Raw genomic sequence first — 142,938 nt, forward strand, 5'->3', positions numbered from 1 at the left:
ACATGTAGTCTATCCTAGAGAATATACCATGAGCATTTGAAAAGAATGTATATTCTTCTGCTTTATGAAAGGTTCTGAAGATATTTATTAAATTCAGTTGATCTAGTGTGTTCTTAAAGTCTGTTGTTTCTTTGTTAATTTTCTTTCTTGAGGATCTATCTAATGATGTTAGTGGGTTATTGAAATCCCCTACTATTATAGTATTGCTGTTGATCTCACCCTGTATTTTCATCAAAGTCTGCTTTATGTATTTAGGTGCTCCTATATTAGGTGCATAGCTATTTATAATGGTTATATCTTCCTGTTGGATTGCTCCCTTTATCCTTATGTAATGACCTTCTTTATCTCTTACTATAGCCTTTGTTTTAAAGATTATTTTGTCTGATATAAGTATTGCTATCCGAGTTTCTTTTCCTTTGCTGTTTGCATGAAATATTTTTTCCATCCTTTTACCTTCAGTCTATGTGCATCTTCTGTTTTAAGGTGTGTGTCTTGTAGACAGCATATGTACGGGTCCTGTTTTCTTATCCATGCAGCTTCTCTATGTCTTTGGATTGGATCATTTAATCCATTTACATTTAAGGTTATTATTGATATGTAGTTGTTTATTGTCATTTTATTCTTTTAAACTGTAGTTTTCTTTTGCTATATTCTTTTCCCACTTTGATCTGTTTACAACAGGCCCTTAAACATTTCCTGCAGCATTGGTTTGGTTGTAATAAATTAATTGAGTTGTGTGGGTTTTATTGTTTGTTTGACTCTCATCTGGGAAGCTTTTAATTTCTCCTTCAATTTTAAATGATAGCCATGTTAGATAAAGTTGTTTTGGTTGTAGGCTCTTGTTCTGCATTACTTTGAAAATTTCTTCCCATTCCCTTCTGGCCCCAAGTGGTTGTGTAGAGAAGTCAGATGTCATCCTTATGGAGGCTTCTTTGTAGGTGATAGCCCTTTTCTCGCTAGCAGCTTTTAATATTTTCTATTTATTGCTTAGCTTTGGTATTTTAATTATGATGTGTCTTGGTGTAGGTTTCTTTGGGTTTCTCTTTAATGGAGTTCTCTGTGCTTCTTGAACTTGTGAAACCCTTCCCTGCATCAATTTAGGGAAGTTTTCAGCTATGATTTGATTGAATAAAGTTTTTATCTTTTGTTCTTTCTCTTCTTCAGGAATTCCTATGATGCGGATGTTATTTCTCTTCATGTTGTCACAGAGCTCTCTTAGAGTTTCCTCAGACTTTTTGAATCTCTTCTTTTTTCTGTTCTGCTTCCATGCCTTCATTCTTCTTGTGCTCCAACTCGCTGATTCAATCCTCAGCTTGATCCATCCTGCTTTTAATTCCTTCCATTGTGGTCTTCATTTCTAATACTGTATTTTTCATCTCCAACTGATTCTTTCTTAATATTTCAATGTCCTTTTTTATACTTGCTATTTCTTTTTTTAGGTGTTCATAATGACCATCCATTGTTGTTCTAAGATCCCTAAGCATCCTAACAATCATTATTTTAAACTCTGCATCTGGTAGTTGGTTATTTCCATATTACTCATTTCATTTTCTGGAGGTTTCTCTTGTGGTTTCATTTGGATTGCAGTTCTCTGTCATCTCATCATGTCTGTGTGTTTGGTGTGTTGTTTGTAGAGCTGGTTAAGTCTAGGCTTGATGTTGTCTGCCTTTAATTTTCAGTTGTGTTATTTCTAGGTCTTCTTGTGTTGGCATCAGCTGTTGTTTGTAATCCACTGTCGGATTTGGCTTTTCTAGTAGAGCTGCTTTGAAGTCTTGATTTGTTCATTTTCTTCTCAGTTTTCTTAACTTGGTGGTAGTCTTGTTTTCAACAAGATATGTTTTCTTAAAATGGAAAAGGAATTTGTAATTAAGTAAAACATAAAATTTATTGGTCATTTCAATTGATGTTTGTAAATAAATCATTAGAATGTAAAACATAAATGTACTAGAAAATAATTTAAATCCTTTTTCCCAGTGACCTTTAGAATTAGAAAACTTAGACTTCCCTTTATAAGGGAAGCATAAAGCCCTACCAGGACTGTTAGAATCTGTAAAATAATCGAGACCACCTCAAAAAAATGTTTCTAATTGCCTAGCTTAGGTAAGATTTTTCTCCCAAGCAAGTGAAGAAGATTTAGACATTTTCCCTCAGTTTCTGTTAGCCAGGATCAGAAAAAAAATACTGAGGCAATCAACTTAGCCTTTTACATAACAATCAGCTCTAAAAATTAAAAAATGTATTATAAATTTTATAAATGTGGCATCATCAGCTGTTAAAAATAAATAAGTGAATAAAACTAAGCATTTCTGAAGGGATATTGCTCCTCCCTCAATCACATAACTTTGCTTAGCTCCTAAAATGACTGGTTAGTCAATGATGGGTAGGATTCCTGAAAGAAGGAATGACCTAAGACAGGCACAGTTGAAAAAGAAGCCCTAAAGAGAAAGCTTAAAAACAAGCAAAGGTGAGGCTCAAACCCTCACCCCATAAATGCAGAAGCCTGATCCTCTGAGGTAGTGGCTTTCATCTACTGACCAGGACACCAAAAGAGGGGAGACTCCCTAAACTTAAGAAAAATCAGGATGCTGAAGATGCTACCTAAAACGAGTGGGGCTTCCAGAAAATTTTAGTAACTTTACTAAAACCCTTATTGCTAAAAGTTTATTCGCAACCAATTAGAAAAAGATTTTGCCAGCAGGAAGGAAATAATTAAAAAGACCAGACTTAAAATCTATTCCAGAAGGCGTAATATCTCTGTGTTTAGTTTACATCCAAGTAAATTCTAAGCAAGGTAAGGAAATTGTTTAAAAAAAGAAAACACAAACTGGGAAAGAGGAACTTTCCCAAGTAAACTCTTAAAAATAGACTTTAATAAAATAATTAACAAATAAATAGAAGCTTTTTTTACTGAAAGTGGGGCCACAGTGATAGTTGTTAAGAAATTGCTATATAAAATTCCAGATTTAGCTTTCCCATTAATATTGGGTCTAATAATGGGCCTGCATTTGTATTCAGGGTCTTGCAAGTAATGGAAAAGGAACCCAATATTAATTAGAAACTAATTTGAAGTTACATTGTGCCCACAGGCCCCAAGGTTTCAGGGCAAATAGAACACATAAGTCAAATCATAAAGGAAATGTAACGACTCCATTCTTAAGTACTTGCAGGGTCTGCAAAGTACAAAGAATAGCAGGCTGTTCAAAAGACTGTCCAAGAGGCACTACCAGCACTGCCAGGAGATCTGGTACCTCCTTTTCAGCCTGGGGACTCAGTTCGAGTAAAGAAGTACATCACCCAAGGACTGACTCCCACGTGGACAGGTCCACACAACATGATCCTGACCACTCCCACAGCTGCCAAGGTAGAAGGCATGCCCGCCTGGGTCCACCATAGCTGGCTGAAGCCTGCAGTCTCAACAGAGACAACTTTGTAGACAGTGGAGACTGACTCCACCAACCCTTTTAAGTTATCCCTAAAAAGAACGGCATGCCCTGCTCGAGGCACAAACTGGAAGCTGGTTGGTCTACACAGGGATAATACATGAAGAATCTCAGTAAGGACATCCTTTCTTTTTTTTTTTTTTTTTTTTCAGTTTAGAGGGACTGTTGTCTTCATTTAATAATTAAATATATTACATACAGACCATTTAACATATTGCACCAAATCTTAAGACAAAGGATACTGGACATTAAGAAAGAGGTCCACCCCAGTCTTTACAATCTAGTGCATTTACTTTTCTTCTTGTGTGTACTCTGCTAGCATTATTACAAAAACCAAGATGTGATCCCAGTTTCTGCAATTTTAGCACAGTGCTTATAAGGACATCCTTTCAATCAGACTTTGAGGAAGAAGGGAAACGAGGAAAAAAGGAAAGCTAGTTTGGTTGTCACTAAAGGTTAAAATTTTTAAGAATTCTGCCTGACCAGGCATTGGGCTCCGATCCAGAAGACCCAGGTTAAAGACCTCAAGGTTGTCAGCTTGAGCGTGGGCTCATCTGGTGTGAGCAAAAAGCTCACCAGCTTGGACCCAAGGTCGCTGACTTGAGCAAGGGGTTACTTGGTCTGCTGAAGGCCCACGGTCAAGGCACATATGAGAAAGTAATCAATGAACAACTAAGGTGTCGCAACAAAAAACTGATGATTGATGCTTCTCAACTCTCTCCATTCCTGTCTGTCTGTCCCTATCTATCCCTCTCACTGACTCTCGCTGTCTCTGAAAGGAAAAAGATTTTTAAGAATTCTGACTAAAAAGAGTTGTATAATTTTAATAGAAATACTTTTGACAGAGAAAGGAATAAAATTTATAAAATTAATAATTTATATAAATTACAGAAAATCTGCCCAGGTTTTAAAAAATAAATCAGTAGCATTTGTTTCTTCAGTAGACTGTATTACTATTAATAGAAACATAAAGTCTACCTGATAAATATTTGTTACATGTTATAGGCTGATATTTTTACTCAACAGCCTCAAGCACCTCGTTAAAATTGAGTCAAGCCCTGGCCGGTTGGCTCAGCGGTAGAGTCTCGGCCTGGCGTGTGGGGGACCCAGGTTCAATTCCTGGCCAGGGCACATAGGAGAGGTGGCCATTTGCTTCTCCACCCTGCCCCCCTCCTCCTCTCTGTCTCTCTCTTCCCCTCCCGCAGCCAAGGTTCCATTGGAGCAAAGATGGCCCGGGCGCTGGGGATGTCTCCTTGGCCTCTGCCCCAGGCGCTAGAGTGGTGATGGTTGCGGCAGAGCGACACCCCAGAGGGGCAGAGCATCGACCCCTGGTGGGCAGAGTGTCGCCCCTGGTGGGCGTGCTGGGTGGATCCGGTCGGGCGCATGCGGGAGTCTGTCTGACTGTCTCTCCCCGTTTCCAGCTTCAGGAAAAAAAAAATTGAGTCAAGGATTTGACTCAGAATGTAAAACCAGTGGGGAATGTGGTAAGGTGCCAAAGAACTGTAATACTTAGTATTGGCAACGGGCAATGCCATTTTAAAGAGGAAAAGTCAGGCTTTCTGTCCTGTCTTTTCTTTGGAAAATTGAAGGAAAAAGATATAAAAATCTCCTGATTTACAAGGACAACTGGGTCATTTATTTTTAGTTCTCTGAAAGGATTAAGATTATTTAAAGCACTTCTTTTCCCTTTCAATAAGAGACAAAATTTACATACCACCCTACATTGATTTTGGCTCTCTCTCCCTTCCTGGAATCCTGAGATTAACATGTACCTCTAGGGCAGGGGTCCCCAAACTTTTTACACAGGGGGCCAGTTCACTGTCCCTCAGACCAATAGAGGGCCATACTATAAAAAAACTATGAACAAATCCTTATGCACACTGCACATATCTTATTTTAAAGTAAGAAAACAAAATGGGAACAAATACAATATTTAAAATAAAGAACAAGTAAATTTAAATCAACAAGCTGACCAGTATTTCAATGGGAACTATGCTCCTGTCACTGACCACCAATGAAAGAGGTGCCCCTTCCGAAAGTGCAAGCGGGGGCTGGATAAATGGCCTCAGGGGGCCGCATGTGGCCCGCGGGCCGTAGTTTGGAGACCCCTGCTCTAGGGAAAGGAGGAAAGATAGATACTAAAAGGTTTATGAATGTGTTTTACTATGTAAAATGACATTACCATTGTGTTACCTTGAAAGTTTTAATGTTTCTTAAATCTCCTAGACCAGTGGTCCCAACCCCCGGGCAAAGGACCAGTACCGATCCGTAAGCCATTTGGTACTGGTCCGCAGAGAAAAAATAAATAACTTACATTATTTCCGTTTTATTTATATTTAAGTCTGAATGATGTTTTATTTTTTAAAAATGACCAGATTCCCTCTGTTACATCCATCTAAGACTCACTCTTGATGCTTGTCTCGGTCACATGATACATTTATTTGTCTCACCCTAAAGGCCAGTCCGTGAAAATATTTTCTGACATTGAATCGGTCCATGGCCCAATAAATTTTGGGGACCACTGCCCTAGACAAATGTTATAAGCTTGTTAATGATTTTGTCATGTTGTCATGCTCCACCAACCTGTACGTGGTCAAAGGGTATATAACCATCCTCTGAGATATATTTAGGGCTGCAAAATTTGGGTCAGATAGGCCCCGTGTCAGTCATATGCAGCCAGCATATTAAAAAACCTCCTTTTTTAATAAAACCTTTCAAAATTCATCTAGACTTAATGTCTCTACGTAAACCCACTGTTGGGCAGATAAAATATATTATGCTCACTTTGTTAAAGATGGCGCTGCCCACATGGAAGCCTGTCATCCATGTGATATTAATGTGTGTTGGGGCGGGCTGTGGCCAGGCAAGGTTCTTGTAGCCTAGGGCTTGGTTTTGGGACTAAGCCTTTCCCACCCTTTTTGATGTGCGGTGGTACAATCCCATCATGCCTCAGATAAGTGACTTTGTATTAGAGACTTCCCTATTTTTTTTTTAATTTTTATTTTATTTATTCATTTTAGAGAGGAGAGAGATAGAGAGAGGAGAGAGAGACAGGGGGGAGGAGCTGGAAGCATCAACTCCCATATGTGCCTTGACCAGGCAAGCCCAGGGTTTCGAACTGGCGACCTCAGCATTTCCAGGTCGACACTTTATCCACTGCACCACCACAGGTCAGGCCTAGACTCCCTATTTTGTATATTGGATTAAAGGTTTTGATTTCTACACTATAAAGTGGGGGCAGAACGGGAGTTTGCTCTCTTGGTTCCTGAGATTAGCATCAGAAAGGAGAGCAGAGAAGGGCCAGGTGGAGGAGGCCAGGAGAAGCAGCCAAGATGGTGGAGTGCTGAGGGAGAAGCCAGTTTGTGCAGAGTTTGTGCAGGGATAAGAAAGGAGATGGGGAACAGAGATGAATAACTCTGGTGAGCTAGAAACCTCTGATTCTATGAAACTCGAATAAGTCAGTAGCTTTATGAGCACTGAATGTGAGTGGGTTTTGGAGCCCAGTGTGTGTTTTTACTTGCCTGCCAGATGCAAGCTAGGATTAAATATGATGGCCCACCAGTTTTTGACTTTGTTGTTTCTTTACTGACTATCCGAATCCAATGCAAACCTGCATGGGCCAGGCCACTGTGATGGTGTCTGCAGCAACTGGCCTCACATTTGGCCTAGTCCAGGGGTCTCAAACTCAACTCAGCATGTGGGCCGCAGAGCAAGATCACAGCCATTCGGCGGGCCGCACTAGGTCTACAAAAGGCAACTGTTACGCAACACTTTTCAGTGTCACAAAACGACCAGAAACTGTAGTTCGTGGATTAGTCTGCGGGCCACACAAAATTGTTCGGCGGGCCGCGAGTTTGAGACCCCTGGCCTAGTCTGTGGCAGGATTCGATACAGATGAGTATGGAGCCACCTTTGAGCGATGGAGTAGAGGACTGGCTGCTGTTATGGTTCCCTATGGCTGTCCTTTTGGGGGGCCGTAGTTTGGCTGACTTTTACAGCCATGCGAGGGGAAACTGAGAGCTCTGTGGAATAGGCTGCCCGAGACCTGCAAACCGAGCAGTGGAAGGAGCTGGAGCAAATGTGGGAGAAAGAGATGCCGACCCTGGAGCTGAAGCAAGCACCGAAGGAAGCCGACCAGGTTTGCGAGATTCATTTGTAAATGAAGCAGATGCTGGAGAAGGATTCACAGGTTCGTGAGTTGCAGACTGCCCTGGACGTTGTGGAGAGCCAACAGCAGCAGGAGGCCGGGTTGAGGACTGAGCTGAGCCCAGGCCGGGGGCTGCAAGGCCGGCAGCAGGAGCTGATGTTTCCAGTTCCTCTTTGGAGGATGAGGAAAATCGGGCTGGAGTGGCAATCCATAGTCTCCAGAAGGTGAGAGCCCAGCAGCAAGGAATACTTACTATGTTCTTGGTAGGTCTGCGATTTTGGAACGTAGGGGTGGGGGCCATTATGCTCTCCGGAGCAGAGATGAAAATGCTGATTGCCATTGCCACGTGCCCCTCCTTGGGACAGTGTAAAACCTGCCAGGACGGTAGGAATGAGGGGGGTGGCTGAGGCCTTATGTGCATGGACTGATTTCCTGGTCTATGACCGGAGTGGACACTGGCTCCTTTGTTGGATGGACTTATGGATTTTAAACAATGTGAAATACCCTGATGGGGGTGGGGGGTGGCTTTGCTGGAAGCACTCCCGTACCCTGGGAAGCTTTTACCATGGCTAGAGAGAAGGCTGAGAACATTTTGCGCTTTGGGCTAAGTGCTCAGAGACTGGTGAAATGTACCTTTGTAATTGTTGAAAGTATATGATTTGTCATGTTGCTGTAATTTGTGTAATCTGCCTAATTTCCTTGCACAGGGATGCTGGTGATGTAGATTGTGGGTAGTAAAGTGAGCATAGCGGTGGATTGTTGGGCACATAAAATATATTATGCTCACTGTGTTAAAGATGGCACTGCTCAGGTGATATTAATGTGTGTTGGGGGCGGGCTGTGGGCAGGCAGGATCCTTGTAGCCTGAGGCTTGGTTTTAGGACTAAGCCTTTCCCACCCTTTTTGATGTGCAGTGGTACAATCCCATCATGCCTCAGATAAGTGACTTTGTATTAGAGACTTCCCTATTTTGTATATTGGATTAGAATTTTTTATTTCTACACTATAAAATGAGGGCAGTACGGGAGTTTGCTCTCTTGGTTCCTGAGATTGGCATTAGAGAGGAGAGCAGAGAAGGGCACGTAAAGGAGGCCAGGAGAAGATGGTGGAGTGCTGAGAAAGAAGCCAGTTTTTTGTTAGCCTTTCAATTGAGAACACTGACTTGTTTTAGCGTTCTTCCTGAGCAATATCAGAAGGAACCTGAGAGTGAAATTCACGACATTGGCATAAATCTTGTCCACCAGGACTGAACACTGGACATCACCACGGTTTCCTGGGAAAGTCCCTGGAAATTTCTGTGCGTGGCTCCACAGCGGAAGGGCAGCTTTCTTCTTGGAAGGCTTGGTCTCTCTTCTGGCTTCCAACCGCCACAGCTGCTCGAGAAGGCTTTCGTGGGGACCTATGTTTGTCATTTAGGTCCCTTTTCCTGCAGGGTGGTGAGGTTTTGGTTCGAGTGAGCTTGCTCTCTGTGTCTGGCACCGTTGTGGGGGCTTTCTGGAGACCCCATGTGGGAGTCGCTGTGGGTGTGGGGGGCTGTGCGTGCCTGCGTGGGGCAGAAGCAGGCGTGTGGGCTGACGGGGACCAGGGACTAGGGAAGTGAGGGAGTCTCCACGGTGTCTGCTTCTGCTGCTGCTGCAGCTTGGTGCCTCCTCAGCCCAATCTTCTCTCTCCTCTTCCCTCCAAGACAGGTGTCCTGCCTGCTAACGTGCATTCGAATCTAGTGTTCTGACTGGGACAGCTCCCCGACCAGTAGCTCAGTTGTACTGAGTCAGAGATGTGCAGTGAGAGGCAGGCACGTGCTAGTGGTCGGCAGCTGGAACAAAACAAGCTGGACTCCTGCGGTTATTGAAAATGAAACAGTTCCTGGACGGCAGGACTCATATCTCACAGGAAGCGAGGGCCTCTGACCATGGTCCCCAAAGGACTCTGTTCCCAGGCCTGCATCAAGCCCGATGTCTTTATCCAGGGAGGCACTCAAGCTGACACTTTGACTCTCCCCTGGCTGCTGTTGAGGGTGCTCTGGCTGGAGCTTAAACCATTGGCGATGGAGTGAAAAGTTTGCTCATGATCTGGGAGACAGAGACCGGCTCTGGGCCTGCCCCGCCCTGCCCTGAGAGGAGTGGGACGGGGGGGGGTAGTTCTGAACCCGCTGACCCTCCAGCCCCCTCCTTACTCAGTCCCTGTCCTCCTGCTCCAAGCCAGGCCCCTGTCCTCTTCATGCAGATGCAGGGAGGGAGGGCCGAGCACACAGGATCCCTCCTGCCTGGAGCTCACAGCCCAGAGGGGGAGCAGAAAGACACAGGGAACTGCAGTGGGACAGGACCCATGCGGGGAGAGGGGGAGGTCCTGGGGACTGGGGACCAGGGAGTGGCAGCTGAGCCTGGCTGGGGATCAGGGCAGCTCCTCAGAGGGGGGGTGTCTGTCTGATGTGGAGGAGAGGGAGCGGGTGTGGGGAAGGTGCTGGGGGCAGAGAGAAGCGGTTGTGCAGAGGAGCAGAGTGACAGTGAGCTGTGTGGAGAGGGGACCGGCAAGTCCTTCAGTCAGGACCAGGGACAGAGTCCTGGGAGGGAGAGGGGGCGGGGCCCTAGGTGGCGCAGGGGGTGGGACAGGGCCCTGGGAGAGAGAGGGGGGTGAGGAAGAAACAGCAGGAGGACCTGAGAGCTGCCCAATGTCATATTTGTGCCCTGAGGTCAGTGAAGGTCATGGCTGATGGGCCTCTTTGGAAAGCCACAGTGGGTCCTGGAGAGATTATACATGGAGTGTTAAGGACAAGGGGCAGGATGCTGGTCAGAAAACCATGGGATCACATGATCAGGAACTGGCTGCCCTGACCAGTCACAGGTGAGATCTGAATGCAGAAGTGGAATCTGAGTGAAGTTCTGGGGTCAACGTCAGCTGCTGGACATTGACATGGAATAGGGCAATGGGAAGGGGACCCCTGATCTCAGATTGAGTGGCCTGAGATGATGACAGTAGGAGGTTTGTCATTTGTTGGGGGCTGGAATAAAATGAGTGAAAAACAGAAAAATTCCTAAATCAGAAAGCTGCCCGACTCAGGGTAGGGACATGAGGAGCAGGGAGGGGGTGTGGGAGGGGAGCAGAGAGGTATTCAGCTGGAGCTCACTTAGATTTCTGGAAGATGAGGGGATAAGTCAGATCAGCCACTTGAGAAATTGTTAGAAAGTTGTTTGGCTGCATATACTGGAGCTCAACACACACTCCTCGGCTTCATGACAGAGCGATTGTACTACTGGACGTACACTCCGGAGAAATGTGTGTGTATACCCATACACATACCGGTTCCGGAACACTGTCTTATTCTAAATTCATTAGCTACCGCTCCCCCACTGAGCGTGTCTAGGGCCCATTGCTGCTAGGGCTGTTGCTCCTGAGCAAGCCAGGTGTGCCCTGCGTTTATAGCTGCAAATGACTGAGGGCTTCAGTTAGTCTACCGGGGCTCCTCCGGGGGGCAGCAGCACTTCAGACTTACCACTTACACATCAGAATGGCTTAGCTTCACAGTATCTCATGAGAGACATTTTCAATTTCACACCCAGAGCTCCAGGCAGTTTCTCATCTTCCTTTCCCTTGTGCTTCAGGCGTATTCCTTCCAGGGACTCAGCTCTATGGGGAGATCCCAGCTCCCATGCCGTAGCTCTCTGGTCTACACTCGATATTCTAGTCTGCACACAGGCATCATAATTCCAGTGTGAACCTCAAGAGCCCACGTCTGCACTAACACGCGCAGGTCAGCACCCGTCCCTGATACACAGGTATCCGCACACACGTTCACTACTTCAACTCTTAGCTTCATCTTCAGTCCTGGAAGTTGAGTATGTTCTTATATTTTATGTTCACTTACACATTTATAAGATCCTTCTAACTGTTTTAGAAGTCAGACCTTATATGTAAGGCGTTACAGTACATCTGGGCTGACAATGGTGAAGAAGAGGAGTCATGAGACTGGCTGTTAGAATAATTTTTCAATAGTGATGTCAGCTGGAGACAGCTCGATTCCTGGAGCCCATCGGGGACCATGCCTCTGTTTCCTCTCTGGGACCCACAGGTGGAATCCCGGGAGCTGGTGCAGCCAGCATCATGTCCGCCCTGACTGACAGGCCGTAGTGAAGAAGGAGCTGTTGATCGATGAGGCAGGGAGTGACAAGTACCATGTCAATAACAAACACCATGACAAATACCCACCGCTGCCTCCCAGCAAAATCGTCCAGCATGCGGAGGATCTGGTGGGACAGGAGGTGCTCCACTAGCTGACCAGTGAGAACTGTGAGCACTTTGTGAATGAGCTGCGCTACGGAGTCTCCCACAGCGACCAGGTGTGTCCTCAGCCTGTGTCCCTGTCCCCAGGAGCCATAACACTCCTTCAGCTGACAGAGGCTGGGCTTCAGTGTGGGCCGAGAAGGGGTGGGGACAGATGCATTAATGAGACAATTATCAGAGACTAAATCTCTGCTCTGAGGACATGACAGTGGGAAAGGGAAGAGGGTGGGGACACCTGCTGCTGGAAGTGCAATCCCTGCAGTTAGAGGTGATGTCACAGCCGTGACCGTCACCCCATAACCAAGCCCTCCCAGACTGCCAGGCCCTGAGATGGACCCTTCCCACAGCCCCAGAGGAGGGTATTATTATCCCCAATTGACAGGTGAAGAAGTTGAGGTTCTCAGCACTTAAGTAACTTGTCCATGGCCATTGATTTTATCAAACAAATCTGTGTTGAGTCTGCAGACTTGGTCCTTGTCTTGTCCTGGGAGTGCCACTGTGCAGGTGAGTAGCAGAGCTGGGATTTGAAGCCCAAGTGTATCTGATACAGCTCACTGTGCTTATGCAAAGCCCTGTCCTCAGGAGCTGCACTTTTGTTCACTTACTAAGCTTGGTTTTGGCCAGGACCCCTCATTTTGAAAGTATTTTTCACCTGGGTAACTTAACTTCCTTCATGTTCCCTCTCACTCCCTCCTCTCCCTGCCTGCACTTCGGTACCTTGTTTGTTTGTTTGTTTTTGGTGAGGATATTGGAAAAGTTGTTAGATGCTTGTTGAAGCAAAGTGTATAATGTTTTCAAAATTTTGAAGGTATTGTTTCACTGTCACTTAGCTAATGCATTTGTTTTCATGATTCTGAAATGGTTCAGATTTTTGATCCTTTGCATGTGATCTAGTGTTTTAAATTTTGGGTTTTTGGGGGTTTCTTTGGTAGAAGGTTGCTCTAAAATTTCACTGTGAAATCCCTGTGTGACTCTCTGGCTATATACTCTGCTGGGCACTTGATTTCTCGTTTCAGTCTGGAGACGCATTCCTTCAGTTCTGGGAGTTTTCCAGTTTCTCCTCTCTCATTCTGAAACCCCAGTTATGGGGATGTTGGACCAATTATCCTTCTGATTTTTTATCTTCTCTGGCCTCCTTTCCATGTACATATTTATTGTTTAATTAGAATACTAATATTTTATGATATATTTGGGTATAATAGTTTTTTTAAGTAGCAGAGACAATATCAGCATAAAAAAGAGAAAATTATGCAAAATAAATCTGTTTATAATATTGGTGACAGTGCACAAGACTTGAGGTCCTCATTCATACACGGCTTCTACTTCGGGTCCATTTCCTTACTCCTATGAAGCAATTACCCTCAAGTAAAATGTGTCTTGGAAACCTGGGAAGCAATAACATAGTCCATGAACATCAGGGTGCTACATTAGGAAGATTAGTAGATTCATAAAATATCTCCTAGTCATCTCATTTTGAGTTCTTCTTCATGGATTATTCATAGACAAAAGAACAGATTCACAGGTTGATATAAAGAATCATGTGTCAATACAAAATTGTTACATAACTTATTAAAATAGTTGTGTCACTAGGCACAAACAATACTTACAGCAATTAAATACAATTCCAAATTTGAGAGAGTGAAATAACTAAGAAATAGTTTCTATCAATTACATTTTATATAAACCATAATTCAAGTCTCCTTGCAAAATGAAACAGTGCAAATGGGACACATCACAGTATTCGTCCTATGGCTTCAGCCCTATGCACTTCCCATCCACCTTGGCAGGCAAAAACAGTGACAATGCAACAATAAGACAGCGTAAAGAATTTTACAGGATCTCAACACAGAAGATAAAACCAGAATGGGTTTCAAAACAAAAAGAGGTGCCATGTACACTGTTCCCAATGTTTCCCCTTTCACTTCACAGCTGAAGATGAGGGTTTCTCAACCTGAGCACGACTGACATTGTGCTCACTGGCAACGAGGGTAATCCTTCATCATCGTGACTTGCCCTGTGCTTGGCAAGACAGTTAGCGGCATCTGTGACCTCTGCCCACAAGATGCCAGTAGCACTCGCCGACCCTCACGTATAAGAACCAAAATGTCTGTAGATATTGCCAAATTTTCCCCAGAGGGAAGAACTGTCCCCACTTGAGCACTGCTGGCCTGACTGAATGGTGGTCATAACACACGGTGTGGCCAAACTGGAATGTGACTTCCATATGGCTCCCACCTGCTTGGAGATGGTGGATTGAGCAGATGTCAGACATGTGAGCAGTGTGTCTCTCTGTGAGTGCTGTCACAGTGGGGACTCCCCTGTTACTGAAGTCATGAGGGCATTGTGTTTGCCTTTAATACTGTGGTCAGTCATTCTGTTTCTTTGCCCAGTGCTCTTTGAAGCAGATTAGATTTTTCCTCAAGAGAGTATTTATGACTTGTGGGTAAAGGGCTGTGGGCTGGCAGGGTCATTGTAGCCTGGGGCTTGGTTTGGGACTGAGCCTTTCTCACTCTTTTGTGATCTCTTAACACTAAGATTTGTTAATACTATCATCTTTAATACAAAGATCTTTTAATACTAATATCTTTTAATACTAAGACCTTTGCAACACTAAGCTTTTACCCACCCCCTGGACTAGGGGTCAGGAGCCTTTTTGGCTGAGAGAGCCATGAATGCTACATATTTTAAAATGTAATTTTGTGAGAGCCATACAACGACCCATGTACATTAAGCATTATCCAATAAAATTTTGGTGTTGTCCCGGAGGACAGCTCTGATTGGCTCTGGCCATCGGCAACCATGAACAGGAGCAGTTAGAAATGAATGGATTATAGTACATGAGAATGTTTTATATTTTTAAAGTTATTATTTTTTTTATTAAAGATTTGTCTGCGAGCCAGATGCAGCCATTGAAAGAGCCACATCTGGCTCACGAGCCATAGGTTCCCGCCCCCTGCCTTGGACTGTTGCATTGATGTAGGGTGGTGCACTCTTATGAGGAATCCCGTTTATGCCTCAGATGAGTGGCTTTGTATCAGACACTTCCCTATTTGTATATTGGCTTAAGGTTTTAATTGTCTACGCTATATGTTCGGCAGATAAAATATATTATGCTCATTTTGTTTAAGATGGCGCTGCCCATGTGGAGGCTTGTCGCCCAGGTGATATTAATGTGTGATGGGGGCGGGCTGTGGGAAGACAGGATCCTTGTAGCCTGGGGCTTGGTTTTAGGACTGTGCCTTTCCCACCCTTTTTGATATGGGGTGGTGCAATCCTATCATGCCCCAGATAAGTGACTTTGTATTAGAGACTTCCCTAGCTTGTATATTGGATTAAAGGTTTTGATTTCTGCACTATAAAGTTGGGCAGACCAGGAACTTGCTCTCTCTTGATTCCTGAGAAAGCATTAGAGGAGAGAGCAGATAGGAGAGCAGAGAGAAGCCACATGGAGGAGGCCAGGAGAAGCAGCCAAGATGGTGGAGTGCTGAGTGAGAAGCCAGTTTGTGCAGAGTTTGTGCGGGGATAAGAAAGGAGATGGGGGCCTGACCAGGCGGTGACGCAGTGGATAGAGTATACGACTGGGATGTGGAGGACACAGGTTTGAGATCCTGAGCTCGCCAGTTTGAGCGTGGGCTCATTTGGTTTGAGCAAAGCTCACCAGCTTGGACCCAAGGTCGCTGGCCTGAGCAAGGGGTTACTCGGTCTGCTGAAGGCCCACAGTCAAGGCACATATGAGAAAGCAATCAATGAACAACTAAGGTTCACAACGAAAAACTAATGATTGATGCTTCTCATCTCTCTCCGTTCCTATCTGTCTGTCCCTATCTATCCCTCTCTCTGACTCTGTCTTTGTAAAAAACAAACAAAAATAAAAAATAAAAAACTTTAAGTCAAAGAAAGGAGATGGCGAACAGAGGTGAATAAGTCTGATGAGCTAGAAACCTTTGATTCTAGGAAACTCGGATAAGTCAGTAACTTTGTAAACACTGAATGTGAGTGGGTTTTGGAGCCCAGTGTGTGTTTTTACTTGCCCACTGGGTGCAAGCTAGGATTAAAGATGATGGCCCACCCGCTGTTGGCTCCATTTTTTCTTTACCAACTGTCCAAATCCAATGTGAACCTGCATGGACCAGGCGGCTGTGATAGTGGCCCTGGCTACTGGCTTTACACTATATAATAAAGCAAAGACTGGGGACTCTCTCTCTCTGATCTTGCCATCAGCACTGCAGATGCCTCCCGATCTCATCCTCTGTTCTCAGTGAGTCTATTTTTTTTAATTCTGCACCATTCTCCCTCAGGACCTGGAATTAGTAGCTGCGCTAGTTTGCAGCAAATGGCACCCAAACAGGGACCAGGGTAAGAGAAAACTAAAACTAAAGGCAGTGATGGAACTCCTCAAGTGTGTACAGTGAGTAAAGAAAATTTTTGGAGAGAGTATAGTCAGAAGTAATAAATTCTGGGACAATTAGGGTCAAAAGTAGGGGACCCTTTGTAAGAAGAATTATGCAGCTAGAATGCTTTTTACAATATATTCAAGATGTATGCCCCTGGTTTCCAAAGAAGGGAATGGTTAGTTCTGCTACAGGGTAGCAAGTAGGTAAAGTTCTGAAAAGGCAGTGGTGTGAGGAGACTATGGCAGGTGGTCCTGTACTTTGTGGCTTGGGGGCCTAAAGAACATGGGACAGTGTGGCTGCTCCTAGTTAAACTGAAGTAGAAGAGAAATCTTTTCATGGTCTTCCTGAGCCGCCAGTTACAGCAACTATGGAATTTGAGGATGGTTAGGAGACTCAGCTATTAAAGTTATAGCTTTTCCTGTTATTGTCTGATTGTTTAATGTGTTAGCAACAATCCTGAGCTATTATTTTGTTTCTTTCCTAGTCTTTGCCTGGAAATTTAGGCAGGGGACCCCTGGTGGCTTTGACTACAAAATTTCTCATGCAGCTGTCAAGAGCAAATTTTCTCAGGGAGATTTTGTTTAGTCCCATCCTTCAGTCCCTCTGTCAGAAAATGCCCTGACTAAAACCAGGCAGGCATCTTTCTAATCTGGTTGTGCTCTGAAATCCTCAGTTTCTCTCTGGTTTGTCTGCTTCGTCTAATTCTTGTTTCTGTTTAGTCTTTGTTTAATGTTGTCTAAAATGTGTCTGTTTTTAAGACCTGAATTAAGTTTTTCTTTGCACAAATTGGAAATGCCAGCTCTAATATTGAAAAATTAAAATGATTTTAGAACTTGTAAGGAGAGCTCATTTAAATTTAAATAGAATAGAATGTAGATCCTTAAGGCCTACTAATTTGGTTAGTGCATTGTGAGGTATGTACTGAGTTAGGAGCCCAATAGGAATTCAAGTGTTAGGATTACTCAAAGTTATATGTTATACTTGTGTTTTTGTGTATAAATTGTCTTGTTTATGTGTAAGGCTATACTCAGGTAGGTAAAACAATGGAATTGAGCAAAATTAAGCAGGGCCCTAATAAGTCATTTCAAGAATTTGTCTCAAGCTGCTTCAGGAAGTTAGAGGAACAGTATAAGGATGTTTATTCTGCTTCTCAGGCCACACCCTGCAAAAGGGGCCCCGAGGGAATTGGAGATTTGGCTCCTCTGATTTTTTGCCTATTAAAATAAAAAGATATATCAGTAAAGCCCTGAAATAGAGCTAACAATATAAGGGCGTAAATTCAGAAGACTCTTAGATACAGGAGCTAATATATCTGTTATTGCTGAGCAACATTAGTATTCTTCCTGGCCCATTTATAAAGCAGTATCTGGGCTGTGAGGCATAAGAGTCCCCTCAACAAAGCTCTAGTTTTTTACAATGGGAAGATAAAGAAGGTCATTCTGGACTTTTTCAACCTTATGTGCTCCCTGGATGGCCAGTTAATTTGTGGGGTAGAGATGTTTTCAAAATATGGGAGCATTGCTTATCAGTCCTAATAATTTAGTCAGTGTTCAAATGCTTGATCAGGGGATTTTGCCCACTAAGGGATTAGGGAAAGAAAAAGGGGGATTCTCACCCCCATAGAAGTGACACCCAATACCAGAAGGCGTGTATTAGGATATCAAAATATAGCATAGGGGCCTTGATACATCCTGCTACCTCAATAATGCATTATGCAGACCCAATTACTTGGAAATCAGATAATTCTCTCTAGGTAGACCAATGGCCCCTTTCTCAGAAGAAACTTAAGGCAGCTGCACAATTGGTACAAGAGCAGTTACAGCTTGGACACATTGAACCATCTAATAGCCCATGGAATACGTCTATATTTGTTGTTAAAAAGAAATCAGGAAACTAGAGGCTATTACAAGATTTGAGAGCAATAAATAAGACTATGGAAATTATGGGTCCTCTCCAGCTAGGACTCCCTTCTCCTACTGCCATTCCATGGAATTATCACCTTGTAATTATTGACTGGAAGGATTGCTTTTTTACTATTCCTTTAAGCCCTTATGATTGCAAGTGTTTTGCATTCAGTGTCCCTTCACTTAATTTCCAGGCTCCAATGGAGCCATTCTAGTGGAGAGTTTTGCCTCAAGGTATGGCTAACAGTCCTACCTTGTGCCAAAAATATATGTTGCTCAAGCTGTCTCTCCAGTACAAAGGCATCACCCTAAGGTGTACATAATTCATTATATGGATGATATTCTTATTGCTCATCCAGATAAAGACACTGTGCTGACCATTTTGCAACAACTAGAATATTCTTTGAAAGAATTAGGACTTTATATAGCTCCTGGAAAAGTACTGTAATCTTTGCCTTTCTCTTATTTAGGACAAATTACTGAGGGACAACAAATTCGTCCACAAAAATTAGAAATCAGGGCAGATCATTTGAAAACTTTAAATGATTTCCAGAAATTAAGAGACATTAATTGGCTTAGACCTTCCTTGAAATTAACTACCAGGGAACTGAAGCCACTTTTTGATAGTCTTAATAATTTTTTTTTCCCCTTTTACAGAGACAGAGAGAGAATCAGAGAGAGTGATAGACAGGGACAGACAGACAGGAACAGAGAGATGAGAAGCATCAATCATTAGTTTCTCATTGCACATTGAGACACCTTAGTTGTTCATTGATTGCTTTCTCATATGTGCCTTGACCACACGAGTAACCCCTTGCTGGAGCCAGCGACCTTGAGTCCAAGCTGGTGAGATTTGCTCAAACCAGATGAGCCCGTGCTCAAGCTGGCGACCTCGAGTCTCGAACCTGGGTCCTTCCGCATCCCAGTCCGACGCTCTATCCACTGCGCCACCACCTGGTCAGGCACTTTTTGATATTCTTAAAGGTTTGGCTGAACCAGCTTCCCCTCAGCAACTTACAGCTAAAGGACAGCAAGCTTGGAGTGACGTCACGGAAATGGCGCCATGAGAAGCGCATCCGACAGCTCTCCCCTAAATCACAACAAATTTACCAACTAGAAACAGAAAAATTTATCCTCGGAGCATTCCGGAGTTCCACACAAACTGAAAGCAAAAGGACTGTTATCACTTGAATCTGAGAGACGAGGGTGTGGAGGAAGCTACCGCAGCAGCGACGCTCATTCAAGCTGCGAGGGAGTGCGCCTGCGGTGAGTCAGCCCATATACTTGGGAACCGCGAGCCGCCGGGAGCCCCCACTGCGAGCCGCCGGGAGCCCCCACGAGCCGCCGCCGCGAGCGGCCGCCGCGAACCGCCACCACGAGCGGCCGCCAGGAGCCGCCTCGCACGCGCCCGGTCCGGTTGAGCACCGCTGACGTTCCCAGCAGCCCGCACACTGCGAGTGGGGGTCGCCGGCCACCGGTGCCCGGAGCGCCCCATTCGCGCGCGTGCCTTGGGCATTCCACGTGCCCAGGGCGCCCTGCTGGCCCACACACCCAGGGGGCTCCATTATCCTGCGCCTGGTGCGGTCCAGCCGCCAGCGGCGGGGCGAGCGGGAGAGGCTTGGGAGATTCTCTCCGTGGGCGGGGCACCTCACCCAGCCATTCAAGCTAACAATCAAGCGTTGGGGGAGGGGCGCGCGCAGGCAGCCTAAAATACCTTCGGAAGCACAGCTGCGACCCAATCACTGAAATTAGCTTAACCCATAAAATCTGCGCACCCTCGGTTCTAATTGATAAGATCTCTCTCAGTTCAGCGATCCAAGACAAGAGGCGTGATATTTTTTAGTGCCTCTCGCTAAAGGGGCGGGGGCAACTTCTGATTGATAGAGCCTCCATATTCAGGGATAAACGCTAACAAGAAGGACTTGGCAGATATTAAGGTCTATACTACACTAGTCGTAAGCAGAGACTAGTGCCTCTTCTTCCCTGCAAAAACAGGCTACAAAGTGTGGAAAGCCTGGGTTGAGAGGTCCAACTAAATGATAGGCGCTGAACAGTCACCTTGACAACAATTGACTCCCACCCCCGCCTGATTACACTGGAGGCCCTGACTCTCAGAGCCTTTCCCAAAGCCTTGCACTGAGTGGGGATAGAGTGGGGATTTCCCAGCTCTTTGAGCCTCTTACTCCCCAGGCAGAAGCAGTTGCAGCCTTATAGCTGGATCACCAGGCTGCTAATTCAGAAAGGGGGGACTAGGAGAGAGAATCCAGGAAAGCAAACTCTCTCATCGTTGGACCCTGCAAACGCCAACAAGCCTTTACTTCCAGCAAGACTAAAGCCAATTATATGACATTGCCATAGAATCCCATCAACTGCAAATCCCTACCTAAGAGTGACACAGGGGCAGAGCCTGGGGTACAGAGTCACCGACTAGGAAGAGGGAGAGAAAAGAAAAAGGAAGAAGTTAACCTCTCAAAATCAAGAAAAACCCACAGACTTTACAACTTGATCCACTAATTTTGTTGTTGTTGTTGTTGTTGTTGTTGTTTGTTTCTTCTATCTTTTTGCCTTTATTTCCTCCACCTCGGTCCTTCTATTCTCTGCCCATCTTATGCTTCCCCTTTCTTGAACTACACTACCCATGAGTGTTGCATTTTATTTTTCTTCTTCATCCTCACCCTCCTTTAAGGTTATACTCCAAAACACTTAACTCTCACTCTCTCCTCTTTTGTTTTTTTTTTGTTTTTTTTTTGTCTTGCTTTATTTTGTTTTTTTCTCCTCCTATTTTATTTCTTCCTTCGTTTTTCTCTTTTTCTTATTTTTTCCTTTCTATTCGTTTTTTCTTTTCTCATTTTACTTTCCTCCCATATAATCCTCAATCACGAACAAATTAGTCAATTTGGGACTCAAGGCTTTTTTTTGGCTTTATTTCTCTTTTTTGCTTTTGTTTTATTTTTTTTTTCTCTTGTTTGTTTATTTTTGTGGCATTTTGGGTCCTCCCAATCCAAGGTCTCCATTGTATTTAGTCTTCGCTCCACTTAATACAACAGATTTTTACTTATTATTTTTATTTTTTCTTCTTTATTATTCTTTTTTGGTCCTTTTTTCTGATTCCCTCTTATCCCTCTCATTATACCTCTTAGTTGACCATCACTTACAAGCAAATCATCTTATGCTTGTCTAAGATTTTCTTCCTTTTTTTTTTTTTTGCATTTAGTAGGTCCCTACTCCCTTTTTTTTGCCCCTTGAACTCTTCACCCCAAATCAGGCCCTCCATTATAGGCACGATATTTCCCTGAGGAGGGGAGAGGAGGGAAAGAGAAGAGAGAAAAAAAGGGGGAAATAATAAATTATTACTGTTTTTTTTTGTGGGGTGTTTTACCCTTTTTTTTTTTTTCTTTTTACTCTTTATTAATTCTAATTAGTGCTATCAATAAGACCACCCTCAGATGCCAATAAGAAAGAGGAAATCGAATATTATGGATACAAAAGAAAGAGAGGTAACACAAATAGATGTGGAAAAATCTATGGAGAAAAGACTTAACATATTGGAAGCCTTGGAGCTAAATGACAGAGAATTTAAAATAGAAATCTTAAAAATACTCAGAGATATACAAGAAAACACAGAAAGGCAATATAGGGAGATCAGAAAACAACTCAATGAACACAAAGAATATATTACCAAGGAAATTGAAACTATAAAAACAAATCAAACAGAAATGAAAAACTCAATTCACGAGCTGAAAAACGAGGTAACAAGCTTAGCTAACAGAACAGCCCAGATTGAAGATAGGATTAGTGAAATAGAAGACAAACAACTTGAGGCACAACAGAGAGAAGAAGAAAGAGACTCAAAAATAATAAAAAATGAGAAAGCCCTATAGGAATTGTCTGACTCCATCAGAAAGAATAACATAAGAATAATAGGTATATCAGAGGGAGAAGAGAAAGAAAATGGAATGGAGAATATACTCAAACAAATAATAGACGAGAACTTCCCAAGCCTGTGGAAGGAACTAAAGCCTCAAATTCAAGAAGCAAACAGAACACCAAGTTTTCTTAACCCCAACAAACCCACTCCAAGGCACATCATAATAAAGATGACACAAACCAATGACAAAGAAAAAATTCTCAAGGCAGCCAGGGAAAAGAAGAGTACAACATATAAAGGAAGGCCTATTAGATTATCATCAGATTTCTCAGCAGAAACTCTACAAGCTAGAAGAGAGTGGACCCCAATATTTAAAGCCCTGAAAGAGAGGAACTTTCAGCCAAGAATACTATACCCATCAAAGCTATCCTTCAAGTATGAAGGAGATATAAAAACATTCACAAATACAGAAAAGATGAGAGAATTTATCAACAGAAAGCCCCCACTCCAGGAAATACTAAGGGGGGTTTTCCAACCAGATTCAAAGAACAAAAGAAAACAACACCACAAGTAACAGCTCCACCAAGAACACAATAAAACCAAACTTAAACTGTGACAACAAAGGAAAAAAAGGGGGGAGAGGATGGAGATTAACAGTAGCAAAGGATGATGAAGTGCAGAAATACTTATAAGATAGGGTACTACAATGAATATGGTAGGTACCCTTTTCATTACTTAATGGTAACCACCCTTGAAAAAACCACCACAAAAACACTTGACTTAAAAAAGGTAGCAACAGAGGAAAGAAGTATGGAACACAAACAAACAAAAACAAATGATAGAAAAACAAAAGAGAAGAATCAAACTAGATACAAAACTAACAGAAAGCAATTTATAAAATGGCAGTAGGGAACCCACAAGTGTCAATAATTACACTAAATGTAAATGGATTAAACTTACCAATAAAAAGACACAGAGTAGCAGAATGGATTAAAAAAGAAAATCCAACTATATGCTGCCTACAAGAAACACATCTAAGCAACAAGGATAAAAACAAATTCAAAGTGAAAGGCTGGAAAACAATACTCCAAGCAAACAACACCCAAAAAAAAGCAGGTGTAGCAATACTCATATCTAATAATGCTGACTACAAGACAGAAAAAGTACTCAGAGACAAAAATGGTCATTTCATAATGATTAAGAGGAAGTTGAATCAAGAAGACATAACAATCCTTAATATATATGCACCAAACCAAGGAGCACCAAAATATATAAGACAGCTACTTATTGACCTTAAAACAAAAACTAACAAAAATACAATCATACTTGGAGACCTCAATACACCGCTGACGGCTCTAGATCGGTCATCCAAACAGAGAATCAATAAAGATATAGTGGCCTTAAACGAAATACTAGAACACCTGGATATGATAGACATCTACAGGACACTTCATCCCAAAGCGACAGAGTATACATTTTTCTCTAGTGTACATGGAACATTCTCAAGAATTGACCATATGTTGGGCCACAAAGACAATATCAGCAAATTTAGAAAAATTGAAATTGTACCAAGCATATTTTCTGATCATAAAGCCTTGAAACTAGAATTCAACTGCAAAAAAGAGGGGGAAAAACCCACAAAAATGTGGAAACTAAACAACATACTTCTAAAAAATGAATGGGTCAAAGAAGAAATAAGCACAGAAGTCAAAAGATATATACAGACAAATGAAAATGAAAATACGACATATCAGAATCTCTGGGATGCAGCAAAAGCAGTAATAAGAGGAAAGTTCATATCACTTCAGGCCTATATGAACAAACAAGAGAGAGCCGAAGTAAACCACTTAACTTCACACCTTAAGGAACTAGAAAAAGAAGAACAAAGACAACCCAAAACCAGCTGAAGAAAGGAGATAATAAAAATCAGAGCAGAAATAAATGAAATAGAGACCAGAAAAACTATAGAAAAAATCAATAAAACAAGGAGCTGGTTCTTTGAAAAGATCAACAAAATTGACAAACCCTTGGCAAGACTCACCAAGGAAAAAAGACACAGGACTCATATAAATAAAATCCAAAATGAAAAAGGAGAGATCACCACAGACATCATAGAAATACAAAGAATTATTGTAGAATACTATGAAAAATTATATGCCACCAAATACAACAATCTAGAAGAAATGGATAAATTCCTAGAACAATACAACCTTCCTAGACTGAGTCATGAAGAAGCAGAAAGCCTAAACAGACCAATCAGCAGGGAGGAAATAGAAAAAACTATTAAAAATCTCCCCAAAAATAAAAGTCCAGGCCCAGACGGTTATACTAGTGAATTCTATCAAACATTCAAAGAAGACTTGGTTCCTATTCTACTCAAAGTCTTCCAAAAAATTGAAGAAGAAGCAATACTTCCAAACACATTTTATGAGGCCAACATAACCCTCATACCAAAACCTGGCAAGGATGGCACAAAGAAAGAAAACTACAGACCAATATCTCTAATGAATACAGATGCTAAAATACTAAACAAAATACTGGCAAACCGAATACAACAACATATTAAAAAAATAATACATCATGATCAAGTGGGATTCATCCCAGAATCTCAAGGATGGTTCAACATACGCAAAACGGTTAACATAATACACCATATCAACAAAACAAAGAACAAAAACCACATGATCTTATCAATAGATGCAGAAAAGGCTTTTGATAAAATACAACACAATTTTATGTTTAAGACTCTCAACAAAATGGGTATAGAAGGAAAATATCTCAACATGATAAAGGCCATATATGATAAACCATCAGCCAACATCCTATTAAACGGCATAAAACTGAGGACTTTCTACCTTAAATCAGGAACAAGACAGGGTTGTCCACTCTCTCCACTCTTATTCAACGTGGTGCTAGAAGTTCTGGCCAGAGCAATCAGACAAGACAAAGAAATAAAAGGCATCCATATCGGAAAAGAAGAAGTAAAGCTATCACTTTTTGCTGATGATATGATCCTATACATGGAAAACCCGAAGGACTCCACAAAAAGATTATTAGAAACAATAAACCAATACAGTAAGGTCACAGGATACAAAATTAACATACAAAAGTCCATAGCCTTTCTATATGCCAACAATGAAATATTAGAAAACGAACTCAAAAAAATAATCCCCTTCACGATTGCAACAAAAAAAATAAAATACCTAGGAATAAACATAACAAAGAACGTAAAGGACCTATATAATGAAAATTACAAAGCATTGTTAAGGGAAATCGAAAAAGATACAATGAGATGGAAAAATATTCCTTGTTCTTGGATAGGAAGAATAAATATAATCAAAATGGCCATATTACCCAAAGCAATATACAAATTTAATGCAATTCCCATCAAAATCCCTATGAGATTTTTTAAAGAAATGGAACAAAAAATCATCAGATTTATATGGAACTATAAAAAACCCCGAATAGCCAAAACAATCCTAAGGAAAAAGAATGAAGCTGGGGGCATTACAATACCTGACTTTAAACTATATTATAGGGCCACGATAATCAAAACAGCATGGTATTGGCAAAAAAATAGACACTCAGACCAATGGAACAGAATAGAAAGCCCAGAAATAAAACCACATATATATGGTCAAATAATCTTTGATAAAGGGGCCAACAACACACAATGGAGAAAAGAAAGCCTCTTCAACAAATAGTGTTGGGAAAACTGGAAAGCCACATGCAAAAGAATGAAACTGGACTACAGCCTGTCCCCGTGTACTAAAATTAATTCAAAATGGATCAAAGACCTAAATATAAGACCTGAAACAATAAAGTACATAGAAGAAGACATAGGTACTAAAATCATGGACCTGGGTTTTAAAGAACATTTTATGAACTTGACTCCAATGGCAAGAGAAGTGAAGGCAAAGATAAATGAATGGGACTACATCAGAATTAAAAGTTTTTGCTCAGCAAGAGAAACTGATATCAAAATAAACAGACAGCCAACTATATGGGAACTGATATTTTCAAACGACAGCTCAGATAAGGGCCTAATATCCAAAATTTACAAAGAACTCATAAAACTCAACAACAAACAAACAAACAATCCAATAAAAAAATGGGAAGAGGACATGAACAGACACTTCTCCCAGGAAGAGATACAAATGGCCAACAGATATATGAAAAGATGCTCAGCTTCATTAGTTATTAGAGAAATGCAAATCAAAACAGCAATGAGATACCACCTCACTCCTGTTAGATTAGCTATTATCAACAAGACGGGTAATAGCAAATGTTGGAGAGGCTGTGGAGAAAAAGGAACCCTCATTCACTGTTGGTGGGACTGTAAAGTAGTACAACCATTATGGAGGAAAGTATGGTGGTTCCTCAAAAAACTGCAAATAGAACTACCTTATGACCCAGCAATCCCTCTACTGGGTATATACCCCAAAACCTCAGAAACATTGATACATGAAGACACATGTAGCCCCATGTTCATTGCAGCACTGTTCACAGTGGCCAAGACATGGAAACAACCAAAAAGCCCTTCAATAGAAGACTGGATAAAGAAGATGTGGCACATATACACTATGGAATACTACTCAGCCATAAGAAATGATGACATCAGATCATTTACAGCAAAATGGTGGGATCTTGATAACATTATAAGGAGTGAAATAAGCAAATCAGAAAAAAACAAGAACTACATGATTCCATACATTGGTGGAACATAAAAATGAGACTAAGAGACATGGACAAGAGTGTGGTGGTTACCAAGGGTGGGGGGGAGGGAGGACATGGGAGGGAGGGAGGGAGAGAGTTAGGGGGAGGGGGAGGGGCACAGAGAACTAGATAGAGGGTGACGGAGGACAATCTGACTTTGGGCGAGGGTTTGCAACATAATTTGATGACAAAATAACCTAGACATGTTTTCTTTGAATATATGTACCCTGATTTATTAATGTCATCCCATTACCATTAATAAAAATTTATTAAAAAAAAAAAAAAAAAAAAGGACAGCAAGCTTTACAGCTTGTAGAAAAAGGCCTTGCAGCAAGTACATAAAACACGTAAATCCTGAAGAACCAATTGCCTTACTAATTTGTCCCTTGAGCTACACTTCAACGGGACTATTGTAGCAAGGTTCAGGTCCTATTGAATGGATGCATTTAGCTGTTACTCCTAAGAAAGTCTTATCTCAGTATTTTGGTCTTGTCTGGTCCTTGATTATCAAGGGGCCTACGGGACTTTTACAGCATACAGATTTTGAGCCTCAAATTATTGTTGTTCCTTTTTCAAAAGATCAACAACAATGGCTCTGGAAAACTTCCACATAACAGCAAATTGCTTTTGTAAATTTTACAGGCCAAATTGATTTTCACTACCCAGCTGATAAAAGAGTTCAAATTTCATCAATTACTACATTTGTCTTTCCTAAGACAATTTGTAATGAGGCCATTCCTGAAGCACCTTTAGTGATGGGTCTGTTATAAAGTACCACACCCCAGATTCTGAAAGGCACTGTACCTCATTTCATCGAGTTCACATAGAGACACCCAGTGCAGATGAATTTTGAATAGTTTTATTAGAGGAGGAGATTTATTAAATATGCCGGTCGTATATGGATGACACAGGGCATCAGGCCCAAATCATGCAGTCCCAAAAATAGTTCAGGGGATGCTTATATACACTTGATCACACACGGGCAGGGTGAGGGGGGGAGAGCATGACATCATGGAACAAGCAGGCAACATTTTTTTAGGGGATACACAGAAACACTAAGACTTTCAAGGTCACACAAAGATGTTTATAAATCTTTCAGGGTTCATCTTCCCTCACTAGCCTAGAGGTATTTTACCCTCAAGATTCCAGAGAGCTGGAGGAACTACAATCAATGCAAGGTGGTATGTAAATTCTGCCTCCTATTGAAAGAGAAGTTTCTAGGTTAACCTTTATTTTAGATTTGAAACTGAATGACCCACTGTTCTTGCAAGACAGAAACTTCTACATTGTTCTCCCTCCCGTTTGTAAAGGAGGGACAGGACAGGAAAGCCTGATAGGAAAGCCTGACCTTTCCTCCCAGAATAACAGTATCAATTTTCAGCTTTTTGGTACCTTACAACAGATCCAGCTCAGGAATAGCAGGCTTAATAATCGATGGACAAGTTTATACTGAAACAGTTGCATTAAAATCAGCTCAAAGAGTAGAATTTCATGCCATTATCATAGCTTTTCAGCATTTGCCATGTCCCCCCTTTAACCTGTAGAGAGACAGCAAATATTTACTTATGGTTGTTTCCACTATAGAGACTGCTTGTCTTAGGGACAACTGCTGATGAAGAACTATTTCAGCAATTTCTCCTTGTTCAACATAGAGCTCCATGTTTTATAGGACATATTAAAGCTCACTCCATGCTCCCTGGAGCTTTAGCACAAGGGAATGCCCTTGTTGATCAAGCTACTCCAAAGAAAATTATTAAAGCAACCATGACAGATCAAGCAATTCAGTCTCATACTATTTACTACCAGAACGCTGCAGCCCTGTGTAAACAGTTTCAACTTTCTCAGGAAGCAACACGGCAGATTGTTAAATCCTCTCCAAGGTGTCCTATGCTACAATTTGTTTTTCCGTTTGAAGTTAATGTCCCCTCGAGGACTGCTACCAGGACAACTTTGGCAAATAGATATTACTCATATACCTTCATTTGGCAAACAGTCCTTTGTCCACTTTACAGTGGATACTTATTCTGGATTTATAGTAACCTCTGACAGAACAGGAGAGGCTGCTAAGCATATTATAGCTCATTGTATGCATTTTCTATTATTGGACTTCCTAAACTGGTTAAAACTGACAATGCTTCTGCATATGTAGGAAAAGCATTTACTACGTTTTGTCAGACTTTTGCACTTGACCTAAAGACAGGAATTCCTTACAATTCCCAGGGTCAATGCATTGTAGAGCGTGCATAACAAACACTTAAAAATCAATTAGAAAAAAATTTTTTAAAAAAGGAAATTATACCCTTGAACTCCTGCAAAGCTTCTTTTTCATGCTCTTTTTACTTTAAATTTTTTGAATACTGATGTACAGGGTCATTCAGCATCTGAGAGACTCTGAAATCCAATAAGGAAACCCTTTCCTGAAGTGCGATGGAAGGACCTGCTTACAGGAATCAGGCAAGGGCCAAACTGTGTTCTCCTATGGGGCCGAGGATATGTGAGTGTTTTTCATAGGTCTCCTGAAGCTCCTTGGTGGATTCTTTTTTTTTTTTTTTTTTTTTTATTTTATTTTATTTTTTTTTTTTTTATTTAATCATTTTAGAGAGGAGAGGGAGAGACAGAGAGAGAGGAGAGACAGAGAGAGAGAATGGGGGGAGGAGCTGGAAGCATCAACTCCCTTATGTGCCTTGACCAGGCAAGCTCAGGGTTTTGAACCGGCGACCTCAGCATTTCCAGGTCGACGCTTTATCCACTGCGCCACCACAGGTCAGGCTCCTTGGTGGATTCTTGAATGTTTGTAAGACACCATGATTCTGGATGAGAGACTCACTTCACAACAGCGATTGTATAAGGATTCTTTTACTATGCTCTCATCCCTTTCTCTGTCAAACCTGTTATCCAGCTAATAATGCTGTTTTGTCTGTTTCCAAATAGCTTCAGATAATACAAAAATGTTTATATACGCAGATGAGGACCCTCAAAACCCTCAGTGAGGTCTTCTGAGCATGGCTTTTAAGGTCTATAATGACCGAGAGGAACAGAAAAGGCAGACAAAGCCCCAAAAGAAATCAAGCAAAATACCAGCCCTTGGCATACGCCCTTAGAGGCTCCAATGCCCCATCAGGGACCTGCTTCAAGAGTGGAAAGGAAGGTCATTGAGCTAAAGCCAGCCAAGCTTCTCAGCCCCCACCCGGGCCATGCCTTTTCTGCGAAGAAAAAGGGACACAAGAAGGTAGGCTGCCCCCTTGCTCCTCAAAGAGAGGGTTCAGTCTCTTCCAGCCCTACTCCAGCCACCTGTGACCTGACCTTGCCCAGCCTGCTGGAACTTGCCACTGAAGGTTAAAGGTGCCCAGGGCTATCGACCCCCCCCCCCCCATCTCATGTCACTGTGGATGAGCCTAGGGTATTTCATCCAAGTAATAGGTAAATTGATCTCATTTCTTATGGACACGAGGGCCACATACTATGCCTTGCCTGAATAGTCGGGTTTTTATTCATCCCTCAAAGATCTCTGATGTGGGTGTTGATAGTCCTAATTTCTGCTGCTTTGTTTAATATATAGTGTCTCCTTTATTCCTCCTGCCTCAATGCCCCATGCCTGTTTTAGGTTGGGACCTACTCCTAATTTAGAGATCTCTTTCTCCTTTTTGCTCACTTCTGTTACAAATTTACCTCTATCACCCAGCATAGTGAATCCCAAGGTTCTCCTCAGCACCTCCACAGCTGCAAAACTCCAGGAAAGGGCCCCCTGGTCTCATCTCTCCAGGCTGTAGAGAACAGGGGCTCCATCTCCATACATGCCTGCGGATGGCCCTTCCAGTTTACCTGAACCATAGCCAGGAACCCAGAACTAACTTTAGGCTTGAGACAAAAGCTTAATGTGCTGTAAGCAGTGGTCATTGGACTTGGAGGCTAGCTGCAGAGTGCAGAAGTGTGGCAATAGTTTCAGTGCCATGCGGACTTTACTGGATGTGTTTCCTGTATTCCTGCTCCTTGTGACAGCTCTCAATAGACTGAACTGGGGATGGGTTGGATTTTCAGGGAATGTGGCATGGTGATGTGTCACTATGGACTTGGTGAACATGTTAAGGACATTCAAAACAGCAAATACTCTATAAGGATCCTGTTATATTGGCTAAGAATTTGCTTAAAGGCTTTAATCCCTGTAATGTATTAAGACACTTTTTTTGGTATTCGTTAACATTGGCTATGCTAATTTTCTGTTTATTCTGCATTTTTTCTATCTGCCTCTGTATTAGAATCTGGGAAATCAACTGAATGCAAATCCTACCACATGAGCTAAATTTTAAAAATATATAAAGGTGGCATATGTGGGTAACGGGCTGTGGGCTGGCAGGGTTGTTATAGCCTGGGGCTCGGTTTAGGACTGAGCCTTTCCCACTCTTTTGATGCTGAGATCTCTAAACACTAAGATCTCTTAATACTAAGATCCTTTAATACAAAGATTTTTTAATATTAAATCTTTTCAACACTAAGCTTTTCCACACACCCTTGACTGTTGCATGATGTAGGATGGTGCACTCTTATGAGGAATCCCATTTATGCCTCAGGTGAGTGGCTTTGTATCAGAGACCTCCCTATTTGTATATTGGCTTAAAGGCTTTAATTGTCTATGCTATATAATAAAGCAAAGACGGGGGGGGGGGCTCGTTCTCTCAGATCTTGCCATCAGCATTGCAGAGGCCTCCCGATCCCATCCTCTATTCTCATTGAGTCTATTTTAATTCCACACCATTCTCCCTCAGAATCTGGAATGACTAGCTGTACTGGTTCACGGCAATGGCTCATTTAATTGACTAGTTAGAAAGAGATGTAATGGGTTTAAGCTAAAATGTCATTTGTACTTTATATTTCTAAGCATATTCCCAAAAAAGATTCCCTGACTTTCCACCCATCTAAAAAGACTCAGGCTTCAAAAATGGTATATTTAGTAGGCTTTTTCAGATAAACCTATATACAGAAGAGTCCTTTCTTGCTTTAGATTTCTTTTCGAGTTAATTAGATTTAGAAGAGGTCATGGGGAGGTGGCGAGGGCCAGGACGAGAGCATGATGGGTTAGTGCCCTTATAAGAAGAAGAGACCTAATTGGCTCAACTCAACACATCCTAGGTCAGCCAACTGATTGGCTACTATTGGGTCAGGTGATTCGCTGGCCGAATCAGCTCTTACTGAAGGGCCAGTCACATGGCATAAACCTGAGTGCAGAGGCAGTTTTATTCCAAGGGGATTGTGAGAGAGCCAAACTCATTGGTTTGCACCCCTGCTGCAGGGGCACTGAGGAAAGAGGGCAGAGCTTGTACTGACAGGTTCCTCCGAGGCTGCTGGTAGCCTGGGTCGTGTCCCACTGGAGATTGTTTCTCCAGAGTTAGATGCTGGAGCTCACATCTCTTCTAAATTCTCAGTGCCCAATCAGACATTTCTGTTTGTGGAACTTCAGATTGTAAGAAGCATGAAAGTATCCCCCTTCCCAGAGGCAGCCAGAGAGCAAGGCAAGCATGGCCCCTTCTGGAGCCCCACATGGAGGCTGACTTTTCAACCTGGTAGTCTGATCAGGGCCCTTCTTGGTAGTAACGAGTACAAGTTATATTCTTTGGTCTTTAGCCCTCCAGGAGCCCTCATCTTCCTGGGGTCCTATGACATCTCCAGCAGGGACCTGCAGCACTGAGGGGATGAAGGGACTCCTTAGCTTTCTCATGCTGGGATAGGCACAGCCCCAGGGAGAGTGACGTCCTGACTCTCACGTCAGTCTTAGTAACTCTGAGGACGACCATAGTGAAAGAACAGAAGAAGTGGCCATTCAGTAGGGTCACTGGTGGCAGAGGCCACGTGAACAAGAGAACATGGGGAGTGACCTTCTGAGACACCACCTGTTGCGCCCTTCGAAGTAGTGGAGAGATATTCTCAGATGGTTAATTTTTTTTAAGTTGTAATTTATTTACAATAGTTTCACAGAAAAATTGAGGGAAACTTAGAGATATTTCCCATATAATCCCTGATTCCCACTCACACGTAGCCTTCACCATATCAACATCTCACACGGAGGGTATATTTTTGTCACAATTGATGAATCTGCATTGACACATCATGATAACTCAAAGTCCTTAGTTGACCTCAGGGTCCCCTTAGTGTTGTATATTCAGTGAGTTTGGACAAGTTATGTCATGGACCCATCATTACTGTGTCATAGAGAGAAGTTTCACTGCCCTAAAAGTGGAGGAGGTTAATTTTCCACATTCAACCCCTGGGCATTTGAGCCATGGCAAGTGGTCACAAAAAGATAGTACAATTCCATCTGGTAGTCACAGAGGGTGAGGACTAGATTTTGGAGTTTAAGAAGAAAAAAGAGTCTTTCTACAGGAGAGGGCTGACTGAAGGAGGTCATTGGAAGACGCTGGGAGGTGTTTAGACTCGTCAGAGAATTCGAGTGGCAGCCGATGGGACTACCCGGGGTGACGGTGAAGTGTTTGGGGGCTTTGCAGCCTGAGAGTAAAATGAATGATGTCTGATGACAATGGTCGGTCTACACAGCACAACCAGGGGTCTCCAAACTTTTTACACAGAGGGCCAGTTCACTGTCCCTCAGACCATTGGAGGGCTGCCAAATACAGTGGTCCTCTTACTAACCATCAATGAAAGATGTGCCCCTTCCAGAAGTGCAGTGGGGGCTGGATAAATGGCCTCAGGGGGCCGCATTGCGGCCCGCGGGCCGTAGTTTGGGGACACCTGATAGACAAACCACTGAGCACCGCTACAGACCAGGCAGGTGCAGGGGACTTCCAGCCATCAGTGTATCTGGTCCTCACGATGTCCCCGTGAAGTGGATCACAGCCCCATCTCAGAGAAGATGGACTGAGACTCTGAGAGGCCGGAGCTTCTCCAAGCAGCTCGAAATTGCTGGGTGTCCCTGACAGGCGCTGACTTTTTCCTTTCTGGTTTAGAGCTACAGAGACAGTGGACTTCCTTCCTGAAGGGACAGATACAGTTATTAGTTCCTCAGTCTTGGTCCCCTGAGTCCATCCTTCAGCCGTGGTGAGGGGAGAGTGAGAGACAGAGCTGCAGGGAGCCCGGGACGAGGTCAGGGAGACGGAGGGGCTGTGGGAGTCGGTTCCAAGCTGCTGCTGCGGAGGGTTCTGTGGCTCCCGCAGGCTGTCACTGGGTTTGGGATCGGTGCTTCCCGATAGCATACCCAACAACAGCCAGAGTGCCAAGTGCACTGACACCTGCTCCCACCATGAAATTTTCTACCTGAAAGTGAGCAGTTCGTGTCAGAGTCAACAGCAAGTCCAGGCGGGTCCTTCCTCCCTCCCGAGGGGCTGGAGGTTGCACACACTTTCTGTCCCCTGCCCCAGAACCTGTCTGTCCTCTTCCTCCCTCCTGCTGCCCTCCCAGAGTCCTCCCCCACAGAGGGCTGGCCATGTCCCCATGGCCCCTTCCCTGGGAAACACAGGTGCAACCACTTCTCAGTGGCGGGCTTGTCTGAGGCTGTCCTGACAACGGGCAGGTGGGCTGCTGGAATGCTTCGGGGAGAGCTTCCTGGGGGAGGCCATTGTCCCTGACTTGTGGGGACAAGGAGGAGGGTTCATGCCTGGGTCCCTGGGTCCAGAGCTCTGGGGTTAAAACTGGGACTGGGTCTGTGGTCTGGATGGCAGTAGCCTCCACCCCCCTGCCCAGGGCGGCTGTAGAAGAAGCTGAGGGGAGACTGTGGACAACCATGGTCACAGCTTCCCTGTGCACTGAGTGCTGGTCACAGGTGCAGCCTGGAAGCTTCTGTCTCCAGCCCCAGCTCAGCCCTGAGCCCCGGACTCATACGTACAGCTGCTCCTCAGCCTGTCCCCCTGGGTGTCTGACGGGCCACCTGGAACATCCCACCTCAGCGTCACATCCTTCACGTCCCTCCCCACACGGCTCTGCTGTCCTCCCCTCCTCTCTCTGCCCGACCACCCACGCCCTCGGCCTGAGCCCTGACCGTCCAGTAGCACAGCAGAGAGAATGGGACACTGAGGTTCGAATCCCGCTTCTGCCTCTTCCTAGCTGTGTGGGGACGACACACTCGGGAGCGGAGCCGGGGGAGGGTGGAAGCTGGGCCCAGGTCCTACAGGACAGTGTCCTGAGCTCTTACACAGGCCCGCAGACCCGGAGCGGGTCCTGCCGGAGTGCTCGCTGGGCCTCAGCAGACCTGTCGTGGTCCCGGGTTGGCCAGTCTGTCCCTGGGCACCCACAGGGCATCGGGAGCTGCCTTTAGGGGGGTCGTTCTGGAGGCTACAAATCCTCAAGTTACAAATCTGGAGAGTCCCAGAGGCCCTCCAATCATCCCCTCCTTCTGCACATGGGGAAACTGAGGCCCAGAGAGGGAATGACCTGTTTAAAGACACTCAGTGGATTTGAAGCAGATCCGAGATTTGCTGTCTGACATCCTGGCTCCCAGCCAGCGATGAGATCCTACTTTTGCGTCATTCAGGACAATTTCTCCCTCTTTGTGCATATCACAGTCACCCCCACCCCAAGCAGACCTCCAGGAAGGAGAGGGAGCTCCCCAGAGAGGACCGTACCTGCTGGCTTTGGGGTTTGCCATATCTCAGATCGGTGACAAAGTGCTCACAGTTCCTGGAGAATACACTGTACTCCATCTTCTTACCAATCATCTCCTTTGCTGAACTGATAATCTTGTTCACTGGTAGTGGTTTGTTCTTGTGGTCCAAGTAGTTGTTGATCTGGTAGACACAGCCCCCCACCACCTTGGTCAGGAGCTCCCTTTTCACCACCCCTCTGTTGCTCAGAACGGAGAAGAGGCTGGAGGAACCGGCTCCAGGGTACTCACCTGCAATCAGAGACAGGACCATCAGGAACTGCAGGGCAGGGCGAGGGAGGGAGAGGAGGAGCCAGACAAGAAAGAAGGACAAAGGCAATCCACTATTGAGCTCAGTGTCTGTTGCTCCACAAATGTGATTGGAGGATTCTCAGATTTTGTCTGTTCACTTACCAAGCTGTGAATATTTTTTATGTTAGTGATGTTGTGACTCTCTCAGTGTGTTCCATTATCTGCATACATTGTCTAGATCACCAATCTTTATTGCTTTTTCTTTTTCTAGATTTTATTTATTCATTTTTAGAGAGAGAGGGGAGAGAGAGAGGGAAGGGTGGGGGGAGGAGCAGGACCGATCAAGTCCCATATGTGCTTTCATCAGGCAAGCCCGGGTTTTGAAACAGTGACCTGAGCGCTCCAGGTGAACACTTTATTCACTGCGCCACCACAGCTCAGGAGGCGTTTGGCTTTAAATTGTTCTCATTGTGTTAAAAATCTTGTGACAATTACACTGTCAGCAGTCCTTACTTGGAGTAGTCAGATGGACCACGTATCCATCTCCCACATAGATGGCCCAGTGCGAGTAGCCAATGCGGAAAATCTCAATCAGGTCTCCAGGCTCGGGTTCTGCACAATCCTGCAAGAGAAAAGCCAGGAAGATGTGGACCGGTTTCCGGAACAGCAGACCCTGGTTGGGGAGCGGCAGCTCGGCCTGGGGACCCCCTTGCTGAGTTCATCACCTAGTGACAGTGTGTTGGAGGGGCAGAGCTCAGGGCGCTGTGCAGTCCTCAGCCTGCTGTAGCTTTTGTATTTTTATTAAACAGTTTTTAATCCATAAGAGGAAATTGAGAAAGTCAAAGAGGTAGAGGAAATGGGCTGAGGAATCAAGTATCAGAGGGAAAAGAAGGGCCGTTGGAGCTGAGAGACAGAAAGGCCGAGGCACCAGCCTGGGAATGGGGGGCAGAGGGGAGGGAAGGCAGGGATGCCCCTGGGGAAGACCCCGCCCTCTGCAGCTGGTAGAGGTTGCCCTCCAGGTACTAGAAGTCTGGACTCTGTTCTGAGGGCTGGAAGCCTGGAGCATGAGCTTGTGCATTGAGAGGGTGAGGTTTGTCCAGTGTGTGCATGTCATGCACGCTGTGTGTGTAGTATGTACGTGCACACATGCTAGGATGCCAATGGGCAGTGCAGGTGTAGTGTGTGCGTGTCCAGAGGTTGTTGACACAACAGCCCACATGTAAAACCCCTTCCGTGAGGCGGGGCCCCAGACCCATCGCCAGCCACACAGGTCAGGTGAGTTTTCTGCTTCACTACCTTTCACACACTGACCCTCATGTTTCCGTCATGTCTTTCCCTGGGCTGTCCTTGGTCACAACAGTCACTTCCTCACACTCTACGCCATATCCCTCATCCCTGGGACCCACACTATTGGAGATGGCCACCTGTAGACAGGACCTAACAGCTTCTTAAAGGGCCCTGAGGCTGCAAGGGGGCTCTTGTGAGGCTTCCCGGGTTCCTGCAGGGGGTGGGTGGAGGCGGGGTGGGGGTGGGGTACTGACAGATTGACAGCAGAGGGCGCTGCTGGCACTTTTCACAGATGCAAGCCTCCCACAGCCCAGGGGGAGCAGCGCCATTTACTCAGGTGGGAGACTGACGTCAGAGAGGGAGAGGGACTTACCTGCCCCTCACCACACAGCTCACTGTCACTCTGCCCCTCTGCACAACCGCTTCTCACTGCCCCCAGCACCTTCCCCACACCCGCTCCCTCTCCTCCCTGTCAGACAGACACCCCCCTCTGAGGAGCTGCCCTGATCCCCAGCCCGGCTCTGCTGCCACTCTCTGGTCCTGAACCCCCGGGTCCTCTCCCCCTCTCCCTGCATGGGTCCTGTCCTGCTACAGTTCCCTGTGTCTGTCTGCACCCCCTCTGGGCTGTGAGCTCCAGGCAGGGGGATCCTGTGTGCTTGGCCCTCCCTCCCTGCATCTGCACGATGGGGACAGGGCCCTGGCTTGGAGCAGGAGGACAGGGACTGAGTAAGGAGGGGGCTGGAGGGTCAGCGGGACCAGGACTCCCCCCACACACACACTCCTCTCGGTCAGCCAAGGCGGGGCAGGCCCAGAGCTGGTCTCTATGGGGGGTGGGGGGGAGACCAAAGGGATTTTACACTCTGAAACTGTCTAATTAAGGCAAGGTCAGGGTCACTGGCACAGTACCCTAATGCAGATGAAATGTGAGCTTGGGACCTGTCTGGGTAAAATGGTTCCCTAGGCAACAGAGCCTGATTTTGGTTGGCAGCAATGAAGCCTTCCCCAGGAGCAGGGATGCAGATGGACTTGCTCCAGAATGGGCGGTTCCCCTTCCAGAATTGCCCCATTTGCAACAAGAGTCCCTGGCCAGCTGCCTCCTGTCAGCTGCACACCAGGCTGCTACCCTCCCGGGGACACGCGTGAGTCTGGACAGCAGAGGTGATGGGAGTAAAGCTGTCTGAGTCAGATTGCTGGAATCTGAATGCAGATTATCAGACAGAACAAATATTTGGAGGAAAGTGGAGCGAGCATAGACCAGGTTTAGTAATCACGGAACCCCTGCAGCAGCTGAGACCACAGCCCAGGACTCACTCACTGCCCTTGTCCCGGGTCCCTTTCAGCCCACACTCCTGCCCCTGCTCTGGCAGGCACAGCCCTTGACACCACATATCCCTCACCTGGGGCTCCCCCCTCCTATGCCAGACAGAGAGGGGGCTCAGTTTCCCTGAATCCCTTTCAGCCTTGCAGCAAAAGAGACTTTTATACAACATGCAGTTCTCCTGAGCCTTCCACAGACAAGCTCCGGAGGTAACAGGCCGGGAATACAGACTGACGCCTTTACATACAGGAGGAAACTGCCTCCCCTTCCTTCCCAGAAAGACCCAGGGGACTTACGGAGGAGGCCATGGTGATGCGTGGTGTGTGGTGTTGTGCTCCTGTTGGGGCAGCTTTTATACCCAAGTCTGGGGTTTCACTTTCAGTTTCCTTGGTTAATAATGTCATAGGTAGAGTGAGGACACCTGGATTCTTGTCATCTTTAGAGATAAGGTCAGTAAAGAATCAAAATGTGACAAATAAAGGAAATTTTCTTGGTTATGAGGGAAGCAAGTTGGAGAAAAGGGGACCGTGGAGACAGGTTCAGAGGTCAGCCCGGTACAAACTGCCACTGCCCACTGCTCCCCTCGTAGGGTCTGTCCTTTTTCCCTTCTCTTGCCTTCTGTCTCCCTTCCTCCTCTGCCCTGTGACCTGTCTCTGTGATTCCCAGCTGATTTCCCAAGATTGGCTCCTCCAACATGTTCATACTTGTGAGTGGCAGAGCTGTGGTAACAATAGAGTCCCTGTGGACGGTGGCTTGGGGCTGCTTCTACCGGGTAGCTTCTAAAACCGCTTGAACCATAGGACAGACCTGGTCTGTGGATGGGATCATCAGGCCGGGATTAGTGACAGAAAGCAGTATGGAATTATTTCTTCTAGCATTCTGGGCTTTGTTGCTGATGTCAGATATGGCTGGTCCCACTGTTGTGTTGACAAGGACTCGTGTAAGGTGATTCTTCTCCCTCTGGAATAGTTCTTGGAATGGGATTATTGATGGGGTTTGGGGAAACCACTAGTGAAGCATGCACAGTATTTCTCCTGTTAATACTGCAGTTACTATTGTCATTACAAATATTTCAGCCCCTCTGGAGGGAGCATAGGTATATATCTTTGTGGTTTTAATCTGCATTCATCTATCAGTAATGTTATTGAATACATTTTCAATGATTATTGACTATTAGACTGTTCTTCTTTGGAATGTAACTACTCAAGCCTTTTGTCTTTTTATAAAATGGGTTTGGGATATCTTCATTAATACTTTTTAAATTTATAAATCACAGAATTTTGAAGTCCTTGTGTGGCTACTCAGGTATCTAAATCCCATCTGAGTCTGCTCCTCTGGACCCTGTATCCCTTGATTATCAGTCACCTTTTTCTTCTCTACTCATCTAGTAATTTTTAATTGTGTGCTGGATATTGTGTGATACATTATAGAGGTTCTGGACTATTATCTTTCTCTACGGAACAGTACGTTTTTGGGGTTGTTTTTTTTTTCTGAAGCTGGAAACGGGGAGAGACAGTCAGACAGACTCCCGCATGCACCCGACCGGGATCCACCCGGCACGCCCACCAGGGGGCGACGCTCTGCCCCTCTGGGGCATTGTTCTGTTGCGACCAGAGCCACTCTAGCGCCTGGGGCAGAGGCCAAGGAGCCATCCCCAGCGCCTAGGCCATCTTTGCTCCAATGGAGCCTCGCTGCGGGAGGGGAAGAGAGAGACAGAGAGGAAGGAGAGGAGGACGGGTGGAGAAGCAGATGGGCGCTTCTCCTGTGTGCCCTGGCCGGGAATCGAACCCGGGACTTCTGCATGCCAGGCCGACGCTCTACCACTGAGCCAACCGGCCAGGGCCGGAACAGTACGTTTTGATAAGGCTGGTAGTTAGATTACTGGTAGATCACCTTGATCCCGTGAAAGCGTCAGTTCAGATTGTGTTTCGGCAGGGCCATTTCAGTTTTAACTTTGCTACTACAGCATAGCTATTATTCTTAGGGCATACTTTTTGGTTAGCTTGTTTCAACAAAATTTCTAGCTTTCTTAGCTATTAGGCTTTTAGTAGATGATCTCTGATGGGCCTCTTGGAAAGCCTTGTCTTACATATATCCAGCTTACCAGTTCTCCAAGAACACTAGGGACATTAAAAGCAACTCTTATTTTCCAATTCCAGGACAGATACTTCGGTAGTAGCCTAACTGAATGTAGAACCCTCATCGCTTTTCTTTCTCTCTCTGCATCAATCTAAAACATGTTTCCATATGAACCGTCCTCAGATATCACTTACATAAAGTTATTCTCTTATGTAAATATGACATTCTATTATTTCTAGGTCTAAATTCTTCTGTCTGAATTTTAACATCTTTTATAATACTCTGATCTCTTCTTACTTAAGCAATATTAAGTTCCACGACATTTCAATATTAGCATTCAGCTTTAGTCAGACCAGCCAACTTACTTATTGCCCCCAATAAGTAAACCATTCTCTTCCTAAACTTCATACATGTATTTATATATTCCCCTCTTAGGACAGTATTGTCTTCCCAGTCTAATGATCAAAGGTTAGAAGTTCCAACTCCGCAAGAAAAGTTTTCTTAACTCTTCCAGCCTTCTCTGAATGATACTCTTTCCTGAATGAATAACTATAGCACTTTAGAATTGATCTACACAGCCTGACCTGTGGTGGCGCAGTGGATAAAGCATCAACCTGGAATGCTGAGGTCACCAGTTCAAAACCCAGGGCTTGTCTGGTCAAGACAGATATAAGCGTTGATGCTTCCTGTTCTTCCCCCTTCTCTCTGTCTCTCTCTATCTCTCTCTCCTCTATTTCTAAAAATGAATAAATAAAAATCTAAAAAAAAATGAATTGATCGACACACCTCAGTTATATAAATATATTGCCTAATAATTGACTGCCTTTGTTTCCTGTGTGCTCTCAGCTACACAACAGGGACTATCCCTCATTCTTTGCATTGCATTACAGACTCCATTTATTCTGTGCCTACTATGTGCCAGATATTATAATAGACTTTTAAAAATAAGCTATTTTTTAAAAAAGTTTATTTATAGATTTTATAAAGAGAGGAAGGGAGAGACACAGGAAGACAGAAACATCCATCTGTTCTTATATGTGCCCTGACTGGGGATCAAACCCACAACCTTTGCAGATTGGGACCGTGCACCAACCAACTAGACTATTTGGCCAGGGCTAACTTGACCATTTTGTAGAGCAGTTTTAGGTTCGTGAAAGTTATGGAGATTTGCCATATGCCTGCTGCTCCCAACCATGTACAGTCTCCCTATTATCAACAGCTCCCTAGAGGGACCTGTTACAATTGAGGAGCCTACATTGATGCATCATGATCACCTGAAGTCTGTATTAGAGTTTACTCTTCCAAAGGACTTTTGTACACAATTTTTGGTGCTTCTATCTCTATAGCTCTCTGTTCTCTGGTACCCAGCTCCCTAAATTCCAGATGTCTAAGAGCAGCCTTGCACTGTGATCTGCTTCCCCCTCTCAATGAGACTGTCCATCTATGTTTGAGTGTGTTTTCCTGCACCTTGGTTTGGGAAATATCCTCAGATAGAAGTTTGGGTGCATGTGAGACTCCACTGTGTCCCCTCAAAGTATTAGGGTCCTTGCTGCTGTCCAATGTCTACACACCCTTTTCAAAACAATTCATAGATTTTTTTGGATATTGCAAAGAATATACAGAGAAATCTGTGGGCCTTCACCCAGTTTCCCCCCATAGCTGCGTCTAACAAAACTATCGTATAGTTTCAAACCCAGGAAGCCGTCATCGGTACAAGTGTATACGTGCAGTTCTTTGTATTGTTGTCGTGTGTGTAGAGACATGCGACCACCACCACCATCGGGCAACAGACGATTCCATTACCTCAAAGGTCTCCCACATGCGACCCCTGTGCAGTCACAGCTCCTCCTCGCCTTCCCACCAAAGCTCACCCGTGGAAAATGCTAATCTGTCCCTCGTCTCCATACGTTCGTCTTTCAAGGTGTTGTATAAATGTAATCATACGTGGGAAGTTCTGAGAATGGCTTATTTGCTCCGCATGCTCCCTTGATACCCACTGACGTTGCTGCATGCACCGTTCCTCTGTTCCTTTTTATCACTGAGTCATATTCTTCTGATGGGTGGCCCACTGCTGTACCATTCACTTACTGTATGTAGGACGCTGTAGCCGTGTTTAGCTTTTGGCTATTAAAAATGAGGCTGCCCCGAAGCATTGTATACCATGCCATGAAGTTTTTTGTATGAACATAAATTTAATTTGTCTGGATTAAATGCCCGAAATGGCATGGCTTAGTGGTATGGTCCTACGTCCCCGCCCCCAGGAACCAGCCCATTCCCTCAGTTCACAGGGCTGGGCTTCAGTGTGCGCCGGGCAGCGGTGGAGACAGAAATGTAAATGACACAAAATAGCAGAGACAGAACCCCTGCCCTCAAGGATGTGACAGTTGGGAACAGACCACAGCGGGGAGACCTGCCAGTCAGCAGTGCCGACCAGTGTGGTTAGGGCTGATGTCACAGCCATGATGCCACCCCCTTGTGACCCCCTCTTTGGCTGCCCAGCCAAACCTTCCCAAAGCCACAGAAGTGAGTCTTATTACCCCCACTTTACACATGAAGAAACTGAGGCTCACAGCAGCACCTAAGCCGCTTGTCAATGACCCCTGATATTAGCACACAAATCTGTGTTGAGTCTCCAAGCTGGTCCTGGTCTTGTCCTGGGAGTGCCACTGTGCTGGTAAGTGGCAGGGGTGGGATTGGAAGCCCAGGTGTGTTTGACACAGCTCGTTATGCTTATGAAAAGCACTGTCCTCTGTCACCGGAGAGTCAACTGGAGATGCAGTTTTGTTCCCTTACTAAGCTTGGTTTTGGCCACGACCCCTCATTTTGAATCTTTTTCTCCTGGATAACTAACCTCCTTCTCGTTCTGTCTCACTCCCTCCTCTCCCTGTCTGCACCTTGGTCTTTTGTTTGTTTGTGTTTGGTGGGAACATTATAAAAGTTCTTAAGATGCTTGTTGAAACAAAAGTGAATTGTTTGTTCGAAAATGTGAAGGCATTGTTTCATTGTCACCTGCATAATGGTATTTTTTTTATTTTATAATTTAATGCAGTGACATTGATAAATCAGGGTACATATGTTGAGATAAAACATCTCCATATTATTTTGACATTTGATTGTGCTATATACACCTCACCCAAAGTCAAATTGTCTTCTGTCACCTTCTATCTGGTTTTCTTTGTGCTCCTCCCCACCCACCCTCTCTCTCCTTCCTTGCCCCATCCACTCTCCCCCTATCCCCCCACCCCCATTGCCATCACATTCTTGTTCATGTCTCTGAGTCTCATTTTTATGCCCCATCTATGTATGGATTCATATAGTTCTTAGTTTTTTCTGATTTACTTATTTCACTCCGTATAATGTTATCAAGGTCCATCCATGTTATTGTAAATGATCCAATGTCATCATTTCTTATGGCTGAGTAGTATTCCATAGTATATATGTACCAAAGCTTTTTAATCCACTCGTCCTCTGACGGACACTTGGGCTGTTTCCAGATCTTCGCTATTGTGAACAATGTTGCCACAAACATGGGGGTGCATTTCTCCTTTTGGAGCCATTCTATGGTGTTCTTGGGGTATATACCTAAAAGTGGGATAGCTGGGTCAAAAGGCAGTTCAAATTTTCAGTTTTTTGAGGAATCTCCATACTGTTTTCCACAGTGGCACCAGTCTGCATTCCCACCAGCAGTGCAGGAGGGTTCCCTTTGCTCCACATCCTTGCCACCACTTATTCTGTGTTGTTTTGTTGATGAGCACCATCCTGGCTGATGTGAGGTGATATCTCATTGTGGTTTTAATTTGCGTTTCTCTAAAAATCAGTGGTGTTGAGCATTTTTTCTTTTATTTTTTCTCTCTTTTTTTTTTCTTTTTTTATATTTTTCTGAAGCTGGAAACAAGAGACACTCAGACAGACTCCCACATGCACCTGACCGGGATCCACTTGGCACGCCCACCAGGGGCAATGCTCTGCCCACCAGGGGGCGATGCTCTGCCCCTCCAGGACGTCACTCTGCCATGACCAGAGCCACTCTAGCGTTGGGGCAGAGGCCAAGGAGCCATCCCCAGCGCCCGGGCCATCTTTGCTCCAATGGAGCCTTGGCTGCAAGAGGGGAAGAGAGAGACAGAGAGGAAGGAGGGGAGGGGGTGGAGAAGCAAATGGGCGCCTCTCCTATGTGCCCTGGCCGGGAATCAAACCTGGGTCCCCCGCACGCCAGGCCGATGCTCTACCACTGAGCCAACCGGCCAGGGCCTTGAGCATTTTTTCATATGCCTATTGGCCATCTGTATGTCCTCTTTGGAGAAGTGTCTATTCATTTCTTTTTTCCATTTTTTGATTGGATTGTTTGTCTTCCTGGTGTTGAGATTTACAAGTTCTTTATGAATTTTGGTTATTAACCCCTTATCAGACGTATTGTCAAATATGTTCTCCCATTGTGTAGTTTGTCTTTTTATTCCGTTCTTATTGTCTTTAGCTGTGCAAAAGCTTTTTAGTTTGATATAGTCCCATTTGTTTATCCTGTCTTTTATTTCCCTTGCCCGTGAAGATAAATCAACAAATATATTGCTCCAAGAGATTTCGGAGAGCTTACTGCCTATGTTTTCTTCTAAGATGCTTATGGTTTCATTGCCTACATTTAAGTCTTTTATCCATTTTGAATTTATTTTTGTGAGTGGTGTAAGCTGGTGATCTAGTTTCATTTTTTTTGCAGGTAGCTGTCCAGTTTTCCCAACACCATTTGTTAAAGAGACTGTCTTTACTCCATTGTATGCCCTTACCTCCTTTGTCAAATATCAGTTGTCCATAGAGCTGTGGGTTTATTTCTGGGTTCTCTGTTCTGTTCCATTTATCTATATGCCTGTTCTTATGCCGGTAAAAGGCTGTTTTGAGTACAATGGCCTTGTAGTATAACTTGATATCAGGAAGTGTGATACCTCCCATTTTATTTTTCTTTTTTAAGATTGCTGAGGCTATTCGTGTTCTTTTTTTTTGGTTCCATATAAATTTTTGGAATATGTAATCTATATCTTTGAAGTATGTCATTGGTATTTTAATTGGTATTGCGTTGAATTTATAGATTGCTTTGGGTAATATAGACATTTTAATGATGTTTATTCTTCATAACCATGAGCACGGTATATGCTTTCACTTGTTTGTATCTTCCTTGATTTCTTTTATCAATGCTTTGTAATTTTACGAGTACAAGTCTTTAGTCTCCTTGGTTAAGTTTACTCCTAGGTACTTTATTTTTTTGGTTGTAATAGTGAAGGGAATTGTTTCCTTAATTTCTCTTTCTGACTGTTCATTGTTGGTGTATAAAAATGCCTCTGATTTCTGAGTATTGATTTTATATCCTGCCACTTTCCTGAATTCATTTATCAGGTCCAGTAGTTTTTTGACTGAGACTTTAGGATTTTCTATATACAATATCATATCATCTGCAAATAATGATAGTTTTACTTCTTCTTTTCCAACTTGAATGCCTTTTATTTCTTCTTCTTGTCTGATTGCTGTGGCTAGGACTTCCAGGACTATGTTGAATAAGAGTGGTGAAAGAGGGCACCCCTGCCTTGTTCCTGATCTTAAGGGGATTGCTTTTAATTTTTGCCCATTGAGTATAATGTTGGCTGTGGGTTTCTCATAGATGGCTTTTATCATGTTGAGGTATGTTCCCTACAGGGGAAAGTATTCCCACTTTGCTGAGAGTTTTGATCATGAATGGGTACTGGATTTTATCAAATGCTTTTTCTGCATCTATTGAAATTATCATATAGTTTTTCTCCTTCTTTTTGTTTATGTGATGAATCACATTGATTGATTTTTGAATATTGTACCAGCCTTGCCTCCCCAGAATAAATCCCACTTGATCATGGTGTATGATTTTTTCCATATATTGTTGGATCCGGTTTGCTGGCCGGATATTTTATCTGCCCAACACTCACTTTGTTAAAGATGGCACTGCCCACGTGGAGGCCATTGCCCAGGTGATATTAATGTGTGTCTCTGTGGGCTGTGGGCAGGCAGGATCCTTGTAGCCTGGGGCTTGGTTTTAGGATTAAGCCTTTCCCACCCGTTTTGATGTGGGGTGGTACAATCCCATCATGCCCCAGATAAGTGACTTTGTATTAGAGACTTCCCTATTTCATATATTGGATTAAAGGTTTTGATTTCTACACTATAAAATAGGGGCAGAACGGGAGCTTGCTCTCTGGATTCCTGAGATTATCCTTAGAGGAGAGAGCAGAGAGGAGAGCAGAGTAAGGCCATGTGGAGGAGGCCAGGAGAAGCAGCCAAGATGGCGGAGTGTTGAGTGAGAAGCCAGTTTGTGCAGAGTTTGTGCAGGGAGAAGGAGGGAGATGGGGAACAGAAGTGAATAAGTCTGGTGAGCTAGAAACCTTTGATTCTAGGAAACTCAAATAAGTCAGTAGGTTTGTGAGCACTGAATGAGTGGGTGTTGGAGCCCAGTGTGTGTTTTTACTTGCCCGCCGGGTGCAAGCTAGGATTAAAGGTGATGGCCCACCAGTTCTTGGCTCCTTTGTTTCTTTACCGACTGTCCGAATCCAGTGCGAACCTGCATGGGCCAGGCGGCTGTGGTAGTGGCCGTGGCTACTGGCTTTACATCCAGGATAGGGTATGTGGGTGTCAGGGGCTGTGTCTGACTGGGACTTGGGAAGTGAGTGAGTCCCGGACTTTTGGCCTCAGCTGCTGCAGGGGTTCTGTATTTAGCCCATCTGTTCTCACTCCCCTTTCCTCCGAACATTTGTTCTGCCTGATAACATGCATTCTAAGTCCAGCGCTCTGACTCGGACAGCTCCCCTCCCATCGGCCCTGCTGTCCAGACTCACCCGTGTCCCCGGGAGGGGTGGCTGCCTGGTGTGCAGCCAACAGGAGGACAGGTGCTCTTACTGCAAATGGGGCAATTCTGGGAAGGGCACCGCCCATTCTGGAGCGGGTCCTTCTGCATCTCTGCTCCTAGGGAAGGCTTTATCACGGCCAATGAAAATCTGGCTCTGTTGCCTAGGGCAGTGCTCCCCAACCCCCGGGCCGCAGACCAGTACCTGTCCTTGGGCCATTTGGTACTGGTCCGCAGAAAAAGAATAAATAACTTATATTATTTCCGTTTTATTTATAAGTCAGAATGATGTTTAATTTTTAAAAAATGACCAGATTTCCTCTGTTACATCCATCTAAGACTCACTCTTGATGCTTGTCTCAGTCACGTGATACATTTATTTGTCCCACCCTAAAGGCCGGGTCCGTGAAAATATTTTCTGACATTAAACCGCTCCATGGCCCAAAAAAGGTTGGGGACTACTGGCCTAGGGAACCATTTACCCAGACAGGGCCCAGCTCACATTTCATCTGCCTCAGGCTACTGTGACAGTGACTCTGACCTTGCCTTAATTAGATAGTCAGTTTCAGAGTGAAAAATTCCCTTGTTCTCCCCAAGACAAACACCAGATCTGGGCCTGCCCCGCCCTGGCTGACCGAGAGGAGGGGGGGTGTAGTCCTGGTCCCACTGACCCTCCAGCCCCCTCCTTACTCAGTCCCTGTCCTCCTGCTCCAAGCCAGGCCCCTGTCCCCATCGTGCAGATGCAGGGAGGGAGGGCCGAGCACACAGGATCCCCCCTGCCTGGAGCTCACAGCCCAGAGGGGGAGCAGACAGATAGAGGGAACTGCAGTGGGACAGGAACCATGCGGGGAGAGGGGGAGGTCCTAGGGGCTGGTGACCAGAGAGTGACAGCTGAGCCGGGCTGGGGATCAGGGCAGCTCCTCAGAGGGGGATGAATGTCTGATGCGGAGGAGAGGGAGCGGGTGTGGGGAAGGTGCTGGGGGCAGAGAGAAGCGGTTGTGCAGAGGAGCAGAGTGACAGTGAGCTGTGTGGTGAGGGGTCCGCAAATCCCTCTTTATCTCTGAGTAAATGGTGCTGCTTCCCATGGCTGTGTGGGTGGCTTGCAGTTATGAAAAGTGCCAGCAGCACTCTCTGCTGTCAATTTGTTAGCACCACCCCCACCTCGCCTCCACCCTCAGAGTGCAGGAAGCTGCACAGCAGCACAAGGACCCCCTTGAAGCCTCAGAGCCCTTGAAGAAGCTGTCAGGTCCTGTCTCACAGGTGGCTATATCTATGAGTGGGTGTCCTGGGCCTGAAGCATTATGGCGTAAAGTGTGAGGAAGTGACTGTTCTGGCCATGGACAGCTGGGGGTAGATGTGATGTTGACATGAGGGACAGTGTGAGAAGGTCAGAGAGGCCTAAGTCTCCCTTGACCCGTGTGGCTGGGGATGGGTCTGGGTCCCCCTCTCATGGAAGGGGTTTTACATTCGGGCTGTTATGTCAACAACCTCTGACACGTGCACGCTACACCTACCTGCACATGCTCATCGGCATCCTAGTGTTGTGCACAACACACACAACATACATGTGCACAGCACACAGACACACACAGACACACATGCATGACACGCACACACTGGGCAAACCTCACCCTCCCCCCCCCCCCCAATGCACTAGCTCATGCTCTAGGCTTCCAGCCCTCAGAACAGAGTCCAGGCTTCCAGTTCCCGGAGGGCAACCTCCACCAGCTGCAGAGGGCAGGGTCGCCCTCAGGGGCATCCCTGCCTTCCCTCCCCTCTGCCCCCCATTCCCAGGCCGGTGCCTTGGCCTTTCTGTCTCTCAGCTCCAAGGGCCTTTCTTTGGCCTCTGTAACTTGATTCCTTGGCCCAATTCTTCCACCTCTCAGACTTTATAAATAAACTTTATTTTATATTTTATATATTCTTAAGGTAAAATATAAAAGCTACAGCAGGATGAGGACCTAACAGATGCAGAGCTCTGCCCCCTACACACTGCCACTAGGTGATGAACTTCAGCAGCTGGGTCCCCAGGCTGAGCTGCCGCTCCCAGACGGGGTGTCTGCTGTTGCCAGAAATCGGTCCACACCTCCCTGGCTTTTCTCTTGCAGGATCGTGCAGAACCCAAGCATAGAGACCTGACTGAGTTTTTCCGCCATGGCTACTCGCACTGGGCCATCTACGTGGACGTTAGTTATGTGGTCCATTTGGCTCCTCCAGGTTAGTACTGTTGACAGTATAATTTTCACAAGATTTGTTACCATAATGGGAACTATTGCAAGCCACATGCCACCATGGAAACCCAAGTGTCAGATTGGGGATTCAGAATTTAGGAGAGATGTGAGCTCCAGCATCTAACTCTGGGCAGCAAATTTTTCTGGGACACGATCCAGGCTCCCAGCAGCCTCAGAGGAACCTGTCAGTACAAGCTCTGCCCCCTCCCCTGGGGGACCCTGCAGCAGGGGTGCAAACCATGGAGTCTGGCTCTCCCATAATCTCCTCCCAGTGAAACTGCCTCTGTACTCAGGTTTATGCCATGTGACTAGCACCATAGGGCAGAGCTGATTGGCCCAGTGGGATCACCCGACCCAACAGCAGCCAATCAGTAGGCGAACTAGGATATGCTGAGTTGAACCAATTAGCTCTCTTCTTTTGATAAGGGCACTAATCCCATCATGCCCTCCCCCTGACTCTCCCCACACCTTCTGACCTCTTTTAAACCTAATTAATTCCCACAGAAGCCTAAAGAAAAAAATACTCTTCCCTATAAAGTTTTATCTGTGAAAGCCTACTAAATATACTGTTTTTGAAGCCTGAGTATTTTTCAGTGGGTGGAAAGTCAGGGACTCTTTTTTGAGACTGCTTAGACATATAAAGCACTAATGACATTTTAGTCTAAATCCATTGCTTTTCTACTAACTGGTCAATTAAATGAGTCATAACCTGCTTCAAAGAGCACAGCACAAAGAAACACAATGACTGACCAGAATATTAAGGATAAACACAATGTCTTCATGAGTTCAGTGAGAGGGGCGTCCCCACTGTGACAGCACGCACAGAGAGACACACTGCTCACATGTCTGACATCTGCTCAATCCACCATCTCCAAGCAGGTGGGAGCCATGTGGAAGTCACATTCTATTATCCACACCGTGTGTTATAACCATCACTCACCTAGGTCTTCAGTGCTCAAGTAGGGACATTTCTTCCCTCTGGGGGAAATTTGGCAATACCTACAGACATTTTGGTTCTTATACCTGGGCGTCGGGCAGTGCTACTGGCATCTCATGGGCAGAGGTCACAGATGCCACTAACCATCTTGCCAAGCACAGGGCAAGTCACAACAATGAAGATTACCCTCGTTGCCAATGAGCACAATGTCAGCCGTGCTCAGGTTGAGCAACCCTCATCCTCGGCCGTGAAGTGAAAGAGGGAAACTTTGGAAACAGTGTACATGGCACCTCTTTTTGTTTTGAAACACATTCCGGTTTCATCTTCTGTGACAGGATTCTGTAGAATTCTTTCCGCTGTCTTGTTGTTGTGTGTCACTGTTTTTCCCTTTCAAGGTGGATGGGAAGTGCATAGGGCTGAAGCCATAGGAAGAATACTGTGATGTGTCCCATTTGCACTCTTTCATTTTGCAAGTGTTAAGCCTAATCCGGAGGGACCCGAAACATTGAAGACACGAACAAAGTCCATCAATTACACATCAAAGCTTTATTGTCTAGCTTGGCCAACCGGCGGCAACTCCCACAGAGGTCTGAGGGAGAGCGCGCCGGCCCTTTGTTCTACTTAGTTTTTATAGTTTTGTAAGTGGAAAGTACAGCAGCAAAAATTGTAATTAGGAGCCCCTTACCACTATTGGTTATAGTCATATGTCCTTTAACATGATAGGACCACGTTCAATTTGCAAGCCATACATTATTTTGAAGAAAACAAAATTTACAAGTCATTGCTATAAGAAAAGGTTTATTTTGGCTTTTCTCTCCCTGTACCTGGATAGCCATTCATCCCTTTCCCCACAGGTATGGTGGAATGTCTGGAAATCCATGTTTTCCTCCCCTTTGCATTTATAATACAATGCCAAGGGCCATCCTGGTCATGCCAATCACACAGTACAGGGACTATTTCTCACAATTTCTCTGCACGCTTTAATCCAAATTAATAAAATGTTCTTCAAGCCTCCCAAAATGTTAATATTAATTCTGTAGCTTTTGGTACTTTACAACACCTGCGGGTGAGGTGGCGCAGTGGCTCCTCATTCCCCACTCTGAATGGGAGGATAAGATGCGGTATCTACCTAGGGGAGAGGCTGGTAGGTAGGCTGAAACGTAGGTCAATGGGCCAGGAGGTTGGCGGCCCCTAGCTGGCGTTTGACCAGGGTGGGATAAGCAATAATCAGATATTGCTCTTTGTTAACTGGGAAGGTGAGATGGGTGGTTAAGCCCAGCACCTGTCCCCTGGATATGAAAAAACACCCTGTTTATATTTCGGTCTCCAACAGATATTAAAATTTCAAATTTGTGTGTTGTGATTCTTACTCATCTGAATTCCCATGTTTGGATTTGGAGGCAGACTGGAAAAATATAAAATAAACAACAATATTAAAACAGCCAATGCTGACAGATATTATAACAAGTGTCCTAATACAATGAAGTGATTAAAACCTATTAGATTACTAAGCAAAGTCTTAACTAATACAACAGGATTTAAAATAAAATTTTTAGTCTTAAAATGTCCTTAACATGTTAATGTAATTTCACCAAGTCCATGTTGACACCATTACCGCTTCATATTATTTGTAAATGAAACCCAACCCCACTTCAGTTTGAGAAGAGTCCCAAGGAGCAGGAGTCACACACATTCAGGAAAAGTTCACAAGGCACTGGAGTTGTGGTTACATTTCCATGCTTTGCAGATAGAGTCCAAGTCCCAATGACCACTGCTTCTAGCTGGTAACAATTCAGGTAGACTGTAGACTGGAAAAGCCATCTGCAGCACGTATGGGACGGAGCTTCTGTTTTCTTTAAACTGGAGAGGTGAGCCTGACCAGGCGGTGGCGCAGTGGATAGAGCATCGGACTGGGATGAGGAAGGACCCAGGTTCGAGACCCCAGGATAGCCAGCTTAAGCGTGGGCTCATCTGGCTTGAGCAAAAAAGCTCACTAGCATGGACCCAGGGTCACTGGCTCGAGCGAGGGGTTACTTAGTCTGCTGAAGGCCCGCGGTCATGGCACATATGAGAAAGCACTCAATGAACAACTAAGGTGTCGCAACGAAAAACTGATGATTGATGCTTCTCATCTCTCTCCGTTCCTGTCTGTCTGTCCCTATCTATCCCTCTATCTGACTCTCTCTCTGTCCCTGTAAAAAAAAATAAAATAAACTGGAGAGGTGAACCCAGGGTGCCTTTCCCTGGAGCTCTGCAACCATGGTGTGGTGAAGAGAACCTGGGGATACACTATGCTGGGTAGCAGAGGTAAATTCATCTAAATTAGGAGTAAGTCCCAGCCTAAAATAGGCATGGGGCATTGAGGCAAGAGAAATAAAGGAAACACTATATATTAAACAATGCAGCAGAAAATAAGGCTATCAACACCCACAACAGAGATCTTCGAGGGATGAATAAAAAAAAAAAAAAAACCCTGAATATTCAGGCAAGACATAATAAGTGGCCCTTGTGTCCATAAGAAAGGAGATCAGTTTACCTGCTCCTTGGAAGAAATACCCTAGGCTCCTCCACAGCGACATGAGATGGGGCCGATGGCCCTGGGCACCTTTAGTCTTCAGTGGCAAGCCTCAGTAGGCTGGCAAGGTCAGGTCACAAGTAGCTGGAGCAGGGCTAGAAGAGACTGAACCCTCCCTTGGAGGAGTGAGGGAGCAGCTTACCTTCCAGTGTCCCTTTTTTCCATAGTAAAGGCATGTCCCTGGTAGGGGCCGAGAAGCCTGGCAGGCTTTAGCTCAATGACCTTTCCACTCTTGAAGCAGGGCCCTGATGGAGTCCTATGAAGTCTCTCGGGGGTGTTGGAGCCTTTATGGGTGTATGCCAAGAGCTGGTATTTTGCCTGATCTCTTTTTTGGGGCTCTGTCTGCCTTTTCTGATCCTCTCTTGGTCATTATAGACCTTAAATGCCATGCTCAGAAGATCTTGTTGAGGGGTTTGAGGGTCCCCATCTGCCTATATAAACTTTTTCCATATACCTAGAGCTGATTGGAAAAAGACAAAACAGCATTATCAGCTGGATTAAATAAAAGAGGGTAGAAGTTTGCAGGAAGAGAAAAGAAATTTTGCATCTCTTGTAGGATTCCAGAGTCTCTCAGTTGCTGAATAAACCTGTACATTAGTATTTAAAAGAAAAAAAAAATTTTTTTAAAGTCCATAACACGAAGTTTTATTGAAAACAATAAAATACAGAAACAGCAGATTCTCATTTTAAAGTAAAACTAACATTTCTCAGAACTTTCCTAGTACCTCACCATTCTGATCACTATTAAAAAACAAAACAAAGTCCCAATTCCAAAATAATTAGCAAACCTGTTGGTAAACATTCTTCTCATGGTTCTAGTTATTTTTCTAAATTTTACATTTGCACCTTTTCAAGAATGAGAGTTTTTTGTAAATTTAACTGATTAACATTTGTGAGAACTGGACTTTCTTCATATTTATTTTTTTAAAAAAAACACCCACACACCCTACTCAAACTAAGAGAAAATATACATTTGTTCATTAAAGCGCACCTGCTTTAGATAATTTTTTTTCCTCTTCACACATTAGCATAGAAAGCCAATGTTTGATTCATGCTGAAAATCTATACAAAACGAAAAGACCTGCTATTCCAGGGAAACCTTAAGGCAAAAGCAAAAGCCTTATGCTACAAAAGAAAAACAGAGCAGAGGCATGGGGACTGTGAAGTCGGCTCAGATGAATAAGCACCACGAGGATGAAGACAATTTTTGTACAAACATATGCAAGAAGTTTTAAAAGGTGCATTCAACATCCATTTCCTGCAGAAATAATTGTCATGTCAGACAGCTTAACTCCTGAAACAAGTTTAGATTTTAACAGAATCTTAATTCTCTCCTATATTCACCAATGGAATCAGAGCCTTGCTTGGGGTGGCTCTTCTTTCCCCCTTGTCACCACACAGACTTTTAAGCATTTGTTGAGTACACTCTATAATACCTTTACTTCAAAATTGTAAGAAATACTTGTCTTTATGTTAACTTAACAAAACATAGTAAATGCATTTTCAAGTAACATTTCCATACTTATTAAAACATTTCTATCCCATTAATTAACAGGCAAATTAAAGTGCACAATAAGGCTGGAAAATTCCAGTGTGGCTTTTGTTGTTTTCCTATATTATTAATGAAAATCTACACCTTTGTTAGGTAAATCTACTCTGCTTCAAGCTTTGCAGCTTTCAGCGGCAGCCTGAAGTTTGAAGCAGTTTAGCCAAAATTAGCAAGTTTTTAGGATTCACATTCTATTCTATTTAAATTTAAATGAGCATGCTATATTTACTCCAATTAAAATTAGAAATTTGTAGGGATGATATCATCTTATTTTTCAATATTAAAGCCGGCGTTTCCAATTCTTGCATGCAAAGACCAAACACAAACGAGGATCAGACAAGGTAGACAAATCAGAGAGAAACCGGGATTTTAGAGATTAGAATGTGGTCTGCTTGGTTCTTATGCAGGGCTATTATGATAGGAACAAAAGGATAGAAACTAAACAGAACTCTCTCAAAAATGTTCGAGAACGGCAGTTTATGAGATTCTGTTTATCTACATCCAAACAGGCATTCCCTTCGCTCTCATTTCAGGCATAGAACAGTAAAGAAATAAAAAGTTTAGAGAAAGAGAATAACTGGAAAAATCTGTATTTTTCCCAAACTCTTAAGTATTTCTACTTACTAAAGAAAATCAGATAATAACACAACTTTTAAAAAGCATCTTAGTCTTCTAATCATTCATAAATTCTAAGAACTGCAACAACCAGCAGCCGAAATCCATTTCAACCCCCACTGACCTGGGAAGCCACCACCTCTGCCTCCACTGCCGTGCACTGGTGTTTCCCAGAACGCGCCCCCGCAGGCCACCTCCTCGCCTCGTCGTCCGCAGGCCGCAGGGGCAGCACGCACAAGCCAGGGGAAACAGACAAACAGGCACCACCTTTCTCTCGAGCTCGGAATATCTAAACTCAAACGAGGTTCCCTAAAAGCGGGATGCCCTCCCAAATCTCCCAACCTCACGTCCAAGGGGAGATGGCCACTGGCCCTTTCCCGGCTCGTTAGCCAGGGCTTGCGTGGCAAACAGTCACGACCTTGTTCTACTTACCTGGGGTTGGACAAGAAAGCTCCAGTGTGCAGACCGACGGTGGTCCCTCGATCCCAGGCGAGCCCCCAAAATGTTAAGCCTAATCTGGAGGGACCCGAAACATTGAAGACATGAACAAAGTCCGTCGATTACACATCAAAGCTTTATTGTCTAGCTTGGCCAACCGGCGGCAACTCCCACAGAGGTCTGAGGGAGAGCGCGCCGGCCCTTTGTTCTACTTAGTTTTTATAGTTTTGTAAGTGGGAAGTACAGCAGCAAAAATTGTAATTAGGAGCCCTTTACCACTATTGGTTATAGTCATATGTTCTTTAACATGATAGGACCACGTTCAATTTGCAAGCCATACATTTTGGAGAAAACAAAATTTACAAGTCATTGCTATAAGAAAAGGTTTATTTTGGCTTTTCTCTCCCTGCACCTGGATAGCCACTCACCCCTTTCCCCACAGGTGTGGTGGAATGTCTGGAGATTCATGTTTTCCTCTCCTTTGCATTTACAATACAATGCCAAGGGCCATCCTGGTCATGCCAATCACACAGTACAGGGACTATTTCTCACAATTTCTCTGCGCACCTTAACCCAAATTAATAAAATGTTCTTCAAGCCTCCCAAAATATTAATATTAATTCTGTAGCTTTTGGTACTTTACAACACCTGCGGGTGAGGTGGCACAGTGGCTCCTCACAAGGAGACTTGAATTATGGTTTATATAAAATGTAATTGATAGAAACTATTTCTTAGTTATTTCACTATCTCAAATTTGGAATTTTAGGCCTGGCCTGTGGTGGTGTAGTGGATAAAGCATCAACATGGAATGCTAAGTCTCCTATTCAAAACCCTGGGCTACCCCATCAAGGCACATATGGGAGTTGATGCTTCCTGCTTCTCTCTCCCTTCTCTCTCCTTCTCTGTCTCCTTCTCTCTCTTCCTCCCCCTCTCCCTTTCTTCTTTCTCTCTTTGTGTTTCTCTCCTCCTCTCCTCTCTAAAATGAATAGATTTTTAAAAATTGGAATTGTATTTAGTTTCTCAAAGTATTATTCATGCCTAGTGACACAAGTATTTTACTAAATTATGTAACAACTTTGTATGGACACATTATTCTTTACTCATATCAACCTGTGAACCTGTTCCTTAGTCTATGAATAGTCAATAAAGAATAACTAAAAATGAGATGACTTAAAGATATTTTATAAATCTACCAAATCTTCCTAATGTAGCACCCTGACTTTGATGCACTATACATATTATTGCTTCCCAAGATGCTATAGTAACTTTGACTTGAAGTTCTTTGCTACATGAGAGTGTGGAAATGGACCTGAAGTAGAAGCTGTGTGCGAATGGGGACCTAAACTTTCCTGCACTATCACCAATAATGAAAACAGATTTATCTTGCATAAGTTTCTCTTTTTAATGCTATATTATCTCTGCTACTTGAAAAATACTATTATACCAAGTAAATCACAAAATACTAATTTTTTAATTAAAAAGTAAATATGTACCTGGAATGCAGGGTAGAGAGGTATAAATATCAGAGAAACAGGTTACGTAGCCTTTTAGTCAAATTCTGCTTCTCACAGCCACCTGCATCTTGAGGGACTGAGTCCCTGGACCCCCACAGCCAAGGCACCCCCTTCTGAAGGCTCTCCCATGGAGTCCAGCATGATCCCTGGCCAGCCCCATGGCTCCAGGGCTCTCTGGAGCTGGTACAGGACAAGATCCTGTGTGGGCCCTGGGGGTTGACAGCTCTCTGCCTCTAATGCGTCCCCTTCCAGGGTCGGACACACTATGTGGCTTCCCTCTTACTCTGACTGCTTCCAGGAGGCTTTCTCCCCAGGGATTCCATGTTTGAGGTAGAGAAACATTGGCCTGTACCCTGAGAAAAATGGTGAGCCTCCCTTTAAAGCATGTTTAGTATTCAGTCATTCTTAATATGAAAAGAAAGTGAAAGTGAAATTCTCAGTGTGGGTATAAAAGCTGCCCCACCAGGAGCACAACACCACACACCACGCATCACCATGGCCTCCTCGGTAAGTCCCCTGGGTCTTTCTGGGAAGGAAGGGGAGGCAGCTTCCTCCTGTAAAGGCCTCAGTCTGTGTTCCCGGCCTGTTACCTCCAGAGCTCGTCTGTGGAAGGCTCAGGGGAACTGCTTTGCTGCAGGACTGTGAGGCCTTCAGGGAAATTGAGCCTTCTCTCTGTCTGGAAGTGAGGGGAGCCCCAGGTGAGGGATATGTGGGTGTCAGGGGCTGTGTCTGAATGGGACTTGGGAAGTGAGTCCCGGACTTTTGGCCTCAGCTGCTGCAGGGGTTCCGTGAGTCCTCAGCCTGATCTGTTCTCCCTCCCCTTTTCTCTGAACATTTGTCCTGCCTGATAACGTGCATTCAAATTCCAGTGCTCTGACTCAAACAGCTCCCCTCCCTTCAGACCTGCTGTCCAGACTCACCGGTGTCCCCAGGAGGGGTGGCAGCCTCGTGTGCAGCCAGCAGGAGGCAGCAGGACTCAGACTCTTACTGCAAATGGGGCAATTCTGGGAAGGTCACCGCCCATTCCGGAGAGGATCCATCTGCATCCCTGCTCCTGGGGAAGGCTTTATTGCGGCCAATTAAAATCAGGCTTTGTTGCCTAGGGAACCATTTTACCCAGACTGGGCCCAAGCTCACATTTCATCTGCCTTAGGGTACTGTGCCAGTGACCCTGACCTTGCCTCAATTAGACAGTTTCAGAGTGAAAAATCCCCTCGCTCTCCCCGAGATGGAGACCAGCTCTGGGCCTGCCCCGCCCTGGCCGATCAAGAGGAGGAGTGGGGAGGAGGGAGTCCTGGTCCCGCTGACCCTCCTGCCCCCTCCTTACTCAGTCCCTGTCCTCCTCTCCAAGCCAGGCCCCTGTCCCCATCGTGGAGATGCAGGGAGGGAGGGCTGAGGATCCCTCCTGCCTGGAGCTCACAGTCCAGAGGGGTGCAGACAGACACAGGGAACTGCAGCGGGACAGGACCCATGCGGGGAGAGGGGGGTCCCGAGAGCTGCGGACCAGAGAGTGGCAGCTGAGCCTGCCTGGGGATCAGGGCAGCTCCCCAGAGGGGGATGTCTGTCTGATGGGCAGGAGAGGGAGCGGGTGTGGGGAAAGTGCTGGGGGCAGAGAGAAGTGGTTGTGCAGAGGAGCAGAGTGACAGTGAGCTGTGTGGTGAGGGGACCGGCAAGTCCTTCAGACAGCCCGAGGGACGGGGTCCTGGGAGGGAGAGGGGGCGGGGAGGGGGCCCTGGGAGGAAGAGAGGGGCGGGACGGGGCCCTGGGAGGGAAAGGGGGCGGGGAGGGGGCCCTGGGAGGAAGAGAGGGGCGGGACGGGGCCCTGGGAGGGAAAGGGGGCGGGGACGGGGCCCTTGGAGGGAGAGTGGGCGGGGGCGAGGCCCTAGAAGAGGAGAAGAAGGCTAGGAAGTGCTGGCTAGAAGCACCTAAAAGTTGCGAAAGAACATGACTGGGCCCTAACGCCACAGGAAGGTCATGACCAGGTGGACCTTTGGGAAGATCCATGGGTCTTGAAGAGACTGGCCATGAGTGTGTGGACAGGGAGCAGCGGGCCAGTCAGTAAAACGTGGGGGTCACGTTCTCCAGAACAGGCTACCTTGAACCAAGTCATGGGGGAGAGATGGACAAGGTAGTGAATTCAGGTGACCTTCCCGGGTCAGCATCAGTTGTTGGATACTGGCACGGAATGAGGGCAATGAGAGGCTGACCCTCGTCTCAGATTGGGCGGCCGGGGTTGAGGGCTGCAGGACGTTTGTCATTTGCTGAGGGCAGACACAAAGAAAAGCAGACACTGAAATATTCTCAACTCCTGAACCTGTGGTGCCCTGCGGGGACATTGAGGAGCAGGGAGGAAGGCAGGGACAGTCAGGACCAGGAAGAGGTGGGGCAGGGAGGACCCAGAGCAGCCTTCTGCTGAGTGTCCTTGGCAATTCCCTCTGCCTCTCTGATGCCACTTTCCCACCTGAGTAAATGCTACTGCTTTCCCCAACCCAGGATGTGGAGGGTTTTTTATGAAAAGTGCCATCAGAGCTTTTCAGTGTGAATGTGTCAGCCACCCATTCTCTCCCAGGGCCCTGGGCAGCCCCACAGAGTCCCCCTAGAACAATGATGAGTAATCTTTTGACCTTGGTGTGTCAAAATTCTCCAAAAAACCGAGCATAACTTGGGTGGTGTGTCACTTTGAGAAAAATGGCCTAACCGGAAGTCCCAGAACTATATGCTCTGTGCTGGAGTTCTGTTGTTTTGACCTGCAGACCTCCGGCACAGAGTGTCTACACTACAGCAAATGTTTTATCCTCGGCTATTGCACCTGGCCGTGCATGAGCCGAGGATGAAATGTCCTTCTCGGACTTCGGCCCCATACTTCTCTGGTATGCGGCTGCACGTGACCGCGTGTCATCGAAAATGGCTACACGTGTCTGTGCAGACACATGTGTCATAGGTTCACCATCATGGCCCTAGAAAGATCGGGAATCTCTATGTCATTTCCTAGCTCTCAGGTGACATCTCCAAGGGTGGGTGTCCCGGGGGAATTTAGGGACAAATAATGAGGTGGGGCCCGACATGAGGGTCAGTGTGTGTAAGGTAGTAAAGCTCAGGACTCCCCTAACCGGTATGGCTGGGGATGGGTCTGGATCCCCGCTTTTGGGAAGGGGTTCTACATGTTGGCTATTGTGTCAACAACGTCTGGACATGTGCACGCTACATCTCCACATGTCCGTAGGCATCCTCGCGTGTGTGCGGGTACACACAACACATCGCAACATGCATATACACAGCACACACAGACACACACAGGCACACATGCATGACATGCGCACACTGGACAAACCTCACCCTCCCAGTGCACAAGCTCATGCTCCAGGCTTCCAGCCCTCAGAACAGAGTCCAGGCTTCCAGTTCCCCGAGGGCAACCTCCACCAGCTGCAGAGGGCGGGGTCTCCCCCAGGGGCATCCCTGCCTTCCCTCCCCTCTGCTCCCCATTCCCAGGCTGGTGCCTTGGCCTTTCTGTCTCTCAGCTCCAAGTGCTTTTCCTTTGCCTCTGAAACCTGATTCCTGAGACTATTTCTTCTACCTCTCTGACTTTATAAATTAATGTTCTCTTATACTCTATATTTACAGGGGCACAGAGTTTTTCCCTCACACACACTGTCACCAGGTGATGAAGAGAACAAGGGGTCCCCAGGCCACCTGCCGCAACCCAGCCGGGGTCTCTGCTGTTACCCGAGTATCGGTCTACACCTCCCTGGCTTTTCTCTTGCAGGATCCTACAGAACCTGAGCTTGGAGATTTGATTGAGTTTTTCCGCAAAGGCTACTCGCACTGGGCCATCTATGTGGGAGATGGATACGTGGTCCATCTGACTACTCCAGGTAAGGACTGTTGACAGTGTAATTTTCTCAATATTTCTTAACATAATGAGAGCAATTAAAACCCACATGCCACCGTGGGAAACCCAAGTTACTTTCTCCCTGGGCAGTGCCTGTGCTCACCCTACCTCCAGGCCCCTCTGAGTACCCTCAGTGGGTCCCGCAGTCCAGACAGGGCAGGGGGAGGGGACGCGGGCGCCCCAGGGCAGCCTGGCTGCCTCAGCCTTCAGTGCTCTCCAGCTCAGTGCCAGCTGTCGGGCACGCAGAGTCCGATCACACTTAACCAGCTCGGTCTCTGATGTCCATGGTCTCCTCACGAGAGTGTTTCTCAGCGCTGTGTCCTGTGCACGCATATGATTGCACAGAGCACGGTGTCCTGACAGCATGTACTTAATACTCCTTGACAGAAGCAGCTCTCACAGGCTTGCACGTCAGAAATGAAATTCTCATGCAAATGCACGTGAGGACCCATGGACAGCTTGTTTACTCATTGATAACAGGAGAAGCAGGATGACAAAGCCAGTTAAAGGACAGTGCAGGGCACAGATGTCTGCATCGTCAATGACAGACAAGTGCTGGAACGCATCTGCTAACCGAGATGCACGGTGGTCCCTGTCCTGCAGAGCAATGGCACCATAACCTTTGTCACCAAGCGTTTGCATTGTCGCTGGGCAGAAACCATCATCACAGTCTATGTGTATCTTATCAGTTTTCTGTGGGCTGTCATCTACCTCGACAGAGTTAAAAAAAATGTCTGAGTTGATGGTCAATCACACTATCGTCATCCACATGACACTGAGAGAAGCTTGGAGCAGGAAGCATGACTGTGAGGGCCAGGAGACCTCTTGTGTCTGAGTGTACAGGTGGTTTTCCTTATGGGATGGGATCTCAGTGCCAACATCAGCCTTTAGACTCAAAACATGAAACAAGCATGCTTAATTAGCATGCTCATAGTTATCTGCCCTTTAGAAAAGAAATACTCCCTCTTAGAAATTATAACCTGGACTCAATATAGAATGGAATTTGAACTTCATCTGCCGGAAGGTCCTGTGTGCACCTCGCATGATAAATTTCATTCATCATGAAACTGAAAAGGAGAAAGTTAGGGAATGTATAAGAGGTTGCTCAGAGAGTGTCTTTAGCTCAGTGGTGCTATGACAACCTTGATCTCTCTCTCTGACACACACGAGTGCACAAAGACAAACAGATAACACATATGACTAGCATTGTTTACAGTGGATAAGGTTTGGAGGAAGTCTAAATACTCGATTACAGGGATTTGTCAACTGATGATGTTCATTCATATAATGGAGCACAATGGCAGCCACTGACATCACAACATTCATTAATGTGAAAAATATTCACAGCTTATTAAATAAAATAGCAAAATCCATGAATCCTCCAATCACATCTGTGGAGCAACAAACACCAAAAGTCAACTGTAGATTCCTTCGCTCTTCTTTCTTGTCTGGCTCCTTCTCCCCCTCCCTCACCCTCCCCTGCAGTTAGTTCCTGAGGCTCCTGTCTCTGATTGCAGTTCAGAACCCTGGGGCCGGCTCCTCCGGCGGCTCCTCCTCTGGCAGCCTGCATGTCCTAAACTGCGTAGGGCAGGTGAAAAGGGAGCTTCTGACGCATGTGGCAGAGGGTAGTTCCTATCGGGTCAACAACCGCTTGGACCGGGAATACAAACCACGGCCCGTAAATGAGATGATCCGTTCTGCAAAGGAGATGATTGGTGAGGAGATGCGGTACAGTCTGCTGGTGGGGAACTGTGAGCACTTTGTCACCGATCTGAGATATGGCAAGGCCGAGAGCCGACAGGTAAGGTCCCCTCAGGGGAGCTCCCTCTTCCTCCTGGAGGTCTGCTTGGGGTGGGGGTGACCGTGCTGTGCACACATGAGGGAGAAATTACCCTGAATGATGAAAAATCGGGCCTTCAGGGTCCAGCTGGCAAGGAACCAGGATGTCAGACAGCAAATCTCAGGTCTGCTTCGAATCCACTGAGGGTCTTTAAACAAAGTCATTCACTCTCTGGGGCTCAGTTTCCCCATGGGAAGAAGGAAGGTGTAACTGGAGGACCTCAGGGACTCACCAGATCAGTCACTTGAGGATTTGTAGCCTCCAGGGAAACCCCCCCACGCCCAAAGGCAGCCTCCGATGTCCTGTGGGTGCTCAGGGACAACCAGGCCAACCCGGGACCACGACAGGTCTGCTGAGGCCCAGCGAGCACTCAGGCAGGACCCGGTCCGGGTCTGCGGGCCTGTGTAAGAGCTCAGGACACTGTCCTGTAGGACCTCGGCCCAGCTTCCACCCTCCTCCGGCACTGGTCCCGAGTGTGTTGTCCCCACACAGCTAGGAAGAGGCAGAAGCGGGATTCGAACCCCAGTGACCACACTCTCTGCTGTGGTACTGGACGGTCAGGGCTCGGGCCAAGGGCGTGGGTGGTCGGGCAGAGAGAGGAGGGGAGGACAGCAGAGCCGTGTGGGGAGGGATGTGAAGGATGTGACGCTGAGGTGGGATGTTCCAGGTGGCCCGTCAGACACCCAGGGGGACAGGCTGAGGAGCAGCTGCACGTATGAGTCCGGGGCTCTGGGCTGAGCTGGGGCTGGAGACAGAAGCTTCCAGGCTGCACCTGTGACCAGCACTCAGTGCACAGGGAAGCTGTTACCATGGTTGTCCACAGTCTCCCCTCAGCTTCTTCTACACCCGCCCTCGGCAGGGAGGTGGAGGTTACTGCCATCCAGACCACAGACCCATTCCCAGTTTTAACCCCAGAGCTCTGGACCCAGGGACCCAGGCATAAACCCTCCTCCTTGTCCCCCAACGTCAGGGACAATGGCCTCCCCCAGGAAGCTCTCCCCGAAGCATTCCAGCAGCCCACCTGCCCGTTGTCAGGACAGCCTCAGACAAGCCTGCCACTGAGAAGTGGTCGCACCTGTGTTTCCCAGGGAAGGGGCCATGGGGACATGGCCAGCCCTCTGTGGGGGAGGACTCTGGGAGGGCAGCAGGAGGAAGAGGACAGACAGGTTCTGGGGCAGGGGACAGAAAGTGTGTGCAACCTCCAGCCCCTGGGGAGGGAGCAAGGACCCGCCTGGACTTGCTGTTGACTCTGACACGAACTGCTCACTTTCAGGTAGAAAAAGTCCTGAAGGAGTTACAGCCAACTATAGTGCCTATGCCTCCTTCTGGATGCCTTCTGTTCTGAAAATGTGATCCCAAACCCAGCAACAGCCTGGGGGAGCCACAGAACCCTCCGCAGCAGCAGCTTGGAACCGACTCCCACAGCCCCTCCGTCTCCCTGACCTCGTCCCGGGCTCCCTGCAGCTCTCTCTCTCACTCTCCCCTCACCACGGCTGAAGGATGGACTCAGGGGACCAAGACTGAGGAAGTAAAACTGTATCTGTCCCTTCAGGAAGGAAGTCCACTGTCTCTGTAGCTCTAAACCAGTAAATAAAACGTCAGCACCTGTCAGGGACACCCAGCAATTTCGAGCTGGTGGGAGAAGCTCCGGCCTCTCAGAGTCTCAGTTCATCTTCTCTGAGATGGGGCTGTGATCCACTTCACGGGGACATCGTGAGGACCAGATACACTGATGGCTGGAAGTCCCCCATACCTGCCTGGTCCGTAGCGGTGCTCAGTGGTTTGTCTACATTGTGCTGTGTAGACCGACCATTGTCATCAGACATCATTCATTTTACTCTCAGGCTGCAAAGCCCCCAAACACTTCACCGTCACCCCGGGTAGTCCCATCGGCTGCCACTCGAATCCCCTGACGAGTCTAAACACCTCCCAGCGTCTTCCAATGACCTCCTTCAGTCAGCCCTCTCCTGTAGAAAGACTCCTTTTTCTTTTTAAACTCCAAAGTATAGTCCTCACCCTCTGTGACTACCAGACGGAATTGTACTATCTTTCCGTGCCCACTTGCCGTGGCTCAAATGCCCAGGGGTTGAATGCGGAAAATTAGCCTCCTCCACTTTTAGGGCAGTGAAACTTCTCTGTATGATGCAGTACTGACAAGTCTATGTCATTATAAGTTGTCTAAGCTCACAGAATGTACAACACCAAGTGGCCCCTGAGGTCAACTAAGGACTTTGGGATATTTTGATGTGTCAGTGCAGGTTCATCAACTGTGACAAAAATATAGCCTTGGAAGCAGGATGTTGATAGTGGAGAAGGTTATGCATGAGCAGGGGTCAGGGAAGTATATGGAAAATCTCTGTACCTTTCCATTTTCTATGAAGCTACACATCTCTAAATAAATTCTTTAAAAATATTAACCATCTGAGTATATCCCTCCAGTACTTCCTAGTGTGTGATGGGGGAGTGATCTGAGAATTGTCAGATCTCCATGTTTTTACACTGCCTCATCTGGCCTCTGCCACCAGTGACCTTACTAAATGACCACTCTGTCTGACCTTTCTTATGGTTGTCCCCACAGCCACTAACACTTTGCTTTGAGAATGCAGAACCTCACTGTCCCCGGGGCTGTGACTTCCCAATCATGAGAAAGCAGGTGGGTCCCTGGATCCCCTCAGTGCAGCAGGGCCCAGGCAGGGACATCACAGGACCCCGGGAAGCTCAGGGCTCCCGGAGGGTTGAAGAACAAAGAATGTAACTTGTACTCATTACTACCAAGGAGGGCCCTGCTCAGATGCCCGGGCTGAAATGTCAGCTCCATGTGGGGCTCCAGAGGGGCCATGCTTGCCTTGCTCCCAGGCAGCCTCTGGGCAGGGGGACGCTTTCACACTTCTCCCAATCTGAAGTTCCACAAACAGGAGTGTCTGATTGGGGACTCAGAATTTGGGAGAGATGTGAGGTCCAGCATCTAACTCTGGGCAACCAATCTCCCCTGGGACACGACCCAGGCTCCCAGCAGCCTCAGAGGAGCCTGTCAGTACAAACTCTGCCCCCTCCCCTGGGTTCCCTGCAGCAGGGGTGCAAACCATGGAGTCTGGCTCTCCCACAGTCCCCTCCAAGGGACACTGCCTCTATGCTCAGGATTATACCATGTGATTGGCCATGTAATGGGCTGAGCCAATCAGATTCTCTCTAAGGACCATGAACAGGAACAAAGGAGCTGCAGGCACTGAGCGACATGCTGCTGAGCTGATGTGGATGGAAAAGGCGTGGGGTTGAGGACCAGAGACGTGAAAGTGAATAAAGATACTAAGTGTCCCTGCAACCAAGAGGAGCAGAGAGTAACAGGAGAAATGGGGGGCTTCAGCCACTGGTGGCTGAGTCACATTAACAGCAAAGAATCTTGGACACAATTTCCACCGCTCAAGTCCCAGGCCCCAGGGCAGGCCAATGGATCCTGCTCTTGTTCCTTACAGGGCTGTCTCCCCTGTCCCTGTCCCTCGTGTATCCCCACACCATAAAAAGAACCCCGCCCTCCAAGAGCAAACTGAAGAAAAGTTGTGAGTGGCCAGGACGACCCTCAGTGAAGCTGGAAGGAACAGGTGTTGCTCAGCTCAGGCTGCGTGACAGCACAGCACCCCCCGGGGGCGGCAGCACAAGTTACAGAAGCTAGAAGTTCAGGGTGAAGGTGCTGGCGAGCCTGTCTTCCTGTCTTGTAGATGGTACCTTCTCGTGAAGTCTGTAGCCAGGCATATACATGCTATATTACTGATTTCGTGATTTTATTTAGTCTGACTAACCATGAAATAGAGCTAAATAAGAAGGTACTAACAAACTAAACTTATAAAAATTTTTCTGTAAAATGTTAAATTCAGTTTGTTGCTCTTATAACTATGATTTAGTATTACCAGTTTAGTGATCACAGTTATATATTCTGTAACAAATCAAACATGTATATAATCCATCCTGTGCTTTCACCTCTGGCCAAGCTGGCATTACAGTTAAAAGGCCAGTTACCCCCCAGCTGACGTACATCAAGGGTTAACATCCGAGCAAAGAAGAACCTCTCCTCTCTCCCACACCCTGAGGCCTCCAGTTCTGATTCTTGCTCAAGGCCAAAGAGGACTGCTTGACTGTGGGAATCGGGAACACTTGTTACATGAAACAAAAATCCTAATTTATCAGTTACTTGCTAGATTCAGTTCCTGTAACAACCAAAGAGAGAAACTGTGCTTTCTGATGTGCCATGTCTGACAGGTATGGGGCTTTCATCCACTTCTCTGAACGAATCGCGCAGAGTCCCCTCAGTAAAGAATTCTCAATCCCTCCTTCTGATTCCTTTGCTCTAGTTCTGCTTATTCCCCTCTCCTTCACTTCTTTTTTTAAATTTTTTTAATTTTTTTTTTTGTTTTTTTTCAGAAAGAGGGATAGTAAGGAACAGACAGATAGGAACGGAGAGAGATGAGGAAGAATCAATCATCAGTTTTTCATTGCGACACCTTAGTTGTTCATTGATTGCTTTCTCATATGTGCCTTGACCGTGGACCTTCAGCAGACCAAGTAACCTCTTGCTCGAGCCAGAGACCTTGGGTCCAAACTGGTGAGCTTTGCTCAAACCAGATGAGCCCACGCTCAAGCTGGCGACCTCAGGATCTCGAACCTGGGTCCTCCGCATCCCAGTCTGACGCTTTATCCACTGCTCAACCACCTGGTCAGGCTCCTTCTCCCTCTTTATATAAATCCCAGCCTGCACCAAGAGGGAGAGATGGCATTTTGAGGACAGGAGTCCCCCCATCTTCTCAAGGGGCCGCATATGAATAAACTTTTTTTTTTTTTTGTATTTTTTTTTCTGAAGCTGGAAACCAGAAGAGACAGTCAGACAGACTCCCGCATGCGCCCGACCAGGATCCACCCGGCACGCCCACCAGGGGCCACGCTCTGCCCACCAGGGGGCGATGCTCTGCCCCTCCAGGGCATCGCTCTTTTGCAACCAGAGCCACTCTAGCGCCTGGGGCAGAGGCCAAGGAGCCATCCCCAGCGCCCGGGCCATCTTTGCTCCAATGGAGCCTCACTGCGGGAGGGGAAGAGAGAGACAGAGAGGAAGGAGAGGGGGGTGGAGAAGCAAATGGGCGCTTCTCCTGTGTGCCCTGGCCGGGAATCAAACCCGGGTCCCCCGCACGCCAGGCCGAAGCTCTACCGCTGAGCCAACCGGCCAGGGCCATGAATAAACTTTCTAACCAGCACCTGTATCATGTCGTTGGTTTTTATGTGACAGGTAGCCAGACTTGAGGGTCATTTTTTCCAGTTTCATGTCCTCACATGGAGAAGAGAAAGAGAGCTCTGGTCTCTCCTCCTCTAATAAGGACATGAATATCATCATGCCCACCCCAGACCCTCACCACCTCCTCATGACTTCCTCTAAACCTCATCACCTTCCACTGGTCTGCCTCCAACTATCACCATACTGCAGGGTAGGGCTTCACCATGGATTTGGGGAGGGGCCGATACAAACGAACATTCAGTCCCTGACAGAGCCCAACTGTGTCTTTAATAGAATTCACACTGGGATATATTTCCTCAAATAACATCTTTTTGGGCTTATATTTAGCTCCATTAAAATCAGCCTAACCGATTACAAACCACAGTGAAATCAATAAACCAAACCGCAGACCAGCTGGCCACGCAGGACTTCTCCATTCTAACTAGCTGCCGTTCGGATGGTCACCTGAACTGTCGCTTTTCCCGCTTGCTTCCCTGCGACAGGAGCCCGATGAGGGCGGCGGCAGCCAGGCCCTCTCCTAGGAGGCCCACTGTCCCGACTGCTTCGGTGACGTGCGGAGAAGAGAAGGGACGTCACACTGCACATCAGGGAAGACCCGCCTGGCCCTTGTCCTCCTCAGTGGAACCGCAGAAGGAACAACTGTTGGCACGGACGGGGGTCCCAAGAGGGCTTTCCACCCAGGAAAGCGAGGAAGAGGAGCCCAGGGAGCGGAGAAGAATGAGGGAAAGAAGGAGCTCCAGGGGCAAGGGCAGCACTGGCTTTCAGGAGGTACGTAAAGTGTAACAGAGCCGCAGGGGTTGCCAGGAAAGGGCAGAGGGGCAGTGCCCGGAGGTTGTAGGTCAGGGCTGGCCCACTGCGAGCCTCAAAGCAAGAGCAGAGTTGGGGAAACCACTCCTGTGGACTCTCACTGCCCAGGGCCAGAGGGCGGGCAGCTGGTCTGGATTGTTCCAGATGTCCCCAGATCTCAGCCCACCTCTAGGCACAGCGTAGGCACTCATGACCGATCTGCTGATCAAATGTCGTGACTGTGAGTGCACTTTATGGGATAAGATCACCTCACTTCTGTGCTCATAGGGGAGGGTCTGAACAAGGAAGCAGGTGCTCCGAAACATAGAAGGTGCCGTGCAGACGTGAGGATGACCCTAAGCGCCTGGTCCTCAGCAAGCAGGCGGGAGCCGCCCCTGCACACATCGTGGTGTTGGCCCAGCGGCCTGAAGACTATGAGAATGCCTGCTCTCCAGGGGTCAACACTGGGCGGGGCCTTCACCATCACTGTACTTGTCTTAATCCACCCCAAATCGCTATTTATAACCCTTGGGTTTATATGCCCACAATACAGAGGACAAGACTGAGGATAGACAGTTTAACGAACTTACTCAAATCCACACCACTGGCAAGTGACAGGGCCCAGGACGGCCTGACATCCTAGCCAGCACATGTAAGCCCTTCCCGGCAGGAAGAAAAATATATTTAATCCCTGGCCAGTTGGCTCAGTAATAGACCATCAGCCCAGAGTGTGGAAGTCCTGGGTTTGATACCCAGCCAGGGCACACAGGAGAAGCCACCATCTGCTTCTCCAACCCTCCCCCACCCCTTCTCTCTGTCTCTCTCTTCCCCTCCTGCAGCCAAGTCTCCACTGGAGCAAGTAGGCCCAGGAGCTAAGGATGGGTCCATGGCCACCGCCTCAGGCGCTAGAATGGCTCCAGTTGCAACTGAGCAACACCTCAGATGGGCAGAGCATCGCCCCCTGGTGGGCTTGCCTGGTGGATACCAGTCCAGTGTATGCAGGAGTCAGTCTCTCTGCCTCCCAGCCTCTCACTTCAGAAAAATACAAAAAAAAAAAAGTCAAAACAGAGACCAAATAGCAGATATCTGTAGACTATCATTAATTTGAGCCATGAATTTGATCCCTGGAAAGCAAGATGGGATATCTCGGATGGGCCCTTGGGGTTTCAGCACAGGTGCATGATAAGGCAGCCTCCTCACTCCCAGTCCACCACCCACCCCGACCAGAAACAGGCCGAGGCCCCTCAGCACAAGGTAGAGAGACCCCACCAGCAGGGTCGCTGTCCGGCACCAGGGAGCAGTGCCCGGGGGGCCCTGGAACAGCCTGGGCTCCATGCAGGCTGTTTCCAGAGGGTGTGGGTTCCCCTTGCCCTCTTCCCCTCTCACAGGAACGAGCTTAATTAATCCTCAACCAGCCTGAATCTATCTACAGTGCTTGGCCTAATGTGTGAACATTCCAGCAAGCCAAGAAGGAGGATTGGAGTGTGCGCTGCGCCCACACGGACAGGACTTCCGGGAGAAATAAACCCACCTCCAGGGAGGCTCCCTCCATTTCCATCTACTGCTTCTGAATTCCAAACTAGAAAAAAAAATGCCAGCTATTTCTCTAAATGAAATTAATCCTGCTTTGGCTGCTTGGTTGGACAATAATGTCTGGCCTGACTACTCAAATTACATGGCAGACAGTTTTCTTTAACTCAATGAGCTCCATCAGCAGCTGCACGGACATGAAGAAACAGGAACATATGTATGCAACGTACCATGTACCAAAAATCCCGTCAGGCAATGCGGTCTTTCAGATTATCTGAGACCAGGAGTCAACTACTTCTGGCATGTGTGTCAAATCCAGCCCACCCCTTGTTTGTATACAGAAAAAAAAATCTTAGGAGCACAGCCTTACTCGTTCTATGAAGTATTGTCCACGACTGCACTTGTGCCGCAGACCTACAACAGCCGACTGAGTGGGGAGACAGGGACCACGTGGGCCGCAGAGTCTGAAAGATTTACACCCTGGCCCTTCACAGAAAACTTGCCCGACAGGACCAGGCTTTTCCTCCTCCTGGTTCACACTGTTCCCTCGGCCTATCAGCCTATTGTCTTTGTCACCCCTGTTCCCTCATTGTCTCCAACTCATTTTCCACTTCTAGTTTAATCATCAGACTCAGCTCAGGTGTTACCTCTTCTCTGATGCCTTCCTGGACCTAGGTTCGAATCCCACCTTTGCACAGCGGCGACCATGTACTAGAGACCCAATACCTAATTGTTGAATGAGCTTGGATAAGCTGCTTCCGCACTGTGGGCGACAGTGTCCCCTTCTGTACAGTGGGGGCAATAAAGCCAGCCTCTGGGGCTGTGGGAAGGATCCATCTCAGGGCCTGGCAGTCTGGGAGGGGGCTTGAATATGGGGTGACAGTCACGGCTGTGACAACACCCCTAACTGCAGGGTCTGCACTTCCGACTGGCAGGTCTCCCCACCCTCGTCCCTCCCCCACGGTCACATCCTCAGGGTAGGGATTCAGTGTCTGATAATTGTCTCATTCGTGCCTCTGTCCCCACCCCTGCTCCGCCCACACTGAAGCCCAGCCTCTGTCAGCTGAGGGAGTGTCCTGGTCCCTGGGGACGGGGACACAGGCTGAGGTCGCTGCAGGAGACTCCGTAGCGCAGCTCATTCACAAAGTGCTCACGGTTCTCACTGGTCAGCTTGTAAAGCACCTCCTGTCCCACCAGCTCCCCTGCCTGCTGGACGATTTTGCTGGGAGGCAGCGGCGGGTACTTGTCGTCATGTTTGTTATTGACATGGTACTTGTCACTCCTGGCCACATCGAACAGCTCCTTCTTCACTACGGCCCTGTCAGTCAGGGCGGACATGATGCTGGCCTCACCAGCTCCCGGGATTCCACCTGTGGGTCCCAGAGAGGAAAGAGAGGGAGAGATGGTCCAGGGCAGGCCCCTGGGGATCACAGCGGGCAAGCAGGCAGCCCCGCTACCCTCAGCAGCATCATAAGGATTAGCTGTGGGAGGACCTTGCCGTCCTGCTTGGCTTCAACTCAGAAACAGGGCAGACCCTCACACAATGGGATGCTCAGCAGTAAAAAGGTGTTTGAAGAAGACAGAGGATGTTCCTGGGCTCTGGTTCCTCTTTTCTTCTTCTTCTTTTCTTTTTTTTTTTTTTATGACAGACAGACAGATAGGGACAAACAGGATGAGAGAAAGATGAGAAGCATCAATTCTTCCTTGCGGTACCTTAGTTGTTCATTGATTGCTTTCTCATATGTGCCTTGAGGGGGGGAGTTCCAGCCAAGCTCATAACCCCCTGCTCAAGCCAGGGACCTTGGGCTCAAGCCAGCGACCTTGGGCTCAAGCCAGCGACCTTGGGCTCAAGCCAGTGACCTTGGGCTTCAAGCCAGCGACCTTGGGCTCAAGCCAGTGACCTTGGGCTTCAAGCCAGTGATCTTTGGACTCAAGCCAGCGACCATGGGGTCATGTCTATGATTCCACACTCAAGCCAGTGACCCCAAGCTCAAGCTGGTGAACCCGTGCTCAAGCCGGTGACCTTGGGGTTTTGAACCTGGGACCTCGGCATCCCAGTCCAATACTATCCACTGCGCCACCACCTGGTCAGACTGATTCCTCATTTTTAATGCAAAGGATATGAATTCTTCCAAAGGACCACGTGAATTCAGATGTCACTGAAATATTCAGGACAGGCCAGATTGGTGCAGGGCAAAGATACCCAGGTCCTAGTCCCAACTTCCCCTCTCTAAGTTGTAGCTCAGAAACTGTAACATGCCTGACCAGGCGGTGGCACAGTGGATAGACCGTCGGACTGGGATGCAGAGGACCCAGGTTCGAGACTCTGAGGTCACCCTTGCTCGCCAGCTTGAGCACGGGCTCATCTGGGGTTTTTTTTGTGTTTTTTTTGTTTTGTTTTGTTTTGTTTTCTTGAGTGAATCAGAGAGAGGGATAGACAGGGACAGACAGACAGGAATGGAGAGAGATGAGAAGCATCAATCATTAGTTTTTCATTGCGTGTTGCAACATTTTAGTTGTTCATTAATTGCATTCTCATATGTGCCTTGACCGCGGGCCTTCAGCAGACCGAGTAACCCCTTGCTGGAGCCAGCAACCTTGGGTTCAAGCTGGTGGGCTTTTTGCTCAAACCAGATGAGCCCGCTGGCAACCTCGGGGTCTCAAACCTGGGTCCTCTACATCCCAGTCCGACGCTCTATCCACTGCGCCACCGCCTGGTCAGGCTCATCTGGTTTTAGCAAAGCTCACCAGCTTGGACCCAAGGTCACTGGCTCCAGCAAGGGGTTACTCGGTCTGCTGTAGCCCCACGGTCAAGGCACGTATGAAAAAGCAATCAATAAACAACTAAGGTGTCGCAATGAAAAACTGATGATTGATGCTTCTCATCTCTCTTCCTTCCGTCTGTCTGTCCCTATCTATCCCTCTCTCTGACTCTCTCTCTGTCCCTGGGGAAAAAAAGAAAAAGAAAGAAAGAAGGAAAGAAAGAAGGAAGGAAGGAAGGAAGGAAGGAAGGAAGGAAGGAAGGAAGGGGAGAGAGAGAGAGAGAAAGAAAGAGAGAGAGAGAAAGAAGAAAGAAAGAAAGAAAGAAAGAAAGAAAGAAAGAAAGAAAGAAAGAAAGAAAGAAAGAGGAAAGAAACTGTAACCACTCCTACCTGAGCCAGAACTAGGGAACCTTAGCAGGCTAGGGTGACATTTTTTTGTTGGTTTTGTTTTTTTTTAGCGGGGCACGGGGGACAGCAGGGACAGGCAGACAGGAAGGGAGAGAGATGAGAAGCATCAATTCTTCCTTGCAGCATCTTAATTGTTCATTGATTGCTTTTTCATATGTGTCTTGACTGGTGGGCTCCAGCCAAGCCAGTGACCCTTTGCTCAAGCCAGCAACCTCTGGGCTCAAGCCACCGACCATGAGGTCATTTCTATGATTCCACGCTCAAGCCACTGACCCAGCACTCAAACTGGTGAGCCTGTGCTCAAGCCAATGACCTTGAGGTTTTGAACCTGGGCCCTCTGCATCCCAGGCCATTGCTCTATCTACTGTGCCACCACCTGGTCAGGCAGAATTTATTCTTTTACATAAAAAAATACACATGGTCTCCTCCACCCCCGTCCCTCAGTATGCACCAACCCTGAGTATCTATCTCCTTCTCGGCTTCTAGTTTTTCCCTTTTTTACCCCTTAGTCTTCCCACCTCTTTCTCTATTTCCCCCCACGCACGCACGCACATACTCTCTCCCCTGCAGCTTCCCCAAATCCCCCATCTTTCCCCCTTTCCTCTCCTCATCCCTGCCCCTAGCCTCCCCTTCTCTGCCATGCGTTTCTACCTTTCCCCGATAGAGGGCAACCTCCCCTAAATTGCTGTGAGCTAAAATTTTGGCATTTTTATCATAGACGCTTAGATGTTTACCCAAAAGAAATGAAAATTTATATTTATATGTACAAAACAAACCTGCATGGGAATATTTATAGTGATTCCAATAATTGCTATTAAAAATAAAAAACCAGCCTGACCTGTGGTGGCGCAGTGGATAAAGAATTGAGCTGGAACACTGAAGTTGCCGGTTGAGAACCCCGGGCTTGGCTGATCAAGGCACATATGGGAGTTGATGCTTCCTCTCTCTCTCTCTCCCTTTTCTCTAAAAAGTGAATAAATAAAAAAATAAGTAAATAGCCACCCCAATGTCCTTCAGCTGGTGAACAGATAAATGAAGGGCAGTCCATCCAGACAATGGGACACTGAGCGATGAAGAGGAGCAACGTGGGACACGCTACAATATAAATGAACCTCAAGATACATTACGCCAAGTTAAAGAAACTAGACAGAAAGGCAATCTTCCATATGATTCCATTTATATCATGTACCGGAAAAGGCAAAACTAGAAGAAAAAAAAATCATAGGTTGCCAGGAGCTGGGAGTGGAGAAACGGAAGAGGGGCTCAGGGGAACTTTGGGGGGCTGGGGGACTCCTCTGTATCTGTATTGAGCTGATGGCTACATGATCATATGCATTTGTCACAACTCATAGAACTGTATACTAAAAAGAGTAAATCTTACTATTAGTAAATCATTCCTCAGTAAGTTTAGTTTTTTATAACCTGAATTTGAAAAAAATATGTGTATGCATCTACACACATGTGTATACACACAGCTGCTGATACCTTCTTGGCATGGCTGTAGATATGCCATTACTTGCAGATATCTATTTTATTTGGCCAAATCTCCGCTGTTGAGTGGTTTCCATGGTTTCAGCATTTTCTTTCATGCCGTGAGGCTCTGGAAGGGGAGAGAGCTGGGCTCAGCGCCCGCCAGGCCCCACATTGGTGCTCCACCACACAGTCCTCCATCTCATCCCTGCACGACCGGGTGGTGGGGAGTCTCATCTGCTCTACGGAGGGTGCAGCTGAACTCACGGGGGTGAAGTCACACCTGCCAGTCACAAGTCAGTAAGCGGAGGCCCAAGGATTGCAAACGGGCTCTGTCTGGTTGAGAGACCCATGCCCCTTCCACTACACCGCGCAGTCAACTGTAGACATTTCCTGCTCATTTGCTCTCGCCCCCCCCCCCCAGAACATCAAGTACACATGAAGGGATGCTTCCCTAGGACAGTGGGCTGGCTGGAGCTGAACCCCATTCTCTCCTGAAATAAAGGTCAACAGTCTCCACTAACTCACTGCTAAGGGAAACAGCAGTCGATACACCTGGCAGGAAATATCCTTCAGCTGGTGGTCTTGGAGTGCGTCCTATGCAAGCACTGAAGTGAGAACAAGCACATAAGTGTGCAACTGTTCACACTCACCACCTCATCCCTGTGCTCAAAGAAAGAACCCAGGCTTACTTAAGGGGCCAGGTGGACCACGTAGCCATCGCCCACATAGATGGCCCAGTGCGAGTAGCCAAAGCGGAAAATCTCAATCAAGTCTCCGGGTCTTGGTTTGGCCTATGACAAAAAACCAGAGACAGGCTGAGGTTAATCCTCACAGGGAACATTCTAGAACCTGACCTGTAAGAAGCCCCAGCCCAGCCTGCAGTCTCTCTCTGATCATCTTTTATAGGAAACAGAGGAGGGAGCTCTCCTTGCACAGGTGCAAAGTCCCTCCTTTACTGCGCCTGCTGGGCTGGACACAAGCTCCTCGGGGGACGAAGAAGAGAGATGGAGAGGGTGTCCGGAAGGGCAGTGTGGGCAGGTGGGCAGCACTGAGTGTGGCGGAGAGGTGTGCACAAGTGGGCATGAGCACATTTATAGACAGAGCATGTCTGCGTCAGCGAGTGGGTATATGATTCCCGGGAAGTCTAGAAGTCCTCACAAAGGGCCATCTTCGGCTGGGCCAAAGATCCTGCCTAGTGAGTAGAAGAGCAAGATTGAAAGCTGGCTCTGCATGTTTCCAATGTTACGCCCTTAACAATCTCAGAACATCCCAGGCCCCGGGCAGCTGAAGTCTGGGCTCAAGGCCAAGTCCCAGCTGGGGATGGGAGGCTGTGATTGGAGCTGGCAGGAGGGCAGTGCCCTTCTGGAGTTTGCAGGAACAGGGTGTATGTTGTCCTGGGCACACAGAGAACTTGAGATACCGTACACCCTTCTCACAAAAGTTCTATTTTACCATCACTCTGAGCTCAGCCCGCACTCCTCCTCCGCTGACTCAGCTGAGCCAGGTCACATGGGGCCGACCACCTGACCAGGGGGCTGGGCTGCGGCTGCTGGGCGAGGTGAGGCCGCAGCCAATGGGAGTCTGCTGGGGAGACGTGGTTGAGGGAAAAGCTTTTGACTCGAGGACGCATGCGTCAACCTGACTGAAGATGGAACAATATGAGCATCAAAAAGAAGTGCATCGAACACATGAATAATGCTATTAATGTGCTCATAATTGTATTTTTAATATTTACTAACTACCTTTGGAGGATGCAAAAGAATCACCACCATATTATTTCAGAAACTGCTAAATAAAGGAAAAGATTCAAGCATTTCCTAAATGAACTGTACTCAGGGAACCAAATTGAAAATAACACCAAAACCCCAATCCACAACACAACATTCAAAAAAGTAGCTATACTTATGTATGCAAATGAGTAGAAAGCATCTGGAAGGACACACACCAAGCTGTACAGAAAAAAGGACTCTCTGGGACCAGAAAGGTGGTGACTTCAGCCTTAATGTTAACAGTTTCAATTTGGATTTGTGTAGGGGTGTGTGTGTGTGTATGCATGTGTGTGTATGTGCATGTGTGTGCGTGTGTGTGTGTGTTTAACAAGAAAAATGCATTCACATATTCTCATAGAATTAAAGAAATTAATTTTTTTTTAAGTTAGGGCTTTGGAGTCAGGTTCAATTAGGTTCAAATGCCCTTTATCTCTTGGATAAGTTTGGATAAGTCGCTTTCCCAGAGTTAAGTGCCCTCAACTGTAAAGTTTACAGAGTTGTTGCAAAAATTAAATCAAAGCCTTTTGCACGGTGTTGGGATGCATGAGGGTTCAAGGAATGTGACTATTATGGAACCAGAAGGAAGAAGCCACACATGGAAGGGGAAGAAGGGGGTGGAGGGAAAGTCGAGGAGAAGAGGATAAGCTGTTTGGAGATGAGGGATGGACTAGAACACCTTCCCGGCAGCACCCACCCGGCCCCCCTCCGCTGTGACCTGTTTTCCAGGTCTCTCCCTCCCCAGTTTGTCCCCTACACCCAGGACAGGGTGACTGAGGAGGCAGGCCTGGGCGGTGGGCAGGGGCTGTCCTCCCTGAGCCCACCAATCCAGCCCCCTCAGGAACGTACTAGGGACCCCTCCCCCTCCCACCGGCACTCACCCCCTACCCCCAGAGAGCGGCTCTCAGCCGCAGCAGGCACGGTGGCCCTCTGTGCCAACGCTGCAAACCAACAAGGAAACCCACTTAGTCACCAGTGACAGAGTTACAGCATTTAAAATAAAAGCTTTCTGGGGACTTACCAAAGCCATCCTTCTGTGAAGATGCTATCTGTGTGTTGCCACCTGTGTGTCCAGCCTTCTATAATCTTAGGAGTTTCGTTTTCCCTCTGGCCCTGCCCAGGAGCACACACACCTGTATTTAAAACCATGAATCACATGATGCGATCCTAGGTAAGACATCTGTCCAAGTGACCTAAGAGTTATGCTTTAGTAAGAGAAGGCTCGTGTTTTTAATATCTAGATTTAGCCTGATCAGGAGGTGGTACAGTGGGTAGAGCATCAGACTGGGACACAGAGGACCCAGGTTTGAAACCCCGAGGTCACTGGCTTGAGCACGGGCTCACCAGCTTGAGCTAGGGGTCACTGGCTTGAGTGTGGGATTATAGACATGATCCCATGGTCACTGGCTTGAGCTCAAAGGTCCCTAGCTTGAAGCCCAAGGTCGCTGGCTTGAGCCCAAGGTCCCTGCCTTGAGCAAGGGGTCATTCATTCTGCTGTATCCCCCAGTCAAGGCATGTATGAGAAAGCAATCAATGAACAACAAAGATGCCACAACAATGAATTAATGTTTCTCATCTCTCTCGCTTCCTGTCTGTCTGTCTCTATCTCTCTCTCTGTCTCCATCAAAAAATATATATATCAGAGCAGAGATAAATTACGTAGAGGCTAAAAAAAAAACAATACAAAAGGTCAATGAAACCAAGAGCTCTTTGAAAAGGGAAACAAGATTGCCAAACCTTTAACCAGATTCGTCAAGAAAAAAAGAGAGAGGACCAAATAAATAAAATTAGAAATGAAAGTGGAGAAGAAATAACTGACATCACAGAAATAAAAAGGACTGTAAGAAAATACTATGAAGACCTCTATGCCAAAAAATTGGACAACCTAGGCAAAATGGGTAAATTCCTTGAAAGATACAATCTTCCAAAAGCGAATCTAGAAGAATCAGAAAACCTAAACAGAGTGATTATAACAAATGAAATTTAAACAGTTATCAAAAAACTCTCAGCAAGCAAAATCCTGGACCAGATCGCTTCACAGGCAAATTTTACCAAGCATTTAAAGAAGTAACACCTATCCTTCTCAAGCTATTCCAAAAAATTCAAGAGGAGGAAAGACTCCCAAGCTCATTTTACGAGACAAGCATTATAATTCCAAAACCAGGTAAAGACACTACAGAGAAAGAAAACTATAGGCCAATATCCCTGATGAACATAGATGCTAAAATTCTCAATAAAATATTAGCAAACCAGATCCAGCAGTACATTAAAAAGATAATACATCACGATCAAGTGAGATTTATTCTAGGGAGGCAAGGCTGGTACAATATTTGCAAATCAATAAACGTGATTTGTCACATAAACAAAATGAAGGATAAAAATCACATGATCATATCAATAGATGCAGAAAAAGCATTTGATAAAATCCAGCACCTGTTTGTGATAAAAACTCTGAGCAAAGTGGGAAGAAAGGGAACATACCTAAACATAATAAAGACCATCTATGATAAACCAACAGCCAACATCATACTCAATGGGCAAAAATTAAAAGCAATCCCCTTAAGATCAGAAACAAGGCAGGGGTGCCTCCTTTCGCCACTCTTACTAAACACAGTTCTGGAAGTTCTAGCCACAGCAATCAGACAAGAAGAAATAAAAAGCATCCAAACTGAAAAGGAAGTAAAACTGTCATTATTTGCTGATGACATGAAATTGTACATAGATAATGCAAAACTCTCAGCCCAAAAACTGCTAGACCTGATAAATGAATTCAGAAGGTGGCAGATATAAAATTAATATTCAGAAATCAGTGGCATTTTTATAGACCAACAATAAACTGTCAGAAAAAAAATTAAGGAAACAATCCCCTTCACTATTACAATAAAAAATAAATAAAATAAAGTACCTAGGAATAAATTTAGCCAAGGAAGCCTGACTGGGTGGTGGCACAGGGGGTAGAGCATCGAACTGGGACATGGAGGACCCAGGTTCAAAACCTCGAGGTCGCCGGCTTGAGCGCAGGCTCATCTGCTTTGAGCAAGGCTCACCAGCTTGGGCCCAGGGTTGCTGGCTTGAGCAGGGGGTCATTCGGTCGGGTATAGCCCCTTGGTGGGGCACATATGAGAAAGCAGTCGGTGAACAGCTGACGTGCTGCGGTGAAGAATTGATGCTTCTCCTATCTCTCCCTTCCTGTCTGTCTGTCCCTATAGGTCCCTCTCTCTGTCTCTGTCACAAAAATTTAGCCAAGAAGGTAAAAGATTTGTACTCAGAAAAGTATAAGACATTGAAAAAAGAAACTAAGGAAGATAGAAACAAGTAGAAGCATATACTGTGTTCATGGATAGGAAGAATTAACATCATTGAAATGTGCAGGCCCTGGCCAGTTGGCTCAGCGGTAGAGCATCAACCCGGTGTGTGGAAGTCCCAGGTTCGATTCCCGGCCAGGGCACACAGGAGAAGCACCCATCTGCTTCTCCACCCCTCCCCCTCTCCTTCCTCTCTGTCTCTCTCTTCCCCTCCCACAGTCAAGGCTCCACTGAAGCAAAGTTGGCCTGGGCGCTGAGGACGCCTCCATGGCCTCTGCCTCAGGTGCTAGAATGGCTCTGGTTGCAGCGGAGCAACACCCCAGATAGGCAGAGCATCACCCCCTGGTGGGCATGCCGGGCGGATCCTGGTCGGGCACATGCGAGAATCTGACTACCTTCCCGCTTCTAACTTTGGAAAAATAAAAATAAATGTGCAGACTACCCAAAGCAATCTATAGATTCAATTCAATTCCTATTAAAATACCAATGGCATACTTCACAGATCTAGAACAAATATTCCAAAAATTTATATGGAACCAAAAAAGAACCCAAATAGCCTCAGCAATTTGATAATGAAGAACAAAGTGAGAGGTATCGGCCCTGGATGGTAGGCTCAGTGGTAGGGCATTGGCCTGGCATTTGGATGTCCTGTGTTCCATTCCAGGACAGAACACACAGGAAAAGTGCCTATCTGCTTCTCTACCCCCACCCCCTCTCGCTTCTCTCTCTATGTCTCTTTTCCCCTCCATGGCTCAATTGGAACGAGTTGGCCCTGGGCGCTGAGGCTGGCACCATGGCCTCCACTTCAGGTGCTAAGAAGAACTCAGTTGCTAAGCAACGGAGCAATGCCCGTTGCTTACCTTTTGCAAGGACATAAATGGACCTGGAGATTATTGTGCTAAGTGAAATAAGCCAGGCAGAGAAAGACAAATATATAATCTCATTTATATTTGGAATTTAATGAACACAGTGAACTGAGGAATGGAATAGAGGCAGAGGTAGGGTCACAGGGAGCAGAGGGACAGCTGTCAGAGGGAAGGAGGCTGAGGGGATGGGGTCAGAGAAAGGGAAGGGATTAGTGAAATTATATGCACATAACACACAGATACAGATAACAGGACAGCAAGTCCAGAGGGAAGAGGGACGGGAGTCAGTGAGGAGGGCGAAAGGGGTGCAATGGGGCGTGCATTGTGGGGGTACAGGGTGTTATATTGAGTGGAACACATGAATTCATGTTAATACTATAAATGTAAATTTTTAATTAAAAATTATTTTAAAAGAAAAAAATTAATAAATAAAATAAAAATGTGAATCCAATTTTATGTGAAATCTTCTCTTTCTTCAAGCAGGGCCAGGGCACATGCCAGGGTAGACAAGTAGGCCTAGAAATCGGCCAGAAAGAAATCAAAGATAAGGTGTAGACTCAGAAGGATTCGGTGGCGGCTTCGATCAGCGCCACAGTCAAAGCTCACCAAGTCTCAGGGCAGAGAGAAGAGAAGACAGACAGACACAAGCAAAGTCAAGGGTGTGTAGGGTCAAGGCAGGATGGAGAGGCGGAGCCAAAGGGAAGAGCTTCAGGAAGGAGGGAGGAGCTCCCCACAGACTCAGAAAAGGAGACTGACCGTGACTGGGATGCCACCATTTTTATCAACCTCAAAGTGGGTGGAAGTAGATGAAAGGTGTCAACAGAGGCAACTTACCCCACACAGGACAGCATGAAGCCACACAATCAGAAGTGTGGCAAGAGACCGCCCCCTTCCCACCCTCTGGACCACAGCTCAGAAACACACATTCTAGACCAAATGGAAGCCCAAGTCCACCACAGCCTGGGTGTGGAGAGGCTGCTTTTGTAGGCACCAGCATTCTAATCCACCCAAAGTCCCAAAGAAGAGTCTCTCATCTGACACCCCTCTGTGGGCTGGCACATCCTGGCCAAACTGGACACGAAGGTGTGGGTGGAGTGGGAGGGCCCTGAGCATCCTCACTGTGGGGTCTGTGCATGGGGCAGCAAGGACAGTAACTTAACTTCTTCAGGCTCCTAGCATAAGGAGAGCTTTCTTTTCTTTTTCTTTTTTTTTTTTTTCTGAAGCTGGAAACGGGGAGAGACAGACTCCCGCATGCGCCCGACCGGGATCCACCCGGCACGCCCACCAGGGGGCAATGCTCTGCCCCTCCGGGGGCGTCGCTCTGTTGCGACCAGAGCCACTCTAGCGCCTGGGGCAGGGGCCAAGGAGCCATCCCCAGCGCCCGGGCCATCTTTGCTCCAATGGAGCCTCGGCTGTGGGAGGGAAAGAGAGACAGAGAGGAAGGAGAGGGGGAGGGGTGGAGAAGCACATGGGCGCTTCTCCTGTGTGCCCTGGCCGGGAATCAAACCCGGAACTTCTGCACGCCAGGCCGATGCTCTACCACTGAACCAACCGGCCAGGGCCAAGGAGAGCTTTCTTGTCAGGAGACAGGTGGATTGGAACTGAGACTGGACAACAATTCAGAGGTATAGCATCTGTGCAACCAGCAATCTCTCGGCCCACACGGTCTTGCTCCCATGGAGACTGGGCTTCTCCTCCCAGCATCTCCACTCCATTCTCCTCTGGTATCAGCAGGACCATCTGGGAGGCATCTCCCACCCCGATTCTGGAGGGAGATAGTGGGGTTGCCCTAGCTAATCTCCTCCTGCCCCACTGGCCAGAGCCCTTTGAGCCGCTCGATGCTGGATACCCTTTGAATAGCTGAACTATGTGTCTGTCGGTTGATCTGTTTGTCGGATCAGTGCTGTCCCCTTGCAACACCACAACCCTGTTTCCCAGAGCATGAGGACTTGGCTGGGTGCTGTTAGAGACCTCAGGTGGGGTGGGCACTGTAGCTGAGTCACACAGGGCAGAGCAGGGGAAGAACGGCCCTGTCCCCATTCTGGGACTTGTAGCATGCTCCCAACCGGGCAGAGAATAGGGGCAGCCCATGCATGCAGCCTGCTGACAGTAGGACCACAGCCTGGAACACCAATGTCTTTGGTCTTCCGTGTGCCTGTATATGTATTGTTTAATTACAAGGAGGGTTATAAAGGGCGAGAGGAGCTCAGACTTCCCGCCACCAGCCCCAGCCACCCGGTTCCCCTTCACAGACGCAACCAAATCAAATCCGCTTCTTGGTATCCGGCCAGGAATATCTACAAATAGTTTTTAACGATTTTTATTCTATCTTACTTATATCTAGACCCGTGTTGGCAACCTTTTAATAAAAACCCGCCCAGGCGGGAGGGACCAGGTTGACCAGCACTGCAAAAGTGGGCAGTTTTTATAAAAAGGTTCACCATCACGGATCTAGACAGAAGAATATTTGTGTGAGGTGTAAGAAATAACACTAATGGTGCCGGGTAGGCTCTGGAAATATTGGGCGGGGAACACTTTGTAAAGTGCATGGTGAGGTTCAAATAATTTAACAACTGGTTCTCTGCCCTAATGACTGTTTTAGGTATAGAAAAACAATATACCAAAAGGTAATTTATTATTTCACGCATTTAATACTTAAATGAGAACAATAAAAGAGGTACACAAAACTAGATTATTATAAGTTTTAAAATATTAATGAAAAAATATTAAATAATACCTGACAAAAACAATAAAACTGTTATTTAAGATATTTCCATTACAATTTTTTTAAGATTTTTTTTTTTATTGATTGATTGATTTTTTTAGAGAAAGGGGAGAAAGAGAGGAGGGAGAAGCGGGAAGTATCAACTCATAGTAGTTGCTCCCTGTATGTGCCTTGACCAGGCAAGCCCAGGGCTTTGAACCAGCGACCTCAGCATTCCAGGTTGACGTTTTATCCACTGTGCCACCACAGGTCAGGCCCATATTGCTTCTTGATTAGCATCTTCACTTGCAATTTTTTTCACCTCTGGACGGAACGAACATGACTACGGGTGCTTAGTGTATTCACTGTTGGGCAGATGAACATTAAAAAAGAGGAAGAAATGTAAATTAGTGATTTCCACATTGGGTGGCTTCCCAGGCACCCACCTTAGAGAGAACCCTGATTACAAGTGCCATTCTAACAACCGGTTTGCCGAACTCGACAAAAAATTAGGTATCGGTTCTGCCATACTGGTGCGAACCCATTGAATCCCGCCACTGGGGTGAACACATAGTTTGGTGCACAGAACTGTGTGGTGGAGTCAGGAACCTGAAACCTGTATGATTGTATTAATTAGTGTCACCCTAGTAAATTCAGTTCGTAGTAGTAATAATAATAATAATAATAAAAGGGGAGGATATGGAAGCTCCTGCAAACCTCTGCACCCGGTGAAAGAAAATCACAGGCCCAACATGGCATCACTGTTGCTAAAAGCCCATGATACCGAACCTAGATTTAATACCTGATTTCACGGTAGTTTCAACTTCTTCCAGAAACTGAATCTTCATCAACCAATCTGGAATTTTCTGGTAAAGCACCAGTAATCTGTCACGTGGGCCTTCTCCACTCTCTGCCCCCACCCCATGGGAAGAAGAGGCAATCTGCATGTCACAAGGCCTTGCTGTTCCTTTTCCCCCCCAAACCTGAGGTTCTGGTCTAAAAATAATCCCTCCTTTTCTTTCGTTAATAGCTCTCTTGCCCTACCCTCTACCTATAGAAGACCTCCCACTTCGTACAACCCTTCAGAGTGCCCTTACACTTGCTAGATGGGATCCTTCCTGGGTCATAAATTGCTTAATAAAGCCAAGTAGCCCTTCAAATTTACTAGGTTGACTTTTTTTTTTTTTTTTTACAGAGATAGAGAGAGAATCAGAGACAGGGATAGACAGACAGGAATGGAGAGAGATGAGAAGCATCAATCATTAGTTTTTCTTTGCGACACCTTAGTTGTTCATTGATTGCTTTCCCATATGTGCCTTGACTGTGGGTCCTTGACAGCAGACTGAGTAACCCCTTGCTGGAGCCAGCGACCTTGGGTCCAAGCTGGTGAGCTTTTGCTCAAACCAGATGAGCCCATGCTCAAGCTGGCGACCTCAGGGTCTTGAACCTGGGTCCTTCCGCATCCCAGTCCGAACTTCTACTGCGCCACCGCCTGGTCAGGCTAGGTTGATTTTTTTCAATAAGACACAGGTGCAGCTACAGATACAAGAGATTTATTATAGGAGTTGGCTCACATGGTTGTAGAGGCCAAGAAGTCTTACAATCTGCCATCTGCAAGCAGAAAACCAGGAAAGCCAGTGGTGTAATTTGTTCAGAGGCTAAAGGACTGAAAATAAGGTCATGGGGGCTGCTGTTTTAAGCCCTGGAGTTCAGAGGCTTGAAAAACAGGAACTATGATGTCCAAGCAGAGGCGGATTTAACGGTGGGCACCCTGGGCCCCAACTACTGAAGGGCCCCACAAAACCCCAACGACACTTTTTTCCAATGTAGGGGCTCAACCAACCTTAATCCACCTGTGTCCAACGGCAGGAGAAGACGGACATCCGGCTCAAGAAGAGAGTTTGTCTTTTCTCCATCTTTTTGTTCTGTTTGAGCCCTCAGTGGTTTGGATGAAGCCAAGTTGTTTTTTTTTCTTTAAGTTTAATTTTTTTAGGGAGTGAGAGAGAGACAGACAGACAGGTAGGAAGGGAGAGAGACGGGAAGCATCCATTTGTAGTTGCGTCACTTTTTTTTAGCTGTTTATTGATTGCTTCTCATATGTGCCTTGCGGGGGGGGGAGGGGGGAGCTCCAGCCAAGCCAGTGACCCCTTGCTCAAGCCACTGACCTTGGGCTCAAGCCAGCAACCTTGGGCTTCAAGCCAGCGACCCGTGGGCTCAAGCCAGTGATCATGAGATCATGTCTATGAGCCCACACTCAAGCCAGTGACCTTGGGGTTTTAAACCTGGGTCCTAAGTGTCACAGGTTGACGCTCTATCCACTGCGCCACCACCGGTCACGCACCGCCCATGCTATTTTGTGTTAGTTTCAAGTGGATAGCACTTTATTTTACTTCCTAGTTCATTTTATTTACTAGATTCCACATATAAGCAAGCATGCCCCTCTCCCAGCTCCTCCAGGTGTTCATCAACCCAGAAGCTTGTTGAGTCCCTTGGTTTAGGGGTTTTTGTAGTTTAATCTTCAGCACTCCTCGTCTTCCCAGAGATCAGCGGGTGGGGCTCAAAGTTCCAATCCTCTGATCACTTAGTCTTTCTGAGGACCAAGCTCATCCTAAGGCTATCTAGGGTCACTACCCTAAGTCACCTCATTAACAGGAACGCAAAAGGGCTTGTTCTGAATAACAAAAGACATTCCTAGCACTCAGGAAATTCCAAGGATTTAGGGAGCTCTGGCCAGGAACTAAGGGCACAGACCAAATATAGTTCTCATTATGCCTCACTTTCTAGCTTCTGTCTAGTACTCATTTTTGCCTTAAAGCCTGTTTTTTCTGATATCAATATAGTTATACCTGCTTTTATTTAGTATACCAGATTTTACTTAGTATTTGCCCAGCATAGCTGTTGTGTTGTTTTTCTTTAACATTTACATCATTGTATAATTTATGGAAGTAGATTTAAAAGTCTTATTTTATTTAAGCTTTCAAGTTTAAATGTTAGATATTTTTAAGGTGCTTACTATAAAAAAATTTTAACACACAGATAGTACTAGAAAGGCCACCCACCCACCACTAACAGTTATGTCATAGTTGCTTATCAGCATCTGTTTTTTAAACTGGGCCAAGTCTTTATATAGACCTAATACCATTGTCACACTTAATAAAATTAATAATTCCTTAATATTATTTCATAGCCAGTTCACATTCAAATTTCCCCAACTACCTCAAATTGCTTTTAGAGTTGGGTTTTTTTGTTGTTGTTTTTTATATTTAATTCTGTTGTGTCCCACATACCTTTCAATCTAGGACAGCTTTCAAACACTCATTTTTTTCTCCTTGATAACATTAATTTTTTTAAGACATTGCTCCAGTTGTCATGTAAAATGCCCATCATTTAAATTTCAATCTTTGTGTCCTCCCGTGTTAAATGTATCTACTGTAAACCGTATTCCCTGGATTAATTTTCTAATCCCCTGTAATGTTTATCTTTTTTGTGTGTGTGACAGAGAGAGAGACAGATAGAGAGACAGACAGGAAGGGAGAGAGATGAGAAGCATCAATTCTTCATTGCGGCTCCTTAGTTGTTTATTGATTGCTTTCTCACATGTGCCTTGACCGGGGGGCTACAGCAGAGTGAGTGACCCCTTGCTCAAGCCAGTGACCTATAGGCTTCAAGCCAGCGACCATGGAACCATATTCATGAACCCCTGCTCAAGCTGGCGACCTCAGGGTTTTGAACCTGGTCCTCTGCGTCCTAGTCCGACGTTCTATCCACTGCACCACCGCCTGGTCAGGCTGTAATGTCTGTCTTCTACTTGGCAAGTTTAACCCACCTATTTTAAGGTAATTATCAATATATTTGGAATTAGTTCTTCCACCTTATTTGGTTATTTCTATCCCATCCCACGTTCTGTATGCACTTTGTTCATTTATTTTTATCATTGAACTGGGTGTTTCTGTTTGTCTTTCTTGTGTTTGAGAATTGGAGAAGACAAACGGAATAAGCACTGCTGAGAGGGGCACTTCAGATGGAGCCGAGAGGCCACTGAGCACACGAGGCTGATGTCTCGGCTTGTGCAGCTGCTGTTAAAATTGCGACAAACAGCCTGGGTCCGTGATTATCACATAGACGTGTTTGGACTTCCCCATCATGGGACCAGACTACCTGCATTCCTCACCTCGGAAGGAGCCAATCCGTTCCCACAACCAGCATCCCCATTTACATAATGCCTAACCAATCCCCAGTGACCTCCAACATCCTTCCTCTTCGTGGAGGCCCTTCACGAGAATAGCTCTTATGGCTTTGCCCTCTATTGATAAATGCTGCCTTTCTATGTTCCCTTCAGAGCACAGTTTAAGTTGTAACCTCACTCTGTCCCAGATCACAATCCCTCCTTTGCTCAGATAAATGCTTTTCTTTATTACAGCCTGGACTTTTCTTTAGTTTGTTAACAGTTTGCATTCCTTGTTCCTCTTTAGTCTGTAATTCATTTATTGGTTTATACTCCATGTGTCTCCATCGCCTATGCCATATGAGAGAGGTGGCTTCAAGAGACCCACCCTCTGTTCCTTGGGTTTGGGGAGCTTGAGAACTGACATGACATGTTATATCAACAGAGTTCAGACAAGAAATTAAACTGCACTAGAAGACAACTCTTCCCATATCAACACCGGGGCATGGATTCCCACACACGTGTGCACCCTGGACAGCAGGTGGGCCTAGCAGGAGGGACCGGGCATGCGCCCACTTGTAAGTCCTGAGGAAAGGGAAGGGTGCCTGAGCTCCTCAGAATAAATCAGGAACCAAGGAAGAACAAAGAGTCTCACTAAAATTCTGTTTTTTAATTTAAAAAAAATTTTTTATTGATAGACTGATTTGAAAGAGAGGAAGGGAAACATTGATTTCTTGTTCCACCTATTCATGCATTCATTGGTTGAATCTTGTATGTGCCCTGACCAGGAATCAAACCTGCAACCTTGGTGAATCCAGATCCTGAGCTACCCGGCCAGGACTAAAAGTCTTTACTAAGGCAACCATGGTGGCTAATCACACCCAGACCCTACAAGGCTTCAACACTAAAGGACAGTGATTACCAGAAACAGGGTCTGTTCTATCTACATCCTGATCAAAGGAGTCTCAAAGCAATCTGATCATTTCCACGCCAGGAGGTTCAGCAGCAACTCAACCTTACCCTTTCTACGCATCCCTTCCATTGCATGTAAAACAACCACTGACACTCATGCACCTGAATTGTGACCTCTAATCTCAAATGTACCTTTACTTTTTTTTCTGCCTAGCAAGTCTCTCTCACTTTCCCCAAGTCAGAGCACTGTTTCAAAGTTAGCCCTCAGTAAGACCTAAATAAAACTCTTTTCTTAAATTACAGAGATTCCGTTTTCTTTTCCTCAACAGTCTCATCCAGGATTGCGACAGCTGGTCCCTGACAACCAGAGCTGACAACGAAAACATTTGCAGCCCCAGCAGAGTATTTCTGAGGAACTCACAAAAGCTCCTTTCAGAAAAATAGTCACTTTGAACAACTGCCAAATCCATAGCAGACCTCAAGAGACTAGCCACAAAAGGTCATTCCGTCCCCCAACCCCTCCCACAAGGGCTGGGCAGCAGAGGTCAGGCATGGGGCCTGCCTTACCCTTTACCCCACAAGATGTGAGGCAACCTTGTACCGTGTGACTTGGTCCTATCAGGGCACAGCTGATTGGCCTAGGGGTCACCTGACCCAATGGCAGCCAATCAGCTTGTCTCTCAGGAACTTGAACTGGGAGCACCTGGCAGGCAGGGGGGACGGATGAGGGTGAGGTGATGCAGAAGAGGCCACAGGAGCGGATGTGGGGTCAGAGCCTCTGGGTCGTGGCAAGCCCAACCCAAGTGGTGAGACAGCAGCAGTGCTGACGGGGGTGCGATGTGAAAGCAGTAGGCAGAGGAGAGATGTGAAGAGCAGAGCAGATAATAAGGCTGGTTTTAAGGCTGGCAAGAGCATATATTGAGTTTCCTTATGGCAAAGGTTTGATTTTGGTTTGGATCTTTTTTCATTGATTTTGAGGGGCGGGGGGAAACATCGATTTGTTCTTCCACTTATCCATGCCGTCACTGGTTGATTCTTGTATGTGCCCTGACTGGGGATCAAACCTGCATCCTTGGCCTATCCAGATGGTGCTTTAACCAACTGAGCCACCCAGCCAGGGCTGGTTCAGTTTTAACTCCAGCGAACATCTATAGACTCCAGCTGCTGAGTCTAGAAGCCTGGGTCTGGCTCCGGGCCAAGGTCCTGCCCTTGTATATCAATCAAGTCTATCTCCTCACAACCAGAAACGCCCATTACTCAACCTAAAGGAGTTGGACTGTTTCCTGCAGATTAAAAAATGCAGCCCACAAGGAGAAAATGAGAGAAAATCACCGAAGGGCCAAGGCACAAAGGGGCACCACCAGGAACAGAGCCCAGCTGTGCCCCCAGTGCACTTCACATCAGGCAGTTCTTGCTGCATTTGCCCCAGTAAAATCCTCCCTTATTGGGCTGTATTTAATTCTGTGAAAATAAGCTTTATAAAAACAATGAAATCCATAAACCAAAGCTCAAACCTCTAGCAAAATAAGACCCCCTTAATGTATAAAGTGATTGCTGTCAGGACAGTCCTTTCAGCTTATTGCTTTTGCCGCTTGTTTCTTGAGAGCAGGGCTCCAACGACGCACGCAGCTGCAAAGCCCACTCCCGCGATGCCAACCGCCATGACAGTATCTCTGACCTGCAAGCAAGAGGAGGGTGGGTCAGACTCTGTCGGGAATCTGAGTACAGGCTGTGCGTTCAACAAGAACATTCAGCTCAGAGAGACTCACACGCCCTTTTGTCTCCTTAACAAACTCAAAAGTCAACAAATGTTGACAAGGGAATGGGGAGAAGAGGGCTGGATGGGGAAAGAACTGGTGGATGAGCCAGCTGGCCAGGAGTTGGGTTCTTCAAACTGGACTTGAAGAAGGAACTCGATTTACCCCGTGGGTAGGACAAGCACATGAATCCCCAGAGCAGGGCTGTGGAAAGGACTAGAAGAAGAAGCCAGGACGGTTTAGACCCTGGCTGGCCAGCAGGGAACCCTGGAAGCATGGATGAAGTCAAGGAGGAATTGTTATTGAATAGTCATAAACTATGACCTCCATGAAAGCAAGGACCTCACTTGTCTTGCTTATCGCTGAATCCTTGGTGCCCAGCCAGGCACAGAGGTGCTCTTTACATTTTTGTTTTGTTTTGTTTTGTTTTTGAGGAGGGGAGGAAGGGAGAGAGATGAGAATGAGAAACATCAACTCATAGTTGCGGTACATTAGTTGTTCATTGATTGCTTCTCATATGTGCTTTGACAGGGGGCTCCAGCCAAGCCAGTGACCCCTTGCTCAAGCCACTAACCTTGGGCTCAAGCCAGCAACCTTGGGATCATGTTAAGATCCGATGCTCAAGCCAGTGACCTCACACTCAAGCTATTGAGCCCATGCTCAAGCCGGCGACCTCAGCGCTTCAAACCTGGGACCTCAGCATCCCAGGTCAAGGCTCTATCCACAGTGCCACCACCAGTCAAGGCACTCTCTACATATTCTTACATAAAGGACTCAACAATGAATAGTAGTGATGTTATACTTTAAATGATAAGGATGACTTGTATTGCTTACACTACAAAAAATGTTGCCAAAATATAAAAGTGAGGTTCAAGGTAAAAACTGAATGTATCAAATTTTACTTCCTCCTGAAACCCAACTGAAAGTAAAGTAAGCCATGTGCTGTAGGCCTGGTTCCACAAGGACACAGAGAACACTCAAGTCGAAGGCAGCAGCGGGAAAACCTGAGGATAGTCACACCGGGTGGGGCAAAAGTAGGAGTACAGTTGTGAGTACGCAAACAGTTCATCCTTGTATTATTAGTTAGCACTTAGGGCATTATTTTCCATACAAACAACTGCACACCTACTTTTGCCCCACCCTGTTATTATACAACAGAATCCTTGAAAATGATCACCTATCGGTAACACCAGGTATCTCTGGAAGCGCGAGAAAGAGAGAGCTTTGGCTGGGTCCCTGGACGCTCTCCATAACTGCAGTGGAGTCTAATGTCTATTCTCTGGAGCAGGTAAAACAGAAGATTTGGGGGCCTGGAAGCCTGGAAGCACACATGAGGATATGGGTACCACACTAAAAACTAGGGACTGAGAGAACCCTACACATGCTAAGAGTGGGGCTCTTGGCCCTCCTAACCTGAGGGAGGTTAGATTTATCCTAACATCTCTCAGGATAAATAGCAGAAAGATAAAGACTTAGGTTATAAATAGGAAGCCAAAGGTTATAAATAGGAAACAATCCCAGCAGTCCCGCATCTGAAGAATAGCCATCCCAGAAAGAGATAATAGAGGAAACTCAGACTGGGGCAGTCAAGTGAAATAAGTCAGGAAAATTAGGGCCAAAGGATGAATGCTTTCAGATTGAAACGGTGCTCCAAGGCTCAACTCAATGAACAAAAGCCAACCTACACCACGGCTCATTGCTGTGTAATATTAGAATAGTGGGTAAAGAAAGGATTACAACTGCTAGAGCTGGGGGGGGGGGGGGGTCAGGCTGCCTGGCTCTGGAGCCCAGCTGGAAGGCCAGTCCGTCCGACGGCCCTTCCCCCTTGCTCCCTTCCCAGTCTCTTAGCCACGATGTTCTCACATCCTCCATTCCAGTCCTTTATGTTTTATCAGGTGCAGCAGCAACACTGGTAACAAAACTGAGTGGGAATGGTCCAGACCAGTAAGCAACAGCAAGAAAGCTGGGCCTCTCCCCATTTCCAGCATCATCCAGGGCCCAGTTCTGGGGGCACCAGCTCCTGCGACAATGTGGAGAGGAGCCAACTCTCTCTTCAGCTCATAGCAACTGTTCCCAATGAAGACGCATAGCCCAGGTCAGCAAAACAGTACTTTTCCCCACTGAAGGCATGAGAGAGTGTCAGGAACACAGATCAAGAACTCGCATCCCCAAAACCCAGCCAGGCATTTAAGCAGAATCAAGAACAACAAAGAAAAAGAGTCTTCATCATTTTATACCAAGACATCCAATGAGGACAGTATGCCAGCCGTCCCAGGAATAAAAAGGATGGAAATGTGGACGTGATACCCAAAATCCACAGCCTTCCATGGCACGGTCAATCCTGCCCTTGCTACTCCAACCACAGAGCTTGCCTAGATTCTATATGTTGTGGCTGCCACAATCCCTGCGTGAATGCAGAGAATTTGGAGGTCTTCGATGGCTTGCCCAGGCTCATCTGAGCCATAACTGGGTCCAGTATGGCTATACATGAAATACACCAGGGTAACTAGCATCACAAAGCACCCATAACCAATGCTCCTATTAGCAGCCAGAACACATGATGACAAAACTGGATAAAACTAAAGAGGTGAGGTTTGACTCCTGTTCAGTCTTTAAACCTCCCTCCACAAGGTAATGAGGCACAGTTCCGTGGCAGCCGTGGTTCTGCTGGGTTAACTTGCTAGGAAACCTGCATAAATCCATTTGTACTGCATAACTCCGGTGCTTTCCTGGCTCAGCTCTGTGTCAGGATGGGAGAAATGGCTGGCAGATGATGCAGAAGGCACACTATGCCCCCAGTTCTTTACAGAGTCTCACAGTGTGAGAAATGCTGAAGCAGCTGGTTTGTACAGAAGACACTTTGTCCAGGAAAAGGACAACACCCCTTTGTTTGTGGTCATGCTTTGTGCAACGTCACAGAGTATAATTAAACACAAGAAAGTGGTATCTAGTTAGTCTTGGCAGTGCTGATATTACAGGGAAAATGATCGGCCGGAGGCAAGGCTGCCTCAGACGTCACTGATGGTTTCCCAGTGCAAGGCTAAGGGTCCGGCCTCTGTGCTGAAGTTGCTGGAGTTCTGAACATACAAACGGGCTACACAGTGTGCATCACAGGTTTTAAATCAAAACGCTTTGAGAGAGAGAAAACCATCCCTCATTAGCTATGCTAAGAAATCTGTCTTTTTTTTAAGTGACAAACTGAAATTATGCTACACAGCTTCCTTCAGTTAAGCCCCAGAATTGTTTCTGGGAAAAAGAAAATTCTAATGTGCTTTCTTCAAATTCAATACTGGTTCTAAGTGGATGAAGAAGAGTGTTATTCTGAGGGCAATTGAATTTAGAGTCTGAGAGGTTACAAAATAAAACTGGGCCCTGTCCGGTTGGCTCAGTGGTAGAGCATCAGCCAGGTTGTGGATGTCCCGGATTCAATACCCAGTCAGGGCACACAGGAGAAGTGACCATCAGCTTCTCCACCCCCCTTCTCTCTCTCTCTCTCTCTTCCCCTCCCAAAGCCATGGCTCAGTTGGTTTGACCACATGGTCCCCAGGCTGTGAGGATGGCTCCATAGAGTCTCCACCTCAGGTGCTAAAAATAGCCCAGTTGTGAACATGGCCCCAGATGGGCACAGCATCGGCCCCAGATGGGGGTTGCCAGGTGGATCCTGGTTGGGGCGTATGTGGGAGTCTCTATCTCTCTTCCTCTCACTTAGAAAAGAAGGGGAAAAAACAAACAAGCTAAAAATAAATAAATAAAACTGGTTATAAATTATTTGTATAGAAATTTGGCTTTAATATTTACAGTAATTTAAAAATAATCCTCTGCAATTCATCCAGATTTACGTAATATATGCATTACCACTGGCCACATCTTCATTTCTATAATATTTATCTTAGTTTTGTATCTGACCCAGCGTAGACTTCACTAGGAGCTTAGCTCCTAGTTGCTTCCTTACAAAGTACCTGTCACTGGCCAGGGCACTTACGGGAAGTGAGTGCAGAACTAAGTGGAGCCAATGACCACTTCCTCTCTCTATCTCTCATAACAATCAGTTAAAAATAAAAAAGCTAAAGCAAAAAAGTACTCTTTGCTATGAAGGCTTATCTACAGAGGTCTACTAGTCATACCTTTTTTGAAGCCCGAGTAGTTTTAGGTGGGTGGAAAGTCAGGGACTCTTTTTTGAGAATACACTTAGACATGTAAAGCACAAATGACATTTTAGCCTAAATCCACTACTTCCCTTTCTAACTGATAGATTAAATGAGTCATAATCTGCTTCATGCTTCAAAGAGCACAGGACAAAGAAACAGAATGACTGACCAGAGTATTACAGACAAACACAATGTCCTCATGAGTTCAGTGAAAGGGGCGTCCTCACTGCGACAGCACTCACAGAGAGACACACTGCTGGACATTTCCACATCTGCTAAATCCACCATCTCTAATGAGATGGGAGTCATGTGGAAGTCAGATTCTAGTTCGTCACACACTGTGTGTTATGACCATCACTCACCTCAGCCAGCAGTTCTCAAGTGGGGACAGTTTTGCCCTCAGGGGAAAATCTGGCAATATCTACAGACATTTTGGTTCTTATACCGGGGGGTCAGGGAAGGAAGAAAAGTGTGATGTGTCTAATTTGCATTGTTTCATTTTGCAAGAAGAGTAGAATTAGAGTTTATATAGAGAGTAAATGATAGGAACTCTTTTTTAGTTATTTCACTACCTCAAATTTGGAATTGTATTTAATTGCTCTAAGTATTATTCGTGCCTCATAACATACGTATTTTACTAACTTATGTAACAGTTTTATATCAGCACATTATTCTTTATTCATATCAACCTGTGAATCTATTCTTTAGTCTATGAATAATCAATAAAGAATAAGTAAAAAATGAGATGACTAGGAAATATCTTATGAATCTACCAATCTTCCTAATGTAGCACTCCGACTTTCAAGGACTATGTTATTGCTTCCCAGGTTTCCATAGTAAATTTTGCTTGAGGGTAATTGCTGCCTGGGAGAATGGAAATGGACCTGAAGTAGAAGCTGTGTGTGAGTGAGGACCTCCATATTTGTGCACTATCACCAATAATGAAAACAAATTTATTTTGCATAAGTTTCTCTTTTTTACACTGATATTATCTCTGCTACTTCAAAAAAAACTTCTATTATATCCATATCTATCAATAAGTGTTAGTTTTTTAAATTAAAAATAAATAAATGGAAAGCAGGACAGAGAAGAAACTCAGAGGAGCAGTCTAAAGGTCCAACATCCAAATAATTGGGGTGTCAGAATGAGAGAAGAGAAAATGAAAAATTCCCAGAACTGAAGGAATGAGGTTTCCAGATTGAAAGGAGTCATTGAGTGCCCAGCACAACACATAATCATAGATCCAAACAGGGATATCATAGTGAAGTTTTGGAGCACCAAAGATAAAAAGTTAGATAAAATAAAAAAGATTCTATAAGCTTCCAGAAAGAAAAACTAGATCACATATAAAGGATCCAAAAGCTGGACCACTTCAGATTCTTAACAATACCAATAGCCAGGTGACAATGAAACAATGCCGACAATTTTTTTAAAAAACTATACACTTTTGCTTTAACCAGCATCTAAGAACTTTTACAATGTTCTCAGAAAAAGAAAATGGTACTGAAGGTGCAGACAGGGAGAAGAGGGAGTGAGAGAGAACACGAAGGAGGTTAGTTATCCAGGAGAAAAAGAAATTCAAAATGAGGGGTCGTGGCCAAAACCAAGCTTAGTAAGTGAACAAAACTGCATCTCGTGGGGCCCCCTGGGTTGACCCTCGGGTTCAGCAGAACAGAGGACAGCGCTTTTCATAAGCATAACGAGCTGTGTCAGCCTGATCAGGCAGTGGTACAGTGGACGAAGCATCGGCCTGAGACACTGAGGACACCCAGGTTCAAAACCCCAAGGTCACCGGCTTGAGTGTGGGGGTCGCTGGCTTGAGTGTGGGATCACAGACATGACCTCATGGTCGCTGGCTTGAGCCCAAAGGTCACTGGCTTGAAGCCCAAGTTTGCTGGCTTGAGCAAGGGGTCACTGACTCAGCTGCACCCCCCACCCCACCCCTGTCAAGGTACATATGAGAAAGCAATCTACGAACAACTAAGGTGCCACAACTATGAGTTGATGCTTCTCATCTCTTTCCCTTCTTATCTCTCTGTCCCTGACTCTCTCTCTCTCACTCTCTCTCTCTCTAAAAAAAAACAAAAACAAAAAAACAACAACCCTGTGTCAAAATTACCTGGGCTTGCAATCCCACCTCTACTATTTACCGCACAGTGGCACTCCCAGGACAAGACAAGGACCCGGTCTGCAGACTCAACACAGATTTGTTTGATAAAATAAATGATCATCAACAGTTACTTAAGTGCTATGAGTCTCAGTTTCTCCATCTGTCAATAAAACCCACCTCTGGGGCTGTGGGAAGGGTCCATCTCAGGGCCTGGCAGTCTGGGAGGGCGTGGATATGGGGTGACGGTCATGGCTGTGACATCACCTCTAACTACACGATCTGCACTTCCGACTGGCAGGTCTCCCCAACTTTGTCCCTCGCCCACTGTCACACCCTCAGGGCAGGGATTCAGTCTCTGCTATTGTGTCTCATTCATGCCTCTGTCCCCACCCCTACCCAGCCCACACTGAAGCCCAGCATTGTCAGTGAAGCCAGCATCCTGGTTCCTGGGGACAGGGACACAGGCTGAGGACGCACCTGGTCGCTGCGGGAGACTCCATAGCGCAGCTCATTCACAAAGTGCTCACAGTTCTCACTGGTCAGCTTGTAGAGCACCTCCTGTCCCACCAGCTCCTCTGCCCGCTGGACGATTTTGCTGGGAGGCAGCGGTGTGTACTTGTCATCGTGTTTGTTATTGACATGGTACTTGTCACTCCCGGCCACATCAAACAGCAGCTCCTTCTTCACTATGGCCCTGTCAGTCAGGGCAGACATGATGCTGGACGCACCAGCTCCTGGGATTTCACCTGTGGGTCACAGAGAGGAAACAGAGCCATGGTCCCAGGCCGGCCCTGAGGATCAGAGCCAGCCCCCCGCCGGGCACCCACCCTTGGCACCATCCACAAGAGGATGAGCAGATGTGGAAGGGAAAGCGGGAGAGGATCAGACACACTGTGTGGCTTAACCTTGCCAAGCCAACACTCTGGGAATCCCTAAATACACACTAAAATTGATACACAAATACACATCACTATAATAATTAAAAGTTACTTGGAAAAAATTATATCGGTGCTTAAAGTTAGTCTATTAAAGAAAATACAAGGCCCTGGCTGGTTGGCCCAGTGGTAGAGCATCGGCCTGGCGTGCAGGAGTCCTGGGTTCAATTCCCGGCCAGGGCACACAGGAGAAGCGCCCATTTGTTTCTCCACCCCTCCCCCTCCCCTTCCTCTCTGTCTCTCTCTTCCCTTCCCACAGCCAAGGCTCCATTGGAGCAAAGTTGGCCCAGGCGCTGAGGATGGCTCTGTGGCCTCTGCCTCAGGCACTGGAATGGCTCTGGTTGCAACAGAGCGACGCCCCAGATGAGCAGAGCATCACCCCCTGGTGGGCGTGCCAGGTGGATCCTGGGTGCATGCGGGAGTCTGTCTGACTGCCTCCCCGTTTCCAACTTCAGAAAAATACAAAAAAAAAAAAAGTAAAGAAAATACAAATTAGACAATCATAGACAACCATGTGGATATGGCAAAAAAAATGATGATGACTGAAGTATGGGAAGCATCAGACTGGGCAGTATTTAAGGCATATCATGGTTAAAGGCACAGAATCGAGAGTCAGACTGCCAGGGTTCAAGCCCCACCTTCCCGACACTTACCTGCTATGTGACCTTGGGCAATACCCCTGCCTGTCCCCACCACACTGCGCAGGCTGCTGCAAGGATTAAAGCAGCTGGCACACAAGGTGCCCTTACCAGTACCTGGCACAAGGAGAGTGCCCAGAGAGTGCTAGCCATCATTATTCTTAGGTTGTTCTCTAGGCTTCCCTCCACTTCTAATTTCTACCATTTTCTCAGCAGCCTGAGGTCAGTCCTGCCCTATCTTGCAAGATTCCTGGGAAACCAGAATGAGAAGACACATGTAGAAGCGTCTTTTCCCTTTTAGAAGCTTCACTCACCTGGTAGTCCATGGCACACGGGTCCACCCAGATCCCTGCTGTGCCTTCCCCTGCCTCCCGCCCACGAGTTTCACCTGCTCAGTGCAGTGGGTAATCCACACCAAGGCCCTGCGATGTGCCAGGCCTTGTCCAAGGTGCTAGAGATAGTGGCCCAAACTAGACAGCCCACCTGCCCCCAAGTAGCTCACATTCCAGTGAGAGGACACTGACTACCAGCACACAGACGAAATAAGATACTTTCAGCTACTGAAAATGCTGCAGACGAGGTTGAGGTTAAGTGGGGTAAGGCGGGAGAGGATGGCTCAGGAGGCTGCGCTAGCTCGGACCGGGGAGGGAACGGGCATTTGAGTGGAGACTGGAATGAGGGAGAGGAGGTGGCTGTGCTCGGGTCCAGGGAAAAGCACCACGAGCCGAAGGACAAGCAAGAGCAAAGACCTCGGCAAGGATAGAGCACGGCGTGTGCAAGACTTACTCTGCGGAGAGTAAGGATTAGGGATGTAGGAGAAGAGGAGGAGCCCACACGGGAGACGGAGAAGGAAGGGTCCAGAGGGAGACGAGGAAAGGCAGGTGCCAGGTGGAGAGCAGATGGAGGTCAAGTTCACTGTTCAAGCTCATTGCCCCACATTGAACTGCCTTCTCACAGCACTCAGGGACCAAGGGCCAGTCAGGGAGCGAAGAGAACATTGGGGTCACCTTTGGCCACAGCCCCTCCCCCACCCCCTCCTCCCAGCTCCTTTGTCAAGATGCAGAAGGTCTTTTGTAGCATTGATACGTGCTCTGAAAAGGGAAGCCTCGTGGGGGGACCAGAGAGAAAGGGGAGTGAGGGGCCAGCAGTGTCCACAGCAGACACGAGATCGGCTCAATGGGAAGCTGAAGACAGGGGATGTGACCCGGAGGGGCGTTGGTTCTATCAACAGGAGAGCTTACACTGGTTTCCATGGCAACAGGGAAAGGATGACAACACAGAGAAGGTGGGAAATTTGAAAAGCAAAGAGTTTATAATAATAAGAGGAGGGGGTCCCAGACCCACACACAGGAGCTGGCTTTTTTAAATAAGGGCAGGGACACTTGTTGCACTTTTAACAGAAGGAAAGGCAGATTGTGTGGGTGCGGGTATTGGTGGTTTGATTGCTCAGGGGTGAGGAAGGTGACATCTGCTCTGGTTACTTCCAATTCCTCTACAAGTACCAGGCGAACCTGCCTGTCCACAGATGCCCACGGCAGCTGCACCCAGAGCAGTGCACACCTGGAGCCAATCGGGTGTCCACCCACAGAAGAATGGACAACAAACTGAGGTATACTCACGTAGTGGAAAACACACGGCCGTGAAAATGTCTGCGCTATTGCTACTCACAGCACGGTGACTCTCACGGGACTCATGAAAAAAGCAATTGCTCCTACGTGTAGTTCCAGAACAGGCAAAACTAATCTATGGCAAGAGAAGCCAGGACAGCGGCTGCCTCCAGGGATGGCGAGCGGACACTGAAGAGGCATGCGGGTGCAGAATGTTCTAGGATGGGTAGGGATTTTTTTGTTTGTTTTTGTGTGTTTTTTAAGTAAGAGGAGAGGAGATAGTGAGACAGATTCATGCATGCACCCCGACCGGGATCCATCCAGCAACCCCAGTGTGGGGCCAATGCTCGAATCAACCGAGCTATCCTCAGTGCCTGGGGCCAACACTCAGACCAACCGAGCCACTGGCTGCAGAAGAGGAAGAGAGAGAGAACAGGGAGAGGGAGGGGAAGAGAAGCAGATGGTCACTTCGCATGTATGCCGTGATCAGGGATCGAACCTAGGATGTCCGTACACCAGGCCTATGCTCTATCCACTGAGCCAACCAGCCGGGGCCCTGGATAGATAGTTTTTTTAATTCATGGACCAAACGTCTTACTATATTGTGCACTTATTTATGATAAACCTCAGGTTGAGGAACAAGTTTAAGCAAAGGGGTGGGGAATCTTCTCAATGGTTCTCCAAGCTCAGTATTCTTAGCCTCATTTATAGATAAGGAAAGCAAGGCTGGGGAGGAGAAACTGGATTCCTAGACTGGTCTGCTACCCCGAAACCCGTGCTCTCTCAGGGAGTTTTACATTTAAATATAAAACCATAAAGTCAGCCCTGGCCGGTTGGCTCAGCGGTAGAGCGCCGGCCTGGCATGCGGGGGACCTGGGTTTGATTCCCGGCCAGGGCACATAGGAGAAGCACCCATTTGCTTCTCCACCCCCCTCCTCCTTCCTCTCTGTCTCCCTCTTCCCCTCCCACAGCCAAGGCTCCATTGGAGCAAAGATGACCCGGGCACTGGGGATGGCTCCTTGGCCTCTGCCCCAGGCGCTAGAGTAGCTCTGGGCTCTGGTCGCGGCAGAGCGACGCCCCGGAGGGGCAGAGCATCACCCCTGGTGGGCAGAGCATCTCGCCTGGTGGGCGTGCCGGGTGGATCCCGGTCGGGCGCATGCGGGAGTCTGTCTGACTGTCTCTCCCCATTTCCAGCTTCAGAAAAATACAAAAAAAAAAAAACAAAAACAAAGTCAGAGCTGCCCCTTGGAAGCTCCCCTCAGCCCATCTACAGAGCCCCTTGGTGCCAAGGAGCAGAGTTTGAAAACCATTACCCCACATTAAACTGCCTTCTTATGGCACTCAGGAACCAAGTGCCAGTCATAGAGCGAAGAGAACATCAGAGTCACCTTTGCCCACAGCACCCCCTTTCCCCTCCTCCCAGTTCCAACACAGCAGAGGTCCTGGGCATCCTTACTTGGGGGGGCCAGGTGGACCACGTATCCATCACCCACATAGATGGCCCAGTGTCTGTAGAAGGGGCGAAAAATCTCAATCAGGTCTCCAGGATTGGGCTCCGGCTGCAAAACCAAGAACAGGGCTGTCAGAGGTGGTAGAGTGAGGCCGTGGCACCCGCGGGCAAAGGCTGGGTCCCCGCCAGAAGCGGTCAAATCAGAAGCGTGTCCCACAGGCACTCCCCAGCCTGGCCTTGGGGCTGGACAAGCCTGGTGTGGATCAGTCTCTGGCAGGAGTGTCCTCCTAGTTGCTCACCCTGATGATAAGAGAGAGAGAGAGAGAGAGAGAGAGAGTGAGCGCGCACACGAAGAAAAACTCTTCTTCACTGTGCTGTACCCACACCAACATACGTGGGTTTTCCACAAAGAAATTAAGTCTTCAGTGAGCAGTAACCACCCAGAGTTGCACAGACCCCACAAATCAAAGGCTCAGTCCCACAACACTGTCCTCAGCAATTCAGCTGCCAGTCACAGGCCTGCATGTGCTTCCCACCGAACAGCCGTAAATTGGAAGCTCCCACAACCTGTCCTCGGGTTCAGTGTTTGCTAGAGTGGCTCACAGAACTCAGGAAAAGAGTTTGCTAGTAGGTCACCAGGTTGTAACAAAAGTATACAACTCAGAGGCAGCCAGATGGAAGAGAGGCATAGGGCGAGGTACGTGGAAAGGGGCACAGGTTCCCCATCCTCTCCCACACCTCCACGTGGTCACCGATCCCTTAGATCGGGGTTTTTTATGGAGGCTACAATATGTAGGCACAGTTGATTAAATCATTGGCCTTTAGTGATTCACTCAATCTCCAGACCTCTAAACACAGGGTTGGTTCCTCTAGCTCTGGACCCTTGTTACCTCATTAGCATAAAGTCAAGTAATGGTGGAAAAGAGCTTCTTATTGGTGGGGGACTATTTTCTGCCTGGCCAGTGGTGGGGCAGTGGATAAAGTGTCGACTTGGAATGCTGATGTTGCTGGTTCAAAACCCCAGGCTTGCCCGGTCAAGACACGTATGAGAAGCAACTACTACAAGCTCTCTCTCAAGTCCATAAAATAAAATCTTTAAAAAAATAAAAATAAATTTTAAAAAAACCTATTCTGACCCAATCACTCTGGAAATTACCAGAGTTTTAGGAATTCTGTGCCAAGAACTGAAGCTAAGGACCAAATATGTACATATTTCTTATTATATCGCTATATCGCTATATCTCACTCCGTGTGGGAGCGAGAGTGTGCATGTGTGTGCAGGGGAAGGTAGGGAGCCCCGCCCTGTTAGGGAAGCCTGGGGGGGAGCTTGAGAAAAGCCTGGAGAAGTTCCAGATCACTTTCCTTCACAATTATTGCGGTGACAATAATAGCCAGTGTACTAAGTATTAGCGGTGAGGACATTTCGACTCGGACCAGGATCAGAGGTAAGAGCCTCTCTGATCCAGGCCAACCTTAAATTCTTTCAATGGTCCAGGAAGCCGTCTCTTTAGAATACAGCGCAGTGAAGAGGTTGGTAGGGGGTTTGCCCACATCCCGTGCCATGCTCTGTGGGCCTAAGAGATTCCATCTAAGATGAGGAGGGGAGAAGGAGTCACCCTTGGGATAAAAATGATGGGCAGTAGAAATAGCCAATTACAACTCTACAATGCCTATGAAGTAAGTCAATGGCAGCGCATTTCTATTTGTAGCAACATAAAAACTGCAAACAAGCATTATATATGGCAGAAAAAAATCTTTTCTTGGGAATTTTACAGATACTTCTCTTATAATTTATTAATTATATTTTATTTATTATTTAATTAATTATAATTTATTCACCTTTCAGAAAGAAGGCCCTCAAACCTTACTGAGAACTTATTTTCAAACAATAGATAGTGATCACAAGTAATGAATCCCAATTGTTTTCCAGATTAGAAGAAAAAAATATATTGTTTGGTGAGAGTTAGGGAACCTTCAAGGATCCTCAAATATGAATTTAACTGAGGATCTCCATGAATAAGCAGGGACATAAAGACAAGGTCCCAGCCTTCAGGAAGGCCACCAATTGGAAGAGAAGACAATTTGAACATCAGTAATTTGGAATCAAGTATTAAAACAGCCATGGGGACACAGACCTAAGGAGCTCACTGTGTGCCAACCAAACATCAATGACAGAAGACCTACAATAGAAAAAAAAATCTCATCACAATGACCAAAATATCTACAAAGAAACTCAGACTTTGTAACACTGAACACCAAAGGTAACAGGGTGGCGAACGCATGATGCATTTGTAGAAGAAACCATACCCCGGAAGCAACATATGATTCCCCTTGTGTGTCATTCGAACTAGGCCTCGCTAAGGGCAGAAAAGTAGTCCATGACTGCCATGGGCTAGGAGCGAGGAGAGGGGCTGAAAACGACAGGGCTTGAGTGAGAAGCAGGGAGGTAGAAACAGACTCCTGCATGCGCCTCAACCGGGATCCACCCAGCAAGCCCCCTACCAGGGAGGTGCTCTGCCCATCTGGGGCCACCGTTTCATTGCTCTGCAACCGAGCTGTTTTAGAGACTATGGAGCCATCCTCAGTGCCCGGGGCCAACTTGCTCAAACCATTTTTGAGCCATGGCTGTGGGAGGGGAAGAGCGAGAGAGGAGAGAGAGTTAAAAGGAGGAGGTGTAGAGAAGCAGATGGTTGCTTCTCCTGTGTGCCCTGACCAGGAATTAAACCTGGGATTTCCACACACCAGGCCGTCTACCGCTGAGCCAACCAGCCAGGGCCAGTTGGCTCATCTTCTGTATCTTGATGGTGGTGCTAATTATGCAATTGTATGTGTTTATCAAAACTCATAAAACCAGCCTGACCAGGTGGTGGCGCAGTGGATAGAGCATCGGACTGGGATGCGGAGGACCCAGGTTTAAGACCCTGAAGTCGCCAGCTTGAGTGCGGGCTCATCTGGTTTGAGCAAAGCTCACCAGCTTGGACCCAAGGTCACGGGCTTAAGCAAGGGGTTACTCGGTCTGCTGCAGCCCCGCAGTCAAGGCACATATGAGAAAGCAATCAATGAACAACTAAGGTGTCACAACAAAAAACTGATGATTGATGCTTCTCATCTTTCTTTGTTCCTGTCTGTCTGTCTCTATCTATCCCTCTCTCTGACTCTCTGTCTCTAAAAAAAAAAAAAAAAAAAACCTCATAAAACCAAACACTAAAAGGGGGAAATTAGGGATATTTATTTTTTTTAATTAGTGTTTTTATGAACTAATTAATTAATTACTATTATTAACTTTTTAATAACACTAATTTTAAAAAATTAAAATTTTAAATATTTTAAAGTGGATATCTACAGTTTGAAAAAAAAGAAGTTGTGATTTTTATTTTTTTTAATTTTTTTTAATTTTATTTATTAATTTTTAGAAAGGAAGAGAGAGAGAAGGGGGAGGAGCTGGAAGCATCAACTCCCATTTGTGCCTTGACCAGGCAAGCCCAGGGTTTCGAACCAGCATGATTTTTTTTTTAATACTCAAATTGCCTGTCCCTTGTAAGAACAGAAATGTTTCTAAATACACAGAAGCTCAAAACATGATACCACTCAATAGAACTTTTTTTTTAATGAGGTAAAAGGTGGTGGCCTTGCCCACGAGCCCTGTGCACTAGTTAGAAGCAAGGGCTCGATGTTCACATGGCAACGAGGATAGCCTTCTCCGCAATGCTGAGTGGGAAAGTGAGAAGGAAGCCTGCAACACAACACCACTTCCGTAAATTAAAGATGTCCGCCCAGAGCCCAGCAGTACACGCCTTAGGAGAACCGTCCCTGAAAAAATACGTTTTAAAATGCTACAACAAGAAAAGAATCACACAAACTAAAGAACCACACATTAAACACACTAGGGTGCTGGCCATCGGGAAGATGGAGCAAGGAATCATGATAAAAGGAAGGAAAAAAAACAACCCATAAGAGAAGGGGGCCTTGCAGTGCAGACAGGGTGCCACGAGCCAAGGATGTAATTCACCTTCCAGCACTACAGGCTAACTAGGAACAGTGACGTAATGATATATATACACAAGCCAACCCAGCCGCCTGTTACAAAATTAGAAGTACAAGTACTATCAGCCACCGGCCAAATGGGGCCTCTGCTTATTTTTGCATGCGAGCTTAAGAATGGTTTTTTACACCTCTTCAGTGGTTGTAGGAAAAGTGAAAAGAATACTATTTGGGGACATATGAAATTCAAACGTCTATGTCCGTGGAATTTTACTGGTACAGGTGCACGGCCACACCCAGGCACTTAGATTTGTCCATAGCTGGTCTCTGCAACAGCAGAGTTGAGTCCTCACGATCCAGACCACGTGGCCTGCAAGACCTCAAATCCTCACTGCCCGACTCCTATTACAAGGGGATCAGCAGGGATGCCTCCCTCCCTTAGCATCATCTCCAGTCCTGGGAATCAGGAACTGGAATCAGCTGTGCTACGTTGTTGGGTGGGGTGGTTCTTCCCCCAGGAACAGTGGGGACTAGCAGGAAAAACCAGGAGGACAGCTGCCTCTCCAGGGTGGGGCTGAGGGTCCCCAGGCCGCCCAGTCATCAGGCTCTCTCCGGGGACAAGGGCGATAACAATGGCAAAGCTGACTGCGCCCCCACGGGATTTCAGAACAAAAAGTCTTTGTCTTCCCCACAATAGCAGAGACACAAAGAGCTGTGTGTCAGACATTTTCCTCAGCAAGCAAATTAAGGAGTCATTTCTAGCCCCCCCCAATTCATACTGGAAAAACAACCTAAACAACCATTAATAAAAACCAATGAAATAAGTTATTCTCCATCCACATGTAGATACATAGCCATTAGCCAGAACAAGGTGGATTTACATGAGCACACACACGGAAATCATCAAAAAATGTTGAGAAACATTATTATCTCTGTTATTGATTAAAATACATTTTTATACATTTATAAAGCAAAATGTATTATAAACTATATATGGTCTGAGGAACATACACCAAACTGTTGTATATTATATACTGTGGGGGTTGGAACAAGGGACTTCTGCATTTTATATTATATGATTTAATTGAGTGTGGGGTTTTTCTAACCAATATGAATTACTTCCATAAGAAAAAATTTTTAAGATTTTTAGATGTGCAAAAATCCTTCATGTTAAAGAACTTGCAGTTTTTTTAATGGGAAAAGGTGGACATTATCTGTCACCTTGAAACCGTCTTCCATCTGAAACCTATAGCTGTGACCATGTTAATGACGCTTAAAAAATAAGCAACACTTAAATGCAACATAAAACCACAAAATACTCTTAAAAATAATATAGGTGAATGTGTATTAGGTCTTGGAATAGGGAAAGAAACTCTTAAGGATAAAGGCCAAAGAAAAAAACATAAAGTAAAGAATTAAAAGGTTTTATAACTTTTTAAATGTTAAAGTTCTTATTATTGAAAGTTTCTGTTATTGCCTGTTATGTTCATATTTCACTTTTTTTAAAATTTATTTTTCATTTAGAGAGGAGAGACAAACAGAGAGAGAGAGAAGGGGGGAGGAGCAGGAAGCCTCAACTCCCATATGTGCCCTGACCAGGCAAGCCCAGGGTTTTGAACCAGCGACCTCAGAGTTCCAAGTGGACACTTTATCTACTGCGCCACCACAGGTTAGGGCCATATACCTTTTAAGGGATAATTATCCCCCATAATCCCAGGTGCCCAGGCAGCTGTATTTTATACCATGTGATGTGACCACCTCAGGACTAGAACGTGGCCTGGGCCCCGAGCAGGTCAGCATCCTGTGGTCCACCATGAGACGCGGAGCTGAACTATCAAATCCCAACCCCTCTCAAAAATTTGAACCAAGAAATGAAAAATAATAGGTCTTTGGCAGTAGGGGCTAAAACTGAGATCAGGAGAGAAGGGAGCAAGCATATCAAGAAATCTAGCTGAGTCTGCCTGGTCAAGGCTCATATGGGAGTTGATGCTTCCTGCTCCTCCCCCCTTTCTCTCTCTCTCTCTCCTCTCTAAATTTTTAAAACTTGTTTTTGAAAAACAAAACAAGAAATCTAGCTGAGTCACGTCAATGGTAGACGGCCAAGCACTGGAGTGGAGATGAACAAACTCCTGGCACTGAGATGTCTGAGCCCACCTTGATCCTAACCTGCCTCCCAGCAACCGGCCCTGGCTGGCCTGGCCTCATTATAGCTCCTGTTCTTGGATTTTCACAGAACCCCCTTACCTTTCCACATGTGTCCTTACACTAAACCTTCTTTACTTGAACTAGCGTTAAGCAGTTGCTCGTTTCTTATAACCAAAAGAGCCAGACCAAAACACAAATTGCATGAAAAAAATACCACAAACAAACAATCCTGACCAACTGGAGAAAACAACAGAAAAGCAGTCAGTGTCTTTCATATATAAAGCATCTTTATAAATCAATGAAAAAAAAAAGATTTCAACACACACACAAAAAACTAGACAGGGCATGATAATTTTAAAAGGAGCGCCTGACCTGTGGTGGCGCAGTGGATAGAGGTGTTGACCTGAAACGCTGAGGTCGCCAGTTCGAAAACCCAGGGCTTGCCTGGTCAAGGCACATGTGGAGATTGATGCTTTCTGTGTCGTCCCCCCCCCAGCCCGCTTTCTCTCTCTCTCTCTCTCTCTCTCTCTCTCTCTCTCTCCTCTCTAAAACATGAATAAATAAAAATATTTCTTTAAAATAATAATAAAAGGCGCAATATATATTACTAGTAACACAAGAAAACATATTCTACCTTGCTAGTAATGAAAGAAATACAAATTAAAAACTAGTTTGGGGGGGATTAAAACACAAATACTAGACATATGGGAGTTGATGCTTCCAGCTCCTCCCCCCTGTCTCTCTCTCTCTCTCTCTCTCTCTCTCTCTCCCCCTCTCTCTGTCTCTCTCTCCCTCTCTCTCTCCTCTCTAAAATGAATAAATAAAATAAAAATTTAAAAATTGTGATAAAAAAAAAACAAAAAAAACCCAAATACTAAATACAGGAAAAGATGCAGGTAAACAGGCACTCTCATTCACTGCTGATGGGAATATAGATCAAAGTTCAACTTTTCCGAAGGGCAATACGGCAATTTGTCTTACTAACCTAAAACATATTCATTCTTCTTGACCCAATTTCTGTTTATAGACCAGATCTGAAGGAAGTAATCTGAAATGCCCCCAAAGGTTTTCCCTCACAGAGTCCTATCTAATGGCAAAATATTGGATACCTAAATATTCTACGTTAAGAGATGAATCAAAACTTGCCATACTTGTATCGTTAAGAGATGAATCAAAACTTGCCATACTTGTATCGTAGGATACCACAAAGTTATGTTTTAGGAGTTACATTTTAAAAGAATACTTACTAACAAGAAATGTCCATAATATAATGATAATAAAAAAGCTTTTATACAAAACAACATATTTTAAATTTTTGTTTAAAAAGTAAAACAAACAGCCCTTGCCAGATAGCTCAGTTAATTAGAGCATCGTTCTGAAGTGCAAAGGTTGCAGGTTCGATCCCCAGTCAGGGCACATACAAGAATAGATCGATGTCTCTGTCTCTCTCTTTCAAATCAATCAATAAATTTTTTTTAAAAAAGGAAAACAGCCTGACCTGTTGTGGTGCAGTGGTTAATGTGTGTGTCGACCTGGAATGCTGACGTCACTGGTTCGAAACCCTCGGCTTGCCCAGTCAAGGCACATACGAGAAGCAACTACTGTACTACAAGTTGATTTGATGCTTCTTGCTCCTTCCCCCTTCTCTCTCTCTCTCTCTCCTCTCTCTAAAATTGATAAATAAAATCTTTTTTAAAAAATTAAAAGGGCCTGACCAGGCTGTGGCGCAGTGGATAGAGCGTCGGACTGGGATGCGGAGGACCCAGGTACGAGACCCCGAGGTCGCCAGCTTGAGTGCAGGCTCATCTAGTTTGAGCAAAGCTCACCAGCTTGGACCCAAGGTTGCTCGCTTGAGCAAGGGGTTACTCGGTCTGCTGTAGCCCCATGGTCAAGGCACATATGAGAAAGCAATCAATGAACGAATAAAGTGCCACAACGAAAAACTGATTGATGCTTCTCATCTTTCTGCGTTCCTCTCTGTCTGTCCCTATCTATCCCTCTCTCTGACTCTCGCTCTGTCTCTGTAAAAAATAAATAAATAAATAAATAAAAAGATTAAAAAAATAAAAAGGAAAACAAACACATAAAAGAAAAATGGTAAATACAACAAAACATAAAGTGTTTATTACTAGTTGGTAGAATTTGGGGTATTAATTTATTTTATTCTTTTCTAGTTTTCCAAAATGTTTAAATACACATACATTTGTTTTCGAATCAGAAGAAACTGAGGACTTAAAAAAGATCAGCATGTTCAATCTGAGGGTAATCCATGTGATTAGCATTATGTAGCAAAATAAATACACACAGCAAAAAGCCTAGGAAGAGGGACCAGGCGCTGGGGCGAAGGTAGGATTGTGGTTATTTTGCTTCCTTCTATTTTTCTGTATTTTCCAGCTTTTCTGCAATGAGCACTTTGAAGTTCACAGCATGTTTCCCAACATTTACTATGAAAAGTTTTTAAACATACAGTTTGATTTTTCAAACGCCCAAAATTGAAAGCCTTTTTAAGCGACTGCTGTCCGTATACCCACCACCTAGATTCCATTGTTACGTTACAGTATTTGCTTTATCTCAAATAGGTCCACCAGTTCATTCCACCTGTGTAGCACCTTTAAACTCTTCTTTTCAGTGTAAGTGCTGAGCATTCCGAGAGGCAGGGGTAAAGCGCCGAGGGAGTCCAGGACACTGACAACAGCAATAAAACAGGCACATCACGTGCTGCAACTCCGTGCCCTGGAAGACCCTGGTTCCCGACCCCCCAGCCTGCCGCCTTGATCCCCGGCAGACTCGAGCCTGCATACAAGTTACACAGAGGGGGTAGCTAGTGTACGTGCAGACCCCCAAACGCACTGCACCTACCTCGGGGAACAGGTGTCAGTGCCCAGCAACACCCCTTGTTCGCCTTGGGGAGCCCTGCTTCTACCTGGGAGAGTCATCTGCTCATTCCCTCAACAGCCGCTCACAGAGCTGGTGGCCGGCAGCAACCCCGGCACGGGGCTGTGTCTATGAAGCGAAGACCCCTGCCTGCGCGGAGCTTTGGTTCACTGTCAGGAAGAGAGACCAAAAGGGCTTCAAATACCTTAGTAAAGAAGTAAATCATTCTAGAGCATTAGAAGAGAAACCAAATAAAAACAAAAAGAAAGAGAAAAGGCAGAGCAGGGCCGAGGGGGTGGAGGCTGTGGGAGGGAGACAGGGGGTTGTGATATTAAATAGGGGTCAGGGAAGGCAGAGCATAGGCCCCGCGGATTTCTAGAACAGTCGGGCACAGGAAACAACCTGAGCGGTGGCCCCAGGTAGGAAGGTGTTTGAGGGACAGCCCAGAGGCGGGGGTGGCTGAGTGGAGGGGCAAAGTGGGAGAGTGGAGGACAGGGGCAACGGGCAGGGCTGGAATGGGGTCTAGATTTCTTTAAAGGTAGAAAGAGCTGGTGGAATGAGGTGGGGGGTGATGGAAAAAGGAGTCAACAATGACCTCCCAGGTTTCTGTCCAGAGCAAGGGGAGGCTGAGTGGGCAGGCTGGTTGAAATACCCACCAGGTAGCCAAATGGAGAGGCTCGGAGGGCAGCTAAACACATGAGTCAGGAGGTCAGGAGTTGGTCTGGGATGAGTGTCCCTGGCAACCTGTATAAGAACAGCTCCTATTGGGAGCAAAAGCCTGGCTGAAAGGGGTCTAAGAAAGAATGAGGCCCTGGCCAGTGGATAGAACGTCGGCCTGGCCTATGGATGTCTCGGGTTTGATTCCCAGTCAGGGCACACAGGAGAAGCAACCATCTGCTTCTCTCCCTCTCCCTCTCCCCCTTCCTTTTCTCTTCCCCTTCTGCAGCCAGTGGTTCAATTGGTTCAAGTGTAGGCCCAGGCACTGAGGATAGCTCAGATGGTCTGAGCATCAGCCCCAGAGAAGAGTTGACAGGTGGATCCCAATCAGAGCGCATGCAGGAGTCTGTCTCACTATCTCCTCTCCTCTCACTTGAAAGAGAGAGAGAGAGAGAGCATGAGAGGAGAGGCATTGGAGATGACACTAGAAAAGGCAGCACTTGAGATTTTTTGCAAAGTCTTAAAAGATGAGAGGTTATGTGACAGAGACAGAATTCTAACCCAAACCCTACACTCTCCACCCTCACACTCTCCCGCCGTGAGGACTGTGGGAGGAAGTGACCTTGAAGGGGAGAGAGGGAGACAGGTAAGCAGGGGTGGGGCAGGGGGTTCTAAGGAGCAGAGACACAGGAAAGTGAGGGCACTTTCAGAAGAACTGCCAACCCAAGGGTTAAAACATAACAAAAAGAATGCTTTCAATTCGCGGCCACTAAGGAAGTACTCCAGTCCACCCACACTCGCCCCTTCCAGCCCCATCGTCAGGCGTCTGCTATGTTGTTTTTAAAATAAAGTATTTCAAGCATAAGAAAAATACCAAAAGTAGGCTCATGAGCACAACTGCTCTGGGTTTAAACCAAGACGGACTTAGTTGGCAGGAAAAGCAGACTGATTACAGCTTTGGGACTCCAGAGCCAGACAGCTGGGTTCAAATCCCGGCTCTGCTACTTCCTAACCGAATAGCCTGGGGCAAGTTACTCAACTCCCAGCCTCAGTTTCCTCATCTGTAAAACAGAGACAATTTAGCACCTAATTCATGGAGATATCGTGAGGATCCAACAGGTTCATACCTACAAAACACCCAGGAAACACCACCCGGCACATAGGATGCGTTCTATACACGGCCGTTCGGCTGCCAGTGTTTCTGAGGACGTATTCTATTCGTTTTGATTTGGAAAGGTCACGGACACTCTGGGATGAGAGGACACACCTGTGGAGGCGGAGAAACCCAGCCTGGGAGCAGGTTCCTCTCCTGGCTGCGGTGAGTGTGGAAGTCCCTAGGTTCATCCCCTTCATTTCTGACTCTCTGGGGAAAATGTCTAGAAACTTGTGATTTAAAAAATTTTTTCAAAAAAGACTGGAGTTGCAGCTGAGTGCTGAAAAGGGACTCGCCAGCAGGGAGACGGGAGTTTCCACAACCACATTTTAGGAAGAGCAGAATCCCGTGAGGAGCGGGGTGTCGACCCCAGAGGCTGGGACCCCAGAGGCAGTCCACCCGAGGCCGCCTTTCCTGAAGCGGAGCCCAGTCCAACCGCGACGGAGCCCCTCTCTGCGATATTGCTGTGTGACCTTCAGGAGTCAATTAACCTCTCTAGGCTTCTTTAGTAAAATACGGCTAAAGGACCCAAAAGGCAGGGTCTATGTGAGAAATAAATAACAAGGGAAAAGCTGGAAAAGCACTTATACTTAGGAGAGGGTTGAGACCCTGTGCCCCGGCTGGGTGGGTGCAGGGAGCCTGAGGAGGAGACCTGGCTGCCCAGACTCCCCGGCCTCAGGCCCAGAGAGAAGATGGAGAAGGGGCTGGGCTGGCACATCACCTTTCCCCTTGTCAGCTGCTGGCGCAGGCACCGTGCTGGTTCCAGCAGGCACCGGGCCCAGCTCCAGCAGCCCAAAGGTCATGGGTATTCTGGAAAAAGGAGGCAAAATCATCCATCACCCACCCCCCCCGCCAGGCCTGGTCTGTGTGTCCAACCCCACCCCACGTGAATCGGGACTGCACCTGACATCTGGAAACTACCACCGCCCCACCAGCCACTACCGGGGGCTCCTCACACATCTGGAATCCTTGGGGCAGCCGTATTTTACAGACCAGAACAGCTCAGGGATGGGCAGTAACCTGCCCAGGGTCTCAGAGCTCTCCAAGAAGTAGTGCCACCAGCATCCCACTGCAGGTCTGCCTGACTCCAAGGCCAGGTTCCTTCCATGACACCAAGTAATTCACATGAAGGTCCTGACATCCGACGACAACCCCATGCCATGCTTTGCCTCTATGTCACTGCACTCGAGACCTGAAATGCTTTCGGCTGTTCACTGGCAAACTCTTACTCAATTCTCAAAACAGTTTCAACATCTCCGCCTCCTCACTGCTTCCCCGAAGCCTCCAAGGCGCAGCCTGTTGGGATGAGACCGCGGGAAGGAAGGAGCGGTCAGTTTTCATGCCCAGCCCGCCAGCCAGACTGAGCAGCCAGCCTAGCACACAGCGTTCTCAGCAGAGGGCCGCGGGCCCTCCCAGCCCGTGGCCCCTCCTGCGTGAGGACGAACTCCTGTTGGGTCTTTGAGAAGGGTCCCCTTCTCCCTGCTCCTCTTTGCACCTTAACTGACTCCACAGAGATCTGTCAGAACATCTGACAAACAGAAGGCCAGAGAGAAGCCAAGGAGGAGGTCTAGAAAGTCAGAGGTCAGAGCAGGCCCACCAATTCCCGCATGCTGTGGTGTCTCGCTTTCGGTTTCACACTGGGCTCTTCACTTCCCCAGCAGCCGCAGCTCAACAAGACAGAGATTTAAGGAGGAGCGGGTGGAGGAGGGGAGAGAGAGGCCCCTGGCCCTCTCACACGAAGCACATTTGGAACACGGACAGGAGGGTAACATGGAGACACCAGCTCTGGCGCTAACCAGGAGGCGGCAGGGGCTGGTTAAAGGGCTCATAGAAATGTGGGCCCTGGAGTCGACCCAAGGAAGTCTGGTTGCCGTAACAACCAACTTTTGTCCAGCCCTAACAGCGGTGCAGCATCACACCCAGACTGGGGAGGTGGCGGTATACTCCCGGGGTGTAAAGAGGCGTGACTTTTTAGTAAACAATTTCAAAACAACAGTAAGACACACCAAAAGGCAGTCTCCTGTTTTATTAGCTCCACATGCTGACAATTTTAAAGAAAGTCAGTGAAAAAATACCACCTTTCCCAAAGCTATTTCTGCAGATTTTAGTTCTGTTTCTGAGAGATAATAATATATGTGTGAGCCTCAAAGAACCTGTTTTTATGTCTTATCCTTTAAAAAATACTTTGTCTTCTACATGGAAGTTCATTCAGAGGGCATCCAGTTAGACAGTCCCCCACACACACTCGGCTGCACGGGTCTGTTCCAACGGCAATTTTCCAAATAGCTCAGGTTGGTTGGAGTGTCTGTGTCACCTTCATGTGGATTACCTGTGTCACCAGTTCCTGTAGCCCTACATTTTCCTGTGTTTAAACAGAGGACAAAAGGGTCTGCTCTCCCAGCTCCAGAAGAAACCAAAGTAGAACCCTGGATTCTTTTCACCAAGAACTAGGCTCTCATTCCAAAACAATGGGTTCAACAGGTGTCACGATCGTTCTCCCATTTTCTCTGATTCTTACAGAAGAAAAATGTGGGAGAATTTTGCAAAATAAGATAAAAAACTTCTGATGAATTTTCTAGTGAAGATGTTTTAGTGAAAAGGTTGCAAATGTGGAGATATTTAAAAGCCACCATAACTGATTTTTCAAAATAAAGATATAGGCAGTATTGCAATTTCTGAGAATTTTTTTTTAATGAAATGGGGTTTTCAGTGAATCTCTGACAAAGTTACCCGATGGATATGTATATCTGTTGTTTCACATGAGAGAAGCTTTTGAAATTAAAATTAATAAAAAGTGTTCTTTGATCAGCTGTGAGCAATGATGAACTTACCAATCTAGCTCTCCTGGATTCTGAATATTCATATGCAAAGATGATCAATTCTTTATTACTATTTAAACAAGATCAACTTTGACAAAGTCATGGACAACTTTTCAGAAGTTCAAGTTCCCGAACAGAAACTGTAATGTTACTTGATTTCTGTGACCAAACTATATATAAGAAATTTTTCCCCCAAAATACATTAAAGCAATTAAAAACTATTAATCTATTACATTTTTCTATTTTTCTCTATAACATTTACTTCCCCCACCCCTGCCCACTGGCATGAGTTCATATATAAAGTGCAATAAGAGAAAATTTTCACCGTTATTTTCTGAACATTATTATTATTACTGAAAATAATGTTGTCAGATGAAGGAGGGGGATATTTGAAAATGACCATTCCAGGCATTAAAAATGCCAGGTCCACCCTGATGCCGGCACTTGTGAAGCTGTTTATGTGGATTGAAATAATAATAATAGGCCTGACCTGTGGTGGCGCAGTGGATGGAGCAACGACCTGGAACGCTGAGGTGGCTGGTTCGAAACCCTGGGCTTGCCTGGTCAAGGCACATGTGGAGGTTTATGCTTCCTGCTCTTCCCTCCCTTTCTCTCTCTCTCTCTCTCTCTCTCTCTCTCTCTCCTCTCTCTAAAATGAATGGATAAAATATTTTTTTTTAAAAAGTAATAATATTGAGTTACAGTTGAGCACTTCATATGTGTGCAAAGCACTGTTCTGAGCACTTTATAAGTGTTAATCCTCCCTCGGGGAAACGCAATGGGTTCACAACCATCGAAGTCCCACAGGCAAGTGCTCCAGGTCCCAGGCTGTCTCCCTCCAAGCGGCACTCTGAACCTCTCTGCTGCCAGAGTGCTAAGTTGAAAAGAAGCATATCCCAAGCCCCGTTATGATTTCTGAACTACATTCAGGTTAGAAAAATGAGCAGTGAAAGCTGGTAAATGGCTGGCCGGGAGCCAGTGCAGGCAGCCCAGGACCTCTGTAGAGGAAGGCGCCCCTCCCCCTCGCTGCCTCCCTCTTCCCGCGGGGCCGCCTTCCTCCCGAGCTGGTTTTAAACACGCAAGTTCAAACCCTGAGACAACTCCAGCAGATGCCGGCGGCCCCACACCTGACATCTGATGCTCAGGGTGGATCAAGGTGTGGTCCCCACATCCTCAAGGGGGCTCTCTCTCTCTCTCTCTCTCTCTCTCTAGTGGTAACTCTGGCTCCAGGACCAGTCACCACTAAAACACGACCCCCCTCCCCGGCCCACGCCCGCCCCACACTTACGATGGGCGCCCGCATCTTCTTTCCTGCCGTGGACCCTCAATTTCAGGTCGGAGTCCGCTTTATCAGCTGCGTAAATGCCTGAGGTAGGGGGGCCAGGGATTCCTTCTGTCATTAACAGGTAGCAACGTCCCCAGGACCCCAGGGCAGGGTGGCTTCGGCAGGGAGACCGTGCGCGGTCGGTCTCCGATCCCTCCCAGAACCACCGGCCCCTCCCTTGGAGTCCTTCGCTTGCCCCCGGGCGGCCCTGCACTTGGCTGGGAACCGATGAACTCCTGGAAAGGGCAGGGGAGGTTCCCCAGAAACCTGAGAGGCGAGGACGCAGCCGCGGGGAGCGCCGTCAGAGTCGCCAGCCCGGCGCGCCGCGCGGGGACAGTCAGCTGAGCCGCCCGCATCGGGCCCACGGTGCTAGGAGGCGGCGGCTGCTCCCAAACTTGTTTGCTCCCGCCTCACCCAACTTCTCCATCTCCCACACAGCCCCGGGGACCGGGAGAGCCCCCACACACATACACCCCCAACATCTCACCTTTCTTACGTCCGGGAAAGAACCGCTCCAACCACCTCGCAGACTTGGGAGGCAGCCCGGCCGCAGCAGAAAAGGGATCGGATTTAAAGGCCCAGAGTCCCGACCAGCGTGAGGTCACCCGACCTCTCCTCCTGTGACTGGCTAATGAGAGCCTCGCAGAGCTTCCTGCCCTAGCAACAGGGACCGCCTGCTCCAGCCTCGGGGACCGCCTGCTCCAGCCTCGGGGACCGCCTGCTCCAGCCTCGGGGACCGCTTGCTCCAGCCTCGGGGACCGCTTGCTTCAGCCTCGGGGACTGCCGTGCCAGATGCCTTCTACTCACCCTGCCGCCGCCGCCGGGAGGCACCCACTGGACACGCTCCAAGGCCTCTGCCTCCTCACCTCGTGTTCACTCACTCGGCCAGCCGCGCCCAGCGTTCAAGGCCAGTGTTGTTTTATACTCGTGGGGCTTCAAGTTTAAAACTATATTAAATTTTAGATGCATTAGAAGATAAGGGTCTAGAAAGTACTTTTAACTATTGGGTCTTAAGTCATCAGATATCCCTCCAAACCTGGCACAGAGTAGGCATCCCACAAATGCATGAATGCATGAATGAATGCATGAATGAATTGAATGACCAAACACAGGTCCTTCATAGGCCCTGGGCTGTGACTCTACAAGAGAAGAGCCAACTCCTGTCCACCTCCCTGTTCCCTCCACTCCCAGCCAGCGCTGAGCCTTGGAATCAGGATGCTTGGGCCAAACCCTGGCCCTGTCTCTCGCTAGTTATAGGATCCAGGCACCCTTCCCTCCCTGAGCCTGTTTGTTCATCTGTAAATCGGAATGATGACGCTACTATACAATGTGTAAGATAATATATAAAAATACATTCCCCAAAGGGACAGCAACAAATGGAATGATGCTTGTAAAGAGTCAAGCCCAATGTCTGGCACATGGCAAAGTGTGTTATTAACATGAGGAAAGGCATATATGCTCATTGCACTATTATTCACCAGCTTCCCAACAAGGAGAGTCAGAGGCAACACAGGTAAATGCCAGAGCTCTCTGTGCATTCACTACTCTTCACCTAACACAGTGTTGTGCGCGTCCAAACCCAGGATGGAGGTTCGTTTGGAGGAAGCCAGACTGTCTCCTGTCTCTCCTTACTCTTTGCTTCCAGAATTGTTCAAAGGTCACATTCCTTACTTTTTTCTCTCTGACCTGTTGCTGTGCCAAGAAAAATAGATTGAAAAGCACAGAAAGGGGCAGGGATGTTAGGGTTCTCTATTGTTCCCTTCCCAGCAGCTCTCACAGGAGGAGCTCTGTAAGGAAGGCCCGCCTGAGAAAGTGCCACGCAACGCCAGTGCTGTCAGCAGGACTGTCCCCGACCCATTCCACACCATCACCGCCATACAGGCGCACAGTCACGCCAGGATCAAACGGTCACCTGCCTCTGAAGCCTCTGGTCTTTTCTGCAACCATAGCTACGGAACCCAGAGACAGAGGAATGTATTAACTTTTAATGATTTGCAATCTCTCCATCTCGGCCTTCTGAGGAAGAGGGTGGCTCCTCCAGGGTAAGGTGACCAATCATCCTCCTTTAGGGAGGACAGTCCTTCTTTTGTAAGTTCCGTCCTCCCTCGAAAAGTGTCCTCCTACATGTCCTACTTTTTGATCTTGGAAGACTAATCTGTGAATGTCCATATTCGATTGATGCAGAGTTGATCCATTGTGTGTGATGTGATGTATTTGTATCTAAATAAGTATTTGTTTCTTACAAGTATTAAAAATTAATAGGCATGTAAGCATAATTACAATATAAAATATTACAAATGTTTTTATTATGCATTTATCATATTATAGTGTATTATTGTTGCAATGAATAAAATGTTTCTTTTATTTATGATATTGTTTTCTTCCATTTTTGTCCTCCTTTTCATTGTAAAAAAGTTGGTCACCTTCCTCCAAGGGCATCCATTGTTTCTCTGAGTCTCTGAGGAAGGAGTACCTGAGAAAGAGGGAGAAAACAGCACAAGACTAAATGCCACGCGGGGACTCCGAGCAGGTGGGTAAGAGTGGATCAAGGCCAGGGTGGGAGGAAGGGGGTTGGGGGAGAGTGGGCCGGCAACAGCATTTAAAGGATGCTGTGTGTGACACCTCTTTTACACACAAAGCAGAACCGTGAGAGCACCTCATGGTATCATGAGGTTTCAGTCCTTAACAGCAACTCTCAAAACGGGAGCTCCTTGGGGAAAGGTGCTCCATCTACCACCTGTACCTGCTTCTTACGTGTACCCAAGCCACACTGGTGAGGCTTTGTGAATACACCAGTTTTGACAGTTCGCTCTGAACAGAAAAATCAGGCTTTTCTGGAAGAAAAGGAAGATGAAGTATAACTTCCTCCTGAACCTCCCCCCATCTCTGACACCCCCTCAAGTCCTCCTGAGAGGTGAGGTGCCTGTTCAGAGACCCCAAAGAGCTTCCGCTGCATTGTGTGCAGCAGAACCACCTCTACTTTCCCTCAAAGAAACATTCCTGAGATGTTCCAGACTTTCTCATTCCACTGTTTGTTCAAATGGCCAGTCCCAGAAACTGGTAACTGTTGTAGATACTCATTTTTGTCTGCGGGTTTCTAGTGGAGCTGCTCCAGTATCCTGTCAACGTGACTAGAGACAAATGTGACCTAGGTCTGGCTAGTCATTCTGCCCCAGCACCCAGGACTGTGATTGGCCCTGGAAAGAGCATGTGCCCCAACTCAGACCAATCAGAAGCTTTCTCTAGCTTGGAGCTATATACACACACACATTTTAAAATAGACAGTGACTCAAAAAAAAAAAAAAAAAAAAAAAAAAAGATCTTTCTTCTGAGGTTATAAAAGTGGGATGATATAAGCCTGGAACGTTTGTGCCCACCTTCCCTGCAGCTGGACGGGCTTCCTTCTGCCAAAGCAGCTAATTCAGCCGCTGTAACCTTGAGAGTACAGCCTGTTGACATTTGATTCCTCTCAGTGCTTGATGTCAGTTTTACTCCTAGACATCCAGTTACATTTTCCCAGTTACCACTCCTTGTTTTAAAACCTAACCAGAGTTGTTGGGTTTATCACTGGCAAATGGATATATGGTAACCAAAGACGAGAATTTCGATGTGCCAGAAACAAGCCAGTTTGCTTGACTCCTCCCCATCCACGCATTACCACCTTCCCTACCCTGACCCTTCCCTCTCCCCAGCTTCTAGTGATACAAGCATCAACACTGCTGGTAGCACCCGTGTTGTCACTATACTCAAGTCATACCAACATGTGGGTTTGTCCCTTCCCTACAAAACTGTGATGAGCTCAGTGTAGTGTAACACCTAGCATTGTGCCTGACACCTGACCACCACCTGGGATAGATGGATGGATGGATGGATGAATGGATGGATGGATGGAGACTACTGGCCCCACCCAGTGTGTTTCAAACTAGGAAAAAAATGCTTTTTTCACTGTAGGGATAAATAGGGAATATCTAGTGATTAGTCAACATGAGTTGTTCAATGCAACCTCTCCACTGCCTGCAAGGTGGCCGATGAAAGGGAAGGCTGTCAGTGGCACTTTACCTCCCCCATTTAACCAGCTGGATTCAGATGGGACAACCAAAGGAAACTGCCACAATTCAAGGGTCCTCAGAGGGCCATGTTACTATAAATACAATTGTATTTGACTGTAAGCAACACCAGCAGGGGCACAGCCCTCTCTGGCACTATGCTGGTCAGATACTAGCTCAATACTGTTTTGTAGGACAGAGAACGCTGACTCAGCCCACATTACCACTCCTACGTCTGACACCACTGTCCCCTTAGCTACCCTACCTGCTTTGCCACACGCAAAACCATTGCACAGACCTTCCCATGATTAATGAAGAAAAAACAAACCACAAACGTGATACTGAGATCTTTATTCCATTAAATGACCTTACAACTAAGAAACAAACATGCTTTTAATATACTAATAGCATAATCTCATCCTACAGCACTTTTTAAAAAGTCTATTAAATTTTAAAGCCATTTGTAAAGGATATAGGAGAAAGCACTTTTAACAAATCATTTTTAAAGAAATTTAAGAAGAAAAATTATATATGTTCAAGATTAACGTGAGCTCCTTTAAGGCTTCAGTCCATGACAACATTTATTCATCTCAACTGGAAAGCTTTGGAATCAAGTTAACCTTCCCTTGATCATAAGAACACTATTTAAATTTTAGTTCTTGGGACATGAAATTCCTTCCCAAGGAAGGAAAATTTTTCAGATCTTCCTGACCCTAGATCTATTTTGAAAAATACCTCATATGGGCTACTTTTGTTGCTAATTTTCAGTTATGATCCTCTCCTTCCTTTTTGTTCATTATTTTTATCGATGGCTTAAGGTTTTCTAAGGTGTGTGACTTAGGGGTTCAAGTCACAGTGCCGAATTTTGCTTTTTAAAAGAAACACAATTTCAAAATTGGTTTTTTAATCCTAGTGACACCTGCTAGTGAACTGGATACTTGCACATACATCTTTCAGAGAAGGCATGATGACAATCTAATTTTGAAAACCCGCTTTCAGTTTAGCTAATCCTCTCAATTACAGGCATTCTTAGTACTCTGAGCACTGCAAACGCCCAGTGATTGTATCTGGCAGACCACCTCACCTGCCTCCAGGCCATACTGAATTGCACTTCGCAACCTTTGTTGCCTTTGTACCACCTGCCATACTGTTTCTAAAAGTAGTGATTCCGGGGTCACAGCCCAGAGCAACTGAGGCAACCCCTGGATGTAAAGCCGAGAATTCAAGCTTTTTTAAAACAAGGATCCCAGGTATGTCTTATGCACTCCAAAGTAGGTAAGAACCACTACCCAAAACATAGCTACAGTATGATTTAATGTTAAGGAAAACTATCCGATCGTAAACAGTCTTTTACAATGGGGTCCTTAATGTCATTGTGAAAAACCACTTAGACAAACAGAAGTTTGTCTTCATTAAGCCAGGACACCGGTGTGACCGCAGAAGAATCAAGCTGCTGGCACGGCAGCTGTTTGCCTAAAGCACATTCCTCCATGTAAGAGAAGAGAGAGAACACAGAAAGCAAAAACTGTTCCCAGGCAATTTTACCAAGTGTAAAATGGGTGCTAACACAAACCTCCATGGAGTGACTCTGAAGATGTCTCTATCATTACACATGACATGGTAGTTTGCCCTCATTTTGTCTACAAACCAATAAAGATTTCTCCATGAAAGAATCACAATTTTGGTTCTATTATTTTTACTAAGCTAATTGGAAGTATTTAAAAAAAAAAAACTGCCTAACCAGGCGGTAGCGCAGTGGATAGAGTATCGGACTGGGATGCCAAGGACCCAGGTTCGAGACCCCAAGGTCGCCAGCTTGAGCGCGGGCTCATCTGGTTTGAGCCAAAGCTCACCAGCTTGGACCCAAGGTCGCTGCCTTGAGCAAGGGGTTACTCGGTCTGCTGAAGGCCCACGGTCAAGGCACATATGAGAAAGCAATCAATGAACAACTAAGGTGTCGCAATGCGCAACGAAGAACTAATGATTGATGCTTCTCATCTCTCTGTTCCTGTCTGTCTGTCCCTGTCTATCCTTCACTCTCTCTCTCTCTCTGTAAAAAAAAAACAAAAACAAAAAACATGCAACTTCTTCTGAAATAAGTTCTTTCAATAGAAGATTTTGAAAACCTCCCTTACTATGCTAACAGGAAGGTGGCCAGGAACTCTTAGGGACGGCTGAGAACTGCTGTGCACAAGGCCAGCGGAGCGGAGCCCCGGAGCGACAAAGCTAAGAACCGAGCCTGAGCGCTCGCTGCGAACTGACCCACAAACTACGGGCAGGGGGAAGTTAGGAGGTAACAGACATTCTTTTCAACCTCATTATAAGCCTCCCCAGTGCTGTTTAGGCCAGCAACAAGAATGCATCTTTTATAGAAAAAGTCAATATAAAGTCACCGGTTTACTGCTAAAAAAAGGGGGGGGGGCAAAGCAAACTCTTAAGAATCCTCACTGAAAAAAATTTTATAAACACTTTTCAGAGTAAAAATATACTGCTCACGGAAATAGGAGATATTTCAAAATGCATATGAAGCAGTAAAACATTCCCTAATTTTTGTGAACAGTGTATGTTAACAAAGACCAAAAAAATAAGGCTTCCCCATCATTAAGGATAATTAAACCAAGTTACTCCTTTAAGATCAAAGCAGAAATGGTGAACTTAAACAGTAAATAAATCCTAGGATTTCATTAACTCATATATTACCATATTTTTTATTTTAAAAAATCTAATCCTTTAGTATTAAAATAAGTTTTAGACACATTATCCTTTTCTCACCATTAAAAGTGGAACCAATCTAGACAATTCTTCTGAAATCTATAAATATGCTTATAAAATGTATTAAAAGCTAAGTATCTCAGCATCTGTAAGGCAAAAAGTACCGGTAAAACATGCAAATAATAGGTTTATTAAACTCAATAACAGCAATTTAGTTCTAGCAAAACATCCATTACACTGATGTTTTCACCTTAGACTCAAGTGATTTTATGGGTTGGTTTTTAATTAACATCTGCTAGCTAATAGTATGACCCTGCAGGAAGATGAAAGGCCACCTGAAAAGCACTAAATATTCAAAATTAAGCTTTCAGCTTAACAGAGCTAAGCATCACTGATATGCAAGTAAACAGTTTTTAGAACTGAAATTTTTCTAAAATTTAACAGCAAGTGAATAAAATAGCAAGAATATTCAGGACAAGATGGTATGTGTGAAAAATATATAAAATGCTTGGAATTAATTCAGGATGTATAAAAATACTTGAATGGTAAAGTGTTAAAGTAGTCAAAAAAAATAATAGATTATATTCTAGAAGAAACTTTCTTTTTTCCTACTTTCCACTCATACTTCATATATACTGAATTTATTCAGATTTTGCCTAAGCCCTTCCTACCTCCCTCCCCCCCAAAATGAAATTCTCTTAAGAATTAAGGCTCACATACCTGAATGTTTATATAAATATTTGCAGGTAAATTTTGGTTTTAAAACCCACAATAATTCACCAATATAAGTCAAAGGAAACTAACAGATAAAAAAATTTTATCACACAATCAAGGTAAATAAAAAAGAATTTTTAGATACTTGTAAATAGTGTCCATATTTCGGTGGGGCTTTGGTCCTTAACTAAGCCAAAACTATTTTAAAGCTACCAGACAGGTCAAGTCGAATAAGGAAGACTCACTAAATAAAATGGACAGTTTTAGCTCCATTATTAAAAATATTAGTGCATAGGAGGATGCAAATAAACATTAAGGATAAAGCCTGATTTACTGCTAAGCCACGTGAAACAGGACATCACTTAAAGACAATAACATTGGTAACTTCTTTCCTCTGATTCGTACTAGTTTTGTTCTTATGCAGAACTCTCAAAAACCACCTCTCAGATGACAACTGTGTGTGAGTAGTGTCTAATACATATATGTATATAAACCTATTAACAGGGAATCTGACCAAGGCACAAGTTCAAGCGGCTTTTCAGAGGTCACATGGTTGGTTCATTTAAACTCTAGTTTTTTCCTTAAATTATCAAGCTCATTCCTTTTATTATGAACCTCTCTGGCTCTTCGAGGCATATTTTCTCTTTTCAGGAAGGAAGGAAGGAAGGAAGGGAGGGAGGGAGGGAGGGAGGGAGGGAGGGAGGGAGGGAAGGAGGGAGGGAGGGAGGGAGGGAGGGAGGAAGGAAGGAAGGAAGGAAGGAAGGAAGAAAAGACTATGTTCCAACAAAACTGCCTGTCACCAGGTAGTAAAAAAGCTTAAACTTCAGTCAACGGTAGATTAAACACGCTATCATTTTCCACACTGGCAGCAGATTCTCTAACACTATTAAGATTTTAAAAGTGTAATGGCATCATTTTCAGTCTTTAGTTCTGAAGCTTTTGCAAGTTTTGTAAACTTTTAAAAAGGAATCCTCAATAGAGTAAGGTATAAAAGAACCGAGAAGCTTCACCCCAAAGAGCATCGTTCACGGGGCTGTCCTCAGGCCTCCCCCTCGGCCCACAAAAGCACAGATTCAGTCTTAAAAGGCACTATGTGGCACATAAAGGACTTAAACCCACATTTCCATTTTTAACTTCAGCTTTTCCCCATAAAGTGCACAAAGCAGAGAGTAACAAGAAACAGAGACACAGGCTTGGATTTTATATCATCAGCAAGGGAAAGAAATGCTTCCAACAGAAATGGAAGTGTGTTGAAGAACCTGCAACCACAGGAAAGGTCTGTTCATTTATTGGTGCCACGTTTCAACGCTTCCTGGCTGGTCCCAGGCCTCCATTCCTGGACCCGCACCTGTGGCTGCAGTAGAAACCCAGAAGTAAGTAGGGGCCGGTGGGTTCTTGTTGGATCCTCTTGTTAAGATGCTACTGAGCTTTTTTATCCACGGGGGCTCTCCCAACAACTGCATCCCTCACAGAGGCCTGAGTGGAATTACCAATATGAGAAGTAGCCTGCAAAAGTCCATTGGTTCAACACGTAAGTTAAGCAAATACAACCCAGAATCAAGAGACTAAGTCCTTATAAATAAACTTTCAAAAATTTCTGTGTACATCACCGGTATATTACAGAAAATAGGGGACTATAGGCGGGGAAGGGAGCCTGTGACAGCAACTAACTCCCAAGAGTTAGCTGAGCCTCTGCTCTCGTACGGGGCAGCTCTCCCGGCTTCACAGCCTTCTAACTTAACTGATCTGTTCATGCTACTCAGAAAAAGAAACCCATCAGCATCTCAAAGATCTATAAGCCTAGAGATCCTGTCAATGTCAAGAGCCACTGACTTTTTGGAAGAATTTAAGTGAAAGAAATGCCATCCATTAATAAAATTTGAAACAAAAAAATTTTGTTAAGTTTATATTTTTCAAAGCTCTTGATTTTTAATAAAGCAAATTAAGCTTGGATAAGGGAAAGAATCACACAGGAATTGTGTCTGAAGAACATAGTTAGAAGTTGCCTGTGATATGTCTAAGTTGGAACACTTTTTGCATTGAAGGGTAATCCCTAGCCATGAAAACAATATATCCAAATTAAATATTAATAAAACAGGATGCCTATGAGAAAAAAATTAGCCAGGGAAAGTTTCTCACGCTTTTCTTCACTAGGAAGGTTTTCCAAATGGAGAGTTTACAACAGAAACACAAACATCTGCCTGGCCTGCGGTGGCGGCACAGTGGACAGAGTGTCGACCTGGAATGCTGAGGTCAGGTTTGAAACCCCTGGGCTTGCCCGGTCAGGGCACATTCGAGAAGCAACTACTACAGGTGATCCTTCCTGCTCCTCCCCCCAGCCCCCACCCTTTCTCTCTCTCTCCTCTCTAAAATCAGTAAATAAGACTTTTAAAGAAAAGAAACACAAACACCTGCCCGCTGTCAGCCCGGGCTCTGCGCCCGCACTGCTTACCTGCTCCAACACGTAGGCTGCTCCAGAATCGATAGCTCCGCCCAGCTCCCGATACTGACCAGAATACCTGATGTAGCCCCAGGTGAGCAGCGCTATGAGCAGCAGTCCAACCAAACAGTTGAACAGCTGGGCCACGACCTCCAGACCGACAAAGCCAGCGAGGCCGGAGGCTATGTACAGAGCCGCGATGCCCGTGAAGAGCACGGCGGGGGTCCGGAAGGTGCTGAAGACGTTCTTGCTCCCATTGTGCTTGCAGAAGTTTTCATAGAGGTCCTTGATTTCCTCCTCCAGCTCCTGCTGGTAGCGAAGGCTGAAATCCTTCCCACCCATCTTCTTGGTCCTCTTAAAATGGTCCAAAGCGAGTTGTCTCAATTCACAGTGCTTCTCCTCCAGAATGTCCGGAGACAAGTAAGGTTTCTCTCCCCCACACACCTAAAAAGAGTAAAGACGCGATGTGTTGAAGATTCCTTCAAAAAGAGTGTCAAATAAAATTTAAAAAGTGAAAACCTTAGAATATTTTAAAATATTAGAAATTAACTTTAAAATGATGACCAAGACCAATAAAGCCTAGGTCCACTGCCTCTGCAAGAACCCTTGAATTGCAGGGACACGTGGCCCCGAGAGAGCCGTGACGCTGCAAGGGCCCGGGCAGAAACAGGTCTAGTCACGAGCCCTCATGACCAGGGGCACCGAGTACAGCCGTGTCGCTTCATCATCTTAAGAACCATAAACAGGCTCGCATGTGGGCTTTTGAAGTCAGCAGCAATGTCCAAGTTATAGATATTTCCGAATAAGACATCTACCCGACATACCTCTTCCATGTTGTTGTAATAAATGTCTTTGGCAGAGGCTGCAGCTGCTAAATTGTTGGCTTCAGCAGTGGCCTTTTAAGAAAGGAAAGCATAAGCTATAAATCCTTCCTCTTTCAACATTCTCCTACAAATAACCATGTAAAATTTTCCTCTCACCTTCTTCACCATTCTTCCCTTTTTTATTATCTTTCTGCTATTTTTTAGGTTTTCATATAACCCAATCTATTAAATAAAATACCGTACACCTTTTCTGACAAAATGTTCTCATATATAAGAATCTTTATAGCCCTGGCCGGTTGGCTCAGCGGTAGAGCATCAGCCCGGCATGTGGAAGTCCCAGGTCCAATTCCCAGCCAGGGCACACAGGAAAAGCACCCATCTGCTTTTCCACCCTTCCCCTCTCCTTCCTCTCTGTCTCTCTCTTCCCCTTCTGCAGCCAAGGCTCCACTGGAGCAAAGTTGGCCCAGGCGCTGAGGATGGCTCTATGGCCTCTGCCTCAGGAGCTAGAATGGCTCTGGTTGCAACAGAGCGACGCCCCAGATGGGCAGAGCATCGCCACCTGGTGGACATGCCGGGTGGATCCTTGTCGGGCGCATGCAGGAGTCTGTCTGTCTGTCTCTCTGCCTCCCTGCTTCTCATTTCAGAAAAATACAAAAAAAAACCTTTATCATAGATTAAACCTCTGAAAAATCAGTTTCTTTGCTTAGATTTTTAATGTTAAAAAATAGATGTAAGTCAAAAAAGGGAAACAAATTATCTTTACAATGTCAATCCCAAACTCTAGCTTCCTGATGAAAACGTCTTTCTACTAAAGGAATAAACATTTGGCAATAAATGACCTTATGCTCAGTACATGAAAGTCAGAAATTACGTTTTAACAAAACAACACTGTGAAAATACCAAAATGCTGAAAACAAAACTAATTGGAAGTAAAAACTCGATGAGGTAACAGTAAATAGAAACATCAGCCATGTTCTGCTGGAGCAGACAACAGAAGAATGACCTGTCTCACATAACCGGGGATGTCTTCCCTGGGAATAATAAAACAGCATTTTCACGGTATGTTTGGTGGGAAGACCAGGCCTAAGAGAGGTCATTCTGTTTAAGCTGAACCACCAAGAATATAGACAAGAAAACCAGAAGGCAGCCACTCTGTTGGAAAATATGCTGAAAATGAACAGAGCTCAACATAATAGGAAAGGAGAGCACAGCGCTGTCTTCTAAAAGGACTCTGCTTATTGGATCCGGGTCAACTCACATAATGGAAGGTTACCACTTAGGACGTCCGAGGACTGCATACCTGAAGCATGGATTTGGGGTGAGGTAAATCTTCCCCTTGGTAAATTTTAATATATGCCTTAAAGTAAAAACAGAAAAACAGTTACCAAGAATGTTATTCCGTTATAATTAATCATACTTTTAATCTGTAGAAACAGTAACCAAACACTGCATTTTCCTAAAGACCTAGATCAACACCAAGGAATTAGCAAAAGCACAACACACCTTTGAGTGCATGTTAGCATTTTTAGTTAACTAAAAATGTTCTGAAGCAGCACGAGCCCGCCAGGGCTAACATTCCCACCAGACTTCCCATGCACACTGGCCTCAGCACTACCTGTGGGCAGTGACCATCCGCCTCGAGGTAGCCATGTCTCATCTAGGTGCCGTCTCCTCCTACTCACAGCAACTTCCTAACCACCTCCTGTACACACCATCTTCCTTGAGGAACAATCTTCCTTTAGCCACAGTAACCACTCCTCTAGAGAGTGCAAAAAACATCCATTTGATTCTTAGGCTGATACTGCCACCCCGTGGCCCGTCCCTGGAAGGACACCGAAGTCTGAAAATGCCTCTCACCATTGCGCCCAAGCTTTAAAATATTGAAATTCAAGTTGGTTAACAACCTAGACCAGTTTTACCAAAAGTCAAACATTATAATAATTAAAACCCATAATTACCTTAAAATATTCCAATAGCCCCCGACAGGTGACTTTTGAGCCATTGATCTCCTTTTCCATTAAGTTTGCTGGGTTTAATACATATGGTATCAGTATCTGTAACTGCTCTTTGAATTCACTGGCAATATCTGTTCACGGAACCATGAAGAAGGAAACAATAAGCCAAACAGACAATGCGACCAAGGTGAGCATGAAACAATCTTCAGGTCTAACTGTTTGAACATATGCTAGCTAGTTCAAAGTGGAGGGCAGGGTCCCAGACCGTCTGCCCCTTGCCCCTTCCTGGCTACAACCAGAACAGACAGATGGTCTCTGCTCTCGTGACCCGCACTGTCTCCGCCCCTTCTGCAATAGTATTGAGTCCTTCCTAGCCCAGAAGAGAATATGCAGCATAACCTCACCCTGCTTTTCATTCTGGGAGGTTCAAGTCTACTCCCTAGCCTTTCAACAAATTTCACTTTTTAAAGGATTTCATTAACAAGGTCTTCAAAAATCAATTATCAACCACTCAAGTTCTCTAAGGCCAGGCCCTTGCCACACCCTCATGATCCCCTCGAAGCCATCAGAAATCTCTACTTATCCATTTCATTATTTGTGCTCATTTTTTAATGTTAAAAGAAGTAGAAGTGCCTGACCTGTGGTGGCGCAGTGGATAAAGCGTCAACCTGGAAACGCTGAGGTCGCCGGTTCAAAACCCTGGGCTTGCCTGGTCAAGGCACATATGGAGTTGATGCTTCCTGCTCCTCCCCCTCCCTCCCCTCTCTGTAATGAAAAAATAAAATCTTTAAAAAAAAAAAAAAAAAAAAGAAGTAGAAGCACTGGAACTTCATGGTATTCTTTTTTTTTTAATTTTTTGGTTTTTTTTTTTTTTTTTTTTTTTTTTAGAGAGAGGAGAGGGGGAGAGAGAGAGAGAGAGAGAGAGAGAGAAGAGAGAGAGAGAGAAGGGGGGAGGAGCTGGAAGCATCAACTCCTATATGTGCCTTGACCAGGCAAGCCCAGGGTTTCGAACCAGCGACCTCAGCATTCCCAGGTCGACGCTTTATCCACTGCGCCACCACAGGTCAGGCTCTTGTTTTGTTTTTTTAAAGACTTGATTCAATTTTCAGAGAGGAGAGAGAGGGAAAGAGGGAGAGAAAGAGAGAAGGGGGAGGAGCAGGAAGCATCAACTCCCATATGTGCCTTGACCAGGTAAGCCTGAGGTTTCGAACCGGCGACCTCAGTGTTCCAAATCTATGCTTTATTCCACTGCACCACCACAGGTCAGGCAACTTCATGGTATTCTTGTCTAGCAGGTCCTCAGAGCAGCCCTATGGACCAACCCAAAGGACTTTGCTCTCTCAGAAAGATGTCAGATTCTCACCACTTCTCCAAAGTTCCCTCAGAGGGCACAGTAGAGCCAACAAACAGAGCTCTGTCCTCGAGGTGAGAACCAGCTGGTCCAACTCTGAAGACACGGGAATCTGATTTATACATTCTAACATCTTCCTAGGTTTCCAATAACTGAAACTATCAACTGAAAAAAAAGAGGGTAGAAACCCACATTAAGGTAGGAGCTCTTCAACACTCCAGAGCCCTTCTAACTCATAAAATCAAGACATTCCGTTTCATTTAGCCATTCAACCATTTCTGAGCACCTTTTTGTGGCAGGCATCATTGTAAGAGTTGGGGACGGAGCAGTGAATAAAACAAAAGTGGTTTCTATATTTTTCCAATGACAAATATCACCATAAAAATCTCTGCTGAGAAGACTTCAGGTTCTTTTTATTTCCTTAAATTATTTCCTTACATTATATGATCCTCTAAGAAGGATTACTCAGTACTATAATGACAATGTAGATTCCTGGGAAACATTCAAAACTATTTTTAAAAATCTATAAAGCCCACCATCAGATATCATGATCACCATTTAAAACATCCTTACAATTCCTTTCTTGGCTCTTATATATTGCAAATTGTTTTTGTAAGATTGTACCAATTTATACCAACCAACATATTGAGAAGGCACGTTTACTACTTTTAACGCACTAGAGATTTTTACTGTTTTTAAAATTGGTGAAAAATAGTATCTTGAGACTCCTGCTTCTGACAGTACTACAGACTAGAGAATCTGAAAAGAACTGCTTCCTAACAAGATCCTGCACAAAACATACATCAGTGCACTGCTGGGCTCGGAGGCGGCAGAGCTGCAAGGCACTGCGCAGGCAGCGGGAGGTGTGAGCTGGAAGCGGAGCAGTGAGCTCAGTACATGTGAAGCCGGGGCTAATTTGAGACTATTCACTGTGATGGGTGTCTAAACGGTTGACAAAGTTAACTCCTAAATTAAACTGGTTCTCAGAGGGGGGTGGGAATGGTCCCAGGTTAGTAAGTCCCTAGCTCCCTGAAGGAGCAAACACTAATCTTCTCTGGAGGTAAAAACAGATCTGAATAATGTACCCAAAAGGCAGTACAGAGAGGTTGGATGATGGGGTAAAAAAGAATAATTAAGATACAAAAGGTAAAATGAGAAGATTTAATGCATGTAATTTCAGTCCTGGCCCTGGCCAGTTGGCTCAGTGGAGCATCAGCCTGACGTGTGGAAGTCCCGGATTCAATTTCCAGTCAGGGCACACAGGAGAAGCGCCCACCTGCTTCTCCATCCCTCCCCCTCTCACTTCTCTCTCTCATCCTCCCGCAGCCAAAACTGGATTGGAGCAAGTTGGTCCTTGGCACTAAGGATGTCTCCATAGCCTCTGCCTCTGGAGCTAAGTGCTCAGTTGCTAAGCAACACAGCAACACCCCAAATGTGTAGAGTATTGTCCCCTAGTGGGATTTCCGGGTGTATTCCAATAGGGGAACATGTGGTAGTCTGTCTGCCTCCCCTCCTCTCACTGAATGAATGAATGAATGAATGAATGAATGAATGCAGTCCTAGCAGAAGGGAATAAATTAGAGGCAATAATACAAGGGATAAGGGTTGAAAATTCTCAACACTGATGATCATGAGTCCACAGCTTCAGAAACCACAGCACCTAACAAGAAGGTTAAGAAGAAATAGTCCACAACAGTGAAACTGTAGCACAGCAAAGGAAAACGTTTCCAGAAGGAAGGTCTGTAATACCAGAAGGAAAGGTGAGCAAAGAGATCAATGAACAGGTAAGAAAAGCTAAACACATAGTATCTTATATAATATCAATGACAGTTAATTGGTGAGGTTAAAAAGAAAACAAAGCTAAAACACTATTAGGAGGGCCCTGGCCGGTTGGCTCAGTGGTAGAGCGTCGGCCTGGCGTGTGGGGGACCCGGGTTCGATTCCCGACCAGGGCACACAGGAGAAGCGCCCATTTGCTTCTCCACACCCCCCCTCCTTCCTCTCTGTCTCTCTCCTCCCCTCCCGCAGCCAAGGCTCCATCAGACCAAAGATGGCCCAGGCGCTGGGGATGGCTCCTTGTCCTCTGCCCCAGGCGCTAGAGTGGCTCTGGTCACGGCAGAGCGACGCCTGGAGGGGCAGAGCACCGCCCCCTGGTGGGCGTGCCAGGTGGATCCCGGTCGGGCGCATGCAGGAGTCTGTCTGACTGTCTCTCCCTGTTTCCAGCTTCAGAAAAATACAAAAACACTATTAGGAGGAAAGTAATCAGTCAGTCAAACTGTTCTAAAGCTCTGACATTACTTACAAAAAAGATTAAGGTATTTATTTACATTTTAAATAAGTATGTGTGGGAAAATTTCAAGAACTAAAAAGATAAAAATAGAATGTGTAGATTCGGGGGATGACGTCAGAGTAATGGCAGGGTAGGAAGAGATACCGATAAATCTCCCCCAAAACTCAACAAGATCTTCAAACAGAAACAGAAAAACCTATCCTTGGAGCCTCCAGATGTTTCGCAATACACCCAAAGGTATGATTGAGCGAAAAATTGGCTAAATATATAACCAAACCCCGAAGGAAATAGGAAGTAAGAAATGCTCCGCCTTCCTCACTAACCTAAACAGGGCGGCTTTCACTGGAAACTGAGAATATAGAAACTAAGGCGGGCAAAGGGGGTGAATAGATCCAGGCCGTGGCACATACGGCCGAACCAGGCTGTGGCACGGAGATTCAAGCCGAGGAAAAACTGTTCCTGTGACAACCCGGGCAATACAGCTAACACTCACGCCAAACCCAGACAAAGAAAGACAAGTGGGGCAGCCATTTTACCCAATCTCCTGGTCGGCGCGCAGATAGTGGGCGAGAGATTCCTTCCAAGGCTCTGGGAGTGGGCGCCCGTGTTACCCCACAGAGAGGCAGAGTCAGAGGCCTTTGTGTGGGCCGAAAGCCTCCGGGCCGCCCCAGCGCCCTGGGAGAGCCGCACACGGGGAGGGAGCGAGAACTAATTCCAACGGTGGAACTTTTCCGTGCGGAAGGGGGTTTCACTCAGAGGGTGAGGCCGCTGGTCTGATATCCTGGTCTGCATGCGCAGATAGTGAGCGAGAGATTCCTCCGAGTGCCTCGGCAGTGCCTGCCCGTGTTATCCCACAGAGGGGCAGAGTCAGGGGCCTTTGTGTGGGCCAAAAGGTGGAATCTCAGGCCGCCCCAGCACCCTGAGGGAGCCGCGCACGGGAAGGGAGCAAGAGCCAATTCCAACACTGGAACTTTTCAGTGCGGGCGGGGGTTTTCACTCAGAGGGCGAGACTTCCGGCCTGACCTCCTGGTCTACGCGCGCAGATAGTGAGCGAGAGTTTACTCCAAGCGCCCCGGGAGTGGGTGCCCGCCCATGTTACCGGACAGAGTGGCAGAACCAGAGGTCTTTGAGTGGGCGGAAGCCCCGCTTGATTATGCTAGCAGCTCTGACTGACTGAGCCTTACCCAGAGCCCTGTGCTGAGTGGGAATAGAGTGGGGAGTGGCCAGCTCTTTGAGCCTCTTACTATCCAGGCAGAGGCAGCAGCAACCACATAGCTGGATTATCAGGCTACTAATTGAGGAAGGAAAGACTAGGAGAGAGGCTCCAGGAACACGGACTCTCTCACTGTTGGAGCCTACAAATGCTAATGAGCCTCGACTGCCAAAGAGACTGAAGCACAATACATGACTTCGCCATAGAGACTTATCAACTGCAAACCTCTACCCGAGCATGCCAAAGGGGCAGAACCCGGGGTACAGAGTCACCGACCAGGAAGAGGGAGAGAAAAGAAAAAGCAAGAAGATAACCTCTCAAAATCAAGAATAATCCGCAGACTTTATAACCTATCCCATTTTATTATATTTGTTCGTTTGTTTCTCTTATCTTCATCCTTGATGTTTTTTTTCTCCTCCTCCAATTTGGTCGTTTAACTCTCTACAGTCTTACTCTCTCCTCTCCTTGAACTACACTACCCATAAGTGTTACATCTCCCATTATCTTTTCTTTCCTCTTCCTTTCTCTCTATGAGGGTTGCACTCCAAAACTCTTAACTCTCTCTCTCTCTCTCTCTCTCTCCTCTTTTTTGTTTTCTCTTCTTTTAGTGGTTCCCTCTTTTTTTCTCTCTCTCTCTTTCTTTTCTCCCTCTATATTAGTTTCTTCCTTTCTCCTTTACGTCTCCTCTCATTCAAACCTCAATAACGAACAAATTATCTTATCTGGGACTCAAACTTATGTTTGTGGCATTTTGGGGGGTTTTTACTTCACCTTTTAAACTCACTAGCAGTGCTCCCATCCCTGGCTCTCCATTTTATCAAGCTCTTGTTCCACTAAATACAATAGTAATTTTTTAATCTGTCCCCCCATTTTCTTGTTTCCTTCTTATTCCTCTCATCATAAATCTTAGTCAACCAACACCTAAACGCAAATCATTTTATTCTTGATCCAAATTTTTTCATTATTTGCTTTTTGTGAGTCCATACCCCCCCCTTTTTTTTATTTTTTATTTTTATTTTTTTATTTTTTATTTTTTCTTGCCCCTTTATTACTTTTCCCCAATTCAGGCCCTCCATTACAGGCATTGTTTGTTCTATTAAATACAATATAATTCACAGTTCGCCACAAGATTTTCTCAAGAAAGAGGGGAGAGGAGAGGAGAGGAAAAAAGGAGGGGGGGAATAATTTCCTTTTTTTTTTAATTTTTATTTTATTTTATTTTTCTTTATTTCATTATTAATTTTAAAAAAATAAAATAAATAAAATAAAAAATAAAATGTGTAACTCCTATTCTAAGGGGGGGGTATTGGGAGATTGAAACAAGAAAACAAATTCAATTAAAACATGATAAGTAGGAGGGGAAAGCACAGAAAGAGTAAAGTGGAAATAAAAAGCAAGATGATAGCTCTAGAACCAACATATCAGGAATCATAAACTTACCAATTTAAAAAAATGGATTGTCAAATTGGATTTTTAAAAATTCACATATATACTACTCACAAAAATTAGGGAATATTTTATAGCTTCATAGTCATTTTGAAATATCCCCTAATTTTTGTGAGTAGTATATGTGCCTGACAGGTGGTGATGCAGTGGATGGAGTGCTGACCTGGGACACTGAGGTCCCAGGTTCAAAATCCCGAGGTCGCTGGCTTGAGGGCAGGGTCATTCCGTGTGGGATCATCAAAATGATCCCATGGTCACTGTCTTGAGCAAGGGGTCCGTGGCTTAGCTAGAGCTCCCCAGTGAAGGCACATATAAGAAGCAATCAATGAACAACTAAAGTGACACAACTATGAGTTGATGCTTCTCATCTCTCTTCTTTCCTGTCTGTGTCTGTCTCTCTCAATAAAATTCAGATATATGCTGTTTACAAGATACACTTTTTCCCCATGTTTTAATTTTTATAATTTAACTTTCTAATCTATTCAGAATTTATTGATGGCTCATAAATTGAAATCTACATAAGATTTTTCTCTAGCCCTGGCTGGTTGGCTCAGCAGTAGAGTGTTGGCCCGGCGTATGGAAGTCCCGGGTTCGATTCCCAATCAGGACACACAGGAAAAGCGCCCATCTGCTTCTCCACCCTTCCCCCTCTCCTTTCTCTCTGTCTCTCTCTTCCCCTCCTACAGCCAAGGCTCCACTGGAGCAAAATTGGCCCAGGCGCTGAGGATGGTTCCATGGCCTCTGCCTCTGGTGCTAGAATGACTCGGGTTGCAAAGGAGCAACGCCCCAGATGGGGCCGAGCACTGCCCCCTGGTGGACATGCCGGGTGGATCCTGGTTGGGTATGTGTGGGAGTCTGTCTGCCTGCCTCCCCGCTTAACACTTCAGAAAAATACAAAAAAAAAAAAAAAAAGAAGCGTATAATGGCCCTGGCCGGTTGGCTCAGCAGTAGAGCGTCGGCCTGGCGTGCAGGGGACCCGGGTTCGATTCCCAGTCAGGGCACATAGGAGAAGTGCCCATTTGCTTCTCCACTCCCCCTCCTTCCTCTCTGTCTCTCTCTTCCCCTCCCGCAGCCAAGGCTCCATTGGAGCAAAAGATGGCCTGGGCGCTGGGGATGGCTCCTTGGCCTCTGCCCCAGGCGCTGGAGTGACTCTGGTCGTGGCAGAGCAACGCCCCAGAGGGGCAGAGCATCGCCCCCTGGTGGGCAGAGCGTTGCCCCTGGTGGGCGTGCCGGGTGGATCCCAGTCGGGCGCATGCGGGAGTCTGTCTGACTCTCTCTCCCCGTTTCCAGCTTCAGGAAGATACAAAAAAAAAAAAAAAAAATTAAAGAAGCATATACTTTTCATTTCCACTGATCCTCACTCCATATTAAATCATAAGAGTTCCTGATATCAAAACTATTTTTTTTAACTTTTATCCATCCTACCTAAATAAACATACCAATCTCCATGTAAATATTCTCAATGCTACAGTCTCCTCAGGATGGCACCAAAGAACAGCCTACACCAACTTTAAAAAGGGATTAATCCCCATATTGCACATTGATTAGTGGCTTAATATATGATGGTGACACTTCAACCAGTGAGGGAACGTTGGACTATTCAATAAACACTGCTGGGACAAATGTGTAGTCATTCAGAAAATAAGCTGGATCCAAATTGAATCATAAATCATAATGTAAAAAATGAAACTGCAAATTTAAAAAAAAGTGGGACAAATGTTTTACAACCTTGGAGTGAAAACTACAAATCAGTGTACATAAAGTGCTATTGTTTGTGTTCATATTTGCTTGCTTGCACTAAAGTAACAGGAAAACCACATGAACAGAAGCAAGACTCTTCACCTAATACTTCTGAATCCTTTTCTAGATTTTAAACATGTGACTGTATTACCTATACAAAAATACCTTTTTAATGGTTTCAATTTCCATCATACTGAGAAGATTGAGACTTCAAGAATATTTCATACAAGGAACCAGCAGGATCTGGGCCCCACAGGCTGCTATTAGACCCGGTCTACAGACCCTCAGCTATCAATGCTTCTAGGAAGGCTGTTCCAGAACACTAGTTCAGACACAACATTGGAAGAGAACGTGTCTCATGACAGACCTCTTGGATAAAGACACGAACGTGTACCAGTACCTTGCGCCCCCTTGATTAATGTGCTGCTACACATATGTTCACGGGTACACATAGTCATTTGTATTTATTTCCTCCTCTGGTACCTGCCTTTTCATGTAAGACAGGAAGATTGTAACACTCTAAGCAGGTTTTACAATGCAATGTGGATGAAGGAAGCAAAGGGTGCTTATACAGAATTTTTCCCCTGTTTTATAAATATAATAAATATGAAACTTAACACCCTTAATCTTTAGTAATAAACTATTCATAATCTGTATATATGTGCACTGGGCTGAACACTGCCTCCCATTAAAATACCTGTCCACCTGGCCTGACCAGGCGGTGGCGCAGTGGATAGAGCATCGGACTGTGACACAGAGGACCCAGGTTCAAAACCCCGAGGTCGCAGGCTTGAGTGCGGGGTCTCTGCTTGAGCACAGGATCACAGACATGACCCCATGGTTGCTGGCTTGAGCCCAAGGTCGTTGGCTTGAGCAAAGGGTCACTCACTCTGCTGGAGCCCCCACCTCCAGGCAAGGCACATGAGAAAGCAGTCAATGAACAACTAAGGTGCAGCAACGAATAATTAATACTTCTCATCTCTCTCCCTTCCTGTCTGTCCCTATCTGTCCCTGTCTCTCTGTCACAAAAAAAAAGAAAAAGAAAAGAAAAGAAAATACATGTCCACCTGGAATCTCAGAATGTGACCTTATTTGGAAATAGTCTTTACAGACGTGACTAGTTAAGATAACATCATACTAGATTAGGGTGGGACCTAAATCCAGAGTGTTCTTATAAAAAGAGAGGACACACAGAAAGTGGCTGTGTGACCACAGAGAGAAACTGCAGTGATGCAACTACAAGCCCAGGAGTGCCAAGGCCCGCCAGCAAACACTAGAAGCTGGCAGAGAAGCATGGGAGAGGTTTTCCGTCCAGAGCCCCCAGGGGGAGCCAACCCTGCTGACAGCTCCATCTAGGAATTCTGGTCTCTTCAACTGTTAGGGAATAAATCTCTGTTGTCTTAAGCCTCCCAGTTTGTGGTACATTGTCACAGAAGTCCTTGGAAACAAATACAGTATGCATACCCAAAAGTGATACAAAATTTCAAAAATCAGGGTTTCAGAACTTTAAAAAGCTCTTTCTATTTCCTCGAATAACATGATAAAAAGTTTTAAAATACAATGTTTTGAAATATGAAAATGCTTGAAAATACGAAGGAATGGCATTTTGAGTGTTTATGCCCCATAAGCTGAGATCACCCTGAAGCAAGAGGAGAGGCGTGAGGGATCACTCTAATCCACCCTCTCCTAAACGTCCTCAGTTAGGGTTCCACTGAACAACTTCCCTACCAATGAGGAACAAACCAGAGTTCGGGTCTGATAAAAGTACATCTAATAGCAGTGCTATTCCTCTAAAAGACACATCACATACACACTCAACTTTCTTTCCATGCCCAACTGTGAAGTCAATCACAACTGCTTTTTGATAAAAGGTGCTAACTCCAGTGTTGCCTGAATAAAATTTCTCTCCAAAGCCAGGTCCCAAATTTGCACTTTTGAATTGCCATCTAATAGGCTCTGGAAGTCTCCTGATCAGGAAAGCTGCCACCACATAAAAATATCAGGCAAATGCCTGACCAGGAGGTGGCGCAGTGGATAGAGCGTCAGACTGGAATGCGGAGGACCCAGGTTCGAGACCCTGAGGTCGCCAGTTTGAAAGCGGGCTCATCTGGTTTGAGCAAAGCTCACCAGCTTGGACCCAACGTCGCTGGCTCGAACAAGGGGTTACTCAGTCTGCTGAAGGCCTGCGGTCAAGGCATATATGAGAAAGCAATCAATGAACAACTAAGGTGTTACAATGAAAAACTGATAATTGATGCTTCTCATCTCTCTCTGTTCCTGTCTGTCTGTCCCTATCTATCCCTCTCTCTGACTCTCTCTGTCTTTGTAAAAAATTAAAAAAATATATATATCCTGCAAGTGACAAACAAGGCAAAGGTTAAGTCTCTCACACTCAGACATGGCTTCTTTTACAATATTACATCCAGTTGGAAAGTAAATCTTAAAGTAAACAAAAGTACATTAACTTTTTTGGATCAGCTGAGTCAAGTTCTCCTGGTAACTAAACATTATATCTCCTCTATATTACTTCCCCAAATAACAGAAGAACTTCTATTTTAGCACAGTCTGGATTTGGGCAAGAAGGATCTGGATGTAAATCTCTGCCCCACCACTTACTAGCTGTGAACTCTGAGCAAGTTATTTAACTTTTCTATTTTTTTTTCTTTTGTATTTTTCTGAAGCTGGAAACGGGGAGAGACAGTCAGACAGACTCCCGCATGCACCCAACCGGGATCCACCCGGCACGCCCACCAGGGGCGATGCTCCGCCCACCAGGGGGGCGATGCTCCGCCCACCAGGGGGGCAATGCTCTGCCCCTCCGGGGCATCGCTGTGCCACAACCAGAGCCACTCTAGCGCCTGGGGCAGAGGCCAAGGAACCATCCCCAGCGCCCGGGCCATCTTTGCTCCAATGGAGCCTTGGCTGTGGGAGGGGAAGAGAGAGACAGAGAGGAAGGAGGTGGGGGGGGAGAAGCAAATGGGTGCTTCTCCTATGTGCCCTGGCCGGGAATCGAATCTGGGTCCCCCGCATGCCAGGCTGACGCTCTACCGCTGAGCCAACCGGCCAGGGCCTATTTAACTTTTCTAAAACAGTTTCTTCATCTGTATAAAAAAGGAAATAATATCAGCTTCAAAGAATTACTAGAAGCATTAAGTATGAAAGTAACCAGCATAGTACTGGTGCTATGGTCTCAATGTTTGTACACCCGTCTCAAATTTGTATGTTGAAATTCTGACCTCTAAAGGTGACAGTCTTAGTAGGTGGGGCCTTTGGGAGGTGATTATATCATGAGATTAGTGCTCTCACAAGAGACCCCACACAGCTCCCTTCCCCCCTTCACCATGTGAAGATGCAACCAGCACTCTGAGACTAGGAACATCCTTTTTTTTTTTTTTTTTTGTATTTTTCTGAAGCTGGAAACGGGGGGAGACAGTCAGACAGACTCCCGCATGCACCCAACCGGGATCCACCCGGCACACCCACCAGGGGGCGATGCTCTGCCCCTCCGGGGCGTCGCTGTGCCGCGACCAGAGCCACTCTAGCACCTGGGGCAGAGGCCAAGGAGCCATCCCCAGCGCCCGGGCCATCTTTGCTCCAATGGAGCCTTGGCTGCGGGAGGGGAAGAGAGAAACAGAGAGGAAGGGGGGGGGGAGAAGCAAATGGGCGCTTCTCCTATGTGCCTTTTAACCCACCATGCTGGCACACTGATCTTGGACTTCTAGCCTTCAGAACAACAAGAAAGTAATTCCACTGTTTATAGGCAACCCAGTCCAAGGTATTTGGTTAGACTAGCCCCAACAGATTAAGATAGTTGGGAACACACTGGGCATGTAAAAATAGCAACTACTATTATTTCTACTTTACTTGGAACCAGAGAAGCTCAGGTAAGTTTATAAACAAAAGTGCTTAGTTTAATACATGGGTAAACTGAGGGCTAGCCATTATAGAACTCAATGTGTCAATGAATAAGGAACAAAAATAAGAAAATAATGTAATGAAACCCACGAGTCCCAACTCTGATATACATATCAGCTAAATAGTGAAGCGGTGGGACAAAGAAAGCTGCTCCACAGGCAGAGCAGCCCCAGCTCAGACTCCTCTAAGCTACCATCCAGTCAGCGCTTCCTGATACTAACTCATGACTCGGCATCAGGTTTTGTTATAATCACAAATAAGATGAAAACAATAGCCATGCATCATGTTATCTTTCTTTGGGAAGTCAATTTTACTTGATAAATATTAGCTGACTACTGTTTGGTCTTCCTATACTCAGCAGTCTTATCTTTTGTAAACCAGTAATCATATCGTGTCTCTTAGAAATATCACTAATGGGTATTCCCACCATCATCTCAGATGGAAGAACTAAGGTGAGCCACTTCTGCTGGCCACAGTAAAGCAGGAGCAGGAGCTGAACCAGACTCTGACCACCATGCTTTCTATGAACGCACTATTTCTCTTAAGCACTCACTAGATTCTGAATTGACATTTTCTGGTAACAACTTAATTCCAAAAATCAAATCACATGTTTAACATAACATCATTTGTAACACACCTTTCAATTTGCCATCAAACTCAGGACTTGTGGCCACCTGGAGTCCTGGATGTGGCAGGAGAAAACAGGTGACATTGGAGAAACATGAGTGAATGTGATTTCGGACGTTCTGAATTTCTTCATGTTGATGTTCTCTCACCTGCCAGTGAAGACCAACAATTCATAAAAGTCCATGTTTTTCTCTCCCAGAGACTACTAGTACTGAACAAAGGAAAGAAGACTTCCCAACTTGATAGACTATAGCGGCCTATGTTTTTTTTCCAATGAGAAAACCCAGAACCTTAAAAAAACAATAGATGTGTAACCATGGCTTGGCTCCTATAGCTACCAAAGCATAAATGCAAAAGAGTTTCTTTAAAAAAGTACTGCATGCCTGACCAGACGGTGGTGCAGAGGTATAGAGCATCAGCCTGAGACACAGAGGACCCAGGTTCAAAACCCCAAGGTCACCAGTTTGAGCACAGGCTCATCCAGCTTGAGTGTGGGCTCACCAGCTTGAGCACAGGGTCACTGGCTTGAGCGTGGGATCATAGACAAGACACCATGGTCGCTGGCTTGAGCTCAAAGGTCACTGACTTGAAGCCCAAAGTTGCTGGTTTGAGCCCAAGGTCACTGGCTTGAACAAGGGGTCACTGGATTGCCTGGAGCCCCTGGTCAAGGCACATATGAGAAAGCAATCAATAAACAACAGGGTGCCACAAGAAGAACTGATGCTTCTCATCATTCTCCCTTCCTGCCTGTCTGTCTGTCCCTGTCTGTACCCCTCTCTCTCTCTCTCTCTCTCTTTTTCACTAAAAAAAAAAAAAGAGTATTGCACAAAACTAAGAAAGAACAACAGGTTTGTGTGCATGAAGGAGGATCTAACCAGACAGTAATGATTGACAAAGGGCTCCTGTGTTTTAATTTTAGAGAAAAAACTAACTAAGCTTATCTATATCCATCCTAAAACAAATAAGAATTTTTAATAAGAACAACAGACTAGTCTGACCAATGGCACAGTGGATAAAGTCGACCTGGGATGCTGAGGTCCCGGTTCAAAACCCTGAGGTCACCAGATGGAGTGTAGGTTCATCCGGCTTGAGCCCAAAGGTTGCTGGCTTGAGCAAGGGGTCACTGCCTCAGCATGAGCCCCCAGTCAAGGCACGTGTGTGAGGAATCAATAAACAGCTAATGTGAAACAACTATGAGTAGATGCTTCTCATCTCTCGCCCTTCCTGTCTTTCTTTCTTTCTCTCTCCCTTTCCCTCTCTCATTAAAAAGAAGAAAAAAAACAGACTAAAATTCTGAATGCAACATCTTAAAGACACATATAGAACCTTGTGTAAAATGTAAAATGGAAATTACAATCAAAGCTTGGGCTTTTGCCCAGAGTTCTCTATAATCCTTATGCACTGTAT

The 142,938-nt window shown here is 46.0% G+C and overlaps 4 protein-coding genes, 1 long non-coding RNA gene, 2 other non-coding genes and 1 pseudogene across 10 annotated transcripts in view; 1 reads left to right on the forward strand and 7 right to left on the reverse strand.

Moving 5' to 3' along the window:
• Positions 1-3,587: 3,587 nt before the first annotated feature.
• Positions 3,588-3,645, reverse strand: LOC136321343 (small nucleolar RNA SNORD127). Its single transcript, XR_010728604.1, has one exon. It is a non-coding gene; the product is annotated as a small nucleolar RNA SNORD127 (small nucleolar RNA).
• A 4-nt stretch (positions 3,646-3,649) lies between these two features.
• Positions 3,650-3,825, reverse strand: LOC136321350 (small nucleolar RNA SNORA81). The gene has a single exon (XR_010728611.1). It is a non-coding gene; the product is annotated as a small nucleolar RNA SNORA81 (small nucleolar RNA).
• A 28,304-nt stretch (positions 3,826-32,129) lies between these two features.
• Positions 32,130-38,536, reverse strand: LOC136318840 (phospholipase A and acyltransferase 4-like). Its single transcript, XM_066251808.1, has 4 exons — positions 38,485-38,536; positions 36,097-36,205; positions 35,315-35,583; positions 32,130-34,010 (listed from the first exon to the last, which is right to left on the reverse strand). Exons 1-4 carry the CDS (start codon positions 38,494-38,496, stop codon positions 33,915-33,917), a joined length of 486 nt encoding a protein of 161 aa, XP_066107905.1. The 5' UTR covers positions 38,497-38,536; the 3' UTR covers positions 32,130-33,914.
• A 10,720-nt stretch (positions 38,537-49,256) lies between these two features.
• LOC136318843 (phospholipase A and acyltransferase 4-like) lies at positions 49,257-64,283 on the forward strand. 3 transcript variants are annotated; one of them, XM_066251811.1, is made up of 4 exons: positions 49,257-49,334; positions 60,740-60,848; positions 62,383-62,666; positions 63,979-64,283. In XM_066251811.1, exons 1-4 carry the CDS (start codon positions 49,272-49,274, stop codon positions 64,048-64,050), a joined length of 528 nt encoding a protein of 175 aa, XP_066107908.1. In that variant the 5' UTR covers positions 49,257-49,271; the 3' UTR covers positions 64,051-64,283. The 3 variants fall into 3 exon arrangements, with proteins under 3 accessions (XP_066107908.1, XP_066107910.1, XP_066107911.1); XM_066251813.1 differs by lacking the exon at positions 49,257-49,334 and adding an exon at positions 57,426-57,483; XM_066251814.1 differs by lacking the exon at positions 49,257-49,334 and adding an exon at positions 59,078-59,104.
• LOC136318846 (uncharacterized) lies at positions 50,955-58,005 on the reverse strand. The gene is made up of 3 exons (XR_010728131.1): positions 57,897-58,005; positions 55,457-55,540; positions 50,955-53,447 (listed from the first exon to the last, which is right to left on the reverse strand). It is a non-coding gene; the product is annotated as an uncharacterized lncRNA (long non-coding RNA).
• Positions 64,284-68,423: 4,140 nt separating the features above from the next.
• LOC136319726 (phospholipase A and acyltransferase 3-like) lies at positions 68,424-77,814 on the reverse strand (annotated as a pseudogene).
• Positions 77,815-88,413: 10,599 nt separating this feature from the next.
• Positions 88,414-116,961, reverse strand: LOC136318847 (phospholipase A and acyltransferase 3). The gene is made up of 5 exons (XM_066251820.1): positions 116,746-116,961; positions 116,223-116,300; positions 101,312-101,414; positions 97,153-97,421; positions 88,414-90,338 (listed from the first exon to the last, which is right to left on the reverse strand). The coding sequence occupies exons 2-5, from the start codon at positions 116,235-116,237 to the stop codon at positions 90,237-90,239; spliced, it is 489 nt and encodes a 162-aa protein (XP_066107917.1). The 5' UTR covers positions 116,238-116,300; positions 116,746-116,961; the 3' UTR covers positions 88,414-90,236.
• A 5,365-nt stretch (positions 116,962-122,326) lies between these two features.
• Positions 122,327-142,938, reverse strand: part of ATL3 (atlastin GTPase 3) — a 40,201-nt gene continuing 19,589 nt past the window's right edge. For both annotated transcript variants that reach the window (XM_066251823.1, XM_066251822.1), the window contains exons 8-13: positions 141,542-141,680; positions 128,953-129,080; positions 128,295-128,351; positions 126,995-127,066; positions 126,183-126,614; positions 122,327-125,236 (exon numbers count right to left, since the gene is read on the reverse strand). In XM_066251823.1, the coding sequence (XP_066107920.1) occupies positions 125,150-125,236; positions 126,183-126,614; positions 126,995-127,066; positions 128,295-128,351; positions 128,953-129,080; positions 141,542-141,680 (915 nt within the window). In that variant the 3' untranslated portion in view covers positions 122,327-125,149. The remainder of the gene's footprint in view (positions 125,237-126,182; positions 126,615-126,994; positions 127,067-128,294; positions 128,352-128,952; positions 129,081-141,541; positions 141,681-142,938) is intronic.

This window comes from Saccopteryx bilineata, chromosome 1 (assembly GCF_036850765.1).
Source record: "Saccopteryx bilineata isolate mSacBil1 chromosome 1, mSacBil1_pri_phased_curated, whole genome shotgun sequence".
NCBI classification, from domain to species: domain Eukaryota; kingdom Metazoa; phylum Chordata; class Mammalia; order Chiroptera; family Emballonuridae; genus Saccopteryx; species Saccopteryx bilineata.

Bases quoted from the DNA above. Each gene is read 5' to 3' on its own strand.
- LOC136318843 (XM_066251811.1), top strand. From the start codon at position 49,272: ATGGCTACTCGCACTGGGCCATCTACGTGGACGTTAGTTATGTGGTCC. The intron at 49,335-60,739 runs GTTAGTACTGTT...TTTCTCTTGCAG, and splicing joins GGTCCATTTGGCTCCTCCAG to GATCCTACAGAACCTGAGCT. The intron at 60,849-62,382 runs GTAAGGACTGTT...CTCTGATTGCAG, and splicing joins GGTCCATCTGACTACTCCAG to TTCAGAACCCTGGGGCCGGC.
- LOC136318840 (XM_066251808.1), bottom strand. The intron at 35,584-36,096 runs GTAAGGACTGCT...CTCTGATTGCAG, and splicing joins GGTCCATCTGACTACTCCAA to GTGAGTACCCTGGAGCCGGT. The intron at 34,011-35,314 runs GTACGGTCCTCT...GCTCACTTTCAG, and splicing joins GCAAACCCCAAAGCCAGCAG to GTAGAAAATTTCATGGTGGG.
- LOC136318847 (XM_066251820.1), bottom strand. The intron at 97,422-101,311 runs GTAAGGATGCCC...TGTGACCCACAG, and splicing joins GGTCCACCTGGCCCCCCCAA to GTGAAATCCCAGGAGCTGGT. The intron at 90,339-97,152 runs GTGCGTCCTCAG...TCTTGCTTGCAG, and splicing joins GAGTCTCCCGCAGCGACCAG to GTCAGAGATACTGTCATGGC.